We start from the raw sequence: 143,064 nt of genomic DNA, 5'->3' as shown, positions 1-143,064 counted from the left end.
TGTGGACAATGCATGTGGCCTGAACAGAACGTCATGGCTTCAGCCACCCACCCCTGGATTCCTAACATGGGAACGAACTCAGGGTCCATGGTCCCTGGCAGGTGGCTGCAGGGTCCCCAGCCCAAGGATGCCCTGTGCTCATTAAACACCCGTGAAGGAAGAGCACGAAGACACTGGTGCTGTGAGAAGTGCATGCACCAGAAGGTGGATGCTAGATTCAGGAGACATGGCTCGTAAAAGGTTTTTGCAGCTGTCCAAGAGAATTCAGGCTGGTGTTTCCTGGAGAGGTGATCAGAGTTTGAGACTAGGGAGCCTTCACTTGGGGATCCCTACAATCTCCAGACCCCATCACCGCCCTCCAAGCCTGTCTCCAGGAGAGACAGGGGGATGGGAGGTTCAGCTTGCCAAACATCCTCCAGCCTGGTACCCCCTGTATCCTGTGCTGAGAAGGTATCCTTGGTACCTCCCAAGCTAACTTCAGCTTCTGACAGATTTACGATTCAGCATGTTTTGCTTGGCTAGCTCTCCAGCCCATCCGCTGTGGAACTCCAAGACACAGTTCAGCTTGTATGCATGTGAGCCCCCTACCTACAAACCCACCTAGTAGAAAATGCAAAACACTTTCCTTCCACAATCTGCCCATTTGGGGGCGGAAAATGCCCTCCGGTCCCAGAGCTCCATTAATGGACACTTCAACAGACAGGACCCCAGGTAGAATGGGGTGTCAAAGCCCGGAAGCAGGGGAGGAGGAGAGGGGGATGGTGCATGGAAGCCCCTGATCCACCACAGCTGTTCAAACATCCAGGCCCCCTTCCTCCTTCCTTGCAAAATCCCTGGTCAGCATTCAGACTTGGCTCGTGGCCACCCTGGCTCCCTGGGTCCCTGCAGTAAACACCTTGCAGAGATTTCCTCCCGCAGACAGGAGGCTTCTCTCTAAACCTCAGACGGCAGAAGGCCACCAGGTTGAGGGGAGCCACCAGGGCTGGGCAGAGCCAGGAGTGGAATGGATGGCTCTGCTGAGCTCAGAGACAGGCAAGGTAAGGAGCGTGGAAGAGGTCAGAGGTCACGGTGTTGCCACACCCAAGTCTCCTTGCCTGGGCCCCTTCGCCAGTGGGGCATCTGTGTGATGCCGGAAGTCCCGCCATTAGTGACTTCCCCATTCACTGCACACAGTTCCACTCCGTACATGCCTGGCTACAGCCAACACCAACCCTCCTGCCCTAAACCCTCTCCATGCTTCTACTCTAGCCATTGTCTACACTGTCCACAGAGTGGCCTTTATGTTTTTTCTGAATGCGTAGATTCTGCTCACTCTCAGGCCCCTAGTACAGTGCTTCCAGATGGGAAGCATCTCCCACCTTTGCCTGCCCCTTCCGCCACCCCCAGTGCCTTATCTCTTGCGTCACTGGTCATTTTCTGCCTTATATGGTAGATATTTGGGTGAGGGTCATACCTGTCTTCCTGGAGCTCCAGAGGCCAAGATGAGCTGAGTCCTGACAAGTGGTCTCCAGAATGTCCTTAACCCAGTGCCCAGGGAGAGAGAAGAGAAAGTGACATTTGGTAACTTAGAAACTTTGCACTTGCTAGTTCTTGACTGACTTGTCTCGCTGAATCCTCAGGTAAATATGCTGAAGTAGGCACAGCCCCTCATATGCCACAGAGGGGGCAACTATGGTCAACACCATCATTTTCTGTTATTTACATTTTCTAATTGTTTGTACCGGGACCTAGAAATACTGTGGATTTTTCCATGTTGATTTTGTGCCCAGCAACCTCGCTGAATTCTCCTTAATCCTAATAGTACATCCATGAATGGCTTCACGTTGACTGTATAAAAAGTTGCATCATTTGCAAGTACATTTTTTTCCTTTCTTTTCAATCTTCGTATCATTTAATTTTTTAAAAATTTACTTTATCTGGTTTTCTTCTTTTACTGTGCTGTACCTCCAATACAACAGCATCCAGAAATGGCATGAGCAGGCATCTTTGTCTTCTGCCCAATTTTCTTTTTATTATTTCCAATGTTTATTTTTAAGAGATAGGGTCTCATTCTGTTACCCAGGCTGGAGTACAGTGGCATGACCATGGCTCACTGCAACCTTGAATTCCTGGGCTCAAGCGATCCTCTCCGCTTAGCCTCCTGAGTAGCTGAGACAACAAGTGTGCATCACCACACCCAGCTAAGTTTTTAATTTTATTTTACTTTCTGTAGAAATGGGGGTCTCGATATGTTCCAAAGGCTGGTCTCAAAATCCTGGCCTCAAGCAATCCTCCCTCCTGAGCCTACCAAAGCATTGAGATTAGAGGTGTGAGCTGCTGTGCCTGGCCCTGCCTGATTTTAAAGGGAATGTTTTCATTTCTTCTTCATGCTAACTGCTTGCTCTAAGGTTTCTGTTGCTACCACTTATCAGGTTAAAGAAAATTTTCTTCTCTTCCCATTTTTCTAGGAGTTTTTGTCATGAATGAATGTTGGAATTTGTTGCCGTCTTTCTCTGCACCTGCTGAGATTATTATGTAGCGTCTGCCCTTTGACTTGTGAATTACATTAATCTCTTTCCCAAAGTCAAGCCAACTTTGCATTCTTGACATAAATTAATGTGTTGATCAGTTGATAAGATAAATCGATGAGATAAATTGATGGACAGAGTTACAAGATTCTGTTTGCTAATACTTTGTCCAAAGTTTTGTATCCATGTTCAAGGGTAAGGAAGGGTCTTTTTTCTATGGTGTTCCCTCTGGTTTGGGTATCAAGGTTATAATAACCTCAAAATAAGCTGCAAGGGCTGAGCATGGTGGCTCATGCCTGTAATCTCAACACTTTAGGAGGCTGGGGCAGGCAGGTCACTTGAGCCCAGGAGTTGGAAATCAACCTGCACAACATGATGAAACCCCATCTCTACAAAAAATACAAAAAGTATGGAGGCGTAAGGGCCTACCCTATCATCCCAGCCACCCAGAAGGCTAAGGTTTAAAAAAAAAAAAATGAGCTGAGGGCTATCCTCTTTCTTTTCTGGCCTCTGGAATGCTTTGTGTAAGATTAGAATTATCTGAAGCTTGAAGGTGGCAGAAGTTGCCTGTAAAGCTGTCCAAACTTGGTGTTCTCATTGCAAAAAATTTGAAACTTTGGATTCAGTTTGAGAACTACGGCTATCAGTGGTCACTGGTCCACTCTAGAGGACACTGTTTACATCACATTTCCTTTGGCATCTATTTTCAAGTTTTTTTTAATTAATTCATGTTACATACTTTAAAAAATGTATTTGGATTAAAGTTCATAATGTCCTCTGATTATTTTAATAAGTTAATTGAGAAATAATTGACATAAATTGACTTCACTTATATAAAGCATACAATTTGATGAGTTTTAACATATATAATGGGGTTCAGGATACACTACTCCAAAACACGGCACCTTGGCATTTGAGAAAACAGCAGAAACACGAAAGTCTCTCTGACCTCCCAGCCTTCGCTCCCAAAGCAGATCATAAGACAATTCTCAAGCCATCCTCTAAAGTAAGTCATGAGACCCTCATGCTAGAGAATCGCACCCTATATCCAGAGAAAGGTAATTTCCTTCTCCCCCAAAACACAGAGATGCCAAGAATCTGAACTAATAGGGATCGCCAAGATCCCCCCAGATTTTCCACTAGATCAGACCCCTTTAGCGCAATCATGCTTCTACACGACCATCCATAAAAATAGTTTTCCCTGTCTCTCTGGGTCTTCATTTCTAAAGTTATTTCTGTGATTGCATTCCTCAAGTCACAGAAAACTTATATTGAATAAAACTGCATGCTTCTCTCTTGTTAATCTGTCTTTGACTATAGGTGCCTTAGCCATGGACCTTGAGATGCGTGAGAAATCTTTCCTCCCCTACGCGTACACTAGTGAAACTGTCAGTGCGTTCAAGGTGCTGAACATTCTCTCATGGGTCTTGATGCTTCCTCCCTGTTCCTCTTCCAGCTTCCACCCAGGTCCATACCAATCTGCTTTATGTCCCTATATACTTGCTTGCATTTTCTAGAATTTTATAAAGTGAAATAATACAACATGCACTCTATTTTGTCTGGCTTCTTTCACTCAGTGTCATTATTATTTTTTTTTTTTTTCTGTTGCTGTTTGTTTTTTTGAGATGGAATCTCACTCTGTCTCCTAGGCTAGAGTGCAGTGGCACGATATTGGCTCATTGCAGCATTGACTTCCCAGGTTCCAGCGATTCTCCTGCCTCAGCCTCCTGAGTAGCGGGGATTACAGGTGTGCGCCACCACACCCGGCTGATTTTTGTATTTTTAGTAGATACGGGGTTTCGCCGTGTTGGTCTGGCTGGTCTTGAACTTTTGACCTCGGATGATCTGCCTGCCTCAGCCTCCCAAAGTGCTAGGATTACAGACGTAAGCCACCGTGCCCTGCCAGTGTCATTATTTTGAGACTCATCTAAGTTCCTGTGTGTATCAATAGTTCATTCCTTGTTATTGCTAAGTAGTGTTTTCTTGTATAGATACACCATCGTTGGTTTATTTTTCACCTTTCAGTGGACATTTGGGTTGTTTTCGGATTTGGCTACTGCCATCACTGTTGGTGTAGAAATCATTAAATGAACAAGGTTTTTATTTCGACTTGGTTAAACAGAGGTTGAATGGTTGGGTCATATGGCAGATATATATTTAACTTTTCAAAAAACTGCCAAACTGTTTTTCAAAGTAGTTTTACCATTTTACATTTCCACAAGCAGTGTATGGCAGTTCCAATCCTTGCCAACGTTGGGAGTCAGTCTTTTTCATGTTAGACTTTCTAATAGATGTGTAATGGTGTCTCATTGTGGCTTTAATCTGCATGTCCCTCTTTGGCTAGTGATGCTGAATATCTTTTATGAGCTTAATTGACATTTGCACTGTACATCTTCCTGGGTGAAGTATTTGCTCAATATTTTTGTCCATTTCTAATTTTTATTTGTTGAATTTTAAGAGTTCTTTATGTATTCTGGATACAACTCTTTAATCAGACATGTGATTCACAGTTTCTCCCTGTTTGTGACTTACTTTTGATTTTCTGAACAATGTCTTTTGATACATGTGGCCAATAAACATATAAAAAAAGCTCAACATCACTGATAATTAGAGAAATGCAAATGAGATTTGTTTTTCTAAGAAAATAAAAGCCATGCCGTTTGAAGAGCAGAAGTTCTTGCAAATGAGATGCCACAAAAGAGGTATCTCAAACCACAATCGAATACCAAAACTACAATGAGAACCATCTCATGCCAGTCAGAATGGCTATTATTAGGAAGTCTAAAAACAACAGATGCTTCCTAGCTTGTGGAGAAAAAGGAACGCTTTTACACTGTTGGTGGGAATGTAAATTAGCTCACCCATTGTGGAAGACAGCATGGCCACTTCTCAAAGACCAAGAGGCAGAAACATCATTTGATCCAGGAATCCCGTTACTGAGTATATACCCAAGAGAATTTAAATCATTCTATTATAAAGACACATGCACATGTATGTTCATTGCAGCACTGTTCACAATAGCAAAGAGATGAAATCAGCCTAAATGCCTATCAATGATACACTGAATAAAGAAAATGTGGTACACCATGGCATACTATGCAGCCAGAAAAAGGTATGAAATTATGTCCCTTGCAGGAACATGGATGGAGATGGAAGCTATTAGCCTTGGCAAACTAATGCAGGAATGAAAAATCAAACACCACATGTTCTCACTTGTAAGTGGGAACTGAATGATGAGAACACATAGACACATGGTGGGGAACAACATACACTGGGGCCTGTTGGAGTGAGGAGAGGGAGAGCATCAGGAAGAATAGCTAATGGATGCTGGGCTTAATAATTGGGTGCTGGGGTGATCCGTGCAGCAAGCCATCATGGCACACATTCACCTATGTAGCAAACCTGTAAATCTTGCACATGTACGCATGAACTTTAAAAAAAATTGAAAAATGAAAAAAAAAAGTCTTTTGAAGAGCAGAAGTTCTTAATGCTGATGAAGTCCAGTTTTTTAATTTTTTTCTTAAATAGCCCAAGGTCACAAATATCTTTCCTTATGTTGTCTTCCAAAAGTTTTATAATTTAAAGTTTTACACTTAAGTCTGTGGCCCATTTGAGTTGTGTTTTATATATGATGTGATATATGGATTGAAGTTATTTTTTAATGTGGATATCCAATTACTGCAGCACCATATGTCCATGTGTCCGCTGAATTGCCTTTGTACCTTTGATCAAAATCAATTAACCACCTATAAGCCGGTCTAGCTACAGACCCTTATTTATGCCATTGTTTATTTTGATGCTAATATCACACTGTTTTGATTACTGTGGCTTTGTACAAAGACTTGAAGTGAGATAGTGTAAGTCCTCTGACTCTGGTTTTTTGTTTTTTGTTTTTTTTTTACCAAGACCGTTTTAGGTATTTTAGGTTCTTTGCATGACGTCCAAGTGAATTTTAGAATCAGCTTGTGGTTTTCTATAAAAATAACTTGCCCATATTTGGAATGGGATAGAGTTGAATCTGTAACTCAATCTGGGAAGAACTGACACTAACAATATTCAGTCTTCCAATCCATTAATATGGTATATCTCTCCATTTATTTAGGTCTTTTTTTAAACTCCTCTCAGCAATATTTTCTAGTTTTTAATGTGTAGGTTTTCATGTCTTTTGTCAGACTTATCCCTAAGCATTTTATATTTTTGATATGTTTGTAAGTGGTATTTTTGGTTTCAGTTTTCCCTTGTGACTAGCATATAGACTACAACTGATTTTTACATATTGATCTTATATGCTACCATCATGCTTAACTCACTTATTAGTTATAACAGTATTTTTATAGATTCCATAGGATTTGTTGCATAGATCATCATATCATCTGCAAAATAAAGATAATTTTACTGTAAAGAAAAACAAACTGGATGACTTTTATTTATTTTTGTTACCTGAACACACTGGCCAAAAATTCCCGTACTATATAGAATGGAAGTGGTGACAGAAGACATTCTTGCCTTGTTCCTCATCTTAGGGGAAAAGCATTCAGTCTTTCATCATTAAAGACAATGCTAGTTGTATGTTTTCTATAGTTGCCATTTATCAGATTATGAAAGTTCTCTTCGCTCCCTTCCCTTTGCCCTTCCCCCCTTCTTCCTTCCCCCTTCCCCCTCCCCCCTCCCCCCCTCATCCCCCTCCCCCTCCCCCCTCCCCCTTCCCCCTCCCCCTTCCCCCTCCCCCTCCCCCCTTCCCCCTCCCCCTTCCCCCTCCCCCTTCCCCCTTCCCCCTCCCCCTTCCCCTTTTCCCCTTCCCTTCCCTTCTCCTTTCCCTTCTCCCATCCCTTCTCCCTTCTCTTCTCTTCCCTTCTTCCTTCCCTTTTCTTCCCTTCCCTTCCCCCTTCCCCTTCCCTTCTCCCTTCTCTTCCCTTTCTTTATTGCTGAGAGTTTTAATAAGGAATGGATTTTGGATTTGACAAATACTTTTACTGCATTCATTCAGATGACCAGATGGTATTCCTTTTTTAATCTGTTAATATAATGAATTACACTGATTGACTTTTGAATCTTAAGCCAAACTTATGTTTCTCTAGTAAAACTCCACTTGGTCATGATGCATTATAAATTTAATATATTGTGCTGCAGAGGTATGGTGTATTAAAAATTAATATATTGTTATGTTTAATTCAATAACACTTTGGTTAATAACTTTTACATTTATGTTCATGAGAAAGATTTGTCTATATCAAACACATAGTCTTCTATTTTTATAATGTCTTTATTTGGCTTTGGTAACAACATAATGCTGACCAAGTAATATGAGTTAAGAATATGTCACTTTTTACGTTTTTGAAAGAATTTATGTAGAATTGGCATTTTTTTTCTGTAAAAGTTTGGCAGAATTCCCGACTGGGCACGGTGGCTCATGCCTGTAATCCCAGCACTTTGGGAAGCCAAGGCAGGTGAATCACAAGGTCAGGAGTTACAGACCAGCCTGACCAACATGGTGAAAGCCTGTCTCTACTAAAAATACAAAAATCAGCCTGGCATGGTGGTGTACGCCTGTAATCCTACCTACTCAAGAGGCTGAGAAAAGATAATTGCTTGAACCCAGGAGGTGGAGATTGCAGTGAGCTGAGATTGTGCCACTGCACTCCAGCCTGGGTGACAGAGTGAGACTCTGTCTCAGAGAAAAAAAAAAATTTGGTAGGATTCTCCAGTGAAGCTATCTGGACCTGGCATCTCCCTTGTGCAAGGTTTTTAACTACATAGCCAATTTCTTTACTAAGAATAGAGTTATTTAAGTTATTTTCTTCTTGAATAAGCTTTGATAATTGGAGCCTTTGAAGGAATTTTATTTATCTAAGTTGTCAAACTTATTGACATAAAGCCCATAATATCCATGCATTTTCCTTTCAGTATCTGTAGAACCTCTAGTAATATTACTTCTCTTATTCCTGATATTGGTAATTGAAGTTATATCTGTTTTTATCTTAACCAGTCTGGCTGGAGGTGTCAGTTTTATCAATCTTCTCAATGAATCAGCTTTTAGTTTTACTGGTTGTCCTCCACTACTTATCTATTTTAACATTTTTCACTCAGATCTTCACATTTTCTTGGGTTTAATTTCCTTTTCTGTTTCTACTTTCTTAAGATGAAAGCTGAAGTAATTAATTTCAGATGCTTTTTTCCCTAATACGTGTACTTAATAATTTAAGTATCCCTCTAAATATTGCTTTACCTGCATCCTCTAATTTTTAATATCTCATTTCCATTTTCATTTAATTCACAATAATTTTCTTTTGATTTTCTTTCACCAATGAATTATCTAGAACTTTTCATTTGTTAGTTTCCAAATACTTGGAGATTTTCCAGGTGACTTTCTATTAATAATTTCTAATTTAATTTTATTATTGTCAAAAAATGTACCTTTTTCAATTTGGATACTATAAAATATATAGCAACTTGTTTTGTGGCCAAGAAAACAATCTGTCTTGGTAAGTAATCTATATGTACTTTAGAAAAAGAATGTGAATTCTGCTATTGTGAGTGGAGTGTTTTACAATATCAGATTGAGGTGATAGACTTGTTCAAATAATCACTTACTAATTTTCTGTTTTGTCTCAGCTGACCTTGAGAGAAGACTGTTGAAGTCTCCAACTGTAATTATGGATTTCTCTATTTCCCCTTGTAGCTCTGTTAATTTGGGCTTTGAAACTCTTTTGTCAGGTGCATAAACATCTAGGATTGTTATTTTTTTTCCTTGATGAGTTCACCTCTCTATCATTTTGAAATGACACTCATTATACTTGGGCATAGTCTTTACTTTGAAATCTACTTTGTTTACACGTGATCTTAGCCAACAGGCTGAGAAGCGATACTTTGTTTAATATTAATATGCTTACTTCGGCTTTCTTTTGATTGGTGTTAGCCAGTATAACTTTTTTTTGTACTTCTAACCTATTTGTGTCTTTATATTTATAGGCAGCATATGATTAAGTCTTGCTTGTCTATTTAATCTGGCAATCTCTTCCTTTTAATTGGGGTGTTTAGGCCATTCATATTAATGTGATTACTGATATGGTTGAATTTAAATCTAGCATCTTGCCATTTATTTTCTCTGTGTCTCATACGTTCCTTGAAAACCCCAATTTTCTTCTTTTTCTGCCTTTTTTTGAACTGAGTATTTTTATCTCATTTATCTTGTTGCCTGTAATTCTTTATTGTATTATTTTAGTGTTTAGGTTTTATAGCATAGTATAACTATAAAACTTACATAGTTGTAGTATAACTATAAAACTTACAGTATATAGTTATAGTATAACTATAAAACTTATAGTATATAATTATAGTATAAATATAAAACTTATTGGTCTACTTGCAAGTGATACACCACTTCATGTGTATAAACGTGTACAAGAGTGTACTACTATTTCTCCTCTTTCTGTCTTTGTGCCATTTTTATCATACATTTTACTTCTACATGTATTATAAAATTCTACCACATTGCCATTAATTTTGCTTTAAATAGGAGATTATTTTTTTAAATATTTAAATAATAATTACATACATTTTTATACTCATAAAGTTAATATTTTACCTTTTATTCCTTTGTGTAGATCCAGATTTTCATCTGGTATCATTTTTGTTCTTTAGAATGAAGGACATTTAACATTTCCTATAGTGTAGGTTTGCTAGTCATGAAATGTGTTAGCTTTTATATGTCAGAAAAGATTTAATTTCACTTCTGTTTTTGAAAAATATTTTTGCTGAATAAAGAATTCTAAGTTGGCAGACTTTTTAAATGCTCCTCTGCCTTCTGACTTGCATTATTTTCAACAAAAAGTCTGCTGTCATTTTTATGTTTCTCCTTCTGTTCATAATGTGTCTTTTCTCTCTGGCTGCTCTTAAGATTTTGTCTTTATCACTGATTTTAAATAACTTGATTATAATGGTGGCTTAGTGTCATTTTCTTAATATTTTCTATATATATTTATATCATCAAGTTTGGAAAAATTGTGGTCATTATTTCTTCAAATATTTTTTAGCCTCCCTTTCTTAATTTGAAGACTCCAGTTGCACATCTATTAGGCAGCTTGAAGTTGATCCCACATCTCACTGATGCTATATTCATGTTTTTAAAATTTTTTTGGTCCCTTTTCTGGCCATGTTTCTTTTGGTTAATTTCTATTGCAATGACTTCAAGTTCACTAATCTTTCTTCTGTCGTGTTTAATCTGCCATTAATCCAAGAATTTTTTTTTATCTCAAATGTTGTAGTTTTTGCCTACCTTCCTGGTAATTATTAGTTGAGTGGCAGACATTATAAACTGTACCTTGTTAGATGTTGCATATTTGGTATTCCTATAACTTTTCTTGAGCATTATTTTGGAATTCAGTAAAGATACTTGGAAACAGATAGATTCTTGTAGGTCTTGCTTTTAAACTTTATTAGGTGGGACTAGAGAAACATTTAATCTAGGGCTAATTTCCCTCAACACTGAGACAACCCTTTCAAGTATTCTACCCACGATTCGTAAATTACAACATTTAAAAAATCCTGGCAGGTGCTAACAAGAACTATCCCCAGACCTGTGTGAGCTCTAATCTTGTCAAGTGGTTTTATTCCCCTAGACTTGGGTTATGTTCCTCACATGCATCCGTTAATCAGTACTCATCTGAATATTCAAGGAGTATTGTCTGCCTCCAAAATTCTCTCTGTGCAGCGCTCTCCTTTCTAGGACTCTTCCCTGTGAACTTGACTTTTTGGTCGCTTGTAACTCCTAGTTTCATTACCTTAACTCAGAAAGCTGACAGCCTCCACCAGGACTCTTCTTCTCTGTATTATGGCCTGTAAACTCTCAATACAGTACGTTGGGGACAATTAAAAATGTTCTAAAATTGTTGGTTGCACATATCTGTGATATACTAAAAACCATTGAATCATACACTTTAAATTGGTGAATTATGTGATATATGAATTATATCTCAATAAAGCTGATATTTTTAAAACTATATACGCCAGGTACAGTGGCTTAACTTTTATTGAGAAGCTGATACGGGAGGATCACTTGAGTCCAGGAGTTCGAGACCAGCCTGGAAAACATAGTGAGGCTGCTATTTGTACAAAAAATAAATAAAAAATTATAAGCATGTAGTCTCAATGATCAAAAATAACTAGCTTAGAGCTGGAATTTAATTTCTAATTTAGTCTGAAAAATTTATCTTTTAGTCAGAACACTTAGACCGTTTATATTGCTTGTGATTACTGATATATTTGGGTGTATTTCCACCATCTTATTTTGTGCTACATGTACGGCTTTTTCAGTTTTTTCTCTTTCTTGTCTCATTTTGAATTAAACAAATTGGATCCTCACTGAAAAACATACAGTATGAATAACTCAAGGGAGAAAACTAACAGTATGAACAAAACTTAATGTTATTCACCAGTGCCTAAAAACCTAGCTCTTAAAATGTCTGTCTGTTTTTGGTTGAGTTCTGTCTCTTTATAAGACTCTAGCCATACTTACAGCTCCTCTGTGATCTGCTTACAGGGTCAGTCATGATCAGGACTAGTTTTGTGTGTGTTTTTAGTTCCATTTCCCCCTCTACTAGTTAAGCAGTTTTATATTCTCTATACTTAACGATGGGGGTACATACTGAGAAATTTGTCATTAATGATTTTGTCATTGTACAAGAATCACAGATTATACTTAAATACAAACCTAGATGGCATAGCCTACTACATACTTAGGCTATATGGTATAGCTCATAGCTCTTAGGCTACAAACCTGTACAGCATATTACTGTACTGAATACTGTAGGCAATTGTAACACACTGGTAAGCATTTGTGTATCTAAACATAGCTAAACGTAGGAAATATAATGCATTGTTCTACATTATATGATGGCTGATGCCTATGATATCACCAGGTGATCAGGATTTTCAGCTCCATTATAATCTTATGGGATTGCCCTTGTTTATGAGGTCTGTCATTGACCAAAACTCATTACGTGAAACATGACTGTATATCCTTATCCATAACAGTTTAACATTCTTACTTAAGAGCTAAGATGAAGTCCATATAATTTTACTCTCTTCCCAAACGATACAAGGATGTCATAACACTTTAATTCTATTTACTCTCCTTCCACCTACCAGCTACTATTGTCCAATATTTTAGTTTTATCTTGTGAAATCAGCTCCCCACAATCAGACATTATTATTCTTGTACATGCAGTCATTATGTTGAACTTAACCACACATGTATCATTATCTTTGCCCACCACTCTTTCTCGTACCTCAGAGCTTCCAGCTCTCAGATACTTTCCTTTCTGTCTAGAGTACATTTTTTAAAAAGCTTTATTGAGATATGGTTTGCATACCACAGAATTCATTCATTTAAATTGTAGAATTCAGTGATTTTTAATATATTTACAGAGTTTTGCAACCACCACCCACAGTCAACTTTAGAACATTTCCGTCATCCCAAGAAGAAACTTTATAACCGTTGGTAGCCACGTCACATTTTCCCTCAAATCTCCCAGCCCTAGGCAACCACTAATCTACTTTCCATCTCTGTAGAGTTCCTTATTTTTGACATTTTACATAAATAGAATCATACAATATGTGGTCTTTTGTGGCTGGCTTCTTTCACTTTGCATAATGTTTTCAAGACTCATTGCATTACAGCATGTACTAGTACTCCATTTTCTTCTTCCCAAATAATATTCCATTGTGTGAATATAACATATTTTACATATGCATTCATCCACCAAAGTTACATTTAGGTTGTTTCTACTTTTTTGGCCACTATGAATAATATTCCTATGAGCATTTGTGCATAAATTTTTATGTAGCTGCATGTGTTCTGTTTTCTTTGGTATGCATCTAGGAGTGAAATTGCTGGGTCATATGGTAACTCCGTGTTTAATATTTTGAAGAATTGTTAAACTGCTTTCTAAAGCGGCTGCACCATCTTACCTTCCCACCAGCAATGTGTGAGGATTTCCATTTCTCTGCAGCCTTGCCAACACTTGATACTTTCTTTTTCTTTTTTTTTTTTTTTTTTTTTTTTTTGAGACGGAGTTTCGCTCTTGTTGCCGAGGCTGGAGTGCAATGAGGCAATCTCAGCTCACCGCAACCTCCGCCTCCTGGGTTCAGGCAATTCTCCTGCCTCAGCCTCCTGAGTAGCTGGGATTACAGGCACGCGTCACCATGCCCGGCTAATTTTTTATATTTTTAGTAGAGACGGGGTTTCACCATGTTGACCAGAATGGTCTCGATCTCTTGACCTCGTGATCCACCCGCCTCGGCCTCCCAAAGTGCTGGGATTACAGGTGTGAGCCACCGCGCCCGGCCTGATACTTTCTTTTTTTTCAATGTCCCTCCTTGTGTGTATAAAGTGGTATTTCACTGTAGTTTTGATTTGCATTTTCCTGCTGATTAAAGACATTAAGCCTGTTTCATGTGCTTATAGGCCATTTGCATATATTCTTCTTTTGTTGTTGTTGTTGTTGTTTGAGACGGAGTTTTCCTCTTGTTGCCCAAGCTAGAGTGTAGTGGAGAGATCTCGGCTCACTGCAACCTCTGCCTCCCGTGTTCAAGTGATTCTCCTGCCTCAGCCTCCCGAGTAGCTGGGACTACAGGCACCCGCCATCATGCCTGGTGAATTTTTGTATTTTTAGTAGAGGTGGGGTTTCACCGTCTTGGCCAGGCTAGTCTTGAACTTCTGAGCTCATGATCCACCTGCCTAGGCCTCCCAAAGTGCTGGAATTACAAGGCATGAGTCACTGCGCCCGGCCCATTTACATATATTCTTTGGAGAAGTGTCTATTCAAGTCCTTTGCCTATTTTTCAAATAGACTTTTGTCCTTTTAATATTGAGTTGTAAAAGTTCCTTATATATTCTGGATACTAGTCCTTTATCAGATATGATTTTCACAAATATTCTTCCATTCTATAGTTGTCTTTTCACTTTCTTCATGATGTCTTTTAAACCACAAATGTTTTAATCTTAAATTAAGTCCAATTTATCTATTTTTTCTTTTGTTGCTTGTGCTTTTGACATCATGTCTAAGAAGATTTTGCCTAATCCTGGGTCACTAAGATTTAAACCTGTGTTCCTGAGTTTTATTGTAAGCGTTTTGTAGTTTTAGCTCTTTCATTTAGGTTTATGATCCATTGTAAGTTAATTTTAGTATGTGGTGTAAGGAAAAAATCCAACTTCATCCTTTTGCATATGGATATCCAGTTGTTCTAGTGCCATTTGTTGAAAAGAATATGCTTTTCCCATTGAATTGTCTTGGCATCCACCCTTTTTCATAAATGTACGATTTTATTTCTGGATTCTCAATTCTCTTCCATTGATCTATATGTCAATCTTTTTGCCAGTACTACAGTCTTAATTACTTCAACTTTGTAATAAGTTTTAAAATGGAGAAGCGTGAGTTCTCCAACTTTGTTCTTTTTCAAGTCTGTTTCATCTATTCTTGGCCCTTTACATTTCCGTATGAATTTTAGGATCAGCTCATCCATTTCTGTAAAACAGCCAGCTGGGATTTTGATAAAGGTGGCATTGAATCTGTAAATCAATTTGGAGTGCATTCCCATCTTAATAATATTAAATCTTCCAGTCCACGAACAGAAGCAATCTTTCCATTTATTTAGGTCTCCTTTAATTTATTTCAATCATATTTTACAGTTTTTAGGGTGCAAGCATTGTTCTTCTTTTGTTAAATGTATTCTTTAGATTTTTAGGTTATTTTTAATGCTATTGTTAGTGGAATTGTTTTTCTTAAATCCATTTTTCTTGGATTATATATTGCTAATGTATAGAAATACAATTATTTGTATACGTTGATCTTGTATCCAGCGATTAGTCTAATAGTTCTTTAGTTGATTCTGTTTCTAGATAGAAGAACATATCATCTGCAAATAAAGATAGTTTTACTTCTTTAATTTTTTTCTTGCCTAATTGTCTGGCTGCATCCTCCAGTACCATGTTAAATAGAATTGGTGACAGCAGACATCCTTATCTGTTCTTGACCTTAGGAAGGATAAAGGACATTCTTTAGACTATCCTTTAGTGAGGTCCATTGTGGTAAACTCAGTGTTTTGGGTTTTTTTCCCTTTTGAGACTGGGTCTCAATCTGTCACCCAGGCTGGAGTGCAGTGGTGATCTCCCCACCTCAGTGTCCCAAGTAGCTGGGACTACAGGAGTGCACCACTACACCCAGCTAATTTTTATGTTTCATAGAGACGGGAGGTCTCACCATGTTGCCCAGGCTACTCTCCAACTCCTGAGCTCAAGCAATTCTCCTGCCTGCCTCCGGAAGTACTGGAGTTACAGGCATGAGCCACCATGCCTACCCACTCCCAGTTTTATTGTATCTTTGTTTTTGAAATGTGGATTCACCAGATAAGAATTCTACATCAACCACTACTTCAGCAATATACATTTCAAATACACTAAAAATATTATTCTACAGTCTTCCTAATTGAATTGTTGCTGCTGAGAAGTCAGCCACCTATCTAAGGGCTGTTTCATGTGATCTTTGTTTTTTTTTTTGTTTGTTTGTTTGTTTTTTTTTTGGTCTTGCTGGCTGCCTTTATGATCTCTCTTTCTTTGAAGTATAATTTCTTTTTAATTGACACATAATAAGTGTACATATTTTGGAGAACAATGTGATGTTGTGATACATGTAAATATTGTGTAATGATCAAATCGGGGTAATTAACAAATCCATCACCATTTATCATTTCTTTGTCATAAGAACATTCAAAATCTTCTTCTAGCTATTTTGAAAAATACAATACATTATTGTTAACTATAGTCATTCTATTGTGCAATAGAACACTAGAACTTATTTCTCCTAACTGTAACTTTGTACCCATTGACCTTTCTCTCCACACTCATCCCTCCTCTCTCCACCCCACCCCCACAGCCTCTAATAACCACTATTCTACTTTATTTCTATGAGATCAACTGAGATCAACTTTTTTAGAGCTCATTTATGGATGATAATCTTTCTTCCTTTCTTTTTTTTTCTTTTCTTTTCTTTTCTTTTCTTTTTTTTTTGAGACAGAGTCTCACTCTGTCGTTCAGGCTGGAGTGCAATGGCGTGATCTCAGCTCACTGCAACCTCTGCCCCCGGGTTCAAGCAATTCTCCTGTCTCAGCCTCCCGAGTAGCTGGGATTACAAGCTCACACCACCATGCCCAGCTAATTTTTGTATTTATAGTAGAGATGAGATTTCACCATGTTGACCAGAATGGTCTCGATCTCTTGACCTTGTGATCTGCTTGCTTTGGCCTCCCAAAGTGCTGAGTGTGAGCCACCGTGCCCACCCTTCTCTTAATTCTGCTGCTTCACTTTAATGTGTATAGTGGTGGATTTCCTTTTATTTTTAGTGTTTAGAAATTACTGAGTTTTCTGGGTCTAAGGTTGGATGTCTTTCGACAATTCTTGAAAACTGTGTTTCCATCTCTTCAAATATTGCCTCTTCCCCATACTTTCCCTCTTCTCTTTCTAGTATTCTGACTGAACATGTTAGATCTCTATCCTCCACGTCTTTTACTTCTCTTTTCTACTTTCCAACTCTTTTTCACTTTGAACTATATTCAGGATAATTGTCGCAGTTCTGTCTTCTATCTTACTAATTCCGTCTTCGTATGTATGTACTCTTACTTGACCCATACTTTGAATTCTGTCATTTCAATGACTATATTTCCCATTTCTAGAAGTTTCATTTGGCTAGGCAAGGTGGCTCATGCTTGTAATCCCAGCACTTTGGGAGGCTAAGGCGGGTAGATCACTGCAGTCAGGAGATCGAGACCATCCTGGTCAACATGGTGAAACCCTATCTCTACTAAAAAACAAAAAATTACCCAGGTGTGGTGGTGGGCACCTGTAATGCCAGCTACTTGGGAGGCTGAGGCAGGAGAATCACTTGAGCCCAGAAGGCAGAGGTTGCCATGAGCCGAGATCGTGCCGTTGCACTCCAACCTGGGAAACAAGAGCCAAACTCCATCTCAAAGAAAAAAAAAAAAAAAAAAAACAGTTTTATTTGATTGATTTCCAAATCCACTTTGTTGTACAGGCTCTGGTTATTTGCTAGTATTTTCAAGCTTCTCTTAGTTTTGAAACGTCCTATGTTTTGCATCCAATTTTAATGTCACGTGTCTTTTCAGTTCTGATTCTCCTGTCTGTTGTTTATGCTGACTCTTATTAGTGGTATTTTGTTTCTTTGTGTGTTTTATACTTTTCCTATTGAGACCTCTTGTTTCCTGGAACATTATCTGTAGGAGTCTTTACAATTACATCCCTCCAGAGAGAGCTTATATTTGATCCTGCACATCATGTTTCAGCATTACAAACCTAGGACCATATTAAACTGAAATTTCTACTGGAAGTTTATCGATGCATGTAGGTGCTGCCAATTCAGGGTGCAAAGGAACATCAGGGTTGGCTTATGCTTCTGTATTCTCATTGTAGACATTTTTCCTCTTCCACATGATGTCATGCTTAAGATGGATACATTTCCTTGCTTCCCCTCTATGCGGTGGAGTTATTAATTTATTTATTTATTTGAGATGGAGTTTCACTCTGTTGCCCAGGCTGGAGTGCAATGGTGTGATCTCGACTCCCTGTAACTTCTTCCTCCTGGGCTCAAGCAATTCTCCTGCCTCAGCCTCCTGAGTAGCTGGGATTACAGGTGCCTGCAACCATGCCCAGCTATTTTTTTTTTTTTTTTTTTTTTTTTTTTTTGTATTTCTGTATTTTTAGTAGAGACAGGTTTTCACTATGTTGATCAGGCTGGTCTTAAACTCCTGACCTCAGGTGACCCACCAGCCTCAGCCTCCCAAAGTGCTGGGATTACAAGTGTGAGCCACCGTGCCTGGCTGGAGTTATTTATTCTTTACCCTTACACTAAGAATAGAGTTCTGTAAGATCCCAACTTCATGAGGAGTTCTCTCATAGACCCTCCACCTTGAGCAAGCCACATAAGCCCTACTACTATTATGTTATTTTTGGTGGTGGTGATGTGTGTGGGTGTGGGTTTTGTGAAGCACCTTGCAAGACTAATTTTCTGAGGGACACCCTTGAAGTGTTGGTTTAACCGCACCTGCTGGGGCAGCCTGGTGATCTTCCCCCAGGTCAGGCGGGGGTCTTGGGCTGGGCGGATCACTGCAGACCCTGTTGCCTTCTGATCTCCCTGGACAGAATGGGAGGCAGGCTTTCCCCCTCCTAGTGCCAAGCCAACCAACCTTCAGCATTCTGAATTCTGGGGCTCCAGGTGCCGGGGAATAGAGATTGACAGCCAGATTGTATTTCAAGGTTGTTCCTGAATAAAACCTCCATCCAGGTGTGTATTTGGGAAGAAGAGAGAAGAGCCAGTGCTAGGAGTTAGGATTGGGCCTTTGGCCACACTAAGGAGGGAAAATCCCTGCAACCAATGTCAGGGGGCGTGCTTAGAATTTCCACGGGCAGCAAGGTCCGAGGTCCACTCCCACGTGGTCCCCCAGTGATCGCAGGAAATGGATGTTGACCTCGAACCTTGAAAGCATTGATGGAAAGTCCTTGTCCTCTGGCTAACCCTGACAGCAAAGGACCAGCCATTTAGCTTTGAAATGGACCTTGAGGAATTCGTAGTAGACGCCCCACAGGCAACTGAGATGGACTGAGGGTCCCCTTGTAAGTGGGGCAGGGGCTTGCGGTACATGACCTCATTGAAGCCTCACACCCGCCCGAGGCAGTCCCTTCATCATCCAAGATGAAGCTGACCGAGATAAAGTCCCTGGTCCAGGGCCACCGTGCTGGTGAGGGGAGGAGCCTCAGTGTGCATTGGGGTGCGTCTGGCCGGGTTGCCAGGACCATAACTGCTGGAGCTGAGCAGCGTCCAACTGGGGGGATGCATCCAACCAGATCTCACCTACTGAGGAGGCTGGGTCGGGGGAGGACCTTCATGTTGGTCCTAGAGCACAGCCCCTCCTCCACCCAGGATGTGTCATCCTCACAGGGGCAGCCAGGGGTGAAGGGTAAGCTGGCCTGGGGGCGGGGTGGGACCAGGGAGGGTGACGTCACCGCTGGGCTTAGTAATGCTTTGGCAGAGCCTGAAGCTCCCACCTTGGGAGGGAGGGGAAGGAGGAGGGGAAGCGCCGGAGCCAGCATCCAGGAGGCTGCCAAGTCTGTGATCAGGGACAGGCACCCTGCCAGGAGCACCCCAGACCAGGCCTCCTGGGCAGGGGGGCCTCCAGGAGAGGGGAGACACTCTTGGCGTGCTGGGAGAGGACCCTGGAAAGTGGTGTCTGTATCAGATTGAGTGCTGAGTGATCCTCAGACTGTCTGTCCATCTCACTAGCAAGGCTGGCAGCCAGCGTCCCCTGATCAATGTCTGACTGTCTGACCGCCTGGCCGTAGAGTTCTGTCACTGGCAGATGGACTGCCCAACTGATTTACATGACTGACACTTGGAGAAGCCACAGGGGATAGGCCACATCTCTGTCCACATCCATGAGACCTTGGGCTATCCTCTAAACCTGACGCCACCTCTTATGAACACCCAGGGTCAGGCAAAAGAAGAGAAAAGTAACATCTACTGAGGTTTATCGAATACCCAGCCTTGGGCCGGGTGCTGGAGGAACAGAGCCACATCTGACAGGGACTCGCCCTCAGAAGCCCAGATTCTAGTAGGGGAGACAGAGTCACAGCCATAATGACAGAAACCAGTGCATTTGATAAGCAAAAGAGAAAACAACTTTATTCTTGTGACCCAACATCTTTTTTACTTTTTATGATTCATTCTCAGGTGGAAGTTCATCCCCTCATTCCTGGATGAAAACTTGTCGGATGAAAAGTCCCACAAGTTTTCTGACCCCGGTTAGGTGGTAAAAATTCTTAGGTGGCCGGGCTCGGTGGCTCAAGCCTGTAATCCCAGCACTTTGGGAGGCCGAGGCGGGTGGATCACGAGGTCAAGAGATCGAAACCATCCTGGTCAATATGGTGAAACCCCGTCTCTACTAAAAATACAAAAAATTAGCTGGGCATGGTGGTGTGTGCCTGTAATCCCAGCTACTCAGGAGGCTGAGGCAGGAGAATTGCCTGAGCCCAGGAGGCGGAGGTTGCGGTGAGCCGAGATCGCGCCATTGCACTCCAGCATGGGTAACAAGAGCGAAACTCCGTCTCAAAAAAAAAAAAAAAAAATTCTTAAGTCACTTTAAAATTGCAAATGCAGAGTCAGGTTAGCATTCAAAGCAGCTGGTCCCAGGTAGTAACCGCATCTTTGAACTTGGTTCAAAGCTAACCCTCCTTTCTGCCCTTGCTGCCCTCTGCAGGCAGCAAGCTGGAGAAGGGGCTTGGACCAGCTGTGCCCCTGCATGTGTCCTTGCACCGGGCCCCTCTTCCCCCATGTTACTACAGACTGAGAGTCCCTAATTCGAAAATTCAAAATCAGAAATGCTCCAAAATTCAAAGCTTTTCGAGCACCGATGGCATTACACTATGCGTGGAAAATTCCACCTAATCTTTGCTTTCTGATGGTTCAATATGCACAAACTTCGTTTCAGGCACAGCTATTTCAAATAGTCTATAAATTACCTCCAGACTGCATGTAGAAGATGCATATGAAACATAAATACATCTTGTCTTTAAGGATCGTGTATCTGTAAATATTCTCAAATCCAAAACTATTCCAAATCTAAGTCATGGTGGCTCATGCCTGTAATCCCAGTACTTTGGGAGGCTGAGGTGAGCAGATCAGTTGAGGCCAAGAGTTCAAGACCAGCCTGACCAACATGACGAAACCCCATCTTTACTTAAAAATACAAAAATTAGCCAGATGTGGTGGCACATGCCTATAATTCCAGCTACTTGGGAGGCTGAGGCTGGAGAATCGCTTGAGCCTAGGAGGTAGAGGTTACAGTGAGTTGAGATTGAGCCACTGCACCCCAGCCGGGGCAACAGAGTGAGATTCTGTCTCGAAAAAACAAAAAATCCCAAATCTGAAACAATTCTCGTCCAAACATTTTGGATAAGGGACATTCACCCTGTATTTGCCATTCCAGAGGCTGCCAGGGCATAGCCCGGAACTGGGAGAAGTTGGGAAGAAAAGGTTTTTGCCTCATTGGTCTTGTTGTGAGATGGCTTCTGTTCACAGGGCCTGGCAGGGGGCAGTGCTGACTCTGTGGGTCCTTCTGGATGCCTCCCTCCTGCCCTGGGGACCTTTGGCTGCCCTTCCCACACTGCGAGCCAGGGGTATCCTGCAGGCGGCTGCTGCCCGCTCTAACCCTGGATTTCCGCGTCCGCCCCACACTCACGCTCTGCTCTAGCGCTTCCCAGATTTAATTGTCCACACAATTCTGAAGAGGAGGAGGAGGAATAGCTGTGTTTTGTGAAACTTCTTGGCAGAGTAGGCCCATGTTTGGACCCCAGAAAATATACCTGTTTTCTGCACTCTGATGAACTCTGGTGTATCCCAGCCAATCCCGCCTCAGATCCAACTCCTTCTGCTTATCCCTAACAGGTGGCAGTTCTTTGCTGGCCTTTTTAGATTTTCCTGGTGGGAGCTAACTTCGTCCAGGCCTCTGAGTCCCCAGCTCACTGGAGACATGTGTTACCATCTTCTCACAATCCACTGGGAAGCTCTAACCAAGCCATGGGAGGGGCAGGCACTTCCCAAACACCCCCTCATGGGGGCTGGAAATCTAAGCATCCCTAGATCTCTCGCCAAAGAAATCCTTTTGACAAAATGTATCCTTCTCTCTAGTCACTTGAGAGAGACTATACCCTCCACAGTCGGGCCGTTAGCCTGTTCTCAGCCCAAGCTTCCACCATGACTCTTCTTCCATGGTAGGACCCCTCACCTGCCATCTGCCCCCAGCTACGCTCCTTCCCCAGGGTCCCCAAGCTCAGGAAATAAGGCTTCAGCATACTCAGCTGCTCAAACTGTATCTGGGTGTCTTTGCTGACCCTTGCAGTGTAACCCCAATGGGCCCTTTTGCTCTGGACTTGCCCATCTCACACCTCTCAACCTTGGCACCTGCTCCGTCCGCTGCCTCCTCTCCCCTCCAGCGCCTGGCGAATACTGCGACTCTCTGGCTGTCCAGGGTGGCTCTCGGTCTCCTGCCTGCAAATACAGCCTCAACTTTAAGGTCGTGCAAATGCTGCCCTCTCCAAGCTCTGCACAGGCTCTCTGGGTCCTATAGACCCGTGTTTCATTGGACAACACGTATGTGGGCATGCTGGAACTTACCCATTCATTTGCTGAGCACCTACTGCATGCCAGGCACTGTGCTAGGCACTCAGGATACAGTGGTAAAGAATCAATCACAACCCTGTATACACTCAGGAGCCCCACAGCATACATGTGGACACACACGCACACACATGCACGCACACACACACACACACACGCACATGCACACCGACATAAAGACCCCAGTTTACAACAGCTTTCCTAAGGGCTGAACTCCATGAGGCTCAAGTTCACAGTCAATATTTAACAATAAAATGTCCCTCTCAGCAGGGCTGGGTGGGAGGCCGGGGCGGGAAAAATCACTTGAGGTCAGGAGTTCGAGACCAGCCTGACCAACATGGAGAAACCCCGTCTTTACTAGAAATACAAAATTAGCTGGGCATGGTGGCATGTGCCTGTAATCCCAGCTACTTGGGAGGCTGAGACAGGAGAATTGTGTTAACCCTGGAGGCAGAAGTTGAGGTGAGCTGAGATGGCACCATTGCACTCCAGCCTGGGCAGCAAGAGCGAAACTCCATCTCAAAAAAATGTCCCTCTTGCTGCCTTCTCCCCTCCCCACGTGTGCTGCGCCAAAAACAGGCTAATGGCCTGCCTATGCTCAGGAGGCGGAAGGCAGAGACTGAGATGGGCATCTTACGTTTGGAATGTCCTCATTGAGTGCTAGTCCTAATGCCTGCTGCTTTGGGAATCCAGACTGACCACTTCCACTCTGGACCATGATAGAAATGGGAGACGCTGCTGACCATCACCCACCTCGCCTTCCTCCCCTTCCCCCAACCCGTCTAGGCTGGGGCAGCTCTCCTTCCAGGGCCTCGGTGCCTCCTCCAGGCAAGGCCTGCTGGGCTAATCCCAGGCCTGAGGTTTTGTCCTGACTGGGCCACCTTTGGAAAGTGTTGTGCCTGCCCCACTCCCTCCTAAGCAGAGTGGACAGAGGACATCATGTTCAGGGTGTCCCTGATTTATAGGACCCTGAACTTGTCACACGCTGGGGCTGCAGTCACCTTCCTCTGACTTCCAGAGGTGGTCATTGTGAGGTTGGAGGCTGGAGCCCCAACCTCTTGGGCCACTGGTGGCAACACGCCTCCACCTCTCCTCCTCCTTCCTTGGAAGACTGGCACCCATCCTCAGCGCTGGCCTCCATACCTCCTTCTCCAGGAAGCCCTCTAGATTTCTCTCCCCCTGCCTTCTATCTCACAGGAGTAACCCCAGCCCAGCCCTCTGAGACGTTAGTAGTATATTCACTTTTTTCCTCTCCAAGCTTTGCTCTAAGCCAGCATTTCTCAATCTGAATATAGACTGAGGTACTTTTTTTCTTTCTTTCTTTCTTTCTTTCTTTTCTTTTTTTTTTTTTTTTTGAGAGAGAATCTTACTCTGTCACCTGAGCTGGAGTGCAGTGGTGCGATCTCAGCTCACTGCAACCTCCGCCTACCGGGTTCAAGCGATTCTTCTGCCTCAGCCTCCCGAGTAGCTGGGACTATAGGCATGTGCCACCACGCCCGGCTAATTTTTGTATTTTTAGTAGAGACGGGGTTTCTCCATGTTGGCCAGGATGATCTCCATCTCTTGACTTCATGATCTGCCCACCTCGGCCTCCCAAAGTGCTGGGATTACAGGCGTGAGCCACCGCGCCCACCCAGGATGCTGAGTTTTGTTAGAGGTTGTATAGGAACGCCTACAACGGTGTGTCACACTCTGGGCTATGCTCAGTGCCTACACGCTAGACATCATTTAAAAACCTGACAGCTTTTCTAAGCCTGAACCTGTGCTAAATCACTTAGTCCTGGCCACGGCCCTATGTAGTTGAGACCATTATTACCTTCATTTCCCAGAGGAGGGACTAAAAAGAGAGGGCAGAGTCTGTATTTGAACCCATGGTCCAGGTGTTGGCACACAGGAGGCCCTCTCCAGAGAGGGTCACGGGAGAGCAAGGCCACCTCTGTCGTTGGGGCCGTGGTCTGGGGAGCTCCCTGAAGGCGGATCTGGAGGAGAAGCAGGAATTAGGTGGAAGTAAAGAGGAAGATTGTTCCAGGAAGCAGAGGAGCACAGCTCATTGATGATGGAGATATGGCAGAGAGGTTCAGGACACTAGGAGACTCCGGGGCCAGCAACGGCGTCCAAGGCATCGGGCAAACCAGTATGGAGCATGACCTGACCTGCAGCCCATGATGAATCCAGCAGGGCGTCTGTGCATTTGCAAGTGTGACCCACCCTGAGAAGGGAGGCTGGTAGCCACGAGGCTGAGACCCTGGCATGGGAGTCAGGGTGGCTGCGTCTAAACTTTCTGTGGTCACTCACTCACCCGGACCCTGGGCAAGTTACTTAACCTCACTGAGAACTCAGGTCTTAGAGTCATGGTGGGAATAGCTAAGATCATGTTTGCAAAGTGCTGAACACTTAATAAATTCGTACTGGTGTCTGTGTGGTTATGTGGCTCTGAGAATATTTCTATTCAGTTTCAAGATGAGGAGACGGAGGTCCAGAGGGGCCAGGGTGACTGGTCTAAGTTTCTCAGCCAGTAAGGGCTCCCAAGGCTGAGCAGGGATGTTTCCAGCACCCAAGTTACCCCAGGGGAAGGCAAGCACGTGTAGTTGTGGGACGGCAGATGCCCTCATTGCCTGGAAGACCCATGGGCCTCCCAGCTGCTCACCTCTGTATCCTCCTGCTCCCACACACTGCTGAAGGCTCCATGCAGCTAGACTCTGATTGGTCGGGACATTGGGTGTCTGCTCCCAGCTTGAAAGAGGAACCCTGGGTGGGGGCTGGTCTCTGGGACCCTTGAGAGACCTGTAGCTAAGCCCCCGCTCCTGGGATGTGATGGCCCTGGGAGAAGACAGCCTGAATTTCCCATTTGTAAACAGTGCAGCCGGGGAGGGGCAAGGCCCAGTGCCCAGTGCCTGGTGGTGGAAGATGGCAACAGTTCAGCAGCCAAGCAGAGGGGCGGGTGGGGATGAGTGATGGCTCTGCCTGTCAGCTGCGGACACAAGGGAAGCAGGCTGGAGTCTGTGGCTATTTCTCCTCTCTCCAGGGCATGTGACCTCCTCCTGTCCTCCTTGGCCAGCTCACACCATTACCCAGCGCTTGAGCTTCATGCCCAGCATAGGCGCCAGCCAGCTCCGAGAGTTAGGGGGCATTTTCCAGCAGTGCCCCCATTCTTTCTCCTCTCTACCTTCCAGCCTCTACCTGCCATACACAGAGCACAGAGGAAGTTTCAAAAATCCCACTCCCGCTTTTTTTTTTTTTTTTGAGACTGAGTTTCACTCTTGTTACCCAGGCTGGAGTGCAATGGCGCGATCTCGGCTCACCGCAACCTCCGCCTCCTGGGTTCAAGCAATTCTCCTGCCTCAGCCTCCTGAGTAGCTGGGATTACAGGCACGCACCACCATGCCCAGCTAATTTTTTGTATTTTTAGTAGAGACGGGGTTTCACCATGTTGACCAGGATGGTCTCGATCTCTCGACCTCGTGATCCACCCGCCTCGGCCTCCCAAAGTGCTGGGATTACAGGCTTGAGCCACCGCGCCCGGCTTTTTTTTTTTTTTTTTTTTAAGGAAAGTTACAGCCGTAGTGACAGAGTAAGAAGAGACCCTGCCTGAATTCAGCCAAACTTGGAGCTAAATCTTGTTTTGGTCACTTACTAGCTAAGTGACCTCCAGGTGGCCACTTCACCTCTCTGGAACCTCAGTTTTTTCAGCTGTAAAGTGAGGATAATCCCAACAACCCTAGTGTTTCCATAAGTGCTATATGGGTTGAGTGAGAGCATGCCATAGGGACCCAGAAATGTGTCATGCAAGAAAGAACGCTCTGAAATCAGCACATAATAGACCCTCTGTAAATATTTACTGATTAAATAGGAGGTGGAATCAAAAAGAAAGAAATTATCCCGACATCTGTGTCTTTTGTCTTTCTCTCCAGAAGCCCAAGGGAATTAGAAGCATTGGCTGGGGATGACAGAAGAACAGGGTGAGACAGAGCATAATTCTTGGGGAATGGAAGGCTGAGAACATGCTTAATGATGTCAGCTCCCGTGTGCAGAATACATTACACTCTCTTAAGTGATGCTGGTTCTCTCTGACATTAAGGCTTGTTTGAAAGGGTGATTCAGACACCAAGCCCATGAAGACAGACTTAAGGTTCTCATCTGATCTCTGTCTCTTACTGTTCAGCAGCCTTAGACCAGACTCCTGTCTCCTCTCAACCTCTGTTTTCTTAATCTATAAAGTGTGCATCCAGATGCCAACTTTCAGAGCTATTGTGAGGATTAAATGAGTCAGGAGAGTCATGCAATGTATGTCAAGTGTTCAGTGCTGGGCCTGATGTGCAACAGGCCTTCAGCAAATGGTAGCTGTCATTATGATGACCTATCCTTTCAGTTAGATATTGCTGTGTGATGAACTACCACCACCATTTATTTAGCTCATGATTCTGTGTCAGAAGTTTAGATTGGGCTCAGCTGGATGGTTCATCTGGTCTTCTCTTGCGTTTGAAGTTGGCTGCAGGTAGGTGGTGATTCTGCTTCTGGGGTAACTTGGCTGTCATCTGGGATAATGGGGTACTGACCCACTTGCCTTTCATGCTCTAGCAGACTAACTTGGCTTCTTCATGAGGCAGTGGCAGGGTTTTGAGAGTGAGAGAGACAGAGCGAGAGAAGAACTGAGGAGAATTGTGCAAAACTCCTTGAGACTCAGACTTAGAATTGACACACTGTGTCTTCCCTCACATTGGGGGGAGGAAGTCACATGACCATTGGCCAAAGGAAGTCACATGACCAGCCATCAGAGAGGTGCTAGCCACATAGGCATGTTTCAGAGAGCATAGATACAGGAAGGGGAATAACTATTTTTGCAAACAATGACCACATGCAACTAAGTCGGGGACATCTGAGACAGAACCAAGTCTCTCAACGCCCAGTGCCATGACTCCCACCCTAGCTGCTCATGCTGCCCTGTGACACTGGCAGGAAAGCTGGTTGCTCTCCCATGTGGCTTCCCCACTCCATTCTCCATTCCCCAGTCTGAGCCAGGCTGCCACCTTCACATTTCTTTGCTGAAGGTGATGGAAACCAGACTCCATATAGGACCAGGCACAGGCATCCCACACAATGGAGTCATGGGGGTCTGATGACTCGCATCCCCCATGGACTGACCCAGGATGGAGTCCCTGCCCCCTCAGTCCTCAGAGGAAGGAAATACACACAGCCCACCTGGACAAACTTTCCGCCCAGCTGTCTGCTAAATAAACTCACTGAGCAATCCCTGACGAGGCATTTTAGATCATCACAAGCTACAGATAGTTTCCCTTGGCCTCTTGGAAAAGATTTTCCTGCCCACATAGACAGGAGTCCCAGATCAGTTCCCCTTGTGGGTAGGGGGTGCCTGGTTCTCATTTGTATTCACACTGTGAATTGGCTTCCGTGCATCCTCTTAAACTCTGGGCCAGGCAGCCCATGGGACCAGATTCATTCCCCCATGTCCTGGTGGAGTGGCAGCCTCCACAGTGTCCCAGGACATCAAGAGGCAACAGCCAGTTTGGGGACCAGCTTGTCTTACCTGTGCACTTCCTGGCAGGTAGAGACAGCACCTTCATCACCTTTGTTCCCTCTCTGTCCCTGACACAGGGCTCTTTTTCTGCTGTTTTTTTCCCCTATGCCTCCTCCACACCCACCTTGGTGGGCCCCGATTCCTTCCACAATGTCTGACATAGAGTGGGTGCCCGATAAATCCTTATTGCATAGATCGATGGAGGAAAAGTTGGGTTTAACGGAACTTGTGCCCATTAGAAAAGGCCCATGCCTCTCTTCTTTTTATGAACCAGGGTCTTCATTCCCAATGGCCTTGAGAACTATTGGCAAGGACACAGAGTCACAGGCCCCAGGGGCCAATCCCAGTTTCTCCTGTAACTGTGGCTCTGGACCTGAAGGTGGATTTGTGAACCCGACGTGAATGACTCCTGGACTGTGTAGTAGGTCAGGGCTATAGCAGACAGCTCAGTGTTTCCAAGTTTTGGTTTCCACACTGTAAAGGGGTTGGGGGGAGCAAGCATGTCTACACTGTTGGGGGTGTCAGGGGGATGATGATTGGGAAGGAGACAGGGTGCCATGGCTGCTGGGCCCATGAGGCAGCCCTCGGTGGTGGCTGCCTGCAACCTCCTCTTGCTGCCCTGCTCCCTCTTTGCCTGCTGTGAGTCCCCCCTTACCCCAAAGGGTCAGCCCCGCTCGCCTTCCCAGCTCCCCTAGCTGGGGTCCTGCTCATAGCATCGTTCTCACTCCCACTGTCTGTTCCTCCCCTCTGTGGGCTCCCCTGGGTTTAGAGCCTGCCCCTCTGGGGAAGGGCCTTGATATAATTTGGCTCTGTGTCCCTACCCAAATCTCATCTTGTATTCCCGTAATTCCCATGTGTTGTGGGAGGGACCCAGTGGGAGGTGAGTGAGTCAAGGGGCGGTTTCTCCCATGCCATTCTCGTGGCAGTGAATACGTCTCAGGAGAGCTGATGGTTTTATGAGGGGAATCCCTTTCGCTTGGCTCTCATTCTTCTCTTGTCTGCCACCGTGTGAGGCGTGACTTTCACCTTCCTCCATGATTGTGAGGCCTCCCCAGCCATGGGGGACTGTGAGTCCCTTAAACCTCTGCTCAGTTTTGGGTATGTCTTTATCAGCAGCATGAAAATGGATTAATACAGGCCTCTCTCCTCCCATTTTCACCAGACCCCTACTTACCCACCAAGTGAGTTCCTCAACAGCTTCCCCATGGGAAGAATTCAGACACCACCCCAAGCACCTGAGTCCTCTATGAACCAGGACCAAGAGGACGGGCTGCTGCGATCACAGGGTCCCTGTCACCCTGGAAGCCCCAAGCTGGGCTCACCCAGGTGTGTGATGCAAGGGCAGAGGATGGAGCCCTCCACTCCTTCAGCTGCCACCAGCATCCCCTCCCACCCACACGGTGGCCCAAGAGGCTGCTGGGGACTCTCCAGCTCTCTCCCTCCACTCCTCACCTCGGCACAGCCCTTCTGCACTCCCAGCTGTTCCTGCCAGCCGCCCCTCTGCCCCCAGCATCCTGCAGGAAGCCCACTCCTGTCCCAGGGGCTACCGCTTGAGGCATCTGAGGTCACTGGGAAAGAGGGGCTTGGCTCTGGACCTGACATTCCCCCGGCTCAGAAGGCAGGTGCTGGGGAAATGATGTCAGAGGGGCAGCTGGGGGCCCGGAGCTCACAGCTCCAATGTCCCCTAAAGGCTCTCCTACTTGCTCACCTTCCCACTAGGCAAGAGGCTGAGCACAGGCTCTTACCTGCCCCAGCCCCAGCCCCAGCCCCGGCCCCTTGGGCCAATCAGCCATCCCTGCCCCAGAGGCACCAAGGCCCAAAGTCTTCCCATGGGCCTCCTTCCTGCTCAGAGAAGGTAGCCCCAGGGGACGGGAAATCCCACTTGAAGCTGGGGCCAGTCCTGGAATGGGCTGCTTGGGGAATGAGCTCATTGTGTACGTGACCGCATTTGGCTCCCACAACAGCACTGGGAGTGAGGAATGAGAGCACCCATTTTCCAGATGAGACTAACAGAGGTGAAGTCATGCAGCCTGTCACCTCCAGCAAGCAGCTGCTCTGATTCTATTTGATTTCAGTTTGGAAGGGGATTGCTAGAGCAATGGCTGATTCCTGCACTGTGGCTAGAGGGGACCGGGCTGAGCGATGAGTCCTTCCCCCCACTTTCCTGTTTGTTCCACGCGCTGTTCATTTTACTTCCTTCCACAGGATAGGGCCTTGGATGGGCCCCAGGGATCCCACAGCAACACGCGGCTTAGATTGTGCTGTCAGCAGTTGGCAGCGGGTTCTGGCATGTACCTCTGTACGTGTGGAGGGTGTGCCGGTGTGCATGTGTGTGCTGTATGTGCGCACACGTGTCCTGGTGCATCAGCTGTGTGCGAGCATCCCTACACTCATCAGAATGCAGGTGCTATGGGGGCAGGGGGTTTGTGTTTGTTCACTGCTGTTTCTAAGATCCTACAGCTGTGCTTCACAAATAGTCTGTGCCCATTAAGTATTCATGGGATGAAAGAAAGAAAGAAAGAAAGAATGAATGAATGAATGAATGAATGAACCTTAGCCCACAGTCTCTAAAGACCCCAAAGAACAGCCAGACATTTGGCCTGAGACAGCATGGCAACTTGAGTGTCTGTCCCTCTGCAAGCGAGGGGAGGTGACGGGAGTGCTGGCCCAGGAGATGCCTAGTGGCTAGTCCTCCAGCGTCACCAGTGCTACTCTCGGCCTGGGGGACTTGCTCACCTGGAAAACCTCAGGGCAGAGGCTGGAGGCAGCTCTGCTAGGAGACAGGACAGTGGTCAGTGGCAGAGGGGCTCTGCAGTATCGGCCTGGGAAGGCCAGGCAGGAAGACACTTGGCTTTCCCTGTTCACCACGGGCTACCTGCAGCTTAGTCTCAGGGGAGAAGAGCTGGGGTTCCTCCCAGCTGGGAATGGACTGAGCCTTCAGGGGCTTCAGGGCCTCTAGTGTGTGCATGTGAGACAGCGTGCCTGTATGTGTGTGCACATACACCAGGCTGCTAGTCAATACTCACCCAGCCAGCCATGCTAGTTATTATTAATAAAATGGTGAAATATTTCTACACCAGTTGAAAATCCCTCTCAGCCCAACCTCTCAGAGCCCCTGCACCTCCTGCGCCTCCACACATAAGGATCCTAGTCCAGCTCGGGCCTGACTTCCATTCCCATTGGTCAATGGCCATGCCAGTCAGTGCCCCCCAAAGTCCAGCTTCCTGAACACATCCTAAGCACTGCCTCTAACCTCCTATGGGAGCCCAGAGAGCAGCCCTCTGCCCGAGCCATGCTTCTGCCTGCCCCACGGAGCTGTGGGTGGGCACTGCCAAGGAGCACCCTTGTATCCTCCTGCACATGGTGCCCATATGCCAGTCCTCTGGGCCTGGTGGGGCTTTTAGCAGGAGAGTCAGAAGCCCACAGAGGGCCCAGGGAGGGCAGCTGGAAGGCATGGAAGCCCCAGATGAGCTTGGGACAGATGACTGGGGGCAGGGACCATTTCTGGTATTAGACATGGGTCTACACTCCCTCCCTCCCAAAACCTCGCAGGCTGGGGGTAAGTGGGGCGCTGAAACTGGGCTTCCCCGGAGGCCAAGATGAAGCGGTCAGCAGTCTCGGAGCTCACAGTGACCAAATTTCGCAAAACCAAGGGCCAGGGCCTCACAAACCACACGCGCTGGGGCTGCTGTGGGAAATCTGGGAGCGCAGAAGGCAGTAGAGCCGGGAGCGTGGTCTTTGAAGTCAGATACGTGGATTCAAATCCTGGCTCCAGCCCCTTTCAGCTGTGAGCTCTGGGCAGGATGGACGTGTCAGAGGAAGCTGCCCACCCCTTCGGTAACTGCTGAGTTTTCTCAGTCGCCTATTTTGCAGACAGTTTTGAGCCCACCCCCAGCCTGTCAGGCCCCAGGTCGCACAGGAAGATGGAGATGGAGCTGGATTCAGACTCAGGTCCCCTTGCTCCCAGTGAGAACGCATTTATGAAGACACTCCAACGGCTGCTACTCTTCCTGAGGGTGGAAGCCATGGGGGGCCAGGGAGGTCAGGCCAGGTGGAACCATCGACACTTCCCGCCCCTCCCTGCGTCCCAGAGGGAGGCAATCAAGGCCACAGAGGGACCCACAGCCAACCCCTGCTGACACCCGCTCAGCTGCAACATTTGCTGGGAGGTCAGCACATGGCCTGGGACAGACATTGCCCCAGGTCTGAGGTTCTTCCGGGATCAACACAGAAGTGTACAAATAGGCAGATTCCTTGTTCCCATCCCAGATCTGCGGTGTCAGTCCTTGAGCCCTGGAATCCGCATTTTCACAAGTGCGTCCACTGGAGTGGGACGCCGGCAGGTCCCAGGCTGGCGAGAAGGGGAGTAACCGCGGAACCTTTGCCTCTGCCGGGCTTCTCGGCTGAGCCTGCAGCGCCACCTGGTGGTCACCGCTGAAATATCACTCCTGCCGCTGCCCTGCCGGGCCGGCCCCACTACAGGGAGACAAGAGTTCTCCTGCCCACCTGCTCCTCCAGAAATGAGAGGAGAAGGTGCGGCAATTGCCCTCTGGGCTTCATGGCGCTGGGCAAGGGGTATGCTGGGGCTCAGTTGTTAGAGTCGTCGTTTTTTGTTTTTTGAGATGGAGTGTCACTCTGTTGTCCAGGCTAGAGATGGCACAATCTCGGCTCACTGCAACTTCCAACACCCGGGTTCAAGCAATTCTCCTGCCTCAGCCTCCCAAGTAGCTGGGATTACAGGCGTGCACCACCACGCCCGGCTAATTTTTCTATTTTTTTTTTTTTTTTTTTTTTTGAGATGGAGTTTCGCTCTTGTTAACCCAGGCTGGAGTGCAATGGCACGATCTCGGCTCACCGCAACCTCCGCCTCCTGGGTTCAGGCAATTCTCCTGCCTCAGCCTCCTGAGTAGCTGGGATTACAGGCACGCGCCACCATGCCCAGCTAATTTTTTGTATTTTTAGTAGAGACGGGGTTTCACCATGTTGACCAGGCTGGTCTCGATCTCTTGACCTCGTGATCCACCCGCCTCGGCCTCCCAAAGTGCTGGGATTACAGGCTTGAGCCACCGCGCCCGGCCATAATTTTTCTATTTTTAGGAGAGAGTTTCACCATGTTGGCCGGGTTGGTCTCAAATTCCTGATCTCAAATGATCCGCCTGCCTTGGCCTCCCAAAGTCTCACATTTCATCTTAAAAAGTCCCCTGAATTCTGCATATCTTGCTCCATCACATTTCTTCAGTATGAAAATGTTTCCTTCCACAAACCTTTGCAAAAACGGATGTTCCAGAAAGCGAGGCCAAGTTTATCCTGTGGCTTCCCTGCCCCCCATCACCAGCCCACTTTTGTGTACTTTCTGGGGGGACCCATACCCTAGTTTCAGAAGCAGGAACTGAAAGGTACACTCTATACCTCTCTTAGTGCCAAATCAAACTCCAGGCACCCCAGCATGCAGGAGGGCCCCTAAACTCCAGGCACCCCAGCATGCAGGCGGGGCCCTGAACTCCAGGCACCCCAGCATGCAGGCGGGCCCGAGAGCCTGGCCCATCACTGTCCTCAAGTTCTGGCTGCAGAGGTGGTCAGATGCCCGGGGGGAAGAGCAGAGCAGCTAAGGCCCAGCAGTCCCCAGCAGACCCAGCCACTCTGCTCACACCCTCTGCCCTGCATCCTTCCCTGCCCCAGGAAGCAGCAACCCTACCATTCCAGGCTACATCATTATAAATCCTCTTTAATAGTCTTAGAACTTGAGTATGTTTTACAGAACGAGACACACAGAGCCCCCTCCCCTCCCCACTCCCCTCTACAAGGCACAGCCTCACCACCCCACCCCAGGGGACAGAGGACAGCTTATCAAGAAAGGCCAGCCCACCTTCTCCCAGGAGAAGCCATCCTCATCCTCCTTACCCTTGGACAGCTCAGAACCCTGGAGAATACAGGGCCAGCTCTGTGTCATGTCCCCAAGGGTTCACCTGTCCCTAAGTAGCTCAGGGCCAAGCCAGATCCCCTTACCCAGGCAGAGCCCCTCCAGCCCAGCTCCCATAGGCCCTGTCCCCAGGGCATGGGACAGGCTGATCTGAGCTGTCTGGATGGGACTGAGTCAGGCCTGAGGAAGGGACACCACCCCTTGATAACAGATAAAACCCACCCTCTCCCACTGCCTTCAATACAATTGTGAAAAAACAAAGATACAAATGTCATTGTGGGAAATAAGTTGACCCACCCAGTAGGCAGTCTCCTGGCAGCGCAGGGTGCCTTATCTAATGCCCACCTCCCCAACTTTTAATACCTTTGCTCCTATACAATATACACACCCTGAGGGCAGGCAGAAGACCAGCCTGCCTGAACCAGGGACGCTGTGGGGAGCGTTTTTCTCTGAGTTGCTAAGAGAACCCTGCTGGGCAGTGAGCAGAGGAACCACAGAACAGCCAGGGCTCAAGGCTGGCAGCAGAAAGACCAGGAGAGCATGCCAGGCCCCAGAAAGCCCCCTGCTTTCAGTCAGGGCTGGCAAGGGGGTCCTGGTAGTGAGGTGGGAGGCAGGCCTGGAGGAGGAAGCCAGGGAGACCCTGGGGAGCCCTAGGTCGGGGGCCAGGGAGGGAGATGGGGACAGCCGCCTCAGTACTTGGGGACCTTGCTGTAGTCTTCAGAATGGACGTGCCGGCACAGGCAGATGGACAGGAGCATCCCCAGGATCTGTGGGGAGAGGCGGAGAGTCAGAGGGAGGCTGGGCTGTCCTGGCTGCAGACGCCCCAGCCTTCCCATCCAGGTTTAGATGGGGAGTAAGTGGATTCTCAACTTGAGCCTCACAACCACCCTGCGATGCAGGCAGCAGAGGGAGGCCCAGAGGGCTGTGACGGCTCATCTGAGGTCACACAGCCAGACAGTGCTCAGGCCAGAGGGTCTCTGGAAGCTGATGGGGTGCTGGTCCCCTCGACAACCACCTCCCCGAGGACATCAGCAGAACACAGACAACCCAGGAGGACCCGGGATGGGGGAGGGGGGCTCAGACCTCGATGACGGCCACGACCACGCACACGCCGAGGACGACACCCAGGTTCTCCTGCAGCCATGCCTGCACCTTCTCCATGCAGCCCTGCAAGGCGAGAACACGGTCACATCATCCCGTCCCGTCACGCAGATCCACCGAGAGCCCCCAGTCCCAGCCCGGAAGGCCCCCAAAGAGGGCTCTGCCTGTTCCTTTAACGAATACATTAACCAAGAAGTAGATGAAGGTACAAATGACAGGGGAATCAAGGGAAGGAACTGAACGGAGGAAGGAAGGGCTGAGCAGTAGCCCAGACGGCCCCCGATGCCCTCGGAGCCCAGCCCCCGATCCACAGACCCCCCAACTCCCCAGCACACCTCCTGGTACACAGGCCAGTCTTCAGGGTGGTTGCCGCTCTGGGTCCTGTTGCCAGGGGCCTCGCAGAAGCCCTTCCTCACTAAGCGGCTGTCCTCTCCTTCCTTGTCTTCGCAGGAACAGGGGTAGGTGACCTCAGGGCGATCCATGAGCTCCGCGTTGTCCGTCCAGTTGTAGAAGCTGGCCCAGCCGCAGCACTTCACCTGGGCAAGGCAGGGGACAGACTGCTTATGCTCACTGCCCACCCCAGGCAGGCTGCCCTCCTGGCAGAGGCCTCCCCAAGACAGAAGCTCAGATGTGCCACTTCCAGGCCCCTGATTCCAGGCAAACCATCATAAACTACAAGTACGGTAGAAAAATCAAAACCAGGACCAGCAAAAATACAAAGCAGAGCAGGAAGGAGTTCAAGTGGGAGGATCACAGGTATGCAGGGCACAGGGAGAGCCGCCGGCAGACAGCGCGCAGCATGGGGTTCAAAGTCAGGCTACTTGGTTAAACGCCGGCCCTGCCACCCACCTGCCAGCTGAGCAATGTCCCTTAAGGGACTAGACTCCGTTTCCTCATCTGTAAAATGGGGATAATTAATGTTCCTAACCCGCAGGGCTATCACCAGAACTAAATGTGACGAGGCAGGCAAAGTGCCCGGCGCAGGTCTGGAGAGCGCAGTAAGCCTAGGAAAGGCCCTTCTACTTTAGTGCAGGAGTTGAGATTTGCCTCTGAGCTTCCTGGTGAAAAGGAGAAAAAGTGAAAAGTGAAAAATCAATTCTGCCTTTTCTTTCTCTTTCTTTCTTTCTTTTTTTTTTTTTTTTTTTGAGATGGAGTTTCGCTCTTATTACCCAGGCTGGAGTGCAATGGAGTATCTCGGCTCACCGCAACCTCCGCCTCCTGGGATCAGGGAATTCTCCTGCCTCAGCCTCCTGAGTAGCTGGGATTACAGGCACGTGCCACCATGCCCAGCTAATTTTTTGTATTTTTAGTAGAGACGAGGTTTCCACATGTTGACCAGGATGGTCTCGATCTCTTGACCTCATGATCCACCCGCCTCAGCCTCCCAAAGTGCTGGGATTACAGGCTTGAGCCACCGCGCCCAGCCCTTTTTTTTTTTTTTTTTTTTTTTTTAAAGACAGAGTCTCGCTCTGTTGCCCAGGCTGGAGTTCAGTGGCGTGATCTCAGCTCACTGCAATCTCTGCCTCCTGGGTTCAAGTGATTGTCCTGCCTCAGTTTCCCAAGTAGCTGGGACTGCAGGCGTGTGCTACCACACCCGGCTAAATTTTTTGTATTTTTAGTAGAGATGGGGTTTCACTATGTTGGCCAGGCTGGTCTTTGACTCCTGACCTCAAGCGATCTGCCAGCCTCGGCTTCCCAAAGTGCTGGGATTACAGATGTGAACCACTGTGCCTGGCGGGTCAATTCTGCCATTTTAAAGGAGAAAATGCGCTAGTTCTAGAGAAAGGAAAGCCTTTCCGAGCTCTGTGTGCTCCAGGAGGCCTCTGTGCACTAATCTCCCCACAATGCTGGAGTTCCCAGGAGGATTCAGCGGGATAGCGCAGTGCCCTGCAGGGATTATTTCCTGACTGCTTCCTTCCAATCTCTGGGTGTCGCCCGACCAGCAGCCAGTGGCCAGCAGGGGGCGTGCCAGGCACATTCAGGAACGCTCAGCTCCAGGCAGTTGCTAATCCAGGTTTTATGGACATACATTCCAGCAGCTTGGCTGCCTCCTCTCACGAAGAAAAGGCTGGCACCTCAGGTCTGCAGGGCTAGGGGAGCCCACAGGCCATCCTGCACCAGAGCCAAATAAGGCAGGTCTCCTTGGCCCATCTACGGCAGAGCCTCCTTCCAAGCAGCCCCCTGTCCTGATCCTGGCTGTACCGGGTCCCGGGCAACACACGCCACCTCCACCTGTGTCTCCACAGATATGCAAAGTGACTTCACCACCAACAACAACAAATTACATAGTACACGCTGCCTAAGTGCTGCAGGCTTTAACAATGCATCTCACACAGCCTGGGCAGTAGCCCCTTCGGATGGATGAGAAGGCAGGCTCAGCAAACGTCTGGTGGCAGTGGCAGTGGTGGCAATCCAAGCCTGGGAGTCTCACTCACCACCAGCCCAGCAGCATGACAGCATTGGAATCATCTAGAACCAGCCAACGACTTTCCACGGTGGGATGCTCCCCACCTCCAAGAGATCCCAGTGTCCCTTGTCAGGTGGCACTGGCTTATGTCACTGGTGACATCCAGGCTTTGCTAACATTATCAAAGTCTCAGCAATTGTGGTCAAGCTACATCTGTGACCAAAACACCTCCCTGTGAGCACTGAGCCTTCCGGCTGCCACGGCCCCCCAACCTGATCTCCTCCGTCAGAGGCCAGAAAACATGGCTCTCCCCTTCCTCCACTCAGAAAATGGCCATGTCCATGTCTCCAAGGTGGAGTGTCCTGTCTGTAAACTCTCCTGGTGCCCCAGAGTCAGGCTCTCTCCTGCTGCCCCTGCCCCTTCCACCCCACAGCCCTCCCCTGAGGTGTCAACAGGCCCTAAGTGACTGCTGTGTGCTGCGCTCTCACAGGACTGCGGGACAGAGATGGCAGGTCCCAGCCAAGGGCACACACAGCATCTGGGACCACAAGAAAGGAAAGCCAGGTGGCCATCGTTTCACTGTTGACACAGGCTGGGAACCTGGTCAGTCTATCTGTCGGTCAGTCGGTCGGTCCACCCATCCGTCCGTCCATCTGTTCGTCCGTCTCATTTTAATGGAGGTGTAATACACATGAGCTAATGGGCACACATTCAGCCTGGTGCATTTTTACATACGTGCACGTCCTGGCGAAACCAGTATCAAGATTTGGCTGGAATACTCCTCTCACCCTAGAAGGCTCCCTCAGCACCTCCCCAGCCAGTGACCTTCCCAGAGGCAGTCTCCACGGGGACTTTCAGCATCTCAGCCTTGGCACCCAGTTCCCTAACACCCAGGGTGGAGCTCCCAATGCTCCCCAGTGTGGCTTGAGATAAGAGGGCTGACAGCTGCCCCCAGTCTCTCTGGCCACAAATGGAAGCACAGAGCTGTGAAGCTGCCTCTGAGTCTCTGGCCCCCCTCTGAGTAACTGGGGTGCCCTGTCCCCACAGAAACACATTCCCCTACAAACTCACTGTCAGGCATGCACACTGTAGATGCCCCTCCCAGATACGTGGGTGCACAGAGCCCCAAATGCAGAAATGCCCAGGCCAGAGAGCCCCCCGCCACCCCGCCCGTCTCACCTGAGCTTGCACGTAGTCCCAGGCATCCTGCAGGCTGTCCTCACGACTGCTGTTGTAGTCTCGAATGAGCTTGATCACGATGCCACCCATCTCCTGCTTCAGCTGCAGGGGGGAGGGCAAAGGCCAGGGTCAGATTTCCTGAAACCCCTGCCCACCTGTGGTCACTTCAACTGCCTCCCCTGTTCCCTTCAGCCAGCCTGGGACACGCTCATGGTTCCAAACACTTTCCTGGTGCTCCCAGTGCCAGCCACTCCTGCGCCACTGTCTCTTCTGCCCTTGCAGCAGCCCAGCCCCTGAAAACACCAGGATTCCCAGGTCACTGCTGAAACCCTGCGAGGGCCTCCCACCACCATGGCAGTGGGACTGCCAGTGTCCCCACTACAACCTAGGATGCCCTACGCCACTTGTCTCTGCTCCCCAGACCTTGCTTTCTCTGTTCTGCTTCCTCTGCTTCAACTGCGTGGATTTCCCTGCTCTCTCTGTGCCAGGCACACTCCTGCCTCGGGGCCTTTGCAACTCCCATTCCCACTGCCTGGAATGCTCTTCCCCAGACATTAACATGTCCCACCCTCTGCTTCCTTCAGGGCTCTGCTCCAATGTCACCTCCTCAGAAAGGCCTTCCCAGACTAATCTACAAAATATCAGCCCTTCCCCATCCCCTCTACCCCAACCAATCAACCACCCCTCCCCTGGCATCCCTTATCCCATGAGGGAAAGCATGCTGTATTTTTCTTTAGAGCTCTGATGTTACATGCTGATTGGTTTTCAGGGCTTATCATCTCTCTCTCCTAGCACATCCACTCCGTGGGGGCAGGGACCACATCTGGCACACTCACTTCAGGGCCCCCCGTGGCTGGCACTAAGCCTAGCGCAGAATAGGTGTGCTGTGTGTGTGAGTGCTGAATGCACACCTAACCACCACGCTCCACCAGGCACCAGAGCCAAACCCATGCAGCTTCTTGGTGAACCCTTATTCCTCCCACAGGGAAGCTTCAAGGAGAAGGAGGGACAGAGAAGAGAGCCCAGCTCAGTTGTCTTCTTTCAAGGACCTGAGTGCAGCCTCTCCAAACAGGGTCCCCAAGATGTCAGGGTAGATACCTAGAAAGGACCCCAAGACTGGGGGGCCTGGAACTTCAGCATCAACTATGTTGTCAAAAGATCCTCCCTCTATGCAGGCATGGTGGTGGGCACCTGTAATCCCAGCTATTCGGGAGGCTGAGGCAGGAGAATCACTTGAACACGGGAGGTGGAGGTTGCAGTGAGCCAAGATCGCACCACTGCATTCCAGCCCGGGCAACAGAGTGAGACTCTATCTCAAAAAAAAAAAACAAAACAGAAAAGATCCTCCCTCAACCCTTCCTAAGCCCTAAGCCAGCAGCACCAGCCAGCCAGAGTATGAGCTCAGTTGCCTTTCTGGGACCTGACTGCTTGCCCCAGAGCCCCACAAAATCTCACCTTTTTTTTTTTTTTTTTTTTTTTTTGAGACAGGGTCTCCCTGTCACCCAGGCTGGAGTTCAGTGGCAGGATCTCGGCTCACTGCCACCTCTGCCTCCTGGGGTTAAGCGATCCTCCCACTTCAACCTCCTATGTAGCTGGGGCTACAGGTGTGTGCCACCAAGCCCAGCTAATTTTTGTATTTTTAGTGGAGACAGGGTCTCACCATGTTGCCCTGGCTGGTCTCGAACTCCTGATCTCAAGTGATGTGCCCGGTTCGGCCTCCCAAAGTGCTGGGATTACAGGCCTGAGGCACATGGACCGGCCCAAATCTACATCTTGCTTATGCTGCTTCCTCCCCTGCTCAGGAATTCAGGGTCCCTCCTTGTGCTCTCCGCAGCACCTGCTCTCAGCTAACCCCACAGAGAAAACACTATCTTACAAAGCAGGGGGAGGGGTGTTTCCAAATAAGTCAGCTGGGCAAAGGGAAGAAAACCCAGAGCCAGCTAAGGGCAAGGCCTCCCTCGGCCATAAGCGGGCCTGGGTGGGAGGGGGGCCTCTGAGAGCCAGCCCCTGCCTGGCCCCACCTAGCCTCTCACACGGGCCTTGCCCAGAGGCCTTCTGGGGCACATGCAAGGGTGGGCTGGTCACAGCAGTGGGGAGCCCCAAGGCAAGGGCCCCTAGGGGGCAGGGACGCCAAGGAGAAGACCACATACCTTCCCACCTCAGGTCCTGAGAAGGAGGAGTTGGGAGAAATGGGACAAGTACTTCCAGATGTGGTTTCAGAGCCTGACTCCCAGGGAACCCTGTGGGTTGAGCTTCCTACAGCTCCCCACGGGCAGTTCTGGAACGAATGCTGTGCTCAGAGGACCCATAGCCTGCAGCCCTGGCTCACCCAACTCCCTTGGTTAAATGAAAGCTGGGAAACCAGCCTCCATGATGCTCCCTGCACTCCTCTCAATAAAGCTCTCAGCATGATACTTAAAAGAAAAAACCCGTATGCAGAGTTCTGCAATTTACAAAGCTTTCCAGCCGGTAATTAATCACAACACTTAACAGTGGCTTTTGTCAAATGTCTGTTGTGTACTGGGTGCTGTGGTAAGCATTATAAATGTATTATCTCAACTGAATCCTCACAGCGGACCTATGGGCAATGTATTCACCCCATTCCCTCATCATAGAGATGCAGAAAACAGGTCCAGAGAGGTTAATTAACTTGCCCAAGGTCACACAGGCTACATGTGGAAGAACTGAGGTTTGTATCCAGGCTTGACTGATTTCAGAACCCAGGTTTTTACCTATTAAGCTTTACTGGCACTTAAACCACATGGCCATACCCAGTTTTAACTAGGGCCAGAAAAAGCTAAGTGGTCTGCCTGAGTCACGTAGCTGGGGCTGCCTGCTGGCAGATCTGAGGTCTCTACCCTGACGTCTCAGCTGTACCTCTCAACCCTAGTGGGTGGTTGATCGCTGTGGTGTGGAAAGAAGGGGTTCCTCAGAAGCATCTGTTCGGAAAGCCATGCCTCCCACATCCTTCCCCACCTGCCCAGCATCCTCACGACATGTACTGAGGCTCTGTCTAGACCTCAGTGCGGCTGTTACAGCAGCCTGGACTTCCCTGTTCCTCTCTCAGCCCCCCTGAAATGAGAAGGTGATGGAGGCCGGGTGGTTTCCACCTAGATGGGTGGTTTCCATGGAAACATCACAACATCTTTCAGTCCAGAATGTGGTTGAAGGACACAGCTGGGCCACAGGGACCATGGCAGCAGGGGCTGGTTCAGCTTGGAGCTGATGCCCTGGGACCCCAGTGGAGGCCTGTGCTGGGAGTGCAGGGAGGTCACCCTGGCAATCAGGTAGCTACTGAGACAAAGAGCAGGAGGTAGCAGGAGCGGACATTCATGATCTCCCTCCATCCCACCAGGAACCACTCCATTGCTTCTGTCTGCCCTGCAGAAACCCACTGTCTCTTCTTGAACAAGTTCTGCTCCTTGGGGAATACCACTTCTATGTCTCCATGGAGCTGGGGAGGCCCCACCAGCCTTTTGCCCAGGCTGGAGTACAGCGTCGTGATCTCAGCTCACTGCAGCCTCCACATTCCTCAGGTGATCCTCCTGCCTCAGCCTCCCGAGTAGCTTGAATACAATTAAAGTTGTGCTCAAATGATTTCTGCCCACTTGTATGAGTTCACATCCTCCTCTTCTCCTGGCTACCCAAGTCCCAGCTAGGACCACAGGAACAAATCAAATCCCTCTCTGGAAGGCCACATGTCATCCAGCTACTTGAGACCAGACTACATCTCCAGAGTAACTTTCCAGGCTCCTGTGCCCAGCCCGGGGGGTGCTGTGCAGACCTCTCGCCATGCTCTTTAAGGTGTCAAATCGCCCCTAATAAGGAGGTTCCAATGCACGAATCGGACCCACATCTTCCTGTCCTCTCCGGGTTTCCCACAGGGGATGCTGCCAAACGCTTCACTAGAATACAGATACACTAGCCCGGAGGCTTCCTCCCAGTGCCCTGATAGGAAATGAGGACCCTTGGCTGTAAAGGGGCGGCCAGGGCATTTAGCCTGTGACCACCTACACCTGTCCTGCAAGCCTGGCTGCAAACCACATAACTCACTATCCTGGAATTCAGAGCCCGTGACTGGCACGTGCTCGAGAGACTGGACCGTGTCTCTCTATAACCGTTTTCCAGAGGGGCAGTCTGGACTCTCATTCTCTCAACAGGAAAGAGAAAGGTCCTCTCCCTATCCCAGGCTCTAGCTGCCCTTCCTCCCCAGGCCCCTCACAAGAGAACTCCAAGCCCGAGAACCAGGAAGTGCTAATCCAGCAAGCAGACAGCTCACAGAGAGCCACACTGTCCCCAGATAACAAGCAACCCATCTCGCCATCCGTGTGTCGCGAGTGAGGGTATGTGCGCACCAGCGATTTGGGGCTTTTGGGGTGACAGAGAGGACGACGAGAAGGAAGTCACAGTTCCCCTGAACGACATCTCTGGGGAGCTGTCTGGCCAGGTGCTGCCACTGTCACGGCTCCCACCTCTGGCTCCCAGCCAGGCCAAGTGAGCCCCTTCTGTGCCAGCGTCTTCTACTTGAGTCTGATGATTCTCAGAGCCTCAGGGGCCTGGCTAGCACAGGTACGGCAGGCCAACGGCACCCAGCTCAGCACCCACACACCACAGGAAAGGGCAACCTGCATTCGCTTCCTTCTCACCTCCTCCCCCCCCCCCCCCCGCCCCACTGTCTAGAGAGAACAAGTCAGAATCCTTGACTGCCTGCGCTGGGCATGGCCCAAGAGCTCGCCTGTGGATCAGAGGGGCTGGGTAACTTATCCAAAGCCACACAGCAATCAGCGGCAGAGCCCACACTAAGACACAGGGCCCCTGAATCCCACAGCTGGGCTCTGCCCACCAAACAGAGGCTGGATAAACAAGCAAATGAGGAAACAGCTGAAGGGATCTTGGGCCATGCCCAAATCCCGGTTCCCCTTGCCCTTGCTCTGGTGACGCTAAGGGCAGCAGGAGCAGCTGCCACCACTGGGCCCTTACCAGGCCCTCATGAAGTGAATAATGGGGGCAGCAGTAATAAGCACTGGTAATGATGCCAGCAACATCGCCTCGGGCCAGGCGCCGCATCATGCCCTTCCCCTACGCTGGTGCTCTTCCTCCGAAGCCCCTGCGGGCTCTGGCAGACAGGAACAGATTGCAGAAAGGGCCTGGAGGGGATAGGTCGCACCCCCGCGGCAGGGCCGGGGCAGCAGCCTGCAATCACTCCCGGTCCTATTTCCCCAGCGACACCCCATGGGGTAGCCTTGCTTCCCCTCAGGTTCGATCTTGCCACCAAATGAGTTGCAAATGCTACTTTTGGTTTCCGAGGTGTTCTCTGGATTTCTGAATTACAGAGAAGGGACGGGGGGCCTGCATTGTTACTAGTTTGATAAATGAGGAAACGGAGGCACAGGGAGGCTGAGTAGCCCGCTCAGGATGTCAAAGCAGTGGTTCCACGGCCGAAGCTCTTGGCCACCAGTCTGCATTTTTATCAAAGTGCCACAGTCTGTGTTCACTTCAACGTGGGTGGCAGGGCAGGGAGAAGCAGGTTTATTCTCAGCTTATAGAAGCAGAACCCCAGGCTCCACAGGTCACATGACATACCAAGGTCCCCAACTTCCCCACCCCTGCTCTGAGAACAGTGGCTGCGGGTGGCAGGGGCAGGAAACACAGAGGGGCTGCCTGGAGACCACAGCAGGTCACTCCCACCCACCCGTCTGGGAGCCCCATCTCCTTTCCAGAGGCCTTTCTTCCTTAGGCTCAAACAAGCCCCACACCCCGCCAAGCCCTGTCTGCCAGAATAAACACCATCAAGAGTGTGTTTAGTCTTCCACTGAGATTTACAACGCGTTGGGAAAGAAAAGAAATAAATCGTTCATTCCAACTCGGGTGATACAGTGGCACCAGAACTTCCTCGCAAAGCCAGAAAATTTCCCCCTGCCTTCCAGAAAAAGTGGTCGTGGGCTAAGGTGAGGGAGGGTGGGACTAGAGGGTGTGGGCTCTAGAGGGAAAAATGGGGCGGGGGTGCAAGCACAGAGCCTGGCGGGGGTCAGGAAATCCACATCTCCAAACAAGCCCGGCTCTGGGGCTGACAGGGCAGCTCTGAGGCTAAGCTTGTCATCGTCCGCCAAGCAGAGTTAACCAGCCCTCGGGAGGGCAGTGTGGGGTACAGGGAGGCATGGGCCTTGCGGTCCAAGGGATCAGGATGGAAATCCCCACTCTGATGCATCCAAGCTGTTTGTGTCAATGGCCAAAAGTCACTTTGCTTTCCCGGACCTCGGTGTCTTCAAATGGAAAATGTTTGTAAATTTCACACGTGTATTTCAGCTCGCATTTCTAGCTCAGCTCCTGGCATGTGGTTGGTGCCCACTCGGTGGGTGCTATCTTTATTACTGTGAGATGGTGAATCATTTGGGGTGAGAGGGTAGACTGCCCAAGACCCCTGCAGAGGCAACCGGCTTCTGAGTCATAGGAATCAGCTCACTGGGGCCTGCTTCTAATCCACCCTGATTATATCACTAACTGTGTCCTAAAGAAGCTCCAGTGCCATAAAGCAGAAATGAAGACCTGACCCCACATCCATTTTTCTGGGAAAGGAATTTCCCTCCCTTAACTGCTGGCTTCCGGTCTCATAGCCAAACAAGCTGCTTTTCATCTACAAAATCCACTATTTTCCACTTTCGCCTTGACTGCCAGGAAGCTCGGCGCCCAAGTTAGCCCTTAGCTACTAAGCGTATCTTGTCCTCTGGTTTCAGGAACAACTGCCTTCCTCTCTCTTGATACAGGTTCTGCTCTTGTTTTGACTTTAGCTACCCTGAGCCTATGTTGGGAGCCAGATCAAATTCTCCCGGAAAACGAGAATAATTTTTATTTATTTTATAAATAAAGTATGATTTCTTTGCTTAAATAAATAAGTAAAACAGATTCAGGCAGGAACTGCCACAGTGAAAATTTCATAGGCATGAACTCTGAAGCCAGGCTACCTGGGTTCCAGTCCTGGCTCTGCCACTTTACTAGCTGTGTGAACTTGGACAAGCTGCTTGACCTCTCTGGGCCCCAGCTTCCTCACCTGAAAATGGGGGTTACTGATGCCCACAATCTCACAGGATTGTTGCGAGGAATAATCAACGCAGTTCGTGTGAAGCGCTGAGCCCCAGGCTTGTTCTAAGTTCTACTAGGTGTTAGTTGTTGAGCTCAGCTTCCTTCCAAGAGGGATGTTGGACAACTTGACTTCCCAGTGGTAAAGTGCAGGAGCCCATCTGGCTGCCGGCTCTGCCACCCTCACTGTTGGACAAGAACTGGTGGCACTGGAAGCAGGGACCCCAGGGTCTGCTAGGCCACAGGCCACATGCAGCAGGGTCTGGGGATGGGTGAACTCAGGACTCAGAGTCAGGGTGCCTAGGCTGCTCGTACTCTTTCATCTGCTGGACGGAGATTCTCTCGCTACCTTGAGAGGGCCTCATGAGGATCAGCGAGAGGAGGAGTGGAACGTGGTCAACACTGTCCTTGGTATACGCTGTGCATGTACTCAAGTGCAGGGGTGGTGGGGGTTAGGGTCACTGTCATCAATGTGGTTATTGCTACTCATCTCGGAACATCTGTTTTTCCATCTGTCAACATAAAGCCCTGCAGAGCCATTGTAAGGACAACATGACGTATGGAAAGCTTCTGGAAGATACCATGTGCACACAGTAGGTGCTTCATATATAATAAGTGGATAACTGTGACTCACAACTGCTCACCCAGTAGCCATTCTCCGCTCCTTGTGGCTCTGTCTTTGGAATCTGACAGTTGGATACTCACATTCTCAGCCTCCTTTGCAACAAGGGGTGGCTTTGTAACTCAGTCTGGGGAAGTCTGTTGGATGCTTTTTCTTTTTTTTTGAGACGGGGTCTCACTCTGTTGCCCAGGCTCTGTTGCATGGCTTACTGTAGCCTCAACCTCCCGGCCTCAAGTGATCCTCCTGCCTCAGCCTCCTGAGTAGCTGGGACCACAGGTGTACACCACCATGCTCAGCATTTTAAAACATTTTTTCTAGAAATGGGGTCTCATCATGTTGCCCAGGCTGGTCTCAAAGTCATCCCCCCAAGTCTGCCTCCCTAAGCGTTGGTTACAGGCGTGAGCCACCTCACCCAGTCAGGGCTTGCTTTTCTGATAAAAGGGATGACCATGGCTGGCACTGCACGTTTCCCCATCTTCCAGCCACAGCAGCACAGACGCTGTGCCTGGTGCTATGGCAGCCGCCTTGGAACCATGAGGTAAGCGGCACGATGCAGGAAAGCCGTCCCAGCAAGGATGCTGAACAGCCAAAACCAGGGCCGCTGAGCTTCCAAACCAGACTTCCGGTTATGTCAACCACAGATGCCCTTCAAGTCTAAGTCTGATTTTCTATTTCTGAAAGCTAAACATCTCCCTTCTGACACCTCATTTGTTGGTGAGTGGCATAAGGATCGCTAAAGTATCTTAATAACAAGCGTGACATTTATTGAGTACTTATGGTGCTCTGTGATATGTGTTTCACTCAGATACTATCTCGAATAATCTTTGCAACCACTCCCAGTGTTCAGTTTTCTTATTGTCCCCATTTCACAGACGGTGGAGCAGACACATAGAGGCAAGCAGCTTGCCCAAGGCCAGGCAGCTAGAGAGCAGTGGATCAGGCTGAGATCCAGGCCCAGCAGCGACTGCCCACGCCTCCCGCCTTCTCCTCTAACACTCCCCCATTTGATCACGTGGAATAGCGTCCAGGAGGCCGTCCCTGACACCTACTGGGTCTGTCTGTGACAACTGGGGGGCTTTTTGTCCATCCCGCACACTCAAGTCAATCCCCCACGTGGCCGGTCCAGCCCAGTGAGGGGACAGGGAGGGAGAAGGAGCTTACCTTGCCCACGTTGAAGTAGAAGAGGGTCCCCGCCGTCACCTGGGCAATGAGGATCAGGAGAAGGAAGGCAAAGTACTGGGGACACAAAGCAGGCATAAAGTCAGCCCCGGGTTCCCTACCTGGTGTACCCAGCCCACACGCCGCGGCAGATGCTCTCCACCTGGAGTTACGGCCAGCGCAGTGCTCAGGCTCAGCTCGGCTGGATGAAAGGAAACGGGCAGGCAGCTGCGGAGGGACCCGTACTCACCAGGCCCAGCAGGCAGCGGACCTCGTTGACGGCACCGATGCAACCCAGGAAGCCCATGAGCACGGTGACTGCCCCCACGCCGATGAAGATGTAGGCGCCCATCTTGAGCGAGTTGGAGGAGGTTTCTAGGGGGAAGAGAGGCGCACTTACTCATAAGTACGACATCAGTGGGTCCAGCGGGTACAAACACCCGGCCTAACTGCCCAGGCCTGCTTCCCAATCCCCTCCTTGGAGCCCGGGTGTTGGGGTCAGCTGCATTCCCCTGATGGCTTTTCACTGTCCAAGAGGGAGCCAGCTCACTCCCTTGGAAGCTGCCATCCCCAGATGCGCCCCTCCCCCATGTCAAATTGCAATCTGTACCCCTCTTGAGCCCAACTCCCTTCTCAGCTTTATTTTTTTTCTTTGTAACACGACTCAGGATTGGACATTTAACTCCTGATCCAAACAGATCCCTCCTGCTCATTGTCTGCTCTGCCCCTCCACCGAGGACCAGAGCTGCATGATGGCAGAAGCTTCGCTTTATTCCCAGGGAACCCCCTCCCCGGGCCCGAACAGTGCCTCTCTCGGTGAGGTGCTGCACACAGTGAGTGTCTGCAGAACTGACAGAGGGGCTGGCTGGCTCTGCAGGGGCTGGGGATGTTAAGATTCCAGGTAGATTTTTAACCCGCCTTTCTTTTTGTCCATAGAGTAACAAACAGCAGCCTTTCTTGTCCACTCACTGTGCCTCGGGGCTTTCCACGCACCATCTCCAACTCTGACATTACCCTGCCTGGCAGGCACTAGCATGGCCATTTCACAGATGAGAAAACTGAGGCTCAGAAAGGTGCACAGGCAAGGGCCTACCACATTCTTTTCGCTGATGCACGGGGGCATGTATTGTGACAGGTGTGACTCATGTTCACTCAGCCAACAATTATTTACTGGGTGCCTACTTCATGCCAGGCACTGTGCCAACTGCTGGGGATACCGAAGAGAGACTGATGAGGTCTGACATTTGGTGATGGGAGTGGAGACAAAAAGTCCACAACACAGGTTTTCTGGTTGTGTTAGGTGCCATGAAGATACCAAAGCTGGCTAAGGGCAGAGACCTGCTGGGCAGGGAGAGGGTGGGGATGAGGAAGGCCGGCCTGAACCAGGGACGTGTGAGCCAAGACATGAATGTAAGAAGTCAGCCAAGGGAAAATCTGCAGGAAAAGCATTCCAGGTAGTGGGCACAGCAGGTGCAAAGGCCTGAGGAAGGAGTAAGTTTGGTGGATTTTTTTTTTTTTTTTTTTTTTTGAGACGGAGACTTGCTCCGCTGCCAGGCTGGAGTGCAGTGGCGTGACCTCAGCTCACTGCAACCTCCATCTCCTGAGTTCAAGTGATTTCCCTGCCTCAGCCTCCTGAGTAACTGGGACTACAGGTACATGTCACCATGCCTGGCTAACATTTTTGGATTTTAGTAGAAAGGGGGTTTCACCATGGCCAGGATGGTTTCAATCTCCTGACCTTGTGATCTGCCCATCTTGGCCTCCCAAAGTGCTGGGATTACAGGTGTTAGCCAAGGCCAAGCTTGGCGTATTTGAAGATCAGAAAGCAAAAAAATGGACCAGTGGGAGCGAGAGAGAAGCCTGGGAGGGGACGATGCGTAGGAGGCGCAGGGAGGGCCTGATGGCTAAGACCCTTTTTAGTGCCACCTGTGGACAGGTCCACCTTGGGAGGTGGAGGTCAAGAGTCCCACCAGGGCACTTGGCCAGTATTTCCTAAGATACCCAACTCATCACACAGGGTAAAGCTCATCTCTAGCTCACCAGCATGGATACTCTGTACCCCCAGGGCACGGGATACTGCTGGAGGGGCAGGGTGTAGGCGGCTCCCGCCACAGCCCCAGGCACTCTGGAAGGCTGGGCATGGTCTCCAGAAGGGCAGAGAGCACTGTGCATCTGAGGAGGCTCTTAGGGCTGCAGATGCCCACGTCTGTTACAACCCGACCGAGACACTCCCAAGGACCTGTGTTTTTAACCTGCTCCCTAAGGACTGAAGCACAGCCAGGGCCAACCCCTGACTATCAGCAGAAAGAATACAGGACCGGGGCTGGCCATGACTCCCTGGGGACCCCAGAGAGGCCTCCTTAAAGGAACATTTGTTCCTTTAAGGAATAACTACCAAGCTGGATGGTGGGAGGGAGTCTGTGGGATTCAACTCCACTTCCTGGTCACAGACAGAATGTTCTGGAGCTCAGGAAGAGCCCTGGCCAATCCACCCTACTCCCAGGCTCCCCCCACCCAGTTCCTCGCAGGAGTCCCTCGGCTTCCTGAGGGTGAGCGTAGGGACCTCCTGGCACCGAGCCCCAGCCATCGGCGTGGGCAGGGAGAGGCTGTCAATACCAGTTTTCCTAAACTTCCTGGGTGTGACTTCCAACAATTCCTCCCAGTGACTACTCCCAGAAAAAAGAAACTGGCATTGCCCCGACCGCCGCTGTGTGCCAGCCCTGAACAAGGCCCTTTATCCAAAGCACCCCGCTTAATTTCAGCAATGGCCCTCTGCGGCTGTGCTCACATCCTGATAGGTCTGCAAGGACCCTGCGGCTCAGAGAGGCTGGCAGGCTGCAAGGCGCCTGGCAGGCAAGGCCCAGGGCTGAGACCCCAACTCAGATCCTTCCCCCAGGAGATCAGAACTGTGAGGTCTCTGAATCTCAGGATATTTCATTGACATCATTTCCTGTCCTCACCCAGGATCCCAGGCCTACCCCAAATCTGAGCAACCTGACATAGGAAGCAGGCGAGGGTATGTTCCGGGGTAGGCCATCCACAGTGCATGGCACACACACACAAACTCTATACTTTAGTCTTCCTGGGCCTAGAAGGGACCGGGAATGTGGAAAGAAAGTCACCCAAACACAACCGAGGAATCACAGGAAGCAGATTCGAATCCCAGCTCTGTTGCAACACACTCTGGCCTTGTGCAAGCCATTTTCTATTTCCTTCTCTGTCAAATGGGCCTAAACCTGCTTCTTGAAGATGGCAAAAGGATTAAACTGTATCACAAAATTTCGTTAACAATCACTTATGTGGGGTTTTTCACCAGGGGCTGTCCTAAACTCTTTTCAAATAAAAGTGAGAGGCTCGTTTCATTTCTCACAATAACCACAGAAAGTGCATTCTATTACGATCCTCATTTTATAGATGGAGGAGGTACAGAGAGGTCAAGCAATGTGCTGAGGGTCACACAGCTAGTGGACAGCACAGCTGTGAATCGAACCCCAGCAGTCAGGCTCCAGTCTGCTCTTCGCTGCGGAGTGCTTCCTCTTACTAAGGTGCTAATCAGTGGCACATGACTGCAGAGCCATGTGGTGGTCCAGGAGTTCAAGGCACAGGCTTAGAATCTAGGCCACCTGGTCTACAGCCAGCTCCCCTACCTGGTTGCTGTGTGCCCTTGAACAAGTTACTGCACCTCTCTGTGCTTCAATTTCCTCCTCTGTAAAATGATAGGAATGCCCAGCCCATGGACTCAGAGCAGGGATTCAACTCAGCAGGGAAAGAGCTGTCCCTAGTTCTGCCCCTCACGTGCTCCGTGACTCTTAGCAAGTCATTTCTCCCCATCCCCGGCCTCAGTTTACACAAGTGCCTAGTGACAGGCTAGAGGATCAGTGTTTCTGAACCCTGGCTGTCTGGGGAATCTACCAGGGGAAACTTTTTAGAAAACACCAGTTCTCAGGCTCCCACCCACACCAACGGAGTCAGGTCCCTCAGGGCGGGTGGGGCTCAGGTAGAAGCATCTGGAAAATGCACCCCCATACGCTAGGTCTTTAAGGTCTGGTCAGCTTGAGATTCTCAGACCCGTGTTAACAAGGAGGCCAGAGCTGCAGCAGGAAGCGCTCCCCACCCAGTGGGCTCACCCCCACTGCACCGTCCTGGGGCAGGGCACAGAGGGCAGAAATGTGGGTGAGCAGGCTGGGCCTCTAGACTTTGCCCTGGGGTGCAGTGCCTGCTGGGTTGCGCTGTGACTCAGGAAATGGAGAGCTGGGCCTAATGGGGCCGAGGAGGGTGTGTCACAGGTCGAGAGAGAGTGCAGAGCATGAGCTGCCCACCCTCCCTAACCCCACAACGGAGGGTGAAAGGGGCGAGACCGATAACTCCGGGGTGCATCAGATGTGGCTAGAGTGTGGAGCATCCTGGCCTTCCAGCTCCTGGAGGGGAGGCCTAGTCCCTGGGGTCAGGGGGACAGATGTGGCTCCTCCATCGTCACAACCTAGCCAGGTTCCGCTTTATGTAAATCAAGCAGCTGCCATGGGCCATATTCCAAACCAGCTGCCTCGAGCAGCTGCTGGGAGAAGTGAGCCAGGGCCACACTCAGCGAGGGGAGTGGCATGGCTGTGCCCTGGGGGTCTCCAGTGTGCCTCCCTCCCACCACAGGGAGCTCCCCACCGCCCCCCACCCAGGTCATGGTGGCAGGCCCTAAGGGCTTCCTGGAGGAGGCTGAGTAGGGCGAAAGGGCTCTTCTCTCTGTAGAAATGCCTTGGGCTCCTTTCTTTCTGCCTCTAAAGAGTGACCGAAGGGGTTTCCACACTGTGGCTCACCCTGCCATGTGCTGCATTTAGGACCAAAGCCCCTGGAGTCGGAGGCCTATACCTCCCATTTAGAAGCTGTGTGAACTTCAGCAATGACAACCTCTCTGAGCCTCTGTTTCTTCATTGGTGAGGCGGGAATAGAGTAGTATCTACCTCACAGGGCTGTGGTGGGCTTAATAGTTTATCGGGCTAGGCGTGGTGGTTCATGCCTGTAATCTCAGCACTTTGGGAGGCAGAGGCGGACAGATCACCTGAGGTCAGGAGTTCGAGACCAGCCTGACCAACATGGCGAAACCCTGTCTCTACTGAAAATACAAAAGTAGCCAGGCGTGGCGGTGCACGCCTGTAATCCCAGCTACTTGGGAGGCTGATGCAGGAGAACTGCTTGAACCCTGGAAGCAGAGGCTGAGGTGAGCCAAGCTTGTGCCATTGCACTCCAGCCTGGGCAACAAGAGAGAAACTCTGTATCAAAAAAAAAAAAAAGAAAAGAAAAGAAAGCGGTTTATTGGTGCAAACTACTGGGCACATGACAAGCATGATACCTGGTGGCTGTGCCTGGAACCTTTCTGCCCGTGCACACCCTGACCCACCTAGTTGCTGCCGGGCTCACAGTGAAGGACCACTCACGGCGGCTGCTTCACCAGCCTCTAACAGTCTATCTTTCCTACATCTCTGTGAAATGGGAGGAACTGCTGCCCACATTCTGCTGAGCGGGCAAATGAAGGGACAGAGAATATAAGAGGCTTTCCCAAGGTCAGGGCTGAGGGAAGGGGCCAGGAAGGGAAAACAAGCCTCCCTCATCCCCCAGTGTTCCCCAGACAATGGCAGTTTTGTTTGGGGAAGAAGAGAAAATTCCTTTTGGAAACCCCTGCAGAGGGAGCCATGGGCAGTGGTCGGCAGCGGGACCTGGCCGCATCCCTGAGGTCAGCTGGAAAAGCAGCAGGCATTGAAGCCGAGGCACTTGTGGGAGCAGCTGTGCCGGTCTCGAGGGGGCCGGGTTCCGGGGAAGCTGAGCGGTCCTTACGAAGGACAGAGATGAAACTCGTCTTGTCGGCCAGGATCCACACCCCGAAGCCCAGGATCACTGCACCCAGGATCTGGAAGGAGAAAGGAACAGTTAATGGGAAGCCAAGAGCAGATGGGCTGAGAGCCCTCCCCCTGCCAGCTGTCCCTGCAACCCAAGTCAGGGTGGGGTGGGCAGGACAGGGGGCCACAGAGGGCATCAGCTCCACCCTTCTCCAGCCTAGGGATATGCAGATGGCCTTGGGGATGTCCCAAAGCCCAGCAAGCCAGACAGGAGGGAGTCCCTGGGCAGGGAGTCCCTCTTGCCCCCCAGCTCGCCCCTCTGCCACATGTGCCTCAACCGAGCCTCCTGGTGCAGCCTCCTGCCAGGGGCACCCTTCCTGCTGCATCTCCCAGCCCTCTTCTCAGCTCATCCCCTCCACCCACCCAGTTCAGGGCCCAGGAGCTTCCCAAACAAGTCATGCTCTGAGGAATACCCTCCGTGGACTTGAACATCAAAGTCTAACTCATCCCAGATCTAAGCAATGGGGCCACCTACCACAGGAGCCTTCCCTGACCCCCTCAGGCAGATTTAGGTACCCCCATTCTGTGGCAACCACTTAACACTCATTCCCGCTGGGTCTAACTGCTGTGATGGTTTCTCTGGCTAGACTGTGAGCTCCCTGAGGGCAGGGCTGGTTGGAGGTGGCTCAGCATCCCCAGCAGCTCTATAACACTGGGCACTAAGTGCTGGGGGAATCAATGAGCTCGTGAACCAAATTGCAAATGCAGGATTTGAAAGGAAAATGAAGGTTGGGTGAGGTGGCTCAGGCCTGTAATCCCAGCACTTTGGGAGGCCCAGGCAGGCAGATCACTTGAGCCCAGGAGTTGGAGACCAGCCTGGCCAACATAGTGAGACCTTGACTCTACCAAAAATTTCAAAAATTAGCCAATGTGGTGGTGCATGCCTGTAGTCCCACCTACTGGGGAAGCTGAGGAGAGAGGATCACTTGACCCCAGGGAAGTCAAGGCTGCAGTGAACTGTTTATGAGATTGTACTCCAGCCTCAGTGACAGGGCAAGACCCCTGTCCCTACCCTACAAGAAAGAAAAAAAAAAATAATGAATGAGGGGTTACAAACAAGGACCCCAAGCCCAGGGATTCCCTGCCTCTCTCCCATCTCCCAGGGCTGAGCTCATCTCCCCAGGTGGTGCCCCAGATCCACCAACCCACAAAGCTGGCTAAGGCTGGGGAAGTGCTGTCGCCTGGGTAAAGACGCAGGTTCCCTTTGGAGGCGGGGGTGGCCCTGTGTCAGCCCACAAGGCTGGCCATTACCTGGGGCCTGAGCTGGGCCCACCTGGTGGATGACCCATCTTGAAACTCCCACCTGTATCACCAGCCCCAGATTTCCACCTCAGCCATCATCCCATAATCTCAGGTCTGAGGTCAGCAGCTGCCATAGAGTCCTGAGCCAGGAGCTGGCCTGGGCCCAAGGTCTCCATCAGCCTCATTCTATCATTATCAAAGATAAGAGCCCTGACCAGCCCAAGGCAGGAGGCACCTTGCCTCAGGGGTAACAGAGGAAGGGGCACTAAAAACTCAGGAATTAAGATAAATAATATTTTGCAGCAATACTTTAAAAAGAAAATTAATGGCTGGGTGCAGTGATTCACACCTGTAATCCCAACACTTTGGGAAGCCAAGGTGGGTGGATCACCTGAGGTCAGGAGTTCAAGACCAGCCTGGCCAACATGGTGAAACCCCGTCTCTACCAAAAATACAAAAAATTAGCTGAGTGTGGTGGTGGGTGCCTGTAACCCCAGATCCCCAGGAGGCTGAGGCAGGAGAATCACTTGAACTCAGGAAGCGGAGGTTGCAGTGAGCTGAGGCTGTGCACTCCAGCCTGGGCAACAAGAGTGAGACTGTCGCAAAAAAATAAATAAATAAATAAATAAGTTCTCAAATCCATGATAAATGAACTATTAAACTGTGAAATAAAATGTTGACAGCGCCGGGCGTGGTGGCTCAAGCCTGTAATCCCAGCACTTTGGGAGGCCGAGGTGGGTGGATCACAAGGTCAAGAGATCAAGACCATCCTGGTCAACATGATGAAACCTCGTCTCTACTAAAGATACAAAAAATTAGCTGGGCATGGTGGCACGTGCCTGTAATCCCAGCTACTCAGGAGGCCGAGACAGGAGAATTGCCTGAACCTCGGAGGTGGAGGTTGCAGTGAGCCGAGATCGCGTCATTGCACTCCAGCCTGGGTGACAAGAGCGAAACTCCATCTCAAAAAAAAAAAAAAAAAAAAAAAAAAAAAAAGAATGTTGACAGCATCAGTATTATCGACAACTCCTTTTGCCCCAGGGCCCAGGTGGCTCAGTGGGCGGGGGCTGCCTCTCTCTCCTTACCCTTGAACTTGCTTCCTTAGACCACTGTGGCTGGTGGCTACAACCGCAAAGGCACGGTGACCACCCCACACCTACCCCCAGTGTCTCCCACCAGAATCATCACGGAGGTCCTATCTGCCCTCTCCTCTCTCCCAGTGAGATGGGCTTCATAATTGTCCTCATTTTGTACACAGGGAATTTTACAGGAGGCCTTGATTTTATCCATTAGGGACTGGAAGCCAAACAGTGGCAGGTGCTCTGTAGGGATATTTGGGATCTGTCCTTGGTCTTCCCCAAGAAAGCCAGTCTCTGGGGACAGAAAGGCCCCTGAGACACCAGGGAGGAGAAGGGCCTGCTGGAAGGTGGGTCCCCTGCACAGCTGGGGGAAAGTGGGGCTGTCCAGGATCTGGGAGTTTGGTTCCCCAAGACTCCTGCACCCCTTCCCAGACCACCACCACCCCACAGGACAGCGAGGCAGAGGCCAGTGCCCAGGCCCACCTCTGCTCCCTCTGCATCTCAGACCCACGTGGGCAGAGCCCCTGCTCCATTCCCTCCCACATTCACAGCATGGGACAGGAGGGAGGACAGCTCCCACCAAGAGGGAGTGGCAGGCAGGGCAGAAAATCTCCTCTGGGCACACATAATCCCAAGTAGATCCAAACCCCACACTACTCAGCTGCCTCCTCAGCTCACCAAGAGGAACCCAGACAGCAAAGTCCCCATGGCCACCCTTTCAGTTCCTCTGCAGGTCCGACGACCCCAGCCTGATGGTCAGGTGTGGCTGGACCAGCCACGGGGCCGTGGCACAGGCAGGAAGGAGGCTGGGCAGCCTACCAGAATGGTAAGACACCATGGCACCCCCTTTTTCTCTGTGAACCAAGGCTGGGGCTGCGGGCATGCCCCATGTTAATCACTCTGCGGCCCTTCTCCAGTCCCCAGATGGGACTCAGCCAGGAGCCGGAACCCTCAGGGCAGCGAGCATCCCTCCCCAGCAGAGCCACAGCACCAGTGCCTCTGCATTTCTTTGGACCTGAGAAAAGTGGCCATTTGCTGGGGAGTCTGGACTCCAGCGGGAGCACAGGCAAAGATGTACACCTGCGCATGCGCGCAGGTGCGAGCACGCACGGCAGCCACAAGGGTTTTTCCAAATCACAAATCCAACCACCCGACCCCTCCCAACATGCATAAATCAAAGAGGCAGGCCAGCCTGGTCTGTGCCTGGGGAGGTGCACTCTGCCTCAACCCCTTGACCCCCTCCTCAAAGCCACACCCAGAACCCCAGGAAGCCTTTGCTGACCTCCCCCACCAGGCCAAGAGCCTCATCTGCTTTCCCAGGAGCCTATCTCTTCCTAGCACCCCAACAACCACAATTTTCCATGCACGTGAGTAGTTGTTTGTTGGAGGCCCACTGCTCCCTAGGACACAAGCTCAGGATGTATAGCCGTCAGGGAGGGCTCTTCCGTCCTGAACATCTGAAAATACTGAGTGTTAGATACACGTTTGCTGAGGAGTAAACGAGCCTGCTCTGCCTCCCCCAGCCTTCCGCTTTCCCTCTCACCCTCCTGTCACACAGGCTCCCCCTCTCCCGCTCCAGCATCCTGATGGGTCCTCCTGGGCCCTGGCACGTGGACACCTGACTCTGCCAGCCCCCTGGAGGAGCCAATCGAAGGCCAAACCTTGGCCGGAGAGCAGCTTTTCCAGTCCCTGGTTCCATAGGGCAGCCCAGGAGCAGAACAGAAAGGGACACCCTGGCCAACCCCACCAACCCCACTCCCTTTGTCTACTAGGATCTCCCCACCCCCTGACTGCATGGAGGAAGGTTTTCATAGCCCCGAAACTCAAGCTCCTTGTGACCTCCTAGGCTAGATCCCAGGCCCCTCTCTCCAGTCTCGAAAGCCCCCAGGGATAGAGCTACAGCGCTCCTCTCTTCCCCACCCCCCGGGGCCTGGCCTGTTGGCCTTTATGCTGAGTCTCAGCCCAGACAAGTGCTTGCCAGGAAAGCTTGCCTTTGCCGGCATGGGCAGCTGTTTCCCAAAGTCCTAGGGCAGCCAGGAGAGACCTGACCACCAAGCTGGGGAAGCCCAGCCCGGCCTGGGGTGGGTTCCAGTGCTGGCTGCCGTGAGCAGAGGAACAAGCCACAGTGGGGCCTCATAGGGTCCTCCAGGAGGCAGCCAGGGTGGACAAAAGCAGCCGTGTGCCAGGGCTGCTAGTGTGAGCACAGGCGTGTGTGCACACGTGTGTGGGTGCGAGGAGCACACGTGTACATATCTGTGCCTTGGGTTAAAGTTAGGAAGGGGAATTTTTAAAGTTTTTTTTTGTAGAGAAACAGGGTCTTGCTATGTTGCCTGAGCTGTTCTCGAACTCCTGGCCTCAAACGATCCTCCTGTAATCCCAAAGCACTGAGATTACAGGCATGAGCTGCCATATCTGGCCTGAAGGGGAATTTGAATGATTCTTTTTTATTTCCCAAACTTCCCATGAACTATGTAACTTGTAATGTAAACCCCCCCTCCCCAAACAAGTAATTCATAACCATAGAAAATTTGGAAAATACAGAGATGCATAAAGAATAAAATCAAAGTTCCCAGGAACCCCAAAGTTAACATTCAGAGGGATTTTCTTCTCCTCTCAAAAATGCTCACTTTTTATGAATAGGTACATTAAAAAATTTGGATCATAATAAACATCCTACTGTACGATCCTATTTTTTTTTAACAGTATAGGGTAAACGATCAACATAGAGAAGCCAGTGCCCCCAACACTATTCCAGAGCTATGAAGACCTCTCCAGGGCCCTGCTTTCCCCACGACACACTCACACTCACACACACCCCATCATCCCGGCAACTCCAAGGCAAGAGGCGTCCATGCCAGGCCAGAGAGGAAAACCAAGGCCCCAGGAAAACCAGCAGTCAATGTCCACAGAGCTGACATCTGGATAGCCCGTGGGTTGGGGACTCAGTGAGGCCTGCTGGGGTGGTTCTGGGGAAGGAGGTATGTGCCCTTCGCTGGCCCCCTCTTGCTCACCCTGTGAGAGCTCAGGGAGATCCCTCCCCACAACAGGGACGGGGTGTCATAGGGGCAACTGGGGCCTGGTACTGTCACAGGTCACTTTTTGTAGATTAAACAGGGTCTTGCTATGTTGCCCAAGCTGTTCTCGAATTCCTGGCCTCAAACAATCCTCCGGTAATCCCAAAGCACACGGGCAGGGTGGGGGCCAGGATACGACTAGGGAGATGCTAAGAGGCTTCTTCCAGCAGCTCCTGCTGTGGAGTTAGGGGGATGCCCAGGGGCTCTCCTCATCCTCCCTATACCCATTTACAGCCCTGGCCAGCCCAGGCTTCCGATGCTCTAGGAGAGGGGAAGGCCGGGTCAGGATTCTAAAGCTTTGTCAAAGGACCAACTGGGAATGCCAGGGAATCTCCTCACCACCCCCACCAGTTTCCATTGAGACAGTTCCCAATTCCCGGCCTGGTCAACACTGGAAGGGCTCAGGCTGGGAAGCCCCTGGGAGGAGAATCTCTCGGAGGCAGTCAGGATGGTACGGGACAGTCAGGGTGGCATGGGACATACTTACAAAGAAGATCAAGTTGAAGAGGAAGAGAAAGTATTTGGTGACTTTGATACAGGCTGAGCCCATCCTGCCAGTCCTGGAACTCCCTGGGGGAAGACAGAAGGCAGGCAGGCCAGTGAGGGGATCATCTCGGTTTGCCCTTGCAGCAGCCCCAGGAGGTGAGTTCTAGCCCTGCCCCTACTTTACAGGACACAGACGCCCAGAGAGATTAGACAACTAGCCCAAAGCCACACAGCTAGGAAGTGAGGTCCCATGAGCAGTCTCATGGGCCAGGTACTGTTGCTTGGCAGTTCGGATCTGGGTCAGACACTGCCCTGGAGCTGTGGCTTCCAGGAGCAAAATGATAGAGGGAGACCCTCGCTCCGCACCTCCATGACCCAGGCTCTGAAACTTGCACGGATGGACCCTGGCTGAAGTCAGGGGGCCAGGAAGTTAGTGATGCATTGACAGATGCCGAGGTGAGAGCTGTGCTGGTCCCACAGACTCCCTCTGGGACTAGGGGCTGGGAGCTGTGGGGGCTGCCAAGGTGAGAAGGGGAATTCTGGCCTCAGAAAATGGGCTGAGTGCCCCGGCTTCTTATTACAGAGGCAATAAACATGCACTGTAGAACGCCCAACAAAAACAGAAAACCAGAAATCAAACAAAATGTAGCACACCCCAGAGACTAAAAATTGTCATCACTTTAGAAGCCATAATTTGTATGTACGTGTGTTTGTGTGTGCGTATAACAAACGGTTCTAAACAAAATTGGGCTCATTCTGTACAGCGTTTTGCAGTCTTTTTTCATTCTACAATCTTCACTCTCTGTGTGCTGATAAAATGCTCTCGTACAACATAGCTTCACATGTTACATAGGATTCCATCCTATTTGCCAGTACTTATTAACATTTTGGGGCTCACAGAGTCCCCCAGAAAATTCATGTGTAATCAGCATTTTGCGATGCTAATAATTTCTGGGAGTTCATGGGCCTCAACCCATTCAGGAACCCCAGAGGCCCCAGGTTAAAGTCCCAGAGGTGCCATCCCATAAAGCATTTCACCGACACTGTAAGATCGGATACACAGGTTGTTTCCAAGTTTTCAGTCTCCCCAGTGACACAAGCTGTCCTTCTGAAATGACACAAATCATGCTTGAGCACGCTGTGTCCCTCCACTCCAAAAGACCCCAGGCGAGGGGAGGACCCCGGGAGGAAGAAGCTGGAAGCTGACTGCCTCACCCTGACTCTGAGGCCAGAACATCTAGGAGTGCCCACCGCCAGCCTTCAGGCCCTGTGGGGCCAAGGGAGCCAGCACCGCCGGGCAGCTGGGGCCTGGACAGCTGGCCTGGGACAGCTGCATGGGCAAAGCTGGGCTGGGGGGTGGCGGGGAAGGCACCAGGCCCACTTGTGTTTCCCTGCCTTATGGAGGGGGAAGGGCAGGCCACAGAGCAAAGGGAAGGGAAAGCCCGAGGCTCCGGCTTCTTGAAAGTCTGCAGTTCCCCGGCTACATGTAGGTTCCCTACTCTTTTTTTTTTTTTTTGAGACTGAGTCTTGCTCTGTCACCCAGGCTGGAGTGCAATGGCACAATCTCGGCTCACTGCAACCTCCGCCTCACAGATTCAAGCTATTCTCATGTCTCAGTCTCTCAAATAGCTGGGATTACAGGTGCTCTCCACCACACCTGGCTAACTTTTGTATTTTTAGTAGAGACGTGGTTTCACCATGTTGGTCAGGTTGGCCTCAAACTCCTGACCTCAGGTGATTCACTAGCCTCAGACTTCCAAAGTGCTGGGATTACAGGCGAGAGCCCCTGCGCCTGGCCCCTACTCTTTTCTGGACATGTTAACAATCAACAATCTTCTATTTTCCTTGTCAAGTGGGAGCTCAGCTTTCACTTTATGTACCTCCAGTGATAGGGAAGGTGGCTGCTGAGGAGGGCTCACGACCTCCCAAGGGATCCAGTCCAGTTTTCTTTCCCCTAACAGCTTTGCTAGAAGTTTTCTCTGACTGCCTTTGTAGAGGGCAGATTTGGGAGGTACCACGTGAAGCAAAGCTGCCCAAGTTAGGAAAAAGCTGCCTGGGTGGTAATGAGCTCCCCGTCACAAGTGGCATGGAAGCATCTAAAAAAAATACTCATGAGGGATTTAAGTGCTATGTAGGGAGATGCGACAAAATGGCTCTTCCAGTCTTGGCGGGGGGTCTAAGGCATGGGTCTGAGAATTGCAGAGATGGCATTGACTCAGGAGCCAGGGCAGTGCACTCTGGGCACTTCCCCAGGGGCCTTCTCCAGACCTAGAGAGGAGAAAACATCACTTCCCCGTACCCAGAAAGCCAGAGACCTTCGATGCCCAAGCCCCGTCCTGGCCTAGGAAGGCCCCTGGGCTCTGCAGTACAATGGCTGTCACCATTGCTGTCTATCACCTCCCAGCACAGAGCCTGAAACACCGCAGGCACCTCCCAAACGACAGGAATAAGACAGCAAGAAAAGACAGATTCTCTCCCAAAGCGAGGTGGCATCTGTTTTTCTTTCCTCTCACCGATCTGCTGTGTTAGGGCCTGACCAGGTCTCCTCCCAGTAAACAGCACAGGGCATCCCCCAAGAGACCAACCCAGGCTGAGTGGCCAAGCAGGAACAGCTAAGCTACCTTTCACCAGAAGAACGTCCTCTAACTGCAGTCCAGAACTAACTGTGCCCCTCGGCACCGGAGCCACTGGCATCCTTGTGAAATTGGAGAAGTGCGGAAAGAGCTCTTTGGCAACCCTGAGTCAGACGCATGGTGTTGCAGTCTCAGAAAGTCCAGGAAGGGGGTTTCTACACGTTCCAGCTCTCACGTCCTCTGCTCAGCCTTGCAGGGGCGGGGGCATTCAGCAAAGGATAGCTTTTAGAAAAGAGTAAGTATACACCGGGCACAGTGGCTTATGCCTGTAATCCCAGCACTTTGGGAGGCCAAGGCTGGCAGATCACCTGAGGTCAGGAGTTCGAGACCAGCCTGGCCAACATGGTGAAACCCCGTCTCTACTAAAAATATAAAAATTAGCTGGATGTGGTGGTGGGTGCCTGTAATCCCAGCTACTCAGGGGGCTGAGGCATGAGAATCATTGAATCCAGGAGGTGGAGGTTGCAGTGAGCCAAGATCGTGCCATTGCACTTCAGCCTGGGCAACATAGCAAGACTCTGTCTCAAAAGAAAAAAAAAAAAAGGAGTAAGTATGGGGTCTGTGAGGGAGAAGGTGGCCACCAGGGAATAGCAACCACTACAAGTGGCCATTTTCAGACAGCATCCCCCTTCATCCTCACAACCGGCCCAGGAAGTGAGTATCCCTATCCCTGGCAGACCAGAGGCTCACCTGGGTTCAGTAACATGCCCCAGTCACATAGCTTATACTGCAGTGGTTTCCAGAGCCCAAGATCTTTCTTCTATGAAGTGCTCCCTTCTAGGCAACAGCTGGGATCATAAAGGGATCTCTAGGGATGGCCGGGTTTCCTTTGTCCAGTTAGGTGTGACTGAACAAAAGGACTGCTCAGAGGAGCTCTGCTTGGAGGGCAAGGAGGAAGATGGGACCCTCGTCGTCAAGGCAGACGTGACTGGGCTGGTATTTCCGTGATATTCCAGACCCTGGGCAAGCCTGGCTGGTCCCTTGGTCACACACACAGATTGTGTCGGCATTGAGCTAAGCTCTTCAGCCCTCTACGTGCAAACGGAGGCACCGAGGGGAGAAGGAGCCTGCCCAAGGTTACAATAGGAGGACCAGCAAGGTCAGGGCCCAGGCCGCCTGCCCCTTACACCACCCATGGGCTCCATCCCACACAGGAGGCAGCTGGGTGGGTCCAGACGCTGAAATGAGAGCCAGGCAGCCCAGCCAAGCGGGACAGACCCAGAGGGTACCTGGACATCACCCAAGGGAGAAGATGATGCTGATACCTGGAACCTGGGTGGCTGGCTCCCAGGCAAGCTGGCCAAGATCCAGAAGACAAAGTCTTCCTGCCCTGCAGGTATAGATGTTTCTGCCTCACAGCAGCAGGGAGCAGGGGGTGAAGGACATTCCCCACACTCGGCAGGAGACCGACAGTCCCACACAGGCAAGAGAGTCAGTTCAGCCCGCAGCGGGGACACAGCCAGGTCACCCACAATGGGCTATGGCATCAACTTCAAGGAATCCACAACCACCGCCGAGCTCCAAGGAGCCCCTGAGGTTGGATTCAGAGGGCCAGGGGTTATGCCCGGCTCTGCCCTCCCATGCCGAGAGCTGCGCCTCAGTCTGCCATCCATGAGACAGAAATAAGGGTTGGTGTGGAGCCAGGGTTGTAAACTGCAGTCTGCAGACCAACCCGGCCCCCTGCCTGTTTTTCATACAGCTTCTGAGCTAAGAACAGATTTCATATTTTCATATAGTTAAAAGAAAAATTAAGATTCTTTAAGGCATGAAAATTACATGGAATCTCAATTTCTGCTTTCATAAATAAAGGTGTATTGGCACATAGCCCTGCCTACCGGCCTAGTTGGCTCTTTACAGAAAAAGCCTGTTGGCCCCAGTGCAGGGGATCAAATGGTACAGCCACAAGTGTCTGTAAGGGGCAGCAGGGGGTGGGACCACCCTCAATGTGGGATCCTCGGGGAAAGAAAACAGCCAGCTGTGTGGCAGGCATTGACTGTAATTTAGAGAGAGAAGACACAGAATCCCCAGACAAGGGTTCAAATCCTGGCTCTGCCAATGTGTGGCCACAGAGGAGGGACTTCCAGGGCCTCATTCGTCTCCTTGGGGAGTGAAACTCCCAACTGCACCCTCGTTCTGAAGAGGGAGTGAGGTCAGCGCCTGGCACAGTCGGGACTTGGCGACCCGGAGCTGGGGCTGGCGTCTGCGTCATCACCATCAGTTGGCTCAATACTTGAGGAAGAAGCGAGGGATGAGGATTTAATTTACAGATGATACTAAGCCAGAAGAATGTCCTTCACTGCTACGCTTTCCTGTGTATATTTCTAGTAAACATTGGAGAGTCGCCCAGGCGTTCCTGTGTTAAAAACACCGACAACTAAAGGGAATGAGGCGCAGGCACACCTTATGGAAACTTCCAGAATAGTCTCAGAGAGCCATGAGCAGCAGGATGGAGGTGCTGCTCTTCATTGTTGTTTTGAGACAGTCTCGCTCTTGCTCTGTCACCCAGGCTGGAGTGCAGTGGTGCGATCCTGGCTCACGGCAACCTCCACCTCCTGGGTTCAAGTGATTCTCCTGCTTCAGCCTCCCAGAGTAGCTGGGACTACAGGCATGGGCCATCATGCGCCGCTATTTTTTGTATTTTTATTTGAGATGGGTTTTTGCCATGTTGGCCAGGCTGGTCTTGAACTCCTGACCTCAGGTGATCCACCCATCTGGCCTCCCACAGTGCTTGGATTACAGGTGTGTGGCACCACACCTGGCGAGGTGCTGATCTTATGTTATACTTTGCAGCAGGTAAAGTGACCATTTCTGAGCAACTATAATTTTCATTGATCTAATATATCATTTTTGTCAAATCAGTTTGTATAATAAAATTATATTAATATTTTGCCAACCTCTACTTATCATTTAACGCTCACCTCAGAAACCACCACCTCCAGGAAACCTACTCCAGCCAGGCTTGTCATCGCTGCCTCTGCCACCCTCTGATCCCCAAGACACATGCTGGTTAGGGGCACTCCCCGTCTCCTTCCTTCCAGTGGCACTAGAGACTGGAGCAGTTCCCTGAACAGGCTCTGGCATCAGACTGCCTTGGGTTTGAATGCAGTTCTAATGCCTTCTAGCTGTGTGACCTTGGACAAGTGACTTAACCTCTCTGAGCCTCACTTTACTCATCTGTGAAATGACAAAAATAAAACCTATTTTTTAGGCCAGGTACAGTGGCTCATGCCTGTAACCTCAGCACTTTGGGAGGCCAAGGCAGGTGGATCAGGAGGTCAGGAGTTCAAGACCAGCCTGGCCAACATGGTGAAACCCCATCTCTCTACTAAAAATACAAAAATGAGTAAGGCATGGTGGCGGGTGCCTGTAGTCCCAGTTACTCAGGAGGCTGAGGCAGAGGAATTGCTGAACCCGGGAGGTGGAGGTGGCAGTGAGCCAAGATCATGGCACTGCACTCCAGCCTGGGTGACAGAGCAAGACTTCATCTCAAAAAAAAAAAAAAAAAAAAAGGACAAAAAAAAACCCCCAAACCCTATTTTGCAGATTTGTCCAGACATTAAATTAGATTGTATGGGCAAAATGCCTGGCACACAGTGGGCTGTGGATAAATGGCCGTTCCTATAATGCATGCTGTGGAGTCATTTGCTACTTACCTGTCCATTTCCCCTGAGGACTGTGATACCTTGAGGAGGAAGACTATGTTATTTATGAGAACAAGGTAGACTCCCAACAAATGTTGCTGAATGAAAAACTGGCTAGATGCAGGCGTGGATGGGTAAGTAGGTGGACAGATGGATGGACAGACAGATGGAGGGACTGCCACGAAGAACACCAGGGCTTTCAAGTGCTCGGCCACCTGAAGGCAGTCTGAGATCCACTGTCCCTGAGTCTGCAGGGATTGGTCTCAGGCCTCTTCTGTCCTTGCCTGCAGGGTGGGGGGGGGGTGGGGGGGTGGGTGAAGTGCTCAACTCTGGGCCAGCTCTGAATGCCAGGACCTGCTGCCAAGCCTCCCTAGAGACCAGCACTCCAGGACTCTAAATGCTGTAGGAGCTGGAGGAGGGGAATAAATGGTCCCTCCACCCACCAGATGGCTCAGACTGAACATCCGAGAGCCATGCTCGGGTCTCCACCTTCTTTGCCCCACAGCCCACATGTGGCCCCTCCAACCCACCTCTCCTCCCGGCCCAGGACTCACCTTCCACAAAACCAGTGCAGCTGGCCACAGGGCCCACTTCTGCTCTCACCCACGCGTCGTCCACACGGCAGCAGGGAGGACTCTGAAAAACATGACCCAGATCTTGTCACTCCTGTCTGCGACTCTCCAAAGGTGACGAAGACATATTCACTATAAATCCAGGCTCCCTGTGTGGCCAGCAGGGCCCCACCTGGGTTGCCACTCCTCTGTCCTCTTCCCCTCCACAGCTCACGTGGCCTCTTTCCTGTTATCCTGGTACATCAGGCCCTTATACCCACCTGAGGGCCTTTGCAAAAGGGTTTCTCTGCCAGGATTACTCTTTCCCCATATTCCCCTGCAGGCCTTGGCTCAGAAGGCTGACGTCCCTCCTTCCAGAGGCCCTCCCTGAACGCCCAATCTATTCAGAAGGCCTCAACTCCAGGTGCTCGTTGCAATCGACAGACACCACGCCCAGGCCCCTCGCCCCAACCAAGTCATCAGGATCTCTAGGGGTAGGGCTGGGCTCCCCAGGAAGCTTGAAGGAGCAGCCCAGGTTGTTACACGGCACCCTCACTGCAGTTAGCCTATTTATTCACTAGTGTGTCTACATCTGCCACTAGAATATGGGCTCCTCAAGGGGAGGGGCTGCCCCATCCCACTCACCCTGTGTCCCACAGCCTAGAACAGTGCCTTGTGTATAAGCAGCTCTCGGTGTGTATTTTTAGGAAGCAGGAGAGAAAAGAGAGGTCTAGAGAGATCAGGAAAGTTTCGTAGACCAGCATTGACCCTGCAGCTGGAGGTTTCTGATCCTTAGAATGATATCGCTGGATTGGGGTGGAGATGGGTTGCTTCCTTCTAAGGTAGGATTTTTAAAATATATATATATTTTTGAGACAGGATCTCACTCTGCTCTGCCGCCCAGGATGGCGTGCGATGGTGTAAACACAGCTTACTGTAGCCTCAACCTCCTGGGCTTAAGCGATCCTCCTGCCTCAGTCTCCCATGGAGCTGGGACCACAGGTGCACACCATCACGCGTGCCTGAATATTTTGTAGAGATGAGGTCTCACCTTATTGTCCAGACCTGTCTCAAATGCTTGGGCTCAAGCATTTTAATCTCCTTTGGGTCAGAAAAGCTGATGAAAGCTGTGAACTCTCTCCCTAGAAAGATGCACGCAGATGGGCAGGCACATGCTTCCTTCCAATTTTAGGAGGTCACACCTGGGGGTCAAGGATTTTTCTGCCCCCATCTCCTAAATGCCCTAGAGTGGTGGTGCCCAGCCTCGGCTGCACACAGGAATTACCCCAGGAGTTCTAAAAGTTGTTGATGCCCAGCCCCCACTGCCAGAGACCCTGACGAGCTGCTCGGGGTGCATCCTGGGCATCAGGGTTTCTTCAGTTCTTCGGGGGGTTCCAGTGTGCTGAGATCTACTGCCGTGGTGCCATCCCTCACACAGGCCAGCCCCTCTGCTCCTCTGGGGTACAGGCAGACATGGGGTTTCTGGTGCCACAGTGCCTGGCCAGGGAGAATCTGCCTGGCACTCTGGCATCTGAAAAACAGTGTCACATGGAGCTCCCTGTACCATCTTCCAACCTTCACGGCCTCAAGGCTCCTTCCACTCCAGTCTGTTACCCCAGAGCAATATTACCATGCATGAGACCTTTGAGATCACTGTATTTTTCAGAGGAGCCAGAGAGAGCAAGAGGTGGCAGATGGCACAGCAAGCTCGGGCTAAGCATGAGGTGGAGAACTTAAGATTCCGAGTCCAGAGCTCCTTTCTCTACCTGCGGCCCTGCCCCTACTCACTGAGGCTCCTACGTGGGAGGGATAAGGAGCACTGGACTCGGAATCACACAGCCTGCCCTTGGGTCCCAGTCCTGGCTCTGGCTCTGCCGGGTGTCTGCCACAGGACCTCAGGAAACCCTGCAGAACTGCTCCGTTATCCACAGATGCGGGTGCTAACCCCGCCCACCCATCACGGGCATGAAGGTGAATCACCATCAGGCTAGCGCATAGTAGGGCACATCCATGATGGTGCCTGGCCCTCTCCTCCCACTCTCCCTGCCTAAAGTTGCCACCTCCGCCACACCTTGCCACTGTGCCTCGACTTTCCCACCTGTGAAATGAACTTAATGATGTGTTGTCGGGCTTAAAGAGTTTGTATCTATAAAGTGCCCGGCCCCCAGTAAATTTGAGACAACTCTTACCAACTGTGATGATGCTGATTATCTGGAAAAGTTGTTGCTTTCTTAACCGACAGTCTGCTGCCCTCCGAGGCCTGATCCAGCCTCCAGCAATGTCCCCACCCTGGAGAGGCTCTATGCCAGCGATGACCACTGCTGCTCCTGGGTGAGGAGCTGGGGGGCAAGCAGACCAGGCTGGGCCGCCTAAGGAAGGAGGAGCCTCTGCCCCCAGCCTCCAGGCTATGTCACCAGGACCTGCCTGCAACTCAGAGGTCCAGCCAGTTTGGTGAGTTGGGCATCCGATCCCGTGGGAGCTCGGTCTGCCCAGTCAAGCAGAATGGAGTGAGGAGTCCTGACCTGGCTCTTGTGCCCTGGATGCCAGCCCATCCACAGGCACTCCTCCTGCAAGCTGGTTCTTTAGCCACTAGCTCTCTGGTCCTCTGGACTTTGTCCTGATTGCCCACGGGAAGAGGCTGGGCACAGAGGGCTGTGTTTGTTTTCATGTTTGACAGGTGATATGTTTCCTGAGACTCCGCTGACACCAGGACCTGGCTTTTTTACCTCCTACTCTCTTACTTTTCAATCTCTGATCTTATTTTTATTGTTGATATTAACCCCCACCCACCAGAAAAAAAAAAAAAAATAGCTGCTACTCTGAGCGACAGGAGAAGAGTGAGCTTGAAGCAGATGGAGGGCCTCAGGTTTCCTTTAAGACCTCGGCTTCAGCCAGGAGCAGTGGCTCACACCTGTAATCCCAATACTTTGGGAGTCCAAGGAGGGAGGATCATCTGAGGTCAGGAGTTTGAGACCAGCCTGGCCAACATGGTGAAACCCTGTCTCTACAAAAAATACAAAAAATTAGCTGGGCATGGTGGCACATGCCTGTAATCCCAGCTACTCAGGAGGCTGAGGCAGGAGAATTGCCTGAACCCAGGAGGCGGAGGTTGCGGTGAGCCGAGATCGCGCCATTGCACTCCAGCCTGGGCAATAAGAGTGAGACTCTGTCTCAAACAAACAAAAGCACAGGCTTCAATCCCAGCTCTGCCACCCCCTAGCTGTGTGAGCTTGAGCAAGTGAGTCACTAAACCCCTCTGAGCCCCACATTCCCAACTCTAACACTAAGGTGCTGGTGGGATCCCCACCTCATGGGATTGCTGGGGGAGTGGGAAATGACATGGAAGGAGCGTTGGGGTCACTCTCCGCTCCTCACCACACAGTGAGCAGATGCTGCCATTACCACCACCACCAAGGCTGGAAGCAACACGTCCAGGTCAGACCTTCCCGGGAATCACAGAATTTCAGAGCCCAAAGCGCCTTCCTGTTTGTCTCAGGGATTAAGGAAGAGACGCTGTCACATGATCCCATGAACCAGTGACGGCTGGGATTGACCCCGGAGCTGGGACTGACACCTGACATTTGGGGAAAGGAGGCCAGGGGGACAAGAGCGAGACGAGCCAGCAGCTCTCGTGTATGATGCCATTACCCACTGTATCCCATGTAACCTCCATAGCACCCCCCATTATTATTAAACAAGAGATTACTGAGAGATTATTATCCCCATTTAACAGATGGAAGGACTGAGACTCAGAGGTTCAGTGACTTGCCTAAGGCCGCACAAGTGGCTAAGCCATGATTCAAATTCAGGTCTGACTTTAAAGTTGCTTCATCCTCACCTGCTGCCCGAATGAACAAGGTAAATGGCAGAGCCCGCTCCACCCCCATTTCCACACCTCTGCCTTCTGCCTGATCCCCGCACCCTACCCCAGCTCCCTGAGGTCTGACTCTCAGCTTCCTATCAGGAAGGAAAAGAGCAGCTCCACCAATCCTGACTGGGACATTCCTTCAGTTTGGCTGATGAGGCTGACAGATGTGGCCCTTATCAGGAGGTTTTGCTTTGAAACCCCAGCAATGAGACTGGAGGGCCTTTGGGTGAAGAAGGGGGACGCTCTGACATGAGAGTGCAGAGTGGAAACCAGCAGACACCTGGAGCTCTCCAGCATTCCCACCTGGACTCCATGCAGCCAAAGAATCGAGTTGAGGCTGAGCCATAGCCTCTGACCTCTTGCTCTCCACGGCTCCCTTGCTTGACTGTTTTTTGCTTCTTAGCCGGCTGCTTTGGCCACAGACAGTCCCCACTCCCTTCCAGTGCTAGGTGCCAAGACTCACACACTCAGATTCACAGTGCCAGAATGGCCTTTGACGTCACTAGCTCAGCTCCCACTTCTCAGATGAAGAGACTGATGTCCAGAGAAGACAAGGAACCCCCACCCCAACCCTTCTGGGGAATTTGTATGTTCAGTGTGTACGTTGGGGGATAGGGAGGGGATTGGTTAGGGCAGTCAGTGTTTCTCAACTTGTTTGGCATCATGATACACATTGAGAAGGGTATCTATTTGCTCAGTGCACTGGGACAGACAGATAGAACTACATCTGGCTTGAGGTTACTAGCCTAGGGCTCTGTTCTCAAGGGCTGCAGAGATAATCATCTCAATAGCTCACTGATAGGAAAGCTCAATGAGGGATATTTAGGAGCTAAAGAGAGGCTCCAAGAAGCCCTAGATTCCAGAGGCCTTGACAACAGGATCCAGATTCCCAGGTGGGCTCTCGGGGATTGCCATCTTTTGAGGCCCTCTCCCCATGCCACAATCGGAGGCAGAGGAAGGAAGCAGATCACAGTATGGGCCCTGAGAGAGACCTAAATTCCAAATCTCATTTTCAGCATCCACATGACCTCTGCAAGCTGCCTACCTGCACTGAACCTCGGTGTTCTCATCCATAAAATGGGCTATCTGGGATCCTCTAAGAGGGAGCCAAAATCCCAAAGATATAAGCAGAATCCCAAAGTGTGCCAAACTCAGAGATATAAGCATGACAGAGGCAGAGGATTCTGGGAGGAGGTCCTGTTAGGCCCCACAGCAAGAAAGTCACATAAAGATTGTCCCTGGAGGCATGGGAGGGACACAGGTTTCATGCAGACGGCCCCAGGGAGGTCACCAGCACTCAAAAACTTGAAATGAGGTTGAGCAGAAGAAACCATTCATGAAAGCATCCTCGATGGGAGTGTTGCTTCACTGATCTTATCTCATTCAGCCTCCGAACCCCAGGCAGGATCACTGGGATTCAGGAGGGTGGTGGCACTGGCCCTGGTCACACGGGGGACAGTGGTGCAGCTGAGCTCCGCCCTCAAGACTCTCTGGAGTTCAATATCCTACTGACTTTGTGACATTGCTTCCCACCGCCAAGGCAATCTCAAGGCAGGGAGGGCAGTCACTGCAGCCAGGTGTTAAAGGGGCAAAGCCCTGGTCACGGGACTATGAAATCAGAACATCCAGGGGTGGGGCCAGTCACCTGCAGGTTTAGCAAACACACAGCATTTCAGAAATCTCTCCCTCCACCAGCCAGCCACGAAGGAGGTGGACCCGGAGGGCCGAGCTGAAACAGCAGGAAACGAAGCCAGGCCTAGCCCTTACAGGAGACCTCAGAGGGAACCGCATACTCTCCTCTTAGAATAAACAGCTCATAATCCAGACGGCCTGAGGGGCTGTCCTCTCAGGGGGCTCCCAAGTGCCCCTTCTGTGCTCGGTTTCCATCCTGAGCCACCATCCACTGCAGTTCACCAAATCCCCACTCCAGGCTGGCCCAGAGCTGGAGTGAAACGGGAAACAGGTGACTCCAACCCATCCCTGCCCTCAGGGAGCACCGTCTGGAGAGGCAGAGACAGGAACATGAGCAATTACGCACCAGCATAGTCACAAAGCAGCCTGCTGACTCCACCTCGCTCCGAAGGACAAGAGAGGCTCTCTAGAACAGACTCAAGTGTTTAACAGTGACAAAAGCGAACATGTTTGCACGATTACTAGCTAGAGATTGTGCCGAGCACTTCACATGGCCCAGTTTATTCCTGCAATCAGGAATTAGTAATTAGGTAAGCACTGCGTATCACCCCATTGTACAGCTGCAGAAACTGAGACTCAGGGTGGTCAAGGGCCTTGCCCAAGGTCACCTTGCTGGTAGAGCAGAGAGTTGAACCCCCACAGTCTGACCCTCCCAGAGCCCCTGAGCTTTACCGTCACACCTTGCTGCCTGCAGAAACAAAGCTGTAAAAGACAGGTAACGAAAATTACCCACCAAGGCCCGGCCTAGCTTACTTGGGTTTTACAGCCCAGCTTCTGAACCCAACCAACTAAAGACACTCTGGGGGAACCCAACCAACTGTGAAGACACTCTGGGGCAACACTAGGCACCAGCGACCAGCTTGCACACCCATCCCAGAGCCTAGCCAGCTAACAAAAGGGTGTGGACTCTGAGTAGGGTGATTAGAGAGGGAGGGGGCTCTAATCAGGGACCTCACATGGCAGCAGGCAGGCCCTTTGCCACCTCATACCCTCCACAGGCACTGAGCTCAGGAACGTGGAGACAGGGCTGCTGAAATGCCACCTCCTCAAGGCAGCCTTTCCAAAACACTGTCCACCACAGCCCCTCAGCAGCACCACACGGCGGCTCTAATGATCTCATCATGGGAATGTAAGATGGACATCTGACAGATGTGGCTCAAACCTTGGTTCTGTTTACCCTGTCTTTTCTGTTTATTGAGACAGATTCTTGCTCTGTCACCCAGGCTGGAGTGCGATGGCATGATCTCAGCTCATTGCAACCTCTGTCTCCCGGGTTCAAGCGATTCTCCTGCCTCAGCCTCCTGTGTAGCTGGGATTAAAGGCACCCGCCACTATATCTGGCTAATTTTCATATTTTTAGTAGAGACAGGATTTCACCATGTTAGCAAGGCTGGTCTCGAACTCCTGACCTCAAGTGATCCACCCACCTCAGCCTCCCAAAGTGCTGGAATGACACACATGAGCCACTGTGCCTGGCCTGTCTACCCTTCTAACTGTCGTTGAACTTTTCCGAACTTCAGTTACTTCATCTGTCCAATGGGCTAATCCTTCCTGCCTCCCACAGCTACAGTTCTGAGCACTCTGTAGGGCTTTAGGAGTATTTGATGGACAGAGAGAGAAGTAAATGAGACGCAGCGAAGGCCAAGTGCCGCATGTAGGTACAGGGACTCTGTCTCCATAGATCCTTGGGTGAAAATGCAGAGAGATGGGGCTAGGGGTAGAGGGTAGCGGGAGGTCTCTAACTCCAAGAACTTGGGGGTGGGCGTCTTCCTGGCTGAGACCTGGCTGGAGGCAGCTCAGCCCAGGTGAGAGGAGAGGGCAGGTCAGGGCTCTGTGCAGGCTCAGCCCTCTCTCAACTTCTTCTCCCTCACCTGTCTCTTCCCTTCTGTAGGGGTCCCTATCTCTGTCTGTGGCCCCCTGGGCCATCCCCTCTTCCTTGTTGCTCCCCGTCTCTGTGATCATCTAAGTCTCCCCCTTTAACATCCTGAGAGCCTTGGAAGACCCGGAGCGTCCGGGACAACCTCTCCCAGCCCACAAGCCCCTGTCCCCAGCCTACCCAGCCCTCCGCACGACAGGAGCCTAGCTCCTGCAAGGAGTGGTGCTGAGAGACCCACTTCCACGCTCCACTGCAGAGACCTGGGCCCGCCAAGGCGGGAATCAAGAGGCTGCGCTTGCCACAGAGGGCCCCTGGTTCCCAGGCAGAGAAGCAGCCATTTAACCAGCCCAGATACTTGGCAGCTCTGGCAGGAACACTAGTAACGAAAGGAAACCGGCACGGGCCTGCCAGGGCTCCCTGGGCCTCTCTGTGATTGCTGAGGGGCGTGGGCAGAGGAAGGTACAGAGCAGAGTGAGAGAGGTAGGGACGGAGAGACTAAAAAGAAAGAGACAGACAGACTCCAGGGTGAAGGGAGCCTCTGGTTCCCGGGAGCACCAACCCGCAGACACTCAGGCCCTGTCAGATTTCACCAGGAAGTCCGGGGGAGCCTGCAGTGAGGCCGGTCCGGGAGTGCAGGCCCTGCCGACGACCCAGGAGGATCCCACCCCCGGAGCCAGCCCGGCTCCCCAGCTAGCCAGCAGCCACCCCAGAGGCTGCCCTGCACAAGATGTCTCCCCCTGTCTTGAAGCCAAGGGTCCTGCCTCCCCTGTGGCTTCCCAAGGCATGGGCTCCCCTTCTGGCCTCACCCACCCTGCCCTCTCCCTACCTCCCTTTAACAATGACCCTTCCCAGCACATTTTTCTCTGCCTCGGCCTCCCCTAGATTCTAGGAGCTGCAGTGCTGTGCCCTGGAAAAAAAAACCCTATCCTCACCAAATGTGATTCCTGAGCAGGCTCCCGCCACGCCTTTATGATGAGAGAGGGCCTGCAGTGCTCTGAGCCAGCCACTCCGAGTCCCCCGAGGAAGCTAAGGCAGACAAAAGGGACCTGACCTCAGCTTGCAGCAGCTAAGACAAAATGAATATCCGGGTCCCAAACAGCCCCATCCAATCCCCTCCACTAGAGCAACTCAGGGCCAAGGGGAGGAAGAGAGGAGGGCGAAAAGCCCAGCCAACTCTAGGCTGTAATCAGTCACTCCCCTTCCCCAAACCCCGAACCCCTGACCTCAAGTGATCCACCCGCCTCAGCCTCCCAAAGTGCTGGAATGAGCTCAGAGAGAGGCTGCCTCCTTTCCTGGGCAACCCAGCACACAGGGCCCTGCATCAAGAGCATATGGTCCTCGTGAGGCTCCAGGTGTCCAGAGGAAAGGGGACTATTTGTGCCTCAGTAGGAAAATTGAAAAGGGTAAACTGCGCCTGGCCCGTCTACCCTTTCCTAACTGTCATTTAACTTTTCCGAGCCTCAGTTCCTTCATCTGTCCAATGGGCTAATCCTTCCTGCCTCCCACAACTATAGTTCTGAGCACTCTGCAGGGCTTTAGGAGTATTTGATGGGCAGAGAGAGGAGTAAATGAGACGCAGTGAAGGCCAAGTGCCAGCTATGGCAGCTCCTCATGCAGAGTAGAGGAAATCTGGAACCCCCTCCAGTCCTGGACCTAGCCCTCTGCCAGCTGCCAGCCCCTCCTCTTCTCAGGGGCCAACCAACTTTCCATTGCTGGTGGATTTAGCCAAGAATTTGGCACCTGCCAGGAGCTGGGGCAGGCAGAGAAGGTAGTGAGTCCAGCTGTGGGCCTCGGTGAGTTCCTCTCTCTGGGTAGTAACAGTTCATTCCTGTCCTAGAGGGAGGTGTGTGGTTTGAGGAGTAAAATGCTCTATCGCAGGCATCCCCAAACTACGGCCTGCGGGCCGAATGCGGTCCCCTGAGGCCATTTATCCGGCCCCCCCGCCGCACTTCAGGAAAGGGCACCTCTTTCATTGGTGGTCAGTGAGAGGAGCACAGTATGTGGCGGCCCTCCAATGGTCTGAGGGACAATGAACTGGCCCCCCATGTAAAAAGTTTGGGGATGCCTACTCTAGCACAAGAAAGGCAAGTGTGGTGATCATTATCGCCGTGAGAAGGTCCTGGGCCACACGGAGCTAGAAGAGGGGTGTATGGATGTACAGACAGAGCTGAGAAGGAAAGGTGCTAGGCACTGTAGGAAGGGGTCTGTCCCCAGGAGGCCAGGCATGGGACATGTGGTGACACCATCATGGTCTCAGAACCAGGCAGGGCCTTACACCTGGGCTGGCTCCCCGGCTGTCTCCTGGCTCCCCTACAGGAAGACAGGAGCTCAGAGAGAGGCTGCCTCCTTCCCTGGGCAACCCAGCACACAGGGCCCTGCATCAAGAGCATATGGGTCTGGTAAGCCTCCAGTGTCCAGAGGAAAGGGGACTATTTGTTCCTCAGCAGGAAAATTGAGATGTAAATAAGCAGCCACTGGCCTGACCCAGGCCTCCTGGGAGGCAGCCCTCAGGTCACCTGGGCCCCGTCCCCTGGTCTCCTGTTTGCTGATCATGTGTGATCCTGAGAACACAGGAGACAGAGTATCTCTTTCTACAGATCTGGAAATTGAGGCTCGGGGGTTGGAGGGGGGGTTAGTTACGTGCCCAGGGAGGGTCACAACTTGGAACTGGCAGAGTCTGATTAAATCAGCCTGATTCTGTCCCTGTGCCCAATCCTTGGCCCATTATCAGCCCAGGGCACCCTCTACCTAGAGCAGATATAGTTCAGGCCTTAGGCCAAGACCCAACCAGGTGTCCCACTCAGTGGGGTTGGGGTGGGTAGAGACAGAACGCAGCCTGAGCCCACCGCAGGGAAGATGAGGGACTGGGGTTTCCTGAGTGCCACCAACCCCCCAGATGCCTGTGCTAGGTGTTTTGCACTTTATCTCCTGCAAGTGTCACAAGCCATCAACGAGGAAAGTGGCTTTCCTACTTTTCAACGAAGGAAACCAGGGTTCAAAGAAGATAAGAGTGACTTGCTGAAAGTCCCAAGCCTGAGAGTTACAGGTCTGAGGCTAACCTTTCCCTACCATGCACAGACTCTGCTGCACGCCCTGCCAGCCCCCGTAGGGGCTTGGACCCACACCAGCCACAGGCCCCGCTCTCACGCCTCACTGGGGAGTTAACCAACCTGGTCAGCCAGTTCACCCACTGCACAGAACCCGAGAGAGTTGAGTTGGCTTGGCCAGAGGAGCCGGCCTTCCCCGAGGGAAGAAGGTGGCTGGGGCCAGGTGTGGAAGAATGAGGAAGGCTCAGGAGGAGGAAGTGACGGCATTCAGGTGAAACTGCAGGGCCCAGGCCCCTGTGTGAGAGTCCGGAAAATTCTGCATGATACATTTTAGAGGACAAGCAGAGTTCCCAGGAGAAGCCAGCAGCTGAGCTGGGAGGAAAACCTGGGCTGAACGCCTCCTTCCCCGCAGCACCGAGGGCCTCACGTGCAAGGCCTGGGCAGGAGTCAGAAACGCAGACAGCCTGGACCACCCTAGCTTGTCTCCCCATGGGTTCTTGGCCGACAGCAAAGATCTCAGAACAGCTACTCCTGGGATTCTGGGTCCCTTGCACCCATGACCCACCAGCCCAACTAAGAGTCCTGGGATCCTTCATCCTAAGGCTGAGAATAGAGGGAAAGAGTTCTCCCTTCTTAGGGGCTGGGCTCAAGACAGGCAGCTAAGACAACCCAGGTTCCAGTCCTAGCTCTCACACCATCCCCCAACCACCCGCGGGATCCTGGGCAACTCACTGCCTGGTCATCCTCATCCTCTGTGAAACAGGCTTAGCAAGAACACCCGCCGTATTTCACAGGGTGCTGGAAGGCTTGAGGGAACGGGGATAGGTACGTGAGAAAATGTGCACTGCCAAGAGCTATAAAGCATAAGGGATCATTAAGAGAAAGGAGGATCCGGATGTCCCAAGCGGGGCGGTGACTTGCCCCCGGGCCACACAGGCAGGCAGCAGCAGAGCAGGATTTGAGAGGGGACTCTAGTGGCCAGCCAGTGCCCTCCCACTGCAAGACGCTGAATCCCAAGAAAGCTGTGACCCTCAGGCCCACCCTCTCTGCGTGAATGGCAGGTGGGGCAGAGGCCTCCTCTGCATCCTGGCTCCCTCCAGAACAGGACCTGCTGCCATCTCAGACCAGACCCCAGCCTTGAGTTTGAAATCAAAAGCCCAGCTCTTCCTCTCTCAGTTCTGTGACCTTGCGCAAGTTGTTTTACCTCCTGGACCCTCCGTTTCCTCATCTGTACAATAAGACATGGTGATAACCCCTACCTGGGATGGCTGACTGACATCATGGCTGCAAAGTGACCAGGAAAGGCCTGGCACACGTCAGATACTATTTTTCTTTTCTTTTCTTTTCTTTTCTTTTTTTTTTTTTTTTTTTGAGATGGAGTTTCACTCTGTTGCTCAGGCTAGAGGGCAGTGGCATGATCTTGGCTCACTGCAACCTCTGCCTCTGGGGTTCAAGTGATTTTCCTACTTCAGCCTACCAAGCAGCTGGGATGACAGGCATGTCCCACCACGCCTGGCTAATTTTGTATTTTTAGTAGAGATGGGGTTTCTTCATGTTGGTCAGGCTGGTCTCAAACTCTCAACCTCAGGTATCTGCCCACCTCAGCCTCCCAAAGTGCTGGATTACAGGAGTGAGCCACCACGCCCAGCCAGCTGAGGCTTCTCTCTTCTCCCTCTGTTGTGCCTGCCAGGCAAAGCCCAGGCTTGACAGGAGAGAGTTCCTGGCTTCCTGGAAAACCTGCCAGAACAATAACTGGGAACATAAACCGCTGGAGAACACTGGACCTTGGAAGAAGATCATGTTACTGAAGAGTTAGTCAGGGGATAAGAGGTGGAGCAAGATCCCAGCTCAGAGATGGGGTGGGGGAGCCTGCTCCCCAGGCCCCTCACTTGGGAACGGTGCAGTGGTCAGGTAAGGCCTCTCTGCTTCCGCACCAGACCTGCACTTGGAGAAGTCGAGGTGGGAAGTGTGATGGGGCCAGGGTTCCAGTCCTAGCGCTCCTACTTTCGACATCCTTAGACACATCGGGTCACCTATCAGAGACTCAATTTTCCTTTCTGTAAAATGAGGATGCTGATAATCCTATTGTCCTCCTGCACAGAAAGTTCCCGATATATACAAAGGATACCTGGGAGGAGGGGAAGGTGAGTTCAGGCCTCACAAGATGAGGCTTTATTCAACAGGACAAAGTTCCTACTGTCAGCAGCATCAGGAGCTGAAACTCACCATGGAACCCCACCCCGCCTCATCCCACTACTTTACTGGTACCCACAGTGTGGTCCAGCAGCTGCAGTGTCTCCTGGGAACATGTTAGCAATGAGCATTCTCAGGAAGAACCCCAGACCCACAGAATCAGAAACCTAGGGGTGGGGCCAAGCAATCTGCTTTCACCAACTGTCCAAGGAACTGATGCTTGTCAGAGTTTGAGAACCCCCTCACCACCCACCACCCACCACCCACTCTGGAGAAACTTTCCCCTGCTGACTCATCTTCCCACCTCCTCCTTTCCAGAAGACTGTTGGGGAGGAAGGAGTCACTGAGGAGAGAGGTCATTAAATAGTAAAGAGAACCCATGATTAGTTAATGACACCACAGACTCCCAGAGAGGAGAGGGTCAAAAGTCAGACTGTAATTGAAGAGAAAACACTCCTCCATATCTATCTGCCTTTCTCCATCTCCTTCTCTGTCACAGATACACAAACCCGAAAAGACTGCTCCTTGTCCTGTGGGTGAGTCCACTAGCACCAGAGACAGAAAGAATGCTCCCCCGCCAGTGGGGCTGAAGCTAAATTGGGAGACTTGTTATGGTGGGAAGTTCTGGTCCTCTGACCTCAAGTTTAAAAACCACCTGAGTTGGAAAGCCACTTCTAGGAGTTCATTCCATGGCGCTCATTAGAGTTGAGCACAAAAATATACCTAGGGACAAGGCGATCACTCTAGCAACGTGGATGCTAATGAGAAATTCACAAGGCCTAAATGTGCAACGGGTGAGGAATGCTTAACCAGGTCACAGCAATACCACAGAGCTGGGAAACTTGCTGGAGCAGAATGCTCAATCGCATGGGAAAACCCTCCCTGCACAGCGTTCAGCCAAAAAGTGGCAGCTCAGGAAGTGGTTTGTGTGGTATAATCCTAATCTTGTATGTGTGTGCTTTAAAAAAAAAAAAAGAAGGTGGCGGCAATACACCAAACCGTTCACAGCAATTATCTCTGATCAGTTATTTCCTCTGGCAGGTCTGTTCTTTACCCCCTGAATTTTTACACACACACACACACACACACACACACACACACACACACACAAACCACTCTTTCTTCAATAATCAGAAAGTTTGTGGGGGTTTTGGGGGTAGCCATTCGGGTTAGACAGAAACTTTTTAAAGGAAAATATCTCCTTAATATGTCAGAATCACCGGCCTGGGGTCTTCCGCTCTAAGATTTGGTCCTACCAGGGAGTTTCCACATTGTGTATAATTCCAACAAGCAAATTCAGGATCAACATGGGGAATCCAAGGGAGGGTGGGTTTGCTCAGATTCTATCTCGTATTTTCTAAGAGTCAGTTCTTCCCAGAAATAAAAGATCATGCGCTCTCCAAGCCTTGAGGTGTGTGAACAAAGGCTAGATGCGGTCCATGGGATCAGACTGGGCAGGCAGGTTGATTGGATGAATGACAGAGCTGCTCAAAACACCAAGATCCTGTGACTCTACGCGTAAGCCCTCAACTCTATGCCAAGAGCACCCAGGTCAAGGCTGGGCTCAGATAGTCTGGGGATCAAGACTACAGAGACCTAAGACCTCTGCTGACACTCCCACCAGAGCTCCAAGTAACTCTGGAAAGCTCCTTCCCTCCAGATCAGGGACCTGAGCCTTCGGAGAGGAAGACTCCCTGCCACTTCCCCCGAAGTAATGAGCGAGCAGCCTTTGCTTATCCTCTGACTTCACTGAAGGTGCCCTCTTCCCTGGGCCTGCCATTAAGCATTTTACCAACATTATCTCATTTAATCCTCATAAAAACCAAGGCTCTAAGAGGCCAAGAAACTTGCCCAGAGGTGAGCAGATACTGTGCCCACAGCTAGGTCTGACTGACATCAACGCCTGAGAAGCTAGAAGCACCTTGAGATGTAGGCGCAGCCCCAGTGGTTCTCTGACTGCATGCAACTTACAGGGATCATTAGGGATTCCTGATAGGCACACATTTTGAAACTATAGAGTCACGTTATACCGTGTCCTGGCAAACGAGGAGACTTGCTCAGCCCTGGCAGGAGAGGGTATGGGGCAGAGAGGGCAGGTCAGAGGGACAGATGAGAGGGGCTTTTGGATGGAAAACAAGTGACTAGTCAGGAGTAGAGGATACATCCTCCCTGCCTCATGACTCCACTGCTGTGTGTTCAGAGGGGCCAGGGCTCAGGGAGGCGGGCTACCTACATGTCCCAAGGTGAGTCAAGGCCTAGACACCAACTTGCTCCATCACCTCAGACAAGTCAAACCTCCCCTGCCAAGTTTCTATTTCATCTACATACAGCGATGTCTCATAGGTCCCACTGTAAAGCATTCTAATATTCTGCCTTTTAAGGCAGTGAGTGGGAGACGGTTTTCCAACCATACTAGTATAATTTACCACTTGTTTTTATCATCAGCAACAACAAACATTGATTGAGTGCTGGCTTCATAGCAGATATCATTCAAAACGGTTTATGGGTCCCCATCGGAACACATACTCCCCTCTCCATTTGTTTCCCAGTCAAGGGACCTCTGTCAGGGAAACACCTCAGGCCTTGCTCCACCCTCAAGCTTCATGCCACGCCCCAGGCGGCTTATGATTGGTTCATTTTAGAGACACATGGGGCAGGCTCAGTGCGGCTCCGCCCCTTGCAGAGGCCGCTCGCCCGCAGGGAGAGTTGCATCTGGGCTGTTCTCTGCTCTTGCTAACTGGTCCTGTAGGAGGCTGGCTCCTGTCCAGCACTGCCTGTGGCAGGATGGGCAACTCTGCCAGGTCCAGGTCAGGCCAGTCAGCAAGCCCTCCGGGCCCCGGATCTAAAGCCGTGTTCTCCCGTCAGCTCCCATTTAGAGCTCCATCTTCATGTGTTTAGCTCACAGCTGCCTATCCCTATGTTACAGACGAGGAAACTGAGGCTCAGAATGGTCATTAGGCCTGTCGATGTCAACTATACTGTGGAAAAGCTTTCTAAACACCACCCAACACTCAGGGTGTGTCCACCGCATGGGAAGGTGGATTACACTTTCTTCTATTCATATCTAACTTTTGTCTTCCAGGCTGGATGGCCGAAGGCCACAGACACTCCTACCATAGGCACTCCCTCCAAGTCTTCTGAGTTTTGACAAATTGATATTCACTTCAAACCAACACCCCATGCCTCATCTGAAAAAATATGATTGATACACAAAAATAACTTCAATATGATCCCAAGTTCATATAATACATTTTTGTTTAAATATGTATGGTACTTTTTATTAGCTTCATTGTATAAAGAGGTTCTTTTTTTCTTGAGCATAAAAAATACGGGCTCACTGTAGAAGATTTGGGAAATGGGGGAAAGTGAAAAGATAATAAAGATCTGTAATCTAATCTATATAACTGTATTTTATAGCAGGTACATTATATGTAGTTGCCCATATGTTAGCCTGATTGAATAGAGCTGTAGGGGAGCAGCTCTGCCATCCAGTGTCTACAATACTTTAGGGTAGCAGCTGGGACCTGCCCACCTACAGCCTTCCTTCCTAGGCTTCAGGAGAAGGAGCCTGCCTCCAGGAGTCCTTCCCCTAAATGAAACCCTGCAGCTGCCCACTGTGGCATCACATGTGCCTCACTTACAAAAGCCAACTGCAGCAAATGCAATATAATATAGTTTTTTTTTTTTTTTTTTTGAGACGGAGTTTCGCTCTTGTTACCCAGGCTGGAGTGCAATGGCGCAATCTCGGCTCAGCTCACTGCAACCTCTGCCTCCTGGGTTCAGGCAATTCTCCTGCCTCAGCCTCCTGAGTAGCTGGGACTACAGGCACGCGCCACCATGCCCAGCTAATTTTTTGTATTTTTAGTAGAGACGGGGTTTCACCATGTTGACCAGGACGGTCTCGATCTCTTGACCTTGTGATCCACCCGCCTCAGCCTCCCAGTGCTGGGATTACAGGCTTGAGCCACCGTGCCTGGTTTATAATATAGTTTTGTAGCCCAAGAAGGGCTATAACTTACCCGAGGTCACAACGCAAGTAAAGGATGAGCTGGTAACAGAGCCCTGGTCTCCTGATCTCCACACTCAAGCTCATCAAAGACTTACATTCTGCTTCCTATTAAGAGCCCTACAAAAAACACCAGGTACAGTAGTTCCGTAATCCCAGTACTTTGGGAGGCCGAGGCCAGAGGATCATTTGAGGCCAGGAGTTTGAGACCAGCCTGACCAACATGGCGAAATCCCATGTCTGCTAAAAATACAAAAATTAGCCAGGCTTGGTGGTGCATGCCTGTAATTCCAGCTGCTCAGGAGGCTGAGACATGAGAATCACTTGAACCTGAGGTAGAGGTTGCAGTGAGCTGAGATCACACCACTGCACTCCAACCTCAGCAATGCAGTGAGATCCTGTCTCAAAAAAAAATAAATAAATAAAAATAAAAATAAAATAAATACTACCAAAAACAGCAGGAACGTATATAACACTTACTATGTGCCAGGCACTGTCTTAAATGATTCACATGCATTAGCTCATATGTCATTCTCAAACAACCCTATGAGATGAGCACTATTATTGTTCCATTTTATAGATGCTGAAACTGGTGCACAGAGAAGTAAGACACAAGGTCGCACCCAGCTGGTAAGCAGCAGAGGAAAGAATCGTCCTTAGGTCGTTTGATTCCAGAGCCTGTGATCTTGCCTAGGCTTCCTTTCCTACTCCTCTGGGCCCCAGCCCAGCTGGGACTCAGGAAGGCTCCTGGGACACTTGCTGCCTCAGAGGAAGAAAACCAGCCTAGAAGTCATCTCTCTGGCTAAGGTCACTGTGCAACTCCACGGCAGAGCCAGGATTTGAACCTGGGCTTCCTAATGCCCAGCCCCCAGGGCTTTGTCCATCTCTCCACATTGACCCTGAGGGCCAAGGCCCAGAACTCTGAACAACTCCCACGCCAGATCACTCTTCCACACAGCAGGGAATGTCAAGGGGGAGGCAGAGAAGGGGCAAAAGCCTCCACTGCAGGGCAGGAGGTCAGAGGGGAGAGTGGGGCTTCCCAGGGCTGCCCACCTGGGGGTCTGCATGGAGGATGTCCTGGAGGCCACCATCCCATTTCTCCAGGACCCAGCTTGAGTCCCCACAGGATGGCAGTACCTTCCACAAACAACTGCTGACTCCAAGTTGCTCTTTCTGGCTGAGTCAGAGTTCACTAAAGGCCAGAGTGGCCCCTCACCGGGTTAGGCTGAAGGAAGTCGTGCTGTTCCCCTCTCAGGAGGGTAGAAGCCAGGCGTCAGAAGAGAAGCAGAAGCTCTGCTGCGAGCAGTCCCAGGACAGAGTTCATTCCCATCGCCCTGGATCCAGGTTCCAGGAGTGGGGCCGACAGGCCTGAAGGGCCAGGTAGCGGTGACCAGACCCTGCTTCCTGGCTCTGCCTTTGCCAAGGGGTCACCTGGTATCTGGCACCAAACTGGGTCCTACTGATACCCCCGGCCCCACCCAGGAGAACCACTTATCTACTCATTCAGCCAGCGATCCCCAAATGCCTGTTGTGTGCCGGGAATCGGAGATACAGACACAGAGGGGACAGGGCAGCACCTGCCCAGGAGGGCTTGTGGAAACACATCATATGCTACCAAGCGGCAGGATCAAAGAGGAGGGTTCTCAGCATAGACTAGCACAGAGGACGGGGTGAAAGGCAAGGAGGGGCTTGGGAAAGGCAGCCAGCGACATTCAGACCTGCAGCCCCTCAGGAAGCCGAGTATCACAGTGAAGAGACCCAGCCACCCCCAGGAAGAGCCAGAGAGCCGCACACGGCCAGACATGACTGGCTTCTTGGGATGCACACATATTGGAGAGGCACGGAGGCCCTCTGCAGAAGGCAGGTGCTCTGGGAATGTCCCTGGGGGCCTGAGAAAGAGCCTGGCACCAGCCTTGAAAGACCAGCCAGATGCAGCAAACAACTGTGGTTCTCCTTTACTGAGCATTTACTATGTGCTAGGTATAACAGTACTAAGTGTTTTATGTCTACTTTTGGGTTTCCTCCTCATGCCCTATGAAGCCATGGCCATTGTTATCCCCATTTACAGATTCAAAAACTGAGGCTCAGAAAGGGTCACGTAGCTCGAAATTGGCAGGGCTGAAATCCAGTGCTTTACTGCCATGCTGTACCATCATCTCCCTAATCTGTGAACAGGCAGACGGTGGATAAAGGTGCTTCAGGTGGGGAAAACAAGGTAAAAAGAACAGGGAGAGGGGATCAAGTGCTTCTGTCTGAGGGGGCGCTGCCCAGTATCTGTGTTGGGTTGTATTTGCATGTCTGCACGCCTGAGTAGGGTTGGGTGTTGACAGACATTCCCTACTTTGCAAAAAATAGATCCCAGGTCCCAGAACTTCCCGAGAGCCAAGGAAAGAATGGGCCATCAGCAAGTCAGGGAAGGAACCCCAGAGATGAGAAGGAACTTAACTAAGGTCACAACACACAGCAGAGCCAGAGCCAGAGCCAGAGCCAACTCTGAGGAGCAGCACACAGGCCTCTTTCCTCTACCAGCTGCCTCTCCATGTCAGCACGGTGAATCAGCTGCCGGCAGGAAAACCACAGTGGAGGGGGATGCCCGGGGGTGAGTCAGGAACGAGCCAGCCTCCGAGAGACACCAGCTGTGCCTGCTGCAGAGGCCCCGGGTCCGTGGTCGTCTGCCTCCTCTCAGGGCGGTGTCAGGGGTGAGGGGAGCAACTCACCCCACACCGCTCGGTCCCTGTTTACCTCTGGGCTTCCCCTCCCAGCTCCTGAGACCCCGGCTTAGTGGAGGGGAAGCAGGTGGGTAGGGCAGTTCCTGCTGAGATTAAACAGGTCCTGTCCCGTGGAGGGGCCCCGGCCAAACAGCCCAGGCGCTTCCCACCTCTCACAGAGCCAGCTCCTGGTCGTTTGATGTTCTTGATTAACTCATAACCGCCCCCTGTGAGCTTCCTGTGGGGTGGAGGAAGTGGGTATAACGGTTTGGAGCAGGGTGCCAAGACCAAGCCAGAACCAGGGGTTCCAGCTGGCCCCAGATGCTCCAAAGCTGAAGGAACACCCAGGACTTGGGGCTGCTCAGCCATGGGCCGAGGTGGGACTGTCTGGTCCTTAGGGGAATAGGGTTGGGTCCTCGGGGTGGAAGGGGATGGCCGGTGGGGGCTTCCAGGCTGTGACTCTAAAGTGTGAGGCCTCAAGAAAGAGGGGCTGCCCCCACAGAGCAGAAACTTCAGAGGAGCCCAGGGGAACCAAAATCCTGCCTCAGTCCCCCCACTGTGGGAAACTTGTGCCCTGACTACTCGCCCACTGCCAGAGATAGCACATGGCTGACCTCTCACCCTTAACCTCCCTGGGCTGGGATAGGAGAGACTGTCAGGAACTTCTTCCAACCACCACCCCCCACCCCGACACACACACACACTCCCAAACCTACTGCTGGCTGGCACAGGCTCCCATTCAGCCCAGATGCCTTCCCTTCATGGGCAAACCCCTCCATAACATTCATCATCCCCATCCCAGAACATGGCTCCCACTTCCCCCACCACTCATCCAATCCTTTCTGAGCCCCTGCTACGTACCAGGGGCTAGACAGGGTGGAAAACAGAAAGAAATGCAAATGTGCTGCAAAAGTCCTCTCCCACCTCTCCGATGGCACCTTTGCCATCCCCATGGCCAGTGTCTCTTCCTTGACTCCCAGCTGCAGACATCCCCAAAGCCACCCAGAACCTTCTTCCCTGTCACTGCAGCCACTGGTTCATTATTCCTTAACCACTGGAGCCTCCATCCCAGCACATGTGGCACAGACGGATCTTCCCGAGGTGCTGCTCTGCTGTGTCACTCCTCTCCTCAAACACCTTCGGTGGCTCCCACTTTCTGCAAATCAGATCCAAAGTTCTTACCCCGGCATTCAAGGCCCTCCGTAAGCTAATCCCACCTACTCTTCCCACTGCGTAACCCAGTACAGTCCCAACCTTCAGCCAGAATGAGCAAGCTAGCGGTTTCTCGAGACTTCTCAGAACAGATTGGCCTCCCTGCCTGTGCCTAGGCATTTTCCTCTCTCCAAGACACCATCTTCATTCTGACTGCCGAAGTCTTCCCAGGCCATAAGGCCTGGAAGATCCCTCAAATCTGTTCTTCATTTATCTTGCATCAGAGTCACTGGTATTCTTGTCTAAGCCCCTTCCCGGATGGTAAGCAAACTGAAGGTACAGGCCTTATGCAGTCCCTTGCCGTTCATCATGTGGGAAGGAGGCGGTGAGGGCAGGAGGGCTTTCCATTAAGGCTTACTAGGTAGGCTGTGTTGAAATGAACATCTGCCCGCCACGGGCACAACCTACCGGACCATCTCCCTCCCCCACTATACCAAACTCCAATTTATGCCACTTCAGTGCTTGGAGAGACTGTGGTCCCACATTGATCCAAGCCAAACCAGGAACCAGGAGCCCAGGCAGAAAGTCCTATTCAAATCTCACCCACTCCAGGAAGCCTTCTTACCCCCACCCCCTGCCCTGGCTTCTCAAGTGTCTCACTCTTCTGAACACCTCCCCCTGCCCTACATACACACACAGTCTCCTGCCACAGCGCAGCCACCAATTCGTCTCTGTCCCACAGTACTTTCCAGCTTGTTCCACACTGTACAGCTCATCTCCCAGAAGATGCAGGGAGCCAACATAATGCAGCACCTTCAGTGTCCTTTAGTACCCGACCCTGCTCAGATACTGGGTGCTCACACTGCCCCTGGCCTCCATCCCAAACCATGTGTGCAATGGTATAGCTGGAGTCCAGCCACCAGGGCCGCACAGACCCATGAACTCTCATCTGGCCATAAGCCCTGGATGTGAGTGATCCTCTCTACAGGGACATGGTAAGGATAGGGGAGCCTTCACTGTCAGCAACTCAGATCTGGCTAATTCACCTCTGTACCCTCTAGCTCTCTTTAGCATATAGTAGGTGCTCAGCAAACATTTTTAGGCTCATTTAACTCAACACTCTCCAACCTCAAGCAACATTACAGAAAACTCAGCCACTCTTTGTTCCAGGTGACACACTCCCCATCCCTCAAATAGAGTGATGTTGGCAGCAGGAGGCAATTTCTGGCTCTCACACAGTCAGAAGGGGCTGCAGCCAACCCCCTCTCAAAAAAACAAAACAAAAAAAACACACACACACAAAAAAAACACAAGACTCAATCCCCCAGGAAGCAAGCCAGTCACCTGCCCATCCGAATCGAAGCAGCTGTCATGGAGGGAGGTCTCAATGGTTTCCTGGCACACTGCTAAGGAGCGTGTACACGTTATTGTATTTCATGCTTGCTGCTGCCATTGGATATTGTCATTTTCCCCATTTTACAGATGAGGAAACTGAAGTTTGGTGGGGAAATGGAATCCAAATCAGTTTCATCCCAAAGCCCAAGCCCTTGACCACAAAACGAGGCTGCCCTGCTGCTGGGGGCCCAGCGCAGAGCAGCCACCACCACCAGGAACAGAAACCGTCAGCCAAGAAATTAACCCTGGGTATGCTGCAAGAACCCCTGGGGCCCTGGGCTTGATCCCGGGCCTAAGGATCAGTGGGGTTTTCCCTTTTCTTCCCCACTCACCAGCGTAAGAACTGTTTCCCGATTTCCAACCCTCTGCTCAGGCCAGCTCACCTAGAAAAGCCCCACTGAGTTTCCAACTTGAAGTCTTAGGCAATCCGGCTTAGTTGAACTGTCAGAATTGGTGGGAAGCAGGTGAGGACGGAAATGGAACCTCCCTGCTTTGGGCTCAGCTTCCCCAGGGTTCGTGGGTCCGAGCCCCAACCGAGGAACCCGTGCACTCTTTGTAGCAATTCGCTTTGCTCAGTCCCATTTTGCAGGGAGAGAAACTGCAGAGAGCAGCGCAATGGGAACACCTGTGGTGACCCGCAGCCATCTCTCACCTGCCAGCCCTCACCTTCCGAGGTTTTAAGTGAGAAAGGGCAACTGGAGCGTGGAATTCACCTGGTTCACTTCCTCCTACCGAAGCCCAGGAGGTCCAGAGCCGGGTGAGGGGACGGACCCGGGGTCAAGCAGCTGGTGCACGACAGAGTGGGAGAACTGGGGGTTCAGGACTGGGGGCTAAAGCTCCTTTTCACCCACCGGCTGGCCCGACCTGTCGCTGTTTTCAGGAAAGCTGTCCGAGCCGGGCTGCAGAAGCAGGGGCGAAAATAACTTCGCTTCTGGTTGTCCAGCAGACTCCCCCGGCCCGGTGCCTCTTGCTCACCTGCTGGTTCTGCTGTCTGCTCCGCGCTGCAGGTCCAGCGTCGCCGGCTCGTGCCCCAGTCGGCGTCGGACTGCGCAGCCCAGGGCTCGGTCACTCCTCGGCCCTCTCCGGTCGGCAGTCGGGGAAAGCCGCAGACTCCGCAGGCCCCGCCCCTGAGGACACGCCCCCTCGGCGCCCCTCCGCCGGCCCCGCCCCCGAGAACCGTGGTGAAACGAGGCGCTCCTACGGGCCAGGTCCCGCCCACTACGGCCCGACCCCGGCCAGCCCCGCCCCCGGGCCCGGCTGGCGCTGAGGCCCCGCCCCTCTCACCGCCCGGCTGCGGCCTCTCCTCTATCCCGGCAGCCCCGTCCCCAGGTCACACGGGGGAAGAGGCCTGCCCTGCCCCATCCCTGTCCATTCACGGCGCGCTTCCTAACGGTCCCGCCCAGCTCACAACTGCCTCGTTTTCCCTGGGTCTCCTCCCGGGCCCTCCCAGCGCCCCCGCCTCCTTCACCGTCGCCTCGGGCCCCAGTAGGGTGAGGCCACGCCCCTCCCCGCCCCAGCCTGGGCTCAGCGCCTTCCTAATCCTGCCCTGCCCTGCCCCTCTCAGTTCGGGGCGTGTAACCCTGGGGCCCCCATGCTGGCATTCCAGGGCGGGTGTATCCGGGTGCAACCGGGGAACGGCGTGGGAGCGGTTTGCGTTCCAAGTCTGGGCCTCTATCAAGAGGCGGCCTGGGTCCAGGAACTTTTTGAAAATACCATCATTGATTGAACCCTTGCCAGGCGCCAGACTCTATGCCAACTGCTGTATAAAGTTTTAGCCCTTGAGTTCCCACAACTCATGGTACACCCGTTGCACGCGTTTTACTAATGTGCAGTTGAAGGCTCAGAGAAGGGAAGTCAGGGGCTCTGGATCTCATGGTGGAGGAGGGAGTGAGCGGGACCCAGCCTCAGGTCCTGAGTCACAGGCTTGAGCTGCCCCAGCTTGCCTGGACTGGCCCCCGGAGAAGTGGCCCAGGCCAGCCAATGCTGAGGCAGTGCCCAGCAGCTGCCTGAGGTGAGGGAGGAGATGTGGCTTGATGAGAAGAGTGGCAGGAGGGACCGCGGGCCTGAGCTCTCAAAGCTTTCTCCCTGAAGAAAAAGTGGCCCAGAATTGAGATGGGCTTCAAGAGTTCTCTAGGTGGCTGCGGTGCCCCACCCTGTGTCCCAGCCCTCTGCCCCTCCAGGCTCCAGGGGACCAGCCTCAGCCAGATTACCTGGTTAATGACCAGGGGCATTCACCTGTGCAGCTGACAAAGCTCTTTCGATCCCATTATCTCATTGGCATCTCACAACACACCATTGTGGGAGGGTATTATTATGGGCGCTTTGCATGGGTGGAGTGGTGGGGGGTGGGGGGAGAGGCGCGAGGGGAGGGTGCTGGATCCCAGCCCAGCATTGTAGTTCTCACATTGTGGTCCCTGAACCAGGAGCAACATCATCTGGGAGCTTGTTAGGAATGTGTATTTTGATGCCCCTCCCAACTTACTGAATGGAACACTGTGGGGCAATTGGTTTTAATAAGGCCTCCAGGTGATTCTGAATCACATTCAAGCATGAACCACTGTTGAGCACATTGTAAAGACTTAGGGTGGTCGAAGAATCACGCAGACATAGGTAGCCTCCTGGTTGCTTCTTAAACCCAGGACAAGGCAAGCTACTAAATCTCTCTGCGACGAGCCCTTAAACAGGGGGTTACAATAAAAAGCCATAATAATAATACCGATCTTGACGTCGGCTGTTGAAGATTACATGTGACAGCATTCATAAAGTATTTGGCCCACTGTTTGAATGCCGTACAGGCTCAGAAAATGTTCTCTTTTCAGGGAAAAGTCTCCTTCATAGAATTCCCACGCCAAGGCAGAGAAGTGAGGTTGGGGAATCCTTTGAACCCAGCAGCATGTTCCACCTGCAGAGACACCATCTATCCTGCAGGACGCTAAGTTCCTAACAAACTCCTAGATGATGTGGATGCTGGTCCGGGGACCACACTTTGAGAACCACTGTGCCATTCTGTCTTGGGCTGGGTTTCAGACCCCTACCCTACCCAGCCCATGCAAAATGGGCATTAAAAAACCCTCCTGTTCCACCCTCCTCCACACCCCCTCCCTCCGAGGTGTTTGTGATGGTGTCTGACAGATGCTCCTGACAGCAGTAACTTGACTTAAGCATCCCCTGAGAATGGCCCCGTATGACAGATGCACCCAAATGTGTGTGTGTGTAGTTTCCAGCTAAGGAAGCTGGGAATGGCCAACCTGGAGATTCATTCCTTATCTGTGAGAAACATTTGAACCACGACCCACCCTGTGAAACGCAGGCTGTACAGGGGCTCAAGGCTCTTTGTCTGGGGCTAAGTGAAGGTTATCAGGTGGGGGCTGTTAGAGGGAAGGTGCTAAGTGAGAATGATGTGTAAACTGCAGGCTTTTTGTAAGCAGTCATGGTTCTCCTGCCCAGCCTGCCATGGGACTGTACAGTTCTGTTGAGCCCACTGCCACCGGACCATTCCTGTGTGTAAGTCTCCCAATAAAACTCTGTGTCCCCGTTGCTGGCTTGGGTCTCTCCTTCAGCCTCTTGAACCTCGTACCATCCCTACTGAAGTTAATAGGGCTCCAGCACGACAGACAGGGGACTGGCCATTGGCAAAACAGCTGGATTCCCCTCCCGCCGTCCCCACCGCCATGAAGGCATTCCCTCATATGAGTCCCATCTGCTATTCCGTGCTGCTTTGCCACTCCAGATTAGAGATAGAGGCAGCTGTGGTGACATGGAGAGCAGTCTGCAGGCAGCTTCTAGAATCTCTGCCATACTTCCTGTCATTGTCTGAGCCCCGCAGAAGAGGGTCTTCCTGTAGGAGCGCAGGGCCCGGAGCGCTAGTCCTGTTATGCCCACCTACCTGAACATGAGGAGCCCAAGAGTGCAAATTAAGGACCAGATACCTTGTATCGAAACATTTAACAGACCGTAAAATAAAATATGTGTGTTCCCCTGCCTCAGCATACGAAGTTGGAATTCAGTTTCCAATACATTCAAACTTCCCTTCTAATGACCAGGAAGACCATGTTCAAACTGAGAATTCTTGGCCTCTTTAGAATTTTATGCAAGAACATGGCAGTGCAGTAGAATAGCCTGGCCCTAGCCTTCAGGCCACCCACTCCACTTCTCTTCCCATCCCCATCTCTGTCCTGTGTCACAAGTGGCCTAGGATTCAGGCATGTGGACACTCCAGCTCACACACCCAAACTCTGCCCACATGCCTTGCCTACAGCCACCTCTTGGTCACCTCTCTCTGGGTGCACACTCCAGGGACAGGATGTACCCTCAGGACGGTACCTGGGCAGGGGGCTTTGTAAGACTTAAAACTGGCTTGCCGGGCTGGGCACAGTGCCTCACACCTGTAACACCAGCCTTTGGGAGGCCAAGGCAGGAGGATTGCTGAGCTCAGGGGCTGAAGACCAGCCTGGACAACACGGTGAAACCCCGTCTCTACAAAAAATGCAAAAATTAGCCAGACATGGCGGCACGTGCCTGTGGTCCCAGCTCTTCAGGAGGCTGAGAGGGAGAATTGCTTGAGCCAGGGAGGCGGAGGTTGCAGTAAGCTGAGATGGTGCCACTTCGCTCCAGTCTGGGCAACACAGCGAGACCCTGTCAAAAAAAAAAAAAAAAAAAAAAAAAACTGGCCTGGGCCAGCTGGGCAGTCTAGGTTTTAAGACACCTGAAGCATGACCAAGGCCAGGTGTGGACTCTGGGTGGCCACGGTGCCCTCGTGTCCAGGTCTCTGGTGGCATTGCCATTTGGCCTTGTCTCCCTTGTAGCTTCTAGCACAGTGCCTGGAAGCTTTAGGGATGGTCATTGAGTAGATGTGCATCTGAGGCTATCTTAGTCCATTTTCTGTTTACAGTCTGGGTAACTGACAGATGAATTTTATTTTGTATAGTTCTGGAGCCTGGGAAGTCCAAGGTCAAGGGGCCACATCTGGTGAGAGCCTTCTTACTGTCTCAGCACGTGGTGAGGGGGCAAGGGCATGCCACCACAGGTCTCTCTTCCTCTTATTGTAAAGCCACCAGTCCTCATCATGAGGGCCTCACCCTGATGACCTTATCTAATCCTCCCAAAGGCCCTACCCCCAACTAACATCAACATACGAATTTGGTGATTCAGTTTCCAATTCATTCAAACCATAGCAGGGTCATTCGCTGAACTATCACATGGGTTGGCTCTCCTAGCATTGTCCCTATTCCCTCTCCACCAGCAGAAGGCAAGCTTGGTCGTGACTCGCCTTGGTAGAGAGCACAGACACTTCTAGTGAGAGACTCCACCTTTGGAAATTCTTTAATCCATTCCAGAGGTGGAGTCAGGAGTTCTGGAGGTAGGAAACGGGATGAGAAGAACCCCCTCCTATAAAGCCTCGAGAAAAGATATCCATGGCTAACCTGGAGGTGAGGAAGACGGTGGTTTTGCAAGACCTCAAAGAGGTATGACCTTAGGATTCTCAGGCTCTCAGAAGATACCCCCACCCCATAGGTGGCAGAGGAACAGCCAGACAAGATACTTCGAATAACCTGTAGGCAAGAATCTGGGGGCCAATTCCCTGCTGGTATATGAGCCTAAGTTAAGACCCCAAGACTTGCGGGAGTCTGGTGGTGGAAGGTAAAGAGAATGAGTGAGGGTTTCTTACTGTTTCCTATCTGTTTCCTGCTTTTATGTAACAAACCATCCCACTCATTTATCTTGATATAAATGAGTGGGCTAGACTCGTCTTGGGGTGCAATTTGGGGTGGACTCAGCAGCAAAGGCTTATCTCTGCGCTATGCGATGTCAGCTGGTTCAATTGGAGGTTAGGGATCCATTTTCAAGATGGCGCACTCACACACATAGCAAGTTGGCACTGGCTGCCAGCTGGGAGGTCAGCCAGGGCTGTGGACCAATTGCCTTTATTGCTCCCCATGAGGCTGCTCCACAGGTTGCTTGAGTGAGCTCCCTCATAATTAGACTGCTGGTTTTCAAGAACAAAGACCAACTTAAAAGTGCATGGCATTTTGTGAGCTAGCCTTAGAAGTCACATAGCATCACTTCCTTTGCATCCTATTAGTAGAGGCAGTCACCAAGGCTCACCTGGTTTAAGAGCAGGGTACTTACTCTCTTTCTCAACTAGGGGGTAATGAAATTCTGGAAGAGTTTTCAAGAGAGGAGATATTGTTGCAGCCATCCGTGAAAAATACAATCTGTCCCAAGCAAGTCCTCAGGAGGATTTCCCTGATGGGAGCTGAGAGTTCAAACTCAATTGATTGTTTTCAAAGTGGTATACAATATGTATCACACAAGAATTTGTGCACAAATGAATAAGAAGTTGGGCAGTGGACATCTTGAATACTTGGAGGTCTTAAGATCTTTCTTCAAGAGTCCTCAGAGTAGAGTTAGCACCTCCCTCCCTCAACCTACAGTATCCTTAAAGTTATACACTTAAAAACTGCCCTCATTTAATCCTCATAACAACAACCCAATGAGGCACATCCTGTTAGGAGGCCCATTCCCGAGATGGGAAATGGAGCACTCAGATGTCGAAGTCATGCAACAAGCGGTGGAGGAAAGAGAAGCGACAGCTTATAGCTAACCCAATTTCCAGTTCCTGAAATTGAGCCCCAGGGGAAAGTGAGCCCCAGGGGAAGGGCCCAAGTTAGGACCCAGTGAGCACCCAACACTGAACCCCAAAGGCTCTCACTGGGTCAAAGAGGTTTCCCAAGACCTTGAAGGGACCCTGCTTCCTGCTTACAGATCGAAGACTGGCCCCAGAAAGCTGGGCTCCAGCGCTTGCCGGGCATACTCCCATCCGCTGCCCTCTTGCTGAATCTCTGGCCAGGAAGTGCTTAATAGCACTTTCCCACAGTTTCTGTTTCCATTTGTCTATTTCTAAACACAGTCGTTCCTGCATTTGAATGGGCTCAGCAGGCCCACCAACCTTTATCTTCCTCCCCAAACCGCTTAGAGGGGATTGGAACTCTGAGCCCTTTATAGCTGGGCTGTAGCTGGGGACTGGGGCCGAGTTCCCACAGAGGAGACTGAGCCATTGATTTGTCCCTGTCTCTGTCATTTCGGCAAGATCTGTGAGGCCCCTGCTGGAATCCTGCCCTGCCACCTACGACATCCGAAGGTCCAGGGGTTACTCCCAGCCAGCCCTGGCCTCGGGAGGCTTTTTGCCCCTGTATACTGCCATGTTGCCATAGCAACTATGACCCTAATAATGGCAGCTATCATTTTAAAAGTAAGCTGTAAACTGATTTAAATATATTTAACTAATTTGATAACTAGTATTTGCATAGCGCTTTACATATTCTAAAGCTTATTTATATTTATCTTACCACTGTAGCACTTGGGTAACTCTTTAAAACTATTTTTTTTTTTTTTTTTTTTTTTTTTTTTTTGAGACAGAGTCTCACTCCATCACCCGACACCAGGCTGGAGTGCAGTGGCACAACCTCGGCTCACTGCAACCTCCTCCTTCTGGGTTCAAGCAATTCTCCTGCCTCAGCCTCCCAAGTAGCTGGGACTACAGGCATGTGTCACCATGCCCAGCTAATTTTTTTTTTTATTTTTAGTAGAGACGGGGTTTCACCATATTGGCCAGTATGGTCTCGATCTCTTGACCTCATGATCCGCCCGCCTTGGCCTCCCAGTGAAACTATTAAATGGTGTCCCCCACTCCCCGTCCACAATTCCCTGTTCCACCTGTTTATTTTTCTTTTTAAGCATTAGCTGAACCCCATGGTAGGGGTTTGGGTACCCCAAATATATGTTGGACCTACACCCCAATATATGTCATTTATTTATAATAGATATGTATGTACTATTAGCCATTTTGCATATGATGAACCATGAACAAAGACAAATATTTTAAAAGGTAATCATTTAAAATATTATATATATATAATAAACAGAAAGCAGTCCTATTATTTTCTCTTTAAACCCAAGCAGAACACATTGTAGACCATCAGCCATACCTTTAGAGAGGGATTGTTGGAACAGCGAAGCAGAAGAAAAGCGGACTTCCCCGGACAGTGCTTTTGCAGAGTCTCCAGATAGAAGCCTACCTTGGAGATATTGCGGTTTCCATTCTGGACCACCACACTAAAGCGAACATTGCAATAAACTCAGTCATACACATTTTCTGGTTTCTCAATGCATATAAAAGTGATGTTTACAAGCCGCCATAGTCTATAAAGTATGCAATAGCATGTCTAAAAAATGTGCATACCTTACTTTAAAAATGTTGATCCTGACCGGGTGCGTTGGCTCATGCCTGTAATCCCAGCACTTTGGGAGACCGAGGTGAGTGGGTCACCTGAGGTGGGGAGTATGAGACCAGCCTGGCCAACATGATGAAACCCTGTCTATACTAAAAATACAAAAATTAGCCGGGTGTGGTGGTGGGTGTGGTGGTGGATGCCTGTAATCCCAGCTACTTGGGAGGCTGAGGCACGAGAATTGCTTAAATCCAGGAGTTAGAGGTTGCAGTGAACCAAGATCACGCCACTGCACTCCAGCCTGGAAAACACAGTGAGAGATTTAGTCTCAAAAAAAAGTGTTGCTGGGTGTGGAGGCTCATGACTGTAATCCCAGCACTTTGGGAGGCAGAGGGTGGGTGGATTGCCTGAGGTCAGGAGTTCGAGACCAGCCTGGCCAACATGCAGAAACCACATCACTACTAAAAATACCAAAAAAAAAAAAAAAAAATTTAGCCAGGCTGGTGGCAGGTGCCTGTAATCCCAGCTACTCCAGAGGCTGAGGCAGGGAAGTTGCTTGAGCCAGGGGGGTGGAGATTGCAGTGATCCGAGCTTACTACTGCACTTCAGCCTGGGCAACAGAGTGAGACTCTGTCTCGAAAAAAAAAAAAAAAAAAAATGTGGATCCAAAATGCTGACACAAAGTGAGTGCACGCTGTTGGAAAAATGATGCCAATAACCTTGCTCAGTTCAGTTGCCACAGACCTTCAAGGTGTAAAAAACACAGTATCTGCAAAGCGCAATGACACGCAATGTCCACCTGTCTTCATAATACCCTGGAAATGGATGCAGAGGTGCTGGAGAAAGGGGGACTCACACACCTGTTCTCGGATGGAGCTACACAAAATCAGTGGGGAGATTGTTCCCTGAATCAGGCCTGGGGTTTAAAAGAACACACCTGTGGCCCAAGAAGCTGATGGCGGGGCTGGGTGTGGTGGTTCACGCCTGTAATCCCAGCATTTTGGGAGGCCGATGCAGGCGGATTACAAGGTCAGGAGTTCGAGACCAGGCTGACCCACATGGTGAAACCCCCATCTCTGCTAAAAATATGAAAAAAAAATTAGCTGGGTGTGGTGTCATGAGTCTGTAATCCCAGCTATTCAGGAGGCTGAGGCAGGAGAATCACTTGAACCCGGGAGGCGGAGGATGCAGCGAGCCGAGATCGCACCACTGCACTCCAGCCTGGGTGGCAGAGTGAGACTCTGTCTCAGAAAGAAAAAGCTGATGGTGTAGACATTCTCTCCCTTATACAGTTGAGAAGGCCAAAGCTTAGAGAGTTGAGTTGAAAAAATTTTCAATTTGTTGCCAGCATTTAAAAATTGGGGAATTTAGGCCAGGCGCGGTGGCTCAAGCCTGTAATCCCAGCACTTTGGGAGGCCGAGGCGGGTGGATCACGAGGTCCAGAGATCGAGACCATCCTGGTCAACATGGTGAAACCCCGTCTCTACCAAAAATACAAAAAATTAGCTGGGCATGGTGGCACGTGCCTATAATCCCAGCTACTCAGGAGGCTGAGGCAGGAGAATTGCCTGAACCCAGGAGGCGGAGGTTGCGGTGAGCCGAGATCGCGCCATTGCACTCCAGCCTGGGTAAGAAGAGTGAAACTCCGTCTCAAAAAAAAAAAAAAAAAAAAAATTGGGGAATTTTAGGTTGATAGTTAGGTGTATATCTTCTGTTGAAAAATAGAGACATCTGAACCTCTCGATGTCCCTTCCAACGGGGCCACAGCAGATGGACCTGAGTTGTGGCTGTCCTCCAGTTGCAACATATACTCTCCAGCTGCTTACAGTCCCCACTGTGCCTGTGGCTCATCAGGCCTGCTTCCCTCATTTCTGTGACCTGCCTGGTTCCCATGGGGAGCTGAGTTTGCAATTCAGGGAGCAGTAGACACGGGGGGAGTTCACGTTCATATGGGGAGCATTCTGAGCTGCAGGACCGCACAGACCTTAGCAGGAAGACAAGGACGCTACTCTGTTTTCTTCCTTTCTCTTCAGGATGATCGCTGTGGAAGCTGCCACGTTGGCACTGCCCTCCTCTGTGAGACATGGTTTAGCTCAAGTCCTTGCTCGAACTTTCCAGCCGTGTGACTTTGGGCACAAATGACCTTCACCTCTCTGGGTTTGTTTTCTCACTGCTAATGCTGCAGGCAATGTACATACAAATATTGCTACTTTAGGGCTATAAGATGGACTAGTTAGCTGTGTCCAAGTCTTTCCTTTTACCAACAGAAATAGAGAGAAAAAGGAGAATAAATAAATAAATGAAACAAACAAACAAAAAAACCTCATCACTCTTTTCCCCAAAATGAACACTTATCGCCCTCTGGTGTCCACCACCACTCAGTGCAGCCAGTCAAGAGTGGCTTGAAGGCCGGGTGCGATGCCTGAAACCTGTAATCCCAGCACTTTGGGAGGCTGAGGCGGGTGGATCACGTGAATTCAGGAGTTCGAGACCAGCTTGCCAACATGGTGAAACCCCGTCTCTACTGAAAATGCAAAAATTAGCCAGGTGTGGTGGAGGGTGCTTGTAATCCCAGCTACCTGGGAGGTTGAGACAGCTTGAACCTGGGAGGCAGAGGTTGTAGTGAGCTGAGATCACCCCACTGCACTCCAGCCTGGGAGATAGAGCAAGACTCTGTCTTTAAAAAAAAAAAAAAAAAAAAAAAAAATCAGCCTGGCACAGTGCCTCACACCTGTAATCCCAGCACTTTGAAAGGCTGAGGCAGGCAGATCACTTGAGGTCAGGAGTTCAAGACCAATCTGGACAACATGGTGAAACCCTGCCTCTGCTCAAACCTGTAATCTCAGCACTTTGGGCGACCGAGGTGGGCAGATCATCTGAGGTCAGGAGTGGGAGACCAGCCTGGCCAACGTGGTAAAACCCTGTGTCTCCTAAAAATACAAAAATTAGCCTGCCATGATGGTGGTGCCTGTAATCCCAGCTACTCAGGAGGTTGAGGCAGAAGAATTGCTTGAACCCGGGAGACAGAGGTTGCAGTGAGCTGAGATCACACCACTGCACTCCAGCATGGGCGACAAAGTGAGACTCTGTCTTGAAAAGAAAAAAAAGAGTGGCTTGGAGATGAAAGACTTGCGGGCAGGGGAATAGGGACTGCCCCATCCCTCATGGTCTCAGGTTAATCCCCGCCGGCTGCAGGACCAGGGAAGGAGAATTAGGTCTCCACACCAAGTTTCCACTGCAGACACCCACCCAGCTCAGACAAGGACACTGGAGGCATGGGATTTACAAGCCAATGATAGCTGGCCTAACATCACTGCATTTAATAATCATGGCAAAATAGTATTAACCACAGTAGGCATTACTTATAAGCATAGCAAGTGAAATCTAGTTGTTTGTGCAGAAAAATTTTATTAAAAGGCTCTTGCAAAGCCCCCTAAATTATTGCACAGGGGTTTGGGGTTGGTGGAGTGTGAGCTTCTGTGAAGTTATACTGCAGTAACAAAGAACTCCCAGATCTCATTGATTTCTATGAACAAAGGCCCTATTCCTCACTTATGTTAAATGACCACTAAAGATTGCCATGGGCCACACGAGACTCTGCTTCATGTGTCTTCATTAGTCCTGGATCCAAGATGGAAAATCTGTCTCTATTTAGGGTCTTCTCATGGGAGAGTCAAGTGGCACGGTGGTGGTCAAAGCTCCTGCCTGGATGTGGTATCTGTCATTCTGCCCACGTGCCATTGGTGAAGGCAAATCACACGGCTGAGGTCCACATCATGGGCAGAGGAGTATCCTCTCAGAGGGAGTTGTCGCCAGTCACATGACGATGGGCGGGGCTGTCTAAGTTGACAGGGAAGGGAAGGGAATCATTGGAGAAAGGCAAAACCCACACCTGTCCTTCTAGCACTGATAGCTGGATTCTGGGGAGCAGAATCCGTGTATGCCAGTTACACAGCCACTGACTGCCACAAATCATGTCATAGTAACTCTCATTCAACTGTATTTCATTTCTGCATTTCACAAATTTTGTGTCCCAGGTGATATTCTAGCACTTAGGATAGCAGTCAATACCTTTGCCCTCTTGGATACATATTATATATAATATTTATAATATATTATATATAATTTTTATGTAAATAAAAAATGTACATATTTGCCATCATGCTTTGAAAAACTATTTACCCGCATTTTATTCTTGGTCTGTTCAATAGCTATAACAAAATAGTTTAGACTGGATAATTTGTCAACAGTAGAAATTTATTTCTCACGGTTCTGGAGGGTGGGAAGCCCAAGGTCAAGGTACGTGAAGATCAGCACCTGGTGAGGGCCCACTCTTTGCTTCTGAGATGGCACCTTCTAGCTGCATCCTCACATGACTGAAAAGGCCAGCAAGCTCCCTTGGGCCTCTTTTAAAAGGGTGCTGGTCCCATGCATGAAGGTGAACCCTTCATGACCAAATCACCTTCCTAAGGCCCTATCTCTTAATACCATTGCATTGGGGAGTAGGTTTCAACATATGAATTTCTGGGGACATGAACCTTCAGACCATAGCACTGACTCATGAACCAAAAGCCTGATCTAATGGTTTCACTCAAAAATGGTGGCTAGCCCATTTGGGCTATGCGTGGATACTGCAAGAAGACGTGAGTGTGAGTTGATCTCAATAGTTCTTCCAGGAAGTCTACATCCAATGTTCACAGTGTAATGTGTAACCACCACTATAGGCTCATTCTTTCTCTCTCTCTCTCTCTTTAGAGACAGAATCTCAAAAAAAAAAAAAAAAAAAGGCACAATCTCAGCTCACTGCAACCTCCACCTCCTGGGTTCAAGCGATTCTCCTGCCTCAGCCTCCTGAATAGCTGGGATTACAGGTGTGTGCCACCACACCTGGCTAATTTTTGTATTTTTAGTAGAGACGGGGTTTCATCATGTTGGCCACACTGATCTCAAACTCCTGACCTCAAGTGATCTGCCTGCCTCTGTCTTCTAAAGTGCTGGGATTACAGGCGTAAGCCACTGCTCTTGACCTATAGGCTCATTTTCATTATTAGATGTAGCTGTTTCCTAAGGAAAGGAAGAGACTGTGGATGAAGCAGATGAGCCAAGAGACCTGGAAAACGTAAGCACTCATAGAAACATCCAACAATGAAAGAAATGCACTGGTGAGCCTCCATTTGGCCCATATGTGTGATTCTTCATACTGTACATATTTTTTCATGAATAAGAAAGTAAAGAATGATTATAAAAGTGTTGTTGGTTCTGGAATATGCCACCATATTTCCTGAGCCCAACAGGTGTTTTCTAAAAACCTAGAGAAACAGATTGAGTGGTAGATCAAAACCATCATCCACCAAAGAGTCCCTAAGCCAGCAAACACACAAACCCACTAATGACTCCACTGAGGGTTGTGTAATTAGGCGATTGTACTTCAGATGCTCTCTATCATGCACAAGCCCTCAGTGGATTGTTACGCTGTATATGTTTGTATGATATTTGGAGAAATTGGTTGGGATTTTTGGATAGGTTAGTATTATGTGTTAAATGCTTATGTTCCCTCCCACCCCGAAATGCATATACTAAAACTCTAACCTTTAGTGTGGCTGTTTTTGGAGATGGGACTTCTAAGGAAGGAACTAATGTTAAGTGAGGTGGTAAGGAGGGAGACCTGATCTGATAGGATTAGTGTGTTCATAAGAAAAGATACTGGAGCTCTTTCTCTCTCTCTCTCTCTGTACCATGTGAGGACACAGTGAGAAGGCGGCCATTGTAACTCAAAGGGACACACTCCCCATCCCGATACCAACCCTGGCACCTGGATCTTGGACTTCTTAGGTTTCAGAACTGTGAGAAAATAGATTTCTGCTATTTAAGGCACTCTGTCTGTGGTATTTTGTTATGGCAGCTTGAAACAATTAGGAATGCATTATTTTTCCCACTTAAAAAAAGGAGAATATTGTCCCTCACTATACAAAATTTACTAATACTTCAGACATGGATTAGATTTTATACCGAGGCATACCTATCTATAAAAAAGTAAAGACCTGGCCACAATGACATCTAGTATTAATGAATCATTCTCAGGTCCTGGGCACTGTGCTAAGCCTTTAACATGGTGTAATTCATTTGTACTTAAACAGGCTTATAGATTAGACACATTTCTTTGTTATAATTAATGCTAGCTTATGGAGGAAACCCAAGAGAGAATCTGAATAACTGAGGTTACATTTCTTGGCTTGAGGAATGAATGGCTAGACAGACATTTGTTTTTAACATTATTTTTAAAGTGGATATGTATATTTATGTACAGACTTTTGTGCTTTCTAAATTTCATCATAAAAAAATAAAAAGAGAAAAGCCAGAATCAGAGGATTACCTAAGGTTATAAAACAGTTTGTGCTGGAGCCAAGGTTTGAGAAATGTCTTTGTGATTCCTTGTTCCATTGTCTTAATGAGGTGACTTCATCCATTTGTACTGCTATAACAAAATACCTGGGACTGAATAATTTCTAAATCATAGAAATTGATTTCTCATGGTTCTAGTGGCTGGGAAGTCCAAGACCAAGCCCTGGCTGACCCAGTGTCTGGCGAAGGCCTGTTGCTCATGGATAGTGCCATCTAGATGCCCTCACATGGAAGAGCAAGAAGGGCTAAGCTGGTTCCCTCCAGTCCTTTTATAAGGTACTAATCCATTCATGAGGGTGGAGCCCTCCTGATTTAGTCACTTTTCAGAAAGAAGTGATGACTGCCTCTTACCACCACCACAGTGGGGATTAAGATTCAACATGAATCTCACAGGGGATGTACAGCCAAACCAGTATCACAAACAGTGACATCACATGTTACTGTTAGCCCACTAGGAGCATGTTTTAAGAAGCAGAAGCAACATACACTATCTGCCAAGATCTCTCCCTTCCATCCTGCTAGAAGCCCTTCCTATCCCTTATTAGGGCCCCAAGTCTGTGGTGTTAGCCTCAGATCCCAGTATGCCCCCTTGACCACCAGCCCAGCCGGGAAGCCCGTTGGCTGTCTCTGGAGCCCAGGCACTTTGCTGGAAATGAAGAAAGAGGAAATGAACAAACAGCTAGAAGAAAGAAAACCTTTTATTTCACCAGGAGAGATCACCTTTATTCTGGGTCTAAGAGGAAATTGCTTGCTGAGGTCCTTAGGTATCAGGTCACTGGGCCATATGATAAACTTTGTCCATCACAGCAGTAGTTAAAAGAATGTTTCATCTGCGCTCTATTTTTTAAAACTTCCAGGTTATGCCCTTAAAAGGACAAGAGGTTTAGGTGATGAGTTCACCAAAATCTCATAAGTCACCACTAAATAACTTACTCATGTAACCAAATACCACCTATTCCCCCAAAAACCTATGGAAACAAAAAATTTTTGAAAAAATACAAAAATACAGTTATAATGGGGAAAAAAAGGGCAAAGGGTTGCCTTTTGCTGCCCCTCCTCATCTTCCCTGAAGTCCCACTGGCTAGAATGGAGATGTGATGTCTAGGCTTCAAGCAGTCATATTTAAATTCAAGGTAGCAGCCAAATATTGAGACTGGACAACAAAGACAGGAGACAGGATTTCAACTGCACACTCAGCTGGGCCCGCCAAACTGAATATTAACATAAGAGAGAAGTTAACTTTGGCAGCATCATCACCATCACTGCAACCACTGTCACCATCATCAATGTCACCGTCAGTGTCCTCTGTCACCACCAACGCCATCATCATTCTCACCATTACCATTACAATCCACTCTCACCACCTTCACGCACCATGACCATCTCCATCTTATTTAGCATCATCACCATCACCATCATCACTTTTATCATCACATTCTTGATGACCAACCAAAGTCATCATGAATGACGTCACCGGCATCGTCACTGCCATCTTCATTATCGTCATCACAATCACGATCAGCATCTTCATTACCATCAACAGCAGCTTTGCCATCACCATTCCTACCCATGGAATGACTCTCACAGTTCATGAACTGCCAGGTCAGAATCCCAACATGAAATGATGACCACTAAAGAAACACTTTTGCCGCTGCTCCTGCTGCTGTTCTCACCACCGCCACTGTTATGATTACTGTTGCTGCTTCTGCTACTGTTATTGTTGCTGATGTTACTACACTGAGCCCTCTGCCATTTCTGTGGGTTCTAGATTCATGGATTCAACCAAACACACAATGAAAACATTTGGAGACATACATTCCACAAAATTGGCTGGGCACGGTGGCCCACGACAATAATCCCAGCACTCTGGGAGGCCGAGGTGGGAGGATCACTTGTGGTCAGGAGTTCAAGACCAGCCCGGCCAACAGGGTGAAACCCTGTTGCTACCAAAAAACACAAAAAGTAGCTGGCTATAGTGGAATGTGCACGTATTCCCAGCTACTCAAAAGGCTGAGGTGGGATAATTGCTTGGACCTGGGAGGTGGAGGTTGCACTGAGGCGATATTGCACCACCGCACTCCAGCCTGGATGGCAGAGTGAGTCCCCGTCAAAAAAAAAAAAATTCCACAAAGTTCCAAAAAGCAAAACTTGAATTTGCCAAGTGCTGAGTACTACCTTCAACCCACGTGAATGAAGTGTTGTGTAGGCAATGTCTTAGGTATTATAAGTAATCTAGAGATTATTTAAAGTATATGGGAGAATACACATAGATTATGTATTAGGGTTCTCTTAGGGGGACAGAACCAATAGGAGATATAGATATAGCTATAGATATGAGTTTATTAATTATTAACTTATAGGAACACAGGGTCCCACAATAGGTTGTCTGCAAGCTGAGGAGCAAGGAGAGGCAGTCCGAGTCCCAAAACTGAAGAACATGGAGTCAGATATTCAAGGGCAGGAAGTATCCAGCATGGAAGAAAGATGTAGGCTGGAAGCCTAGGCCTGTCTCATCACTTCATGTTTTTCTGCCTGCTTTGTATTTGATGGTGGTTGATTAGATGGTGCCCACCCAGTTAAGGGCGGGCCTGCCTTCCCCAGCCCACTGACTCAAATGTTAATCTCCTCTGGCAACACCCTCACAGATACACCCAGGATCAATATTGCATCCTTCAATCCAATCAAGCTGACACTCAGTATTAACCATTATAAGTCCACTCCTTGTCAACTTAAACCTACACACATCTCCTGAGATCATACATGATCCTCAAGTAAAGACAATAATGAGGTCAGAATTATGCCTAACATAATAAAACTGTTCTTTGTACAATCAGAACTGCACCAATCCCCAACCCAAATACTGTTACATAAAGTTAACAATACTTACATGCTGATATAAAGTCAATAAATCTGATGTCACACAAAGGAAAAGGAAATAAAATGAAAATATTTTCTTAGTACAAGTGTATACATGCACAAACACATTTTAGCAAAAGAAGGAGGAAATAGGCCGGGCATGGTGGCTCAAGCCTGTAATCCCAGCACTTTGGGAGGCCGAGGCGGGTAGATCACGAGGTCAAGAGATCGAGACCATCCTGGTCAACATGGTGAAACCCTGTCTCTACTAAAAATACAAAAAATTAGCTGGACATGGTGGCATGTGCCTGTAATCCCAGCTACTCAGGAGGCTGAGGCAGGAGAATTGCCTGAACCCGGGAGGCGGAGGTTGCGGTGAGCCGAGATCGTGCCATTGCACTCCAGCCTGGGTAACAAGAGCGAAACTCCGTCTCAAAAAAAAAAAAAAAAAAAAAAAAAAAAAGAAGGAGGGAATACTCATGACAATTATAGTCCTTGTTTCTGAAGCTGGCCACATGGTCGTAGCTGGTATTGATGACTACCTTCTTCTACTACCCATTCTGTATTCCTTTTGCCTTTAGCAAGCACCTCAGCAGGTTGTGGGGTTTTTTCCTGGTAGAGTGACCCAAACCTTCATTCCTGAAGCGCCTGGGTCATTTGCAGTCCTTCCTGTATCGGGCTGTTGCAGTTTTCCATTGACCTTAATCACAGGGCATGGTAATACTAAGAGACGCCCTAATGGATCTCCTGTATTCCACGCATGCTCTTCCTGACCTCCATTATGGGGTAGTAGACTGATTTCATCTTGATAGTCTGGGTCAATCACCCCAGGCAGCACTGTAACTCCCTTCTTAGCCTGTTGACTTAAAGGTAGGAGGAGCCCAAAGTGTCCAGGTGGCAATCATTGTGTCTCCTGGTGGCAGTGTTCCTCCCTCTGGAACTAAGACCTCTAGGCCAGCAGAACGTAATGTCGTGGGATCAGGAAGCAAAAGCTTTGCTAGTGGGTCACTGGGGTGATGGTGAGTGGTGCCATGTCCACTTCCACCCCTTGATTCCTAGACCCGTTAATCGGGGCTACAGAAGAAACAGTACCATATATTGGACGCTGATTCGGAGCACGCACAAGCTTCTGGAGAACTTTGCCCCAGCCCTGAAAAGTATTGCCGTCTAGTTGGTGCTGTAACTATGACTTCAGAAGGCCATTCCGCCGTTCTATCAATCCAGCTGCTTCAAGATGGGAGTTTTGGAAGAAGCATTGCATGCAAGTTAGGCAAACCCATATCCAGAGTAAGTGTCTGTTCCAGTGAGGACAGACCTCTGCCCTTTCCACAGCGGAAGAGGTCCAATATACTTAACCTGCTACAGGTAGCTGGCTGATCACCCCAAGGAATGGTGCCATATCGAAGGCTCACTGTTGGTCTCCGCTGCTGGCAAACTGGACACTCTGCAGTGGTCATAGCCAGGCAGGTCAGCCTTGGTGAGTGGAAGTCCATGTTGCCGAGCACAGGCATAACTTCCATTCCTGCCACCATGGCCACTTTGTTCATGAGCCCATGGGGCGATGACAGGCACAGGCGGGGAAAGAGGTGGTGTTCACAGAATGGGTCATCCTACCCACTTGATTATTAAAATCCTCCTCCACTGAGGTCACCCGTTGGTGAGCACTCACATGCGATGTGAATATCTTCACGGTTTTTGACCACTCAGAGAGGTCCATCTGCATCCTCTTCTCCCAAGTTTTTGGGCATCAATTTTCCATTCACGCTTCTTCTGAGTCCCTGATCGTCCAGCCAAACCATTGTCTGCAGCCCATGAATCAGAATGTAATCGCACATCTGGCCATTTCTCCTTCCATGCAAACTGTTCAGCCAGGTGCACTGCCCACTGGGAAGATTTCCCTTCACCACTGTCCTTTAGGGATGTCCTAGGAAGGGGCTGTAGTGCTGCAGCTGTCCGCTTTCGGGTGGTGCCTGCATATCACGCAGAACCATCTGTGAACCAGGCCCTAGTCTTCTCTTCCTCTGTCAACTGATCATAGAGAACTCCCCATGAGGCCATCAGTGCAGGCGTGGGGAGAGAAGGTAGGGTGGCAGGAGTGGAGACCATGGACATTTGAGCCACTTCCTTATGTAACTTACTTGTGTCTTCAGGACCTGCTCGAGCCCAATCACGAATATACCACTTCCATTTGATGATGGGATTGCAACTTTGGGCAGTGCAACTTTGGGATGTTGCTGTGCATGGTCCACTTTATAGCTAGATGGGCCAGAAAGCACCCAGTTCATGATAGGAAATACAGGTCACACGGTGACTTGATGACTCGTAGTCAAACACTCAGTTTCCACCAAAGCCCAGTAGCAGGCCAATAGCTGTCTCTCAAAAGGAGAGTAGTTATCTGTAGAAGATGGCAGGGCCCTGCTCTAAAATCCTAGAGGCTTCTGCTGTGATTCACCTATGGGGGCCTGCCAAAGGCTCCAGACAGCATGCATATCTGCCACTGACACCTCGAGCACCATTGGATCTGCTGGATTCTGTCTTCTGCAGAGGCCAAGCAGGAGAGTTGAAGGGGATGTGGTGGGAATCACCACCCTTGAGTCTTTCAAGTTTTTTATGGTGGCACTAATCTCCACAATCCCTCCAGGGATAGGATATTATTTTTGATTTACTGTTTTTCTAGGTAGAGGCAGCTCTAATGCTTCTTTTTGACCTTTCCCACCGTAACAGCCCTCAATCAACCAGTCAGAGAGCCAATGTGGGGCTTCTGCCAGCTCCTGAGTATGTCTATACCATTTATGCATTTGGGCACTGGGGAAATGACCACAGGATGAGTCCGGGGACACACTGGACCCACTGTAAGTTGGATGTGAGCTAAAACTTCACTAATTGCCTGATCTCCATTAGCCCCTACTTTAACTGGAGGACCATAACAACATTTTCAGTTCCCTAGAATTGATGTCAGCTCTGAGTCAGTGTCCAGTAATCCCTGAAATGTCTGATCATTTCCTTTTTCGCAATGCAGTTACCCTGGTAAAATCCCAGAGGTCTCCTTGGGGAAGGATAGGAGAAAGATTTACTGCATAAATTGTGGGTAATGTAGTGGGGTCCTTCCTCAAAGGGACCTGGTCTCCCCTTCATTCAAGGGATTCTGGATCTGTAAACTGGCTTGGTCTGTAAATCAAGTTGGGAAACTGATTGAGGGGCCATGATTCTGTTTTTTTAATTCAAATTAGCCTTTTGTCCATTTGACCTAGAAGTTTTCTGTTTGTGTAATTTAAGTAGAAATGCCCTAGGCTTCCTATCAATTTCACTTCTAGGACCACCACGGTTAATTAGCCAAAGCCAGAGTTCTACACGAGTCAGACTATTCTGATTGCTGCTTTGCCTCTGCTGTCCATTATGGTAGCTACGCCCACCTTGCCACCTTGCCTTTGATAGTTGAGTGCTGCCACTCAGCCCCTGTCAGCTCGGGATTCAGTTATTCCCATTGCATTTAAATCTTGTAGTTGAGTGACTGCAGTTCCCACCATTAGATGTGACGTGCAGAGAAGAACAACTACAGGGCTCTCCAAAGATGCAGGTGCTGCCCTCACAAATCTATTTCACAAAGCATTGGTCAAGGGCATCGCTTCTGAACCCACCCAGCTGGGATGAGTAGGCCTAAAGAGACTGATTCACTCCACTATCCCCATCTGCCTAAGCCTTTGGATCCCTTCCTCCACATCAAACCAAGGGAGATCAGGCATTTCTGCCCTTCTCTGCCTCTTTCTCTCCCCATCCCTCTCCCTCTTCTCCTCTCTCTGTCTCCCCCTTCCTCCTCCCTCCCTCTCTCCTTCCCTCCCTTCCTCCTTCCCTCTGCCTCTCCTTCTCCCTCTCAGTCTCCCTCCCTCTCTCTCTACCTCCCTCTCTCTCCCCTTCTCTCAAGAGGCCCTCTCTCTCTCTCCCCTCCTCCCCTCCTTCTTGCCCCTTCCCTTTCTCTCTCTCCCTGTCCCTCTTTCCCATCCCCCTCTCCCCCTCTCCCTCTTTCTCCCTGCCTTCTTTTCTCTTCCCCTCCCTCCAAAAGAAAACAAAAGAGATCAGGCATTTCTAGCTCACTCACAAGTGGGCCATCTTTTAATCCATAGTGCAGCTAACTAGGTAAATAGACTATTAGAGTCTTTTTGAACTTCCCAAGCTGAAACATTAAATGCAGAGTTCCTACTTAGGGCCCAAATCAACAAATTTAGCCGGATCCAACTCTATGTGCCTTCCACCATTGTCTCACACCCTTAATATCCACTCCCATGACTGTTCTCCAGACTGCTGTTTAAATAAATTAGAGAACTCAAACAGTTCTTTTTGAGTGTGGCACACCTCCTCATGGGTCCCACTCTCAGCCTCACCTCTAGAGGCCTGCCAGGGCTTTAGGTATAGGTCTAGAAGCAAACAGAGGTGTTAGGGGTGACTCCTGAGGAAAATCAACATTACTTGCCTGGCAACTGCCTCAGGGGAGGCCATCACTCTTGCCTCAGGTAGTGCAGGGTTTATCTCCTCAGACAAAGGTGGAAAGGCTGATGGCAGCATGGGTCTGGGAGGGGATGTTGCCACTATACTGGGGAAGAAGGAGCTGTTCCTTCTGGCAAAAAAATCTCATCAGAGTTTACAAACTCAGTGTCCCTGGCTTCATGAGGTTCCTCCCACATGTCTCCATTCCGAGTTGCAGGGCCCCATCTTTTTCAGCCAATACCCTCACTTTAACAGTAGACACCTGTCGAGGCCGTGCGTGCACCTTTCACTGCAGGTCAGCCACTCACAGGATCAGAGCTTGTGTCTTTTTCCCACAATTTCAGCTCTTTCTCTGCAGGAGATAAGACTCTCACTCAGGGCAATCCTAGCAGATTTGAAGCTCAGTGTCTGTTTCTGAAGCCGGGAGACAGAACCCCTGAGTTCATCATTTTCTTTCATCACTTTGTCCACTAAACAACCAACCAGCTTCATTATGTTCCTTGGTTCTTCATATATGGTCAAAAGTATTAAGTACGGAGTCACCAAACTCCTTTCCTCTCATGAATGGTGAATCAGGAGTGTCAAATGCATTTATTGTGCATAACTCTCTAAACAGTTTCTGCCAAGGACTATCAGTGTTCTCTCTCTCTCTGTATGTCTACACATCAATGTTCTATATACATATATATATAATATATATACATAGGATATATAATACTATATATAATTTTATATATGTAATTATCCTAGTAGGATGTATATAATTATATATATTATATATCCTATGTGTGTGTATATATATATATATGATATATATATTAGAATATATATAACATATATTAATACATATATAAAGAATTAATTATTAACTTAAATGATCACAAGTCACTTAATAGGCCATCTGCAACCTAAGGAGCAAGAAGAGCCAGTTCAAGTCCCAAAACTGAAGAACTTGGGAGTCCGATGTCAGAGGGCAGGAAGCATCCAGCATGGGAGAAAGACGTAGTCCGGGAGGCTAGGCCTGTTTTGTTGTTTCACATTTTTCTCCTGCTTTATATTTGCTGGCAGCTGATTAGATGGTGCCCACCTGATTAAGGGTGGGTCTGCCTTCCCCAGCCCACTGACTCCCTCACAGACACACCCAGGATCAATACTGCATTCTTCAATTCACTCAAGTTGACAGTATTAACCATGGCAGGTTATATGCAAATACTATATCATTTAATAGAAAAATCTTGAACATCAGCAGACTTTGGTGTCTTTTGGAGGGCGGGGAATGTTCTGGAAGTGTTCCTCCATGAAAACCAAGGAGACATGGTACTTAATAGTTTTTCAGCACTCCGTGGGTTTCAGGTATTCTGCTAAGATCATATCCTTAAAGACTCTATTTTACAGATTAAAAAAAGAAGCACAGAGAAATATAAAGGGCCTCAATCCCTTGCTCATGGTCAAACAGCTGAGAAGTGGTAGGGGCAGCATTTGAGCTTGGGCAAGCTGACTCCAGAGTCCTATTACCTTTGACAGTGAACAGACGTTTGGTTGCCAGCCTGCTACCTCCCCGAGAGAAGAGTGTGCCAATCAGCTCTCAGCAGGTAGCTGGGAGACAATTGGCCTAACCTTTTTGAGTAGCACTTTTCTCCTGCATCAGATGGAGGCAGTAAAAAAGAGTCGTTTTTTCCTGTGTCACAAGACTGGAAATGGTATGTGTGCAGTCCTTGTTATAAAATTTAGCATGTAGCAGTTACCTAATAAACATCAGATTGTATTATTATAATAATTAGAAATAATGGAATACAAAATTTTATCTTGATGGGCAGAGCCCCCTCTCTCTGGCCAAGGATGTGAGCAGAAGTGATGTCTGCAGCTTCTGAGTCACATCCTTAAAGAGGTAAAGGAGGTGGGGAGATAGAGGGAACCTTCTCTTCCTTCTCCATTTCCATTGCCTGGAATGCAGACCCAACAGACAAACGGGTCAGCTTTCCTGAACTGCATGAAACTGCATGTTGGGGATATGGGAAAAACATAGTAGAATGTCTGGATCCTTGCCAACATTGAGCAGCCATGCCAGAGAGAGAGATTTTGCTGAAGCCACTGAATTTGGGGTCTTTTGTTAACAGCAGACTAATCGAGACCCTTGCGGTTTCTCTTGGTTTCATTTGGTTTACACAGATTCAGAGAGTGACCTTTTTCCTAAACACATCTTCAAAGTCTAGGGATCCTCGACTCTAATCCTCATTGCCCAAACCAAAACCTCCACGTTTTACTCCATGGCTATTTCTCAACAAGTTACCTCCCCGTCTTTGAGCCACCCTTACCTCACCTGTAAAATAGGAAAAGTGAACTCAGCAACAGTGAAGAAATGTGCAGATGAGTGAGATCACAGGTCAAGGGCTTTCAGGTTTACAAGAAGAATGAAATTTAATAACAGATCGTGAGGAGTATAATGGTGGCAGAAATGGTTTGGTTGCGATGATAGAGATTGTAATGGAGATAGAAATCTGCTGTTTCTGATGGTGATGGCCTTGGTGATGGAGGAAATGGTGATAGATGGTTGTAATAGTTGTGATGAGAATGACAATGGTGGTGTTGCTAGTGACACCGATGGTGGGAGAGATGGTGATAACACCAATGGCAATGATAACAATGCTGATGAAGGTATCTAATGAGAATGATAGTGGTTGCTATGGTGATGATGATGGTAATGGTGGTTTCTATGGTGACGATGATGGAAATGGTTGCTATGGTGATGATGGAGATGATGGTTGCTATGGTGATGATGGTGAAGATGCTGGTTGCTATAGTGATGATGGCAGTGATGACTAGTGATGAGAAGGATGGCGAAGTGTGATGATGAGGTAATGAGAGGTGATTACGGTGATGATGATGATGGTAGTGGTGATAGTGATGATTGTACTGCTGATGATGGTGGTGATTGTGTTGACAATAATGGTAATGTGAGGATGGCATTGACATTGGAAGTGTTAATAGCGATATCAATGGGAGCTCTTTTAATGGCTGGATACAGAATTGGGAATAACTTTTCCCTGATCATGCATCACCGTTTCTTGATGAGACAACACCCAGATTTACAATTCCAGATCTGAGTAAATCACAGCACCATTCACCCAGTGCAAATTCTAGGACACACCCTTGGTTCCTTCTTATGAAATATCTCCTCCACCCACCCCAATTTCCAGCCCATCAGCAAGCCCAGTCACCTCTACCTCCAAACACATCTGACTCTTTCCATTGCTTCTGATCTGCATCATGTCCACCTTTTGTTCCAAGTCACCATCATCTCCCTCCTGGTTTAATGCAATCGTCTCCTAACTGGACAACTCAACTCCTGGCTTTCAATCTTTTTTATTGTTATTTTTTATTTTTGGAGATAAGATCTCACTCTGTTGTCTGGGTGGGAGTACAGTGGTGTGATCACGGCTTACCGCAGCCAGCCTCGAACTCCTGGGCTCAAGGGACCCTCCCATCTCAGCCTCCTGAGTAGTTGAAACTACAAACATGCCACCAAACCCAACTAATTTTAAATTTCTTTTCTAGAGACAGGATCTTGCTATGTTGCTCAGGCTGGTCTTGAACTCCTGGACTCGAGTGATCCTCTCGCTTGGGTCTCCCAAAGTGCTGGGATTACAACGTGAACCACCACACTCAGTCCAGCTTTCACTCTTGCCACCCTACAATCTTTCTCCTCTCAGCAATCAGAGTGATACTTTGCAAATGCAAATCAGACCCTGTTGTGTTTCTGCCCCAAACTTTCTTAAAGTGTTTTATTGCCCGGTCAAAAAAACTAAGCTTTATTTTTTATGTTATTTTATTTTTATCAAGTATGTGCTCTAACCCTTGCCTAGTTCTCCGACCTCCTCTCACGCTTCAGTCACAATTTCTGTTTCTCTAATGTCTCAAAGCACCTTCCCACCTCGGGGCCTTGGCATCTGCTGTTCCCTCTGCCAGAAACACGCAGTTCCCAGATCTGCACAGCCAGTGGCAGTGTAAGAGCTGGGCTGGCCTCTCTCAGCACATTGCCTTGTTTCATCTGCCCCATAATATTTATCACCATCTTCATCTTATTTACTTATTAGGTCATTATTAGACTCCCCCACCAAGAATGTGAGCTTCATAAGAGCAGGATCTATGTTCTTGTTTTCCACTACGTCCCCAGCATCAAGGACAGTGACTGGCACATAGTAGGTATTCTACAAATGGCTGTGAATAAATTGGTTGGCTCATGGACAAATTAGAAACATACCTCACTCCAAGTAAATTAAGAATGAAGCTTATGGCCACATAATCTCCCCAGTGAACAGAAGTCTTCCTTCCTCCTCTGCCCTTGTGCCCTGCACTCCCTCCCCAGTTCAGCCCCCCAAATCTGATCACAGCTTCTGGTTTGAGTTCCTTACTCCACCCCTGGGGTAATCATTGCAACACATAAATCTATTTTTTTCTACTTCACCTTCCCAAGATGCCAAGAGGAACAAAGGGCAAGGCGAAGAAGGTGCCCCCCCCAACCCCTACTGTCACGGAGAAACAGGAGAACAAGAAAGTAGTGAATCCCCCCACTTAAGAAAAGGCCTAGGAATTTTGGCATTGGACATCCAGCCCAAAAGTGAACTCAGCCACTTTGTGAAATGGCCCTGCTACATCAGGCGGCAGCGGCAGAGAGCTGTTCTAAGCAGCTGAACGTGCCCCCTGTGATGATTAACCAGTTCACCCTAGTCCAGGCCCTGGACCACCAAACAGCTACTCAGCTGCTTATGCTGACCCACAAGTACAGACCAGAGACAAAGCACGAGAAGAAAGCTGACACCAAAGGGGACATCCTCACTAAGCGACATCTGTCCTTCGAAGCAGGAGTCAACACCATCGCCACCTTGGTGGAGAACAAGAAGGCTCGGCTGGTGGTGATTGCGCACGATGGGGATCCCGTTGAGCTTGTTGTCTTTCTGCCTGCCCTGCATCATAAAATGGGGGTCCCTGATTGCATCGTTAAGTGGAAGGCGAGACTGGGAGGTCCAGTCAACAGGAAGACCCGCACCACTGTTGCCTTCACAGAGGTTAACTCAGAAGACAAAGGACCTTTGGCTAAGCTGGTGGAAGCTATCAGGACCAATTATATGGGCAGATGTTGATAAGATCTGTCACCGGGGAGGCAATGTCCTGGGTTCCAAATCTGTGGCTTACATTGCCAAGTTGGAAAAGGCAAAGGTTAATGAACTTGCCACTTCACCGGATTAAATGTATACTTTTGTTTTCTGTATGTAAAAATAAAAATAACACAAATTCTCCTTCAAAAAGAATTTTCCCTCTTCCCTGCTTAAGACCCATCAACGTCATGTATGCACCGATTTCCACACTGGCGTCACCAGCTTTTGATGGTTCCTTAGGTGTCCAGAGGAGGTGGGGGATGGGCAGATCAAGCGTGGTTCCTACCTCACATCCCCCTCAACCCCTACTGCCAGAGAAGCTTCACTTGTACCAGGTGTACAGATAGGCAGTATTGCCTTGAGATGAAGGTCAAGGCTTCAAAGCCAGTCTGCTTGCATGCAAATCCTGATTCTGCGTCTCTCAAGCTGTGTGACCCTGGCCAGGTTACTCACCCTCTCTGATCATTGGTCTCCTTATCTGTACAGTGGAGCTAATGATGTACCTGCCTCCTAAGGGTTGTTGGGAGAAATGAATCAGTTTATTCAGGTAAGGCACTTAGGACCATGCCTAGTACATAGTCAGTGCTCACTACGTGTTGGCTATTACTGTCAATTAGTTGTTTTTTTTTGTTTTGTTTGTTTGTTTTTTGTTTTTTGTTTTTTTTTTTTTTTTTTTGAGACAGGATCTCACTCTGTCACCCAGGCTGGAGTGCAGCGGTGCAATCTCACCTCACTGCAGCCTTGACCTCCAAGGCTCAAGCAATCCTCCCACCTCAGCCTCCGGAGCGGTTGGGACTATAAGTGCCTGCCACCACGCCCCGCTAATTTTGGTATTTTTGTTAGCGACGCAGTTTCACCATGTTGTCCAGGCTGGTCTCAAACCCCTGAGCTCGGGCAATCCTCCTGCCTCAGCCTCCCAAAGTGTTGGGGTTACCGGTGTGAGCCACCGTACCTGACCTGTTAACTACATTTTCACGTAGGAATTTATTTCCACTAATTAAAGGTGGGGGGCAGTAAAAACCATCAGTTTTCATACTTTACATTGCAATTATTGCCATATACTTTATGTATTTGCCTGGAAATCTCTTGGGGGGAAAAGACCATTCAGTGTCTTTTCAGCGTCTCTGAGCTGTCATTCAGTGTCTTTTTGCTGTCATTCAGTGTCTCTGTCACCTCGGAGACGCTGCGTCTAGCAGGCCTTCCCCAAACACGCACGGAGCAGTGACTGCGCCCCCGCCCGGGTGACGCGCTGCATGTCACGCTCACGCGCCTCCAGCAGGTGGCGCCCTTGTCCCCGAAACGGCCCCCTCCGCGCCGCACCCCGCGGTCCAGGCCCGCGGAAGGTCAGGTGAGACCCGAGGATGCCGCGGCCCCAGCGGATCCGTGTTGTTCTGTGTCACGGAGGAGGCCGCGGGAGAGATGCGGAAAACCTCAGCGGAGCAGGCCACAGGCTGCCTGGGGCTTGGAGCCTCCAGGCTTGGGTTCTAGTCCTAGCGGGGGACACCAAGAGCACCCATTGCCCTCTCTGAGCCTCGGTGTCCCCGACGGGACCTCGGGAAGCTGTCAGGCTCCACCTAGCGGTCGGCAGGCGTCGGCTTTGCGGTTTCGTTTCGCGGTCTGATTTCAGGTTGTCCCTGCCAGGGAAGGCCATGGCACCTCCAGACCTCCCCGGCACACGGATCTGCCCCTCTCAGGGACCGCGAAATGAAACACTCAGCAGCCTGGGATTCTGAGGACGGAGGAACCAGGAGGGAAGAACACATGGAGCCGTGTAGGTTCCCAGAGAAGACGCCAGGACAGCCGGCGGTCCGAGTGGACCACACCTCGGGAGACTTCTGCGCCGGCGTGAGCACCTCCTGGTAGACTGCTGGTCTGGCTTCCTCAGAAGCAGACACGCTGGAGGGACGTGGATAGGGAGGTGGAGGTGGCACTCCTCTGTCACCGCGGTCCCCTCAGCCTCTTGGCTGTGGCTCAAGCCAGTCCCTTCCCCTTTCTGGGCCGTTCTCTCTGTGAAATGAGGCGAGTCTGGGTCGGGCCTTGTCAGGCTGCTCTTTAGCAGCGGAGGCCGGACTCACACCTCCAATATGAAGATAGGCACGGAGGGAGACAAAGAAAGCTGTTGGAGCCTAGGGTGAAGGGACAAGGACCCCACTCCCCTGGCCACCTCTCCGCTGCACTGACCCTAAGTGGCTCAAACCATGGGCTAGTTCTCCAAGGCTCTTTTTTTTTTTTTTTTGAGACGGAGTTTTGCTCTGGTTGCCCAGCCTGGAGTGCAATGGCACGGTCTCAGCTCACCGCAGCTTCCGCCTCCTGGGTTCAAGCGTTTCTCCTGCCTCAGCCTCCCGAATAGCTGAGATTACAGGCAAGCACCACCACACCCAGCTAATTGTTTTGTGTTTTTTGTAGAGATGGGATTTCTCCATGTTGGTCAGGCTGGTCTAGAACTCCTGACCTCAGGTAATCCGCCCGCCTCAGCCTGCCAAAGTGGTGGGATTACAGACGTGAGCCACCGCGCCCAGCCTCCAAGACGCCTTCTAGGCACTGGACTTCAAGACTCTGCAGTCTTTGTGCCAGCTTAGCTCGGCCATCCACCCACAGGTCTCCAGGGATGTCCCATCTCCCCGACCTCTCCCCACACTCGCAGGTCCTGGGAATGTGAGGTTTGGAAGGGGGCCATGAAGGGGGCTGCCAGCCTCATCTATCACCAGGATGGATGGGGAAACTGGCCCAAGGTCCCATAACTCCCCGGGCAGAGCTAGGTCCTCCCCGCCAGTCTGCACCCCACCTCTGACCCTTAGACAGAGCCTCTCTCCAGGCCTGCGTGAGAGCAAGCCAGATGTTCGTGGGTGCCGGGCCTCGTGTCAGGGCCAGCAGGACGCCGGCTCGCCCTCGCAAACGTTGCCGCCCTTGCATTTCCCCTCCCAGGGGCTAATGAGCTCCAGAGCTCTCAGGATGCTCCTTGAGCTGGGACCTCACTCAGCCTGCTGAGGTCACGGCCCCTCCTGCCCCCCCCCCACCCCCGCTGCTCCTCCAGGCCCATCTCTTGCCCCTTGGACACCCTCCTCCTGTAGCTCCCTTTGATTCCACAGAAGCAGGGCGAGAAGCTCCTAGTAGAGGCCGTACAGCAAAGCAGAGGCAGAGCCTGGAGGAGCCCCGCCCCGATTCTCAGCCCAGCACGCCCACCCCTCCCACCTGCGGAGGGCACCCCGGGGGGTGGGTGAAGGTTCTACTCCTGCCTCCACCCCCCAGCTGCGTGACCTGGAGAAAATTACTTCCCCTCTGTGATCCTCAGTCTCTCTCCATCCCTAACAAGGATAATAACAGTTGTTGATAGGAACCTAATCTTTAACAATATTAAATGTCCTGAACACACGAATATTAAATGAGATAAAATGCATAAGCACCCAGCACCTTATATATTGCTAGGCCCCCCTTTTTTTTTCTTGAAGACAGAGTCTTGCTCTTGTTGCCCGGGCTGGAGTGCAATGGCGTGACCTCAGCTCATCGCAACCTCTGCCTCCCAGGCTCAAGCGATTCTCCTGCCTCAGCCTCCAAGTAGCTGGGATTACAGGTGCCCACCACCATGCCCGGCTAATTCTTTGCATTTTTAGTAGAGACGGGGTTTCACCATGTTGGCCAGGCTGGTCTCGAACTCCTGACCTCAAGTGATCCGCCATCTAGGCCTCCCAAAGTGCTGGGGTTACAGGCATGAGCCACTGTAGATCCTTTCACTATTTATTTTCTCAGGGGCTCCCAGTGGAAGAAATGGAAATTCCTTCCTGACATTGGAGGATCTTCGGTCTAACCCCAGCCCCCCATCTAAACTTCTCCCCTTCCTCATCTGGCCCCTTTCTTCTAGGTACTGGCCCCTTTGCTGTTCCAGCAAACTCCCAGCTCTTTCCTGCTGTGACAGCCTTGACCTCTACCCTCCCCCCATTCAAGTCAAGCGTCCTGCTCCTCCCTCCTCTCTGCCTGCCGCCTCAGCCACTGCATCTGCCCCAGGAGGCCTCCCAGGTCATTCCGGGGCCTTCGGGAGTCCCTGTGGGCCGCCCCTCCTCCCCATTCTGTGCCGAAACATTCTCTGGCTCAACTTTTTCTGCAGGCCTCCCTGTGTCCCCTCGCTTGCTCCCTGTGTCCCCTCAGGGCCAGGCACAGGTGGCCTCCATCTCCCACTCTCTTCTATGCCTATCCTCACCACATCTTGTCCCTCCTGAACTAAACTCCTTCCCTAGCTCACTGGCCAAAGAAAATAATAATGACCACAACAGCATTGATTGTGAAAGCTAACACGTTTTGGGGACTGACAGGTCATATTCTAGGCACTTTTGTGTATTAGCTCATTTAATTTGCCCCTGTTTTACAGATGGGGAAACTGAGGCGCGGAGATTTTTTTTTTTTTTTTTAAGCAGTTGATCTGAGGTCTGATAGTGGAGACACAGTGAAGCCAGCTTTCAGCCCCGGCTCAGGCCAGTTCCAGTGCCTGCGCTTTTAGGAAGCCCTCTGTGCTATAGGCGGGGGTCCACCTTAGACACAGCTTAGCTCCCCCTTCCTGGCCAGCACCACCAGGCAACCCAAAACTCAGGAACCCAGGCAAGGCTGAGCACTGCACAAGCCCAGCAGGTACCATGTCATAGAAGGCAACGGAGGGAGTGCCCTCAGGAGTTGTACAAGCCATTGGCTTAGCCCCGGGTGAGCGTTGAGGGTCCTCCCGCCCTGCCCAGACTTCTGCCAGCTTCTCCAGTCCTCACTGGAATTCTGCCATCTCGCGGCCGCCTTAGGAATTAGCTGTGCCTGTGGCCTGCAGGCTGTTTCGTTACCTTCTTACATACCCACCAGGCCTGACCAGACCACAAGGTTCAGTAGAACTAAAACCCAGCCCCGCCCTCGAGGCGCCCAGGCCCTCCATCCCTCCATCCACAGGAGCAGAGGCGGGTTTATTCCAAACTTCCGTCAGCCCTCCCTCTGCTGGATGCCTGATCAGACCCTCCCTCGGTCCCGTCCGCCCCGGCTCCAGCCCCCACCAGGGACCATCTCACCTGGCTGGAGCCGGAAGCCAGGGAAGACAAAGTGGATGTATGGACTGAAGAGGGAAGGTCAGGAAAAGGATGCCTCTGGGATATGCGCGGACCACTTAGATCACTTCTTGAGCTGCTTTGGAGGCCTCTGTGTTCCTCTGGGAAACAGAGCAGGAAAAAAAAACCTAGAGAGCCCCAAAGCAGGCTCCAGGGAAGGTCAATATTCCCATCCCTGAGTTCCCCAGGCTGGCTTCAGAGAGCCTGAAAGACCCTGCACTACAGCCCAGAGTCACCAAGCCGGACGGTTGTCACTTTACTCTTTTCCCTTCTTCTGATTAGACCCATGAGGGAGTTTCTATTTGCTGCCCCTCTAACCTGAACCCTGCTCAAAGCTCTAAACCTTCCCCGCTAACAGAGTCTCCCTGGCAATGGGTGGCACCAGGCAGCTAAAGTTTCCTTTCAAATAGAAACAAAGCATAGGGATGATCATTTTATTGAACACCTACTATGCATCGGGTACACAGCAACCTTATTCTACCAGCTCAGAGAGGTTAAGTTACTTGCCCAAGGCCACACAGCTAATGAAAGAGGTTCCAGGTTCCTCTCTGGGTTTATCAGACTCCAGTTCACCTTTATCTTCTCTATCTTCCTCTCTCACCTCAGCTCCTGGTAACTCTCTGATCTCAGCTTCGGTTCATTCCTCAGATCTGCTGGCACTCTTGTCTCAGGGCCTTTGCATTTGCTGTTTTCAGATGCCCACATGGCTCACTCCCTGGCATCCTTCCTCAATGTACTCAGACTCACATCCAGACCATCCCCGACCACCCTGCATAAGGTAGTGACCCCTCCCCTCTCGCTTTTCTTGGTCAGGACCTCTACCACATGTTATTTTACTTATTTTCTCTCTGCCTCCACTAGTGTGCGAGCCCCACAGAGGCAGTGGCTTTGTCTGTTCCTTGTTAACTGCTTTATCTCCAGCACTGGCAAGCACCTGGCTCACGGGAAGAGCTCACCGAACGCCTGCTAGATGAATGGATTGGAAGAGAGGTCAGGGCACAGATCCCAGGCTCTGGAGCAGCGCAATTTCCAGTAAAACCAATAACATTATTTTGTTTTCATACTTCTTGTTCTGGTTACCTTTTGTTTCGTATGGCAAATGATTCTGATTTTTTCCTTTCATTTGTAGGAGTAACATAATTTTTTTTTTTTTTTAAGATAGGATCTCACTTTGTCCTTCAGGCTGGAGGACAGAGGTGCCCTCATAGCTCACTACAGCCTCAACCTTCCTGGGATCAGGTGATCCTCCCACCTCAGCTGGGACTATATGTGAGCACCATCATGCCCAGCTAACTTTTGTGGTTTTTTTTGTTTTGTTTTGTTTTGTTTGTTTGTTTGTTTGTTTTTTGTAGAGACAGGATCTCACCATGTTGCCCAGACTGGTCTTGAATTCCTGGACTCAAGCAATTTGTATACCTCAGCTTCCTAAGGTGCTGAGATTGCAGGCATAAGCCACAGGACCCAGTGATATAAATTTAGCCTTTAAAATAAATTTATTTAATTGGGAAAAGTACATTTATTTAAAGAATAATATTTAATGAAGAGAGTTAGAGATGGGCATGGCAAAAATCGGGACGTGGCATCGGAATAGCCATGGCTTCATGACTGCTGGGACCAAGGCCTTCCATTTGTCTGATGGGGAAGCTGAGGCCAGAGGGCACCAGGATTTGTTCAAGGTCACATAGCACGTTAATGGCAAGTGAGCATTAGCATGCGGGTCTTGTGGTTCCGGATGTGGCTTTTCTATTTTCCTTCTCAATTCTCTATTCCATCCATCAGTGGGCACTTGAGGGAGGAGGCTGTCTAGGGACCAGCCTGTGCTGAAGGCAGCAGGACTGATAGGACTGAGGACTTTTTTTTTTTTTTTTTTTTTTTGATGGCTTTGTATCCATCACCAGAGCAACGCTTGGCATGAGATAGGAGATCAACAAACCCTTACTAGGTGCAGGAATGGAAGAGAGAACAGAAGACTTGGAACCCCAAATCCCACCCCGAGGAGCCCCCAGTGAGCTGAGGAGTCAAGACCAGACCTGTGGCAACAGAGTCAGGCTGTGGAAGGTCACATCTCCAGTCTCCCTGTCACATCCAATCCAGGGAGTGGATGCCCGTGTACAAAGGAGCAGGGGAGGTGGGGGGGTGCTGGAAATCGGGAGGTGGCCATGCCTTTTGGGACCTGGGGAGAGGCATGGGCCTCATGGGGCTGACTGGGTTACAAAAAGCAGCCCAGGGTAGATGGTGGAGGGGTCATTCTTCCTGGGGACTCCCATGGCCTTGGGCAGCACAGAGCAGTAGTGAAGGCTCAGAGCCCCAAATCTGACAGCTCTGGTTATGAGCCCAGCCTCTGCCACTCACCACCATCATCTTCTTTATCTTTCTCATCATCTTCCTCTCGCTCTGCAGGGCTGACCTTGGGAGTGAATGAGAAAGTCTCTGTAGACCACTTACTGCCCCATCTGGTCAGAAGACAGAGCTAGGAAAACACTAACGGCTGGTATTTCAGGGAAGGGGTCAGGTTCAAGGATGGGTTAAAGGCACCAGGATGTCTGCTCTGCACGTTTCTTGGCCACAGCTCTCTAAGGGTGTCCATTTCCATTTTCCAGAAGAGTCAGTGACATTCAAAGGCCTTATACTCCTGTAGAGTTGGGGCTGGGGAGGTGGGAGGCTGGGAGTCTGAATCGGGGCCTGGAGAGAGCCCAGAAGTAAAGGAGTGGTGGAAACAGAGGCTCCAAGGAGCCAGCGCCACAGCCATGACCACATAGCTGGTTGGAGGCAGAGCTGGGACTGGAGGCCAAGCGTGTGGGTCTCCTGCCTCATGCTCTGTCCCAAGCTCCTGGCTGCTTCTAGACTCAAGAATTAGAAATTGACTAGAATTGGTCGGGCCTTTGAGACAGGACAATTCTTCCCGGCATGGTGGCTGAGTCAGCCCTGAATGACTCTGGGCTTGAACCTGAGCCTTGGTCTACCCGTCTGCAGAATGGGGAGAATGGTACTGCCCAGCTCGTCTCACACAGTGTCCTGAAAGTCAAATGATGAAATTATTCTTATTTCCTTTTGCTTCTTCTTCCAATTATTCTGACTGTTCTGATTTCTTAGCTGCCTGGCTCAGCCTCTGAAGGTCCAAAGGACACCTGAAGACAGAGCTGATGTCCCGCCCACCTGGAGACTTGGAAAATGGGGTCTTAGGCACTGGGCTTGGGGCTCTGCAGAAGCCTGAGGAGCGCTTTCCCAGATCCCCGCCTGAGAAGGATTTATGGTTTGGCTTGCAACGTGGTGAACTGCTAAATATGCAGATTATGGGTACAAATCCGGGGGTGGCAGGAAAGGCAGCCAGGCAGGGTGGGGGGCGTGCTGGAGGTCTGGCAGTCGGACCATGTGTGTGGGTGGGGCCGGCTGTTCCAGATGGAGCTGCAGATGTGGCTGCCTCGAGGTTTGGGTGGGGCTGCAGCACATGGCTTCTCCTCCACCTCCTCAGCCTCCTCCAGGCCCCCAGGCCAGGCTGGCTCCCCTCATCAGGGAGCAGCCACTGAAACCGACAATTCTGGTTCCTTTCAGCATCTGGAGAGGTGGGTGCTGGAGATGAGGGACACTGTCATTGTTCAGATGGGGAAATCGAGACACAAAGATGTGGAGTTATGTATCCCTGGCCAATGGCAACTTAGAGGGCAGGCCTGAAACCAAAGGCTGATCTCTCGACCCCCTGCACTGGGCATGGCTGGGCAGGAGGTGGCTCAGATTCTATTCCAAACAGCCAAGGGAACAAGGAGCTGCCATTGTCCTCAGAGGCACTGAGACATCCCTGCCCCAGGTGGCTGGCTTCAGTGGAGTGGGGTTGTCAGAGATGTTTGAACCAGAGTGACTCCATCTCGAATAGGGGCTGGGTAAAATGAAGCTGAGACCCGATGGGCTGCATTCCCATGAGGCTGGGCCTTCTAAGTCACAGGATGAGCCAGGAGGTCAGCACAAGATAAGGTCACAAAGCCCCTGCTATTAAAACAGGATACAGTAAAGAAGCCGGCCCAAATCTACCGAAACCAAGATGGTAATGGGCATCCTCAGCGCTCATTCAGTATATGGTAAGTATAATATGTTAGCATGCTAAAAGTCACTCCCCCCAACACCATGACAGTTTACAGACGCCATGGCAATGTCAATAAGTTACCCTATACAGTCTAAAAAGGGGAAGAGCCCTCAGTTCCAGGAAATCTCTGCCCTTTTCCCAGAAAATTCCTGAGTAATCCACCCCTTGTTCAGCATGTAGTCGGGAACTCTAAGGACACTCATTTGAGCAGGGTATGGAGGACCATTCTTTCTTTCCTCTACTTTCTTAATAAACTGGCTTTTACTTTACCCTATGGACTCACCCCAGATTCTTTCTTGTGAGAGATCCAAGAACCCTCTCTCAGGGTCTGGATCAGGTAACAGATTTGTGACTCGACCCCACATTTGAGCTTCGCCACGCGACCCCTGTCACCTCTTCCACAGTGCTAGGAAGGGACGCCTTAGGGCGGAAGAGACCTCCGTGATGAATACAGGGACACGTGGGTGGGGAGACATTTCTTAGATTAGCTGGAAGTTTTACAGGAAACTAAGCTCGGTTGCCTGCGAGGAGAGGGATCAGGATGTTGTCATATTTTAGAGGAAAGGTGAGGACGATGGAGCCAGAGGGGAGGCTGAGGTTCCAAAGGGGCATACATTTTAGAGGCTGAGACTTCGTCGTCTTCAGGTAGGAGAAACAGGGCACAGAGCAGGGTAGCAGTTCATATAGGAAGCACGGCAGTGGAGTGCGAACAGACTCAGTAACTCGGGGGCCTTGCCAACCTGCCTGGGGTGAAGGAAGGGGTGCTGAGCACTGAGACCTGAAGCCATCTTATCCGTTTTTTTGTTTGTTTGTTTGTTTTGAGACAGACAGAGTCCCTCTCTGTCACTCAGGCTGGAGTGCAGTGATGCAATCTCAGCTCACTGCAACCTCCATCTCCTGGGTTCAATAATTCTCCTGCCTTAGCCTCCCAAGTAGCTGGGACTACAGGTACACACCACCATGCCCAGCTAATTTTTTGTTGTTGTTGTTGTTGCATTTTTAGTAGAGACAGGGTTTCACCATGTTGGCCAGCCTGGTCTTGAACTCCTGACTTCAAGTGATCCACCCACCCTGGCCTCCCAAAGTGCTGGGATTACAGGTGTGAGCCACCGCGCCCAGCCTGAAGCATCTTATCCTTAGCTAAAGTGCAGCTTTGGGTACAGCGTCTCCTTCCCGCCCCAGCCCAGGGCTTCTCCACTGAACCCCTCAACCGGTCCTGAGAATTATGCAAATCAGCAGTCACCCAGGCTCTCAGCGGGCCCACACTTCCTCCTGATCCTGCCAGTCCTCATGCCCCTACCTACAATGCAGACAAAAATCGGCCAGTGAATCCAGCTCTCCCCAGCTTCCTGTTTCTGGGCCCTGGACCCCCCATACTGTTGGCCTAAGGGGGACCAAGACTGCTGCTGAGAAGCAGGACTATCGAGGCTGAAAGTGGCACGCAGTCAGGATGCAAAGGACAAATCCACCAAAAGAAAATACAAAATAGAAGCAGGAACACTGGGGCCTGGGAAAAGGATCCCACTCAGGCATCTGTGGGTGAAAAAGATGTTTTCTCCTTAGAGGCAAATGGCGAGAGCATGGCTGCTCCAGCTGAAGGCAGAGTCTCCCACTGTGTTCAGCCAAGGTCACCAGAAGGAGGACAAGAGCGGAAGGGCCTCAGCCCTGACCCTTCCCTCCTTCACAGCAGGGGTGACTTCTAGATGTCGTGCCCCACCCACCCATCAGGATCCACATTCCACCCTCTGAGATTCATTTCTTTGCCAAGGGTGAAGAAAGCTAAGCATGAACTGGGAGTCTGATAAGCCCAGGTAGGAACCTGGACCTCTTTCATTAGCTGTGTGACCTTGGGCAAGTAACTTAACCTCTCTGAGTCTGTAGAATAAAGTTGCTGTGTGTCTGATGCACAGTAGGTGTTCATTAAAATGACCAGCCCTGTCCTTTGTTTCTACTTGAAAAGAAACTTTTGCTGCCTGGTGCCATCCATTGTCTAAATTTCATGGGCTCCTTCTTTCCCCAGCAATAACAGGTTTTAGGAAAGTGAACACGTGGCATCAGTAGCCACCACGCACTGTGCTGGGTGTTTCCATCACCGGAGAGGAAACTGAGGCACAGAACGAGATAAAGGCACTTGCTCCACATCACACAGCAACTCAGAAACCAAGGAGACTCAAGTCTAGATCTGTGAGAAGACCTTGGTCTTTTCAGTTCACCCTGCCATCTGCTTCTTCTTATGATTCAGACTCAAACTCAAAAGATCAGAGGCGTTCTGGCAGGGCAGTAAGAAGGTGGCAGTGGCGGGGAAGAGGCTTCGGGGCCTCAGGAACGAGGACTCAGGCTGGTGAAGCCTGGTGGAGCAGAGGAGCAGAGCTCGTGATGGAGGCGGCACCACGGTCAAAGCAGGTGTTCTTATGGCTTTGCAGAGGGAGGGGCTGCACTACGCACCCGTGTGACTCACATGCAGGGGGTTGCTGGGGGAGGATCAGGCTGGGACTGGTAGGGAGCTGAGCCGTCCAGGAAGAGCCAGGAACGGACCCACACCTTGAGCATCCACCCGCCTGGCCCTTTGCTCCCTTCACCTTCAGAGGAAACTGAACACCAACTGCCAAGTTCCGGAGTTAGAGGGTTCTCCTTCCAGCCTCGGAAAGCGTGGTCCTCCACCCGCTCCAGGCTGGCAGCAAAAGGAGGGTTTCCATCCTGGGAAAGGACCCTCTCCCCCATGCCACTTGATTGAATTCAGCAGAACCTTTTATTTCTAATTCAGGAAGTGTCCTGACAATAAAGACATCATCGATATATTAACTCACCTCTTCAAAATTTCAAGCACATTCTGGGGAGAGATTTTCCACATGGAAAACAAGACTGCAATAAAGTGAACAATGTGGTCCTGGCTGTCACTGCTTTTATGGTCAGGCTTTGAGCAGGGGACACCGGGGGAAATGAGAAAAAACTCGCAAAACAACCCGGGAGGGTGAACTCCCACTGTCAAGACGTTCATTCCAAAATCGGCCTCCATGCTCAGGCATGCTTCATTTCCATCTGCTTTCACAAAGAAATTGACGAGAAGCATCCGCTATTTGCTATTTGTTCTCAGTGGCGGTGCTTTTAACCCTATTGACAGCCTCATGGAAAGGCATTCCAGTGCAGTCTGTGATTTCCAAAGGTTGCGGATATCTGTGAGGCCTTTTTTGTTGCATGTAGGGGCTGTGCTAGGATTTATTTGTGGGACCTGGTTCAATTCAGGGCTCACAGTACCCTGTGGAGGAGACCTATATCTCCCCATGATATAGGTGAGGAAAGCTAAGGTTTGAAGAGGGACCGGCTTGTCCAATGTCACACAGCTAGAAGGCAGCAGGGTCAGGATGGGGTCCCAAGGGCTCTGACCCGAACCCCCTTGCTGAGAGGAAGCGAGAGGGAGGCGATGACAGAGGAGTGAGGCCCCGAGGCTCTGGTTTTGGTGAAACTCTCCGGGCCCCTCCAGCCCCACACCATCCTTCTCCTTCGGAGTCAAAGTGGAACAAATTTCTCCTTAGTGGGAATTCACGAATTCACACATTCACTCGACAGATATTTACAGAGAATATTCTAGAAGCCAAGGCTTGTGCTAGTGCAGGGGTGGCATCATAAATAAAACAGCAAGTGTGGAAAGGTGGCAGGCAGACCCCCAGCCTCACTGATTTTCAGGGGTCAAGCCCCTTCCCCCTGCCACTCCCAGGGCCCTCCTCCGGGGTTTGCCTTAGGTTATTCTCCACCCACGAGGAGTGGCCCCCAGACAGGGGTGGGCTGAGGCTGCTGGGGGAGCCTTTGCCGGCTCCCCTCAATACTCCCCACACCCCTCCCGACCTCTGCCCCAGATCCTTGTGGTTTCAGCTCTGCCTGGGACAGGCCAGGGGTAAGGGAGCCCCAGGGAGCCTGGGTCAGCTCGGATGAGGGGGCGGGGAGGAAAGCAGGGCGAGCAGAGGTGTGTTTTGAAATCTGCTTCCTTTTGGCCACGCTTGAACTTCCAAGCGGCAGTGTTTGACTGACAGGCGGGGAGAGGGAGCGCCTGCTCCCCACGGAGCCCTGGGCAGAGACAGAGGGGCTCTGCAGGGGCTCAGGCCCCGGGGGCTGCATCCTCTGCCCTTCCTCCCCCTACTCTCAGCAGGGCCTGGAGAGGGGGGCGGGTCTGGGCTCCCTGAGCCCAAGAGGGCCAGGGTTGGGGTGAGGATCTTGGGGTCAGAGACAGAAAAATCTCAGAAGCACAGCAGGTCTGAGCCCCTTGAAACACATCTGACAACACAATCAAAAGCACCGCCAACAAGGATGGGTATCATTTACCGAGCTCGGCTGCTCGCTCATCACACAAGTGCTTAGTAAAGGAGCGGATCTTCCTCAAAAGCTCAGAACGCTGCCCTGTGCCTCGTAAATGCTGTGCGCATTTGTGAACCAGTAAATAAGCGGAGCCCTGGGGCCGCCATTTGTCCTTCCCTCCCTGCTTTTCCCCGGCCCTCCCCTGTGTGGGGGTGACTCCTGCCAACTGTTCATACATTTCCCAGCCTCCCTTGCCCGCCGGCTTCCTGTTAACCTTGGCCAATGGGAAAAACTGGTTGGAGACCAGCAGGCGGGGTGGAAGGGAGGAGCCAGGGTCTTCATCCTCATCTCTGTCTGCTTTAGTGGCCACTTGGGGAGTGGCTGGGTCACCGCCAGGGTTCCAGCCCCCTGCCTGACTGTGGTTCCGGTGTCCCACACAGAGTCCGGTTCCCAGGCTTTGGGTATCAACATTTCCTCCCCGGTCTCTGGGGTCCCAGGTTGTCACAGCTGCCTGCCGCTCCCTGTCTGAGGGTGGCTCACCGTCCCGGCCAGGCCTGTCCGCTCCTCTAACCCCTTCCAAACTGGCTTCCTGCAGCACATGCCCTCTGTTGAAATACCTGACTCTAGTTCTGATTTCCCAGCAGGTTCTTGGACTAAGAGAAGCCCCTACTGTGTACCAAGCTCACATCCCTGCCTTCAAGGAGCTTACCATCTAGTGGGGAAAGGGATGTTTGTCAAATCATCTCATGAATGCGCATAAAAGCTCAGACAGCACCCAGTGCTGTGAAGGCCACTGCTGGTGAGGGAATGCCCTAGAGAGGCGGCCGGATCTGCCTGAGGTCAGCAGGCGCCTCGAGGGAGGCAGTGTGTCCGATGCTCTGTGTACACCATTGCTCAACTGGGGGGCAATCCTGCAAGGTCAGGGTCATCGCCCCCATTCTGTAGATGAGGACGTGGAGGCCCAGCAAGGAGCACCCTCTGTTGCAGCCCTAGGAGCCCGGGAAGACCAGCTGTGACTGGAACTCAGGTCTACCCACTCTTTGCTGCCTACTGTCTGGAACTGACGTTTCACAGAGGAGGGAATCGGCACAGTAACTCCTCCAGGGCCACCAAGGCAGGGGAAGCCAGGTCACCTCGTCCTGGTGGAGAACCTGGGGGCTGCCGCTGCCCTGTGAGATTTCCCATGTCACTGCTCATTTGCACACTCAGCGCTTCCTCCTCCTCCTCCTCCTGCTCCCAAGTTTCCCTCCAATCAGTGGCTGAGACAGCATCAGAAACCACAGTGCTGGGCCCGCTGCCAGAGCCTCCCCCTCAATGACCCCCTTCCCACGTCCTGAGTTTCTGAGACTAGGTCTGTCGAGGGGGGAAGGTTTTCCAGCCCTCCTGAGCCCACGTGCACTCGAGAGTATGTGTGAAAACGTGCACTTACCTGAGCATGTCTTCCCTGTGGTCCCTCTCCACGATGTCAATCAACCCCGCCCCAATGAACTTCCACAAGTGTGAGCAGAACTTTCTGCTGAAGAGGTTACAGATGGGTGGGAGTTTGGGGGTGCCTGGTGTCCTAGGGGCTTTTCAGGGCAGCGTAGCTTCTGCACCAGGCGCTGGGTGACTGGTGAGAGGCCAACAGCTTGCTGGCTAGGTGCTGACCAGGCAGGGATGGAGAGCAGACCCCGAGGGAGGCGGGGAGGCAAGACTCCAGGACATCTGGGCTGGGGGAAGGTGGGAAGTGCAAAATATCCAGGCAGGAGGTGAAGGTCTGGATGTGAAAGGCCCTGAGGTCTCTGACAGGAAGTTAAAGCCTCAGGGAACAGGAAACTTGGCTGGGAATGGGCTGCCAGAGGGAGCGTCAGCCACACGGAGAAGCTGGCCGAGGCCTCCTTGAGCAGACAGGGGCACTGCTGAGAGGCAACTGCTTGGCTCAAGGGATGGGGAATCGTTTTTATTTTCCACTCCATTGTTCCTAAACTGAAGCCAGCCGAGAATTGCTTCTGTGACAGCCCGATTACCTTAGTCTAATTTTCCAGTGGGTGAGGGGAGGCAGCACTGGGCTGGCATACCCAGCTTTCTTTTTTTCTTTTTTCTTTTTCTTTTTTCTTTTTTTTTTTTTTTTGAGATGGAGTTTCGCTCTTGTTACCCAGGCTGGAGTGCAATGGCGCGATCTCGGCTCACCGCAACCTCCGCCTCCTGGGTTCAAGCAATTCTCCTGCCTCAGCCTCCTGAGTAGCTGGGATTACAGGCACGTGCCACCATGCCCAGCTAATTTTTTTGTATCTTTAGTAGAGACGGGGTTTCACTATGTTGACCAGGATGGTCTCGATCTCTTGACCTCGTGATCCACCCGCCTCAGCCTCCCAAAGTGCTGGGATTACAGGCTTGAGCCACCGCGCCCGGCCTCTTTTTTTCTTTTTTAGAGACAGAGTCTTACTCTGTGACCCAGGCTGGAGTGCAGTGGCACAATCAATGGCTTACTGCAGCCTCGAACTCCTGGCTTCAAGCAAACCTCCTACCTCAGCCTCCCAAGCAGCTGGGACCACAGACACATGCCACCACACCTGGCTAATTTTCAAATTTTTTGTAGAGACAGCATCTCATTATGTTATTCCAGTGTGTCTGGAACTCCTGGCCTCAAGCAATCTTCCTGCCTCGGCCTCCCAAAGTTCTGGGATTACTGGCTCGAGCCACTGCACCCGGCCACCAGCATTTGTTAAAAGTCTCACCGTGGGTCAGGCTCTCATCTAAAAAACTTGAAGCTGTCATTCTATGCATCCTTACAGTAACCCATCAAGGTAGGTGCTACTCTCATCCCCATTTTACAAATGAGAAAAATGAGGCTAAGGGAAGTTAAAAAGCTTGCCCAAGATCACATAGAATTTTAATCCAAGGGTCCAGAGCCTCTTTTGCAGTGCCATCAAAGGCTTGCTGGCTCCCTCTGGCGTGCCCTCGCGGCAGCTGCCTGTGACCATCAATGGGGGAAGCTCTGCAGATCTGGACCTGTGCATATCGTCAATATCCTGGGTCTGCCTGTGCTCTGCCTGAAGTGCTCTTCCTGCCTCTTGTAAGTGTCCTGGCCCGCTCTGGAGCTCAGTCTGAAGTTACTTCCTGCTTGGGGGGTTAGTTACGTCCCCTGAACTCCAGGCGAGGCTGAGTTTCCCCGACTTTCCTCCCAGAGCCCCTGTATTTCTTCTTTGTAGCATTCATTCACTCATTCCTGTTTCATTCAGTAAGTATCTACTCAGTACACGTGGGAGGTCGGGTGCTGGAAACAGAGCACAAAAGGGTCACAACTCCCACTCTGGTGGTGCACACTGCCTAGGGAAAGACAGGAAAACAAAGAAATGCACAACTTTGTACCAAATACTCATACTCCTACTTTTTAAAAAATCAAGACAGGGCATGGAGATTGACAGGTGGTATTTTAGACATGGGGGCCTGGGAAGGTCACTCAGAAGAGGTGACATTTGAGCAGAGATGTGAGCAAAGTGATTTGTCTCAGCATGCCTGAATTATTCTCTGAACTTCTGTCTCACGCCTGTCTTTTCTACTGGGCTATAGCTGAAGACAGAATGTTTGCCGGTCTTGTTCATGAAGGTATTCCAATGCCTAGAACATTGCTTTTGCACATAGTAGGTCTTCAACAAACAGGGCCTTGCACACAGTAGGCGAATGAATGAATGAATGAATGATGGAGGCAGAAAAATCTTGCAGGCTCAAGTGCTAACTCTAGTCTGTGCCCCAGAACAATTGTAGACATGTCAATTTCCTCTTCAACACCTCCCTTTCCTCCTAAATAGGGAATTAACGGGGAGCTTGACCAACCCTTTGGGACAGATGTTAAGGATCTCAACTGGTTAAACATCTGGACCCAAAATAGATGATTAAGAGACCCAGCAGGCAGTGGGGCAGTGAGGATGTGGAGCGCAAAAAGGCATCAGTTTGCATGGCTCCAACTCCTCTCCAGAAAGCCTCCATGTCTGTTGTCCACATTCTTTTTTTTTTTTTTTGGATGGAGTCTCTCTTTGTCCCCCAGGCTGGAGTGCAGTCGCATGATCTTGGCTCACTGTAGCCTCTGCTTCCTGGGTTCAAGCGATTCTTCTGCCTCAGCCTCCTGAGTAGCTGGGGCCACCACACCTGGCTGATTTTTCTATTTTTAGTAGAGACAGGGTTTCACATTATTGGCCAGGATGGTCTTGAACTCCTGACCTTGTGATCTGCCCACCTCAGCCTCCCTAAGCGCTGGGATTACAGGCGTGAGCCACGGCACCCAGCCATCGTCCATATTCTTATTTGAGGCAGAGTGCCCATCAGGGAGGCTGAGGTGGTGGGAGAAGGCTGATTCCTAACAGCTGTGCTGACTCCAGAGCTGCAGGGCCAGGCAGGCAGGCGCCTCAACCCCAGCACAGAGGGATATAGCAGGGCAGGAGGTCAGGGTGACTTGGGAGCCACAGGCTTATCCCACCAAGGGAAGGATCTCTCCTGGGGTGAGGTCGGTCGGGTGGGTGTTAGTGAGGACATGGGCTTTAGGGAGGCTCATGGATGACCTGGGAGTTTCATGGCTGAAGGCCCCTGTGCTGCCCCAGTGGGAAGGAACAGGAATCCACCTGCAGAGTCTCAGCATTCCCCAGGCCCACCCTCCAGAGCTGAGACTGAGCTGAGAGGGAGGACGTGTGAGAAGAGCGGAGGGGCCTCGGAAAGAGCGTGGGACATTCTGGAGCCCTGGCTCAGCCACCTGCTGAGCATGGCATGTCCCTTCTTCAGATCTGTTTTTCCACTCTAAAATGGGTTGATCATCATAATGCTGACCTGACCCAATATCTGTAAGGATCCAGTGGGAGGACATACGTGAAGTCCCATTACCGTGCATATATGAAGTCACATCACTGAATCTATTGGGTGCTAGACTCAGAAAAATAGCAGCAAAGGAAAAGGGAGAAAAGCGCTGATTTTCCACAAGGCTGGTGCTTCACTGACTTGTCAAGCACTTTTGTGTTTTGGAATTGAACACACCTTGGTTTGAATCCTAGCAAGTGATTCTCTATGGCTCAGTTTTCCTCTCTATGAAATGGACAGATGAACACAGTCAACGATGAACCCTTGAAATGCTGAGCACGGCCCCTGGCTCATAGTAAGAGCTCAGTCAATGGTTTAGTTCATCTCACGGGGTCAAAACGAAGAATAAGGGGTCCCTGCCTGGATGGACAAGGAGAGAGGCAGGGCCCTGATGAGGGAGCCCGGCACTGCCAGGACCGAGCATCAGTGTCAAATGCAGCCTTCCCACAGCGGTGGCACAGGCTCCGAGGCCGCCAGGAAGGGTGGGCTTTCTCCAGGGCACCGGGCGCTCCAGGCAGAAGGACCTGCGTGGGGAAAAGAAAGGCAGCTGGAAAAAGCCAGGGGAGCTGCAGGCGCCATGAAACTCCCAGATCATCCATGTGTAAACACAGACCAAGAGCCAAGGCTGGGATCCGCACAGGGGGTCACTGGGAGATGCCAGCACCCTCCACCCAGACGTCCTAAGGCAGGAGGCCAGGCCTCACGCCCCTCTGTGCCTGACCCCGAGCCATCACTGCCCCGTGGGGCCGGCCTGGTTTCCCCTCCACCGCTCAGGGCGGAAATCCAGCAGGGGCAGCCAGGCCGACATCCAACCCTCCCACCGCAGGCCTGGCCTCAGCCCCTCTCCGGGCCTTTAACGAAGCCATAAATCCCCCGTAGGGCCGTGGGAGGGGCGGCGGCCCTGCACATGTCCCGGCGGCTGGACAGAGGCCGGCATCTCTGGCTGGCGGTGACTGAGCGCCCCGACACCCCATCACTCATCCCCTGCGCCCAGCTGCCCCCGCCTCGGCAGCAGCCCATCCATCTCGGCCGGAGGCTTTCAAGTCCGGCCCCAGGCCCCTCTGCTTAGTGTTAAGATGAGCCCCGCTCACGCGGACTGTTCTTATTTATCTGGAGGTTCGTCCCGCTGCGACCATCACTCTGCAGGGCGGCCCCAGTTCCCGGGACAGGCCCCCAGAAGGCGATCCTCCTCCATTTCCTTTCCCGCCCCCACCTGGCAAGGCACAGAGAAGGCCTGCAGCCCGAGGGCGGATTTCTCAGTCGCAGGATGCTGGGCGTTTTGACCTCTGCGGATTCTTGGCAGGCTTTCAGCAGTCTTTTGAGGCGTCAGCGTCTGTGCGCTGTAGTGGTGGAAACTGAGGCACTGAGAGGGAAGCTCAGAGTTCTCCTGGCTGCCTGGCTCTGATTCAGGACCCGTGGCCGATCTTTGGCCAAATCCCGCGAGGCCTCGTGGGGCCTTTGCATAACTGTCTTGCTGGACTCAGTCACGGGAAGGGGGAGGGTAGTGTTGGGGTTGAGGGCATGTTATGCATTGAATGTTTGTGTTCCCCCAGATTCACGTGTTGAAGCCCTAACCTCCAATGTCAAGGTTTTGGAGGTGGGGCCTGTGAGAGGTTTTCAGGATGAGACGTGGTCATGAGTGTGCTGCCCCCTTTTTGGGATTAATGTCCTTATAATGAAAGGAAGAAACACCAGAGCTGCACCTGTCTATCTCTCTCCGGGCCGAGAACACCGTGAGAAGGTAGCTGTCTGCAAGCCAGGAAGAGAGCCCTCACCAGGAACAGAATCTGCCGGCACCTTGATCTTGGACTTCCAGCTTCCAGAACTAGGAGCAATAAAAGTCTGTTGTTTAAGCCACCCACCCTGTGGTGTCTTGTTAAGGCAGGCCATGCTGACTACAGCCAAAGGATCATTCTGGAATCAGACAGAACTCGAGCGGTGCCTCTGCCACCTCCCAGCTTGAGGGGAATTGTTGGCATTTGCCTCAGTTCCTCCTTCTGCAGAATGGGCACAAGTGCCAGAGCCCTCCCGGTCACACATGCAAACTTCCTAGAGCCTTGCGGGCTGTCAGGGAGCTCCATGAAGGCCCACGCTTCATTTATGATCACCATCACCCTCTCAGGGGTGCCTGGCCTGGGGTCCTCAGAGGGCAGATGGCTCTCTGGGTTTAATCCTGTCATCCCAACAGTTCAGAGGCCCTCACAGACCAGACGTGTTTTGCCTGTGATCAGGAAACCCAGGCTGGGCAGAAAGTCTTCCATCTTGGAGGCGACTGGAATTCTGACAGCCAAGCGTGGAAGCCACAGTCCTCTCTCAGAGGATGACCACCTGCGTCTTTGAGGAATAAGAAGGGGGAAATAAATTAATTATTACTTTAAAACAAAGTTTGTTCAAGAGATAGAAATCTTTCAAAACACAGGATAATAAAAGCCACCTCCCTTGGGGAAAAGTCCGGGAAGCTCTAATTTGGCTCTGCCCCAAGCCCTACACCCCTGCTGATAGCCCTCTGAGGGACAGGGAAGATATTGAGTGTCAGAGTGGTGACCAGCTTGCCCCAGGTCACACCTTTAGAGGCCAGGCCAGGCCTCCACTCTGCAGAGGTAGGAGCCTTGGGCAGGAAGAACAGGCCTGGCACAGGCTTCAGGCAGACCCACATGCCAGCCTGGCTCTGCCACCTGCTGCTGAGAGATTTTGAGCAAATCACATTTCCTCATGTCCCAAGACTCCGTGAAACCACTTGAGCGAGTTAAGGCAGTCCTCTCTAGGTGACGAGGCTCCTGTGCATGTTTTCAGAGCTTGGGTCTGGTTCCTTCTGAACCCCAGATTCTGGGGGCCATATTCCCCAGTTCCCACAGCCTCCTTTCATAGCCCCTGATGTCTGTTCTAGGGGCTGAGGGCTATAGGTCTGGCTGCCAGGGTGGGGTGGTGCTTCCTAGAATAGGGTCCCTTGTCTTCTGCTGCTTCCCAGACTTAGTGATCTCTTCGATCACAGAAGCTGGGCTGAAGATGCCATGTCTTTGATTTTTTGGTTATAGTCCTTTTGGACCCTGAGGCATGGAAGACAAAAGAAGAACTGGCTTATTCATGGGGAGGCAGCACAGACATCCAGGCTGCTATTTTCACACCTGGAAAATGAATGAGAGGGAGGTTGGTTAAATGGTCTGTTAGGAACCTGCTGGCTGAGGGTTGGCTGCAGACCTCTCTGGTGCATCTGCTGCAGGAGGCAGGCTTCTCTGGGTCCCTCTCCACCTGGAGGATTGCAGCCCCGACAAGCCCGAGCCAAGAAAGATTTGACTGACCAGCCCCTTACACAAATCAGGATCCGAGAAGGAACGTGGCTCACCCAAGACCACACAGGATATGCACGGAGAAGCAACCCAGGTGTCCTGACCCTAGCCTAGGGATCACCCGCTGCACCAGGCTGTGTGCATTAAGCAACCTGATTGTTGAATGCATGAATGAATGAATGAATGAATGAAAGTTCATTGAGAACTCTCATCACCTCCCTCTGTCCTTCTCTCCCTCATTACCTCCCTTCTTTTCTTATTTTTCCTTTCTCCTTCCTCCTCTCCTGCCTCCATTCTCTTTCCACACACACACACACACACACACACACACACAGACACACACACACACACACACACACACACACACACACACACACCAAATATCTGCTGTGGACCAGGTCTTGTCCTAGTTACTGGAACGCTAACTAGCTGACCACGTGCCTGTCCTCTGGTGACTCTCAGACAAGTGGGCAAGATCCTCTTAGAAGCCCCTGGACCCTGCCTGGTGTCTGGGAGTCCCTGATCTCCCTGAAGCCCAGCCTTGGCTGCCTTCTCTCTCTCTCTTGCCAGTCATGCCCAGGATGTGAAGGGGTTAAAAAGCACAGGGCAGGGCAGACCCACGCTCACTTGCTCGCTCACTCATTTGGCCCAGCCAGCTATCCAGGCCGCTTCTGGGGGCTTGCAGTGTTCCCTTTTCTCTTCCTCCTCTCCTTTTTTTCCTGAAGAAACATATGTCACTCGCCATAACTCATGTGCTTATTATAATTATGACCATATGCTTAATGGGATGTAATAAAACCACTGCTAACCTGGCCCCTGCTCACAAATCTCCCCCCATCACTCCCACTCCGCTGGCCGATCTGCCGGTCCCTGGGCTACTTCAAAATGTTTTCACGGCAAGACCGACCTGAGGAAAGGGAGGGGAAAAAAGGGGGAGTGAGCTCAGACATTCATTCTTTTGTTCATTTGTTCATTCATTCGTCCACTTTCTATTTATTGAATACCTACTATGTGCCAAGTTCTGAGGGGCACCAGTGAATGATACAGAGCTGGTGGGAAAGGTAGACATCTTATAAGAAGGTAATTGAACACTTAATTAATTACAGATAGGCACAGAAGAGACTGCATTACAGGAAGGTCCACCAAGCCTGAATTGTTACCTTCCAGAGCAGAACCACATATGATGCATTAAGATACACTGCCCCAATAGGCCTTTTATGAATATTTATTCAATGAATGAATGAATTAATGAGTTGTAGGTCAGAAAAGACTTTCCTGAAGAACAGAGATTGAGTTATAAAATAACACCTCCAAAGTGGAGTGCATAAGAGAATCCGTGGGCAACATGAAGAAAATAGTAAAACTTTTATTTATTTTTGCTCGTCAATCTTAAAAACAAGATACTGAAATTTTCTCTGATATGTGCAGACTGATGGCAAAGTATGTGGTGTATGTCGGTAAAATTCATAAATAGCTATACACACCGTGGGCAGGGGATGTGCTGTGTGTTTTGTTTTATTTTGTTTTGTTTTGAGGCAGGGTCTCATCCTGTTGCCCAGGCTGGAGTGCAGTGGCTCAGTCATAGCTCACTGCAGACTAGACCCCCTAGGCTTCAGTGATCATCCTGCCTGAGCTTCTGAAGTAGCTGGGGTCACACACACACACACACACACGCACACACACACACACACGCACACACACAATCACACCTGGCTACTTTTTAATTTTTCTTTTTTAGATATAGCGTCACCCTGTGTTGCCCAGGTTGGTCTCAAACTCCTAGGCTCAAGTGATCCTCACACATTGCTCTCCCAAAGTGTTGGGATTACAGGTGTGAACTACCATACCCATCAATGTTTTACTGTTGGAGTGGGATCTGTGATCAAAAGAACTGGGAAACCTCTTGTCTTTGTCTGCTTGGACTGCCATTCAGAATATCTCCAGTGTCTTAAACAATACTTTAAACAATGCACATTTATTTCTCATGGTTCTGGAGGCTGGGAAGTTCAAGATCAATCTGGTGGCTGATTTGGTTCCTGGTGAGGGCTCTCTTCCTGGCTTGCTGGCAGCCACCTTCTCACTCTGTCCTCACATGACCTTTCCAGAGAGAAAGAGAGAGAGAGATCTTCATCTTCTTATAATGCCAGCCATCCCATTGGATTAGGACTTTACTCTTATGACCTCATTTAACCTTAATTACTTCCTAAAAGCCCTGTCTCCGATTCATTCCCACTGGGGGTTAGGGCTTCAACATGCAAAGTTTGGGGCAACACATCTCTAAAGGATGGAACAGTGAGGTTCTGGGTGAAGGTGCTACGGGGCGGGAGGAGAGTCCATATTCTAGAAGCAGTAGCTGCTTCAAAGATCCAATATGGGAAGAAGTTTGGGCTTAGAAAGAAAAAAATTCTTTCATTTGCGTTCTTCATTCTTGGCAAAGTATTACATCAAGTGGGACTTCATGCTGGTGTGAACCTAATACCCTTTCAGAAGTGGGAAACAGTGTAGGAAGTAGAGACAGAGTAGGATACGTGGCTCGTGGACAGAGAGACAGCTGAAGGGAGGTCATGATAATTTAAGAATGTAGCATAGATGGAATGTTACTGTGTGTGCCTCAGGCAAGCACCCAGGCATAAAGCTCAGTTCTCCATTCTCCAGATGCCAGGAATCCCCACGCACTCCTCCTCCTTCTCCAGGCTCTCCTCGCCCCAGCCAGGAACACTTCCTGAATTGTTCCCAGCATCCACTGAGGCTCTGCCACGGTCTAAACCCTCAGAGCTTCCTGCCACACTCAGAATACACGCCAAGCCCTTCCCATGGCCCACGGGCCCTGTGTGAGTTGGCTTCTGGCCTCCTGTTCCGTGTTCATTCTGACCCCACCCTTTGCTTGCTACATGGGCCTTGTTACCTGTGCGTGAACACGTCTGCTCACTCCAACTCCAGGCCTCTGTGCTCACTGCTGCCTCTCCCTGGAGCACTCATGCCCCTCCATCTTTTATCGTCATGGCTCATTCCGTCACTTTACTCTGGTCTCTGCTAAATTCATACCTTCTAAGAGAGGCCTTCTCGGGCTATCCCATCTGACATATATACATATATATATATATATATATGTATTTTTTTTTTTTTTGAGAAAGAGTCTCAGTCTGTTGCCCAGGCTACAATGCAGTGGCATGATCTCTGCTCACTGCAGCCTCAACCTCCCTAGCTCAAATGACCTTCCCATCTCAGCCTCCCAAGTACTTGGGACTAGAGGTGTGTGCTACCACACCCAGCTAATTTTTGTAATTTTTTTAGAGATGAGGTTTCACCGTGTTGTCCAGGCTGGTCTCAAACTGTTAGGCTCAAGTTATCTGCCTACCTCAGCCTCCTGAAGTGCTGGGATTATAGATGTGAGCCACTGTGCCTGGCCTTTAAAATTTTTTTCAGAGATGGGGGTTTCTTCATGTCAACCAGGCTGGCCTCAAACTCCTGGACTCCAGCAATCCTCCTACTTCAACCTCCTGGGTAGATGGTATTACAGGCATGCCCCACTGAGCCTGGTCTCTGGTTTCATTTCTTTCCTTTTTTTCTTTTTGAGACAAATTCTCACTGTTGTCCCTCAGGCTGGAGTGCAATGACACCATCTCTGCTCACTGCAACCCCCACCTCCTGGGTTCAAGCGAGTCTCCTGAACCTCCTGAGTAGCTGGGGTTACAGGTGCCTGCCACCATGCGTGGCTAATTTCTGTATTTTTTAGTAGAGTTGAGGTTTCACCATGTTCAGCAGGCTGGTCTTGAACGCCTGACCTCTGGTGATCCGCCCACCTTGACCTCCCAAAGTGCTGGGATTACAGGCATGAGCCACCACGCCCAGCCTGGTTTCTTTTTTAATAGATTTTGTCACATTTCACATATTATACATATGTTTGTTCATTTAGGATATTGTCTTACTTTCACCAAAATGTAAGCTTCATAAGGCAGGAATGTTTGTCTGTTTGTTCCCTACTGTATACCTAAGGGGCCTATAAAAGTACCTGGCACCTACTAGGTGCTCATTAAATTTGTGTGGAATGAATGAAAAACATTTATGCAACTTACTGAGCAAAGGGAGAGAGTTGTACAAGATGAAATGGGAGAGGAAGGCATGGGTCAGGTCCCTTGGTAGGGTCTTTGTATTTTGTTCCCATTGTGGTGGAGAGCTATTGAAGCGTTTAACATGATCGTGTTTATTTTTTAAAAATAACTCCCCTTAGGTGTGCCAAGGAAGAATAATAGGATTGTACAACTATGGAATTGAGGACAATTAGGGACAATCTCATAGGATTATGGGGAAATCAGTAACTTCAACCTCATTTTCCCCATCTGTCCTCCCTCCTCGCCCTCCCCCAATACCCAGGATCTCTCTGAGATCTCTTTTTGGTTAAAAAAAATGAATAAATATGGGATGGGGGGGTGATAAAACATGGTCTTCCCTGTTCAGCCTCTGTGAGTTTTAGATCTGTTCCCTGCATGTCTTTTCTATTCCTGAGTGTGCAAGAAGAAAGCCCGGTCCTGATTTATGCTGCTGACAGAACATCTAATGAATTGAAGACATAAAAGCATAACAAGGTTCCCCCCGGGATAAATTCATTCTGCATTTGGGCTTTTGAGAGGGGCACGTGGCCGTGCTGACAGCCCAGTGTCTGTGATGGATGTGGCCCCAGACGCTGAGCTAGGGGGCATCGGAGGATCTCGTTGGGGGTGGTAACAGGAGGAGTTTATGTAGACTTAGGAGGCTCTAAACATCCCCAACCTTGTAGCAAAAGGAGCTTAAGGCAAATCCAAACGGAGATCCCAGCATGTGTGGGGCCTGCAGGGCTGGGTCCATCGCATGAGAGACATGCATGGAGATGATGTGACAGATGGTGGATCCGAGTGAGGACCTGGGGATCTCGGTCCCAGCCCCAGCTTAGCCCGTCAATGAAATCTTGGACAAGCCCCTAGTGGGCATCTACATTCACTTGTAAAATAAGATTTCAAACAGTTCAGAGACTGAAAATTGTAGTGCTTAAGAGCCCAAGACAGATTTCACCAAAAAGAAAAAGGTGAGCTGGGTAGGAGCGGCAGAAAAATGGAGAACCCTTGTCCTGTGTATAAGGAGCATCCATTCTGTTCCCACCGACGGGTTTATTGTCAGAGCAGAATGTGGGCTGGGAAGAGGAGCAGAGGCCGCTCTTCTGCTTATAGAAGTCAGAAAGTTGAATCCATTCCTACGTGGAATCGCTCCTTTAGAAAATGCAGACAGCTGGTTAAAATAAAATCTTTAAATTATGCTGGCTGAATTCAGCCTTTGGGAAACCCATTTGAGACCTCTGAATTAGAGGATCACTCAGGGCCCCATGTCATTTTAATTCAGTTAATTCAATAACTTAACTGAATTTAATTCAGCATCCGTGATGGACACTGAATTCTTGAGAAGGCGATATGTGCCAGCCACGGGATGAAGACAGGACGAGCACAGGGCTCCACACTCGACAGTTATTTACTGGATAGAACCATGTGAATCAAGGCTCAGAGGCCTTAGTGTCAATGGCATGTTGGGAGAACTGTCCAGCAGTGACCAAGAAAGGACATGATTGGAGGTAGGCAGATGGTGGCAGATCTGAAGGGCCAGAAAGGCATGATGGAGGATGGAGCCTTTATCCTCCTGGTTGGGATCTGTGCATATGCAGACACCTGGACCCTGGGGGTGAGGGGTCAGATTTCTCTTTGAGAGGGTCTCCTCACAGCTGTGTGAACAATGGTTAAAGGAGCAACTGTGGACATAGGGAGGTCAGGTAGTGGCCATTTTAATAATCCAGGGAGAGTTGATGTGATCTTGAACTCAGGCAGAGACAGAGGGGAAGGAAAAGATGGCGCCTTTGAGGCACTGGTGGATCCCCCTCACCTTCTGCTGGAATATTTTCTTGCTGGTTGACATCAACTACACAGAGCTCCTTGTAGCAGGCAACAGAAACCAATGTGGCTAATTTAAGGAGACAGGGACTGAAGAAGCAGCCTTGGAGGCTATGAAGTGAGGAAGGATGCCTTTAATCTCTGGACAGAATGGATCCATTGGAGATGCTACCACCATCACTGAACAGACCTCACA

General features: G+C 50.4%; 1 protein-coding gene and 1 pseudogene across 1 annotated transcript; one reads left to right on the top strand and one right to left on the bottom strand.

Annotated features, from left to right (window-relative positions):
- Positions 1-33,988: 33,988 nt before the first annotated feature.
- CD82 (CD82 molecule) lies at positions 33,989-89,224 on the bottom strand. The gene is made up of 10 exons (XM_074401342.1): positions 89,127-89,224; positions 66,342-66,423; positions 59,515-59,597; positions 53,571-53,643; positions 47,998-48,122; positions 47,751-47,825; positions 38,891-38,992; positions 35,640-35,840; positions 35,287-35,370; positions 33,989-34,970 (listed from the first exon to the last, which is right to left on the bottom strand). The coding sequence occupies exons 3-10, from the start codon at positions 59,575-59,577 to the stop codon at positions 34,893-34,895; spliced, it is 801 nt and encodes a 266-aa protein (XP_074257443.1). The 5' UTR covers positions 59,578-59,597; positions 66,342-66,423; positions 89,127-89,224; the 3' UTR covers positions 33,989-34,892.
- A 25,496-nt stretch (positions 89,225-114,720) lies between these two features.
- Positions 114,721-115,493, top strand: LOC141584956 (large ribosomal subunit protein eL8 pseudogene; annotated as a pseudogene).
- The last annotated feature ends 27,571 nt before the right edge of the window (positions 115,494-143,064 follow it).

The sequence above is a fragment of the Saimiri boliviensis genome, chromosome 6, assembly GCF_048565385.1.
Source record: "Saimiri boliviensis isolate mSaiBol1 chromosome 6, mSaiBol1.pri, whole genome shotgun sequence".
NCBI lineage: Eukaryota > Metazoa > Chordata > Mammalia > Primates > Cebidae > Saimiri > Saimiri boliviensis.
The sequence above is the reverse complement of the archived record's forward strand: the minus strand, read 5'-3'. Positions and strand labels throughout refer to the sequence as shown.

Excerpts from the sequence above, each read along its gene's own strand:
- CD82 (XM_074401342.1), bottom strand. The coding sequence starts at position 59,577 with ATGGGCTCAGCCTGTATCAAAGTCACCAAATACTTTCTCTTCCTCTTC. Across the intron at positions 53,644-59,514 it reads TCTTCAACTTGATCTTCTTT|ATCCTGGGTGCAGTGATCCT; the intron begins GTAAGTATGTCC and ends TTCTCCTTCCAG. Across the intron at positions 47,826-47,997 it reads TCCGCTGCCTGCTGGGCCTG|TACTTTGCCTTCCTTCTCCT; the intron begins GTGAGTACGGGT and ends TTGTGTCCCCAG.